We start from the raw sequence: 139,314 nt of genomic DNA on the forward strand, positions 1-139,314 counted from the left end.
TGTGGGTGGGTGGGAGTGGGAGCGAGGCGGGTGGGTGGGAGGGGGAGCGAGGCGGGTGGGTGGGGGAGCGAGGCGGGTGGGAGGGGAAGCGAGGCGGGTGGGAGCGGGAACGAGGTGGGTGGGAGGGGGAGCGAGGTGGGTGGGAACGGGAGCGAGGCGGGTGGGAGGGGGAGCAAGGCGGGTGGGAGGGGGAGCGAGGTGGGTGGGAGCGGGAGCGAGGCGGGTGGGAACGGGAGCGAGGCGGGTGGGAGGGGGAATGAGGCGGGTGGGAGGGGGAGCGAGGCAGGTAGGAACGGGAGCGAGGCGGGGTGGGAGGGGGAATGAGGCGGGTGGGAGGGGAAGCGAGGCGGGTGGGAGTGGGAGCGAGGTGGGTTGGAACGGGAGCGAGGCGGGTGGGAGGGCGGGCGAGGCGGGTGGGAGGGCGGGCGAGGCGGGTGGGAGGGGGAGCGAGGAGGGTGGGAGGGGGAGCGAGGCGGGTGGGAGGGGGAGCGAGGTGGGTGGGTGGGTGGGAGTGGGAGCGAGGCGGGTGGGTGGGAGGGGGAGCGAGGCGGGTGGGAGGGGGAGCGAGGCGGGTGGGAGCGGGTGGGAGGGGGAGCAAGGCGGGTGGGAGGGGGAGCGAGGTGGGTAGGAGCCAGGTGGGTGGGTGGGAGCGAGGTGGGTGGGTGGGAGGGGGAGCGAAGCGGGTGGGAGGGGGAGCGAGGAGAGTGGGAGGGGGGGCGAGGAGGGTGGGAGGGTGGGCGAGGCGGGTGGGAGGGGGAGCGAGGCGGGTGGGAGGGGGAGCGAGGCGGGTGGGAGGGGGAGCGAGGCGGGTGGGAGGGGGAGCGAGGTGGGTGGGAGGGGGAGCGACGCGGGTGGGAACGGGAGCGAGGCGGGTGGGAGGGGGAGCGAGGCGGGTGGGAGGGGGAATGAGGCGGGTGGGAGGGGGAGCGAGGCGGGTGGGAGGGGAACGAGGCGGGTGCGAGGAAGAGCGAGGCGGGGTGGGAGCGGGAGCGAGGCGGGTGGGAACGGGAGCGAGGCGGGTGGGAGGGGGAATGAGGCGGGTGGGAGGGGGAGCGAGGCGGGTGGGAGGGGGAGCGAGGTGGGTGGGAGCGGGAGCGAGGCGGGTGGGAACGGGAGCGAGGCGGGTGGGAGGGGGAATGAGGCAGGTGGGAGGGGGAGCGAGGCGGGTAGGAACGGGAGCGAGGCGGGTGGGAGGGGGAATGAGGCGGGTGGGAGGGGAAGCGAGGCGGGTGGGAGTGGGAGCGAGGTGGGTTGGAACGGGAGCGAGGCGGGTGGGAGGGCGGGCGAGGCGGGTGGGAGGGGGAGCGAGGAGGGTGGGAGGGGGAGCGAGGCGGGTGGGAGGGGGAGCGAGGCGGGTGGGAGGGGGAGCGAGGGGGTGGGAGGGGGAGCGAGGCGGGTGGGAGGGGGAGCGAGGCGGGTGGGAGGGGGAGCGAGGCGGGTGGGAGCGGGAGCGAGGCGGGTGGGAGGGGGAGCGAGGCGGGTGGGAGCGAGGCGGGTGGGAGCGGGAGCGAGGCGGGTGGGAGGGGGAGCGAGGCGGGTGGGAGCGAGGCGGGTGGGAGCGAGGCGGGTGAGAGCGGGAGCGAGGCGGGTGGGAGGGGGAGCGAGGTGGGTGGGAGCGAGGCGGGTGGGAGCGGGGAGCGAGGCGGGTGGGAGGGGGAGCGAGGCGGGTGGGTGGGAGGGGGAGCGAGGCGGGTGGGAGCGAGGCGGGTGGGAGGGGGAATGAGGCGGGTGGGAGCGGGAGCGAGGTGGGTGGGAGGGGGAGCGAGGCGGGTGGGAGCGAGGCGGGTGGGAGCGAGGCGGGTGGGAGCGGGAGCGAGGCGGGTGGGAGGGGGAGCGAGGCGGGTGGGAGGGGGAGCGAGGTGGGTGGGTGGGAGTGGGAGCGAGGCGGGTGGGTGGGAGGGGGAATGAGGTGGGTGGGAGGGGGAGCGAGGCGGGTGGGAGCGAGGCGGGTGGGAGTGGGAGCGAGGCGGGGTGGGAGCGAGGCGGTTGGGAGCGGGAGCGAGGCGGGTGGGAGGGGGAGCGAGGCGGGTGGGAGGGGGAGCGAGGCGGGTGGGTGGGAGGGGGAGCGAGGCGGGTAGGTGGGAGGGGGAGCGAGGCGGGTGGGAAGGGGAGCGGGGCGGGTGGGAGGGGGAGCGAGGCGGGTGGGAGGGGGAGCGAGGCGGGTGGGAGGGGGAGCGAGGCGGGGTGGGAGGGGGAGCGAGGCGGGTGGGAGGGGGAGCGAGGCGGGTGGGAGGGGGAGCGAGGCGGGTGGGAGGGGGAGCGAGGCGGGTGGGAGCGGGGGCGAGGGGGTGGGAGCGGGTGGGAGGGGGAGCGAGGCGGGTGGGAGGGGGAGCGAGGTGGGTAGGAGCCAGGTGCGTGGGTGGGAGCGAGGTGGGTGGGTGGGAGGGGGAGCGAGGAGGGTGGGAGGGGGAGCGAGGCGGGTGGGAGCGGGAGCGAGGCGGGTGGGAGGGGGAGCGAGGTGGGTGGGTGTGGGAGCGAGGTTGGTGGGTGGGGGAGCGAGGTGGGTGGGTGGGAGTGGGAGCGAGGTGGGTGGGTGGGAGTGGGAGCGAGGTGGGTGGGTGGGAGGGGGAGCGAGGTGGGTGGGTGGGAGGGGGAGCGAGGTGGGTGGGTGGGTGGGGGAGCGAGGTGGGTGGGTGGGAGGGGGAGCGAGGCGGGGGGGAGTGGGAATGAGGCGTCCCGTCGCCTCTCGTCACGTGACGCAAGCGCCGCTGCCGCGCCCTTTGATGACGTCACCCGAGTTACCCCGAGCGACCAGCGGCCCAAGACGCGCGGTGATGAGCAACGGCGTAAGGAGACACAATAACACTACAAATACTACTAATACTACAAATACTAATACTAGTAGTCAATACTACTAACACAGACACCACAAACAACAACACTAGTGACTACTAGTCACCACTACTACTAACACAGACAACACTAACACTAGTCGCTACTAGTCACTACTACTACTAACACAGACCTCACAAACAACAACACTCGTCACTACTAGTCACTATTATTACTAACACGACAAACACAAATACTCACTAACACTACTACTACTACACACTACAAATACTACTCACTACGACTACTACTACCACAGAGACACTACAAACAATAATACTCTTACTAGTCACTACTACTACTAACACTGCTACTGCTAGAGACACTACAAACAATATTACTCACACTACTACTACTAACACTACTACTCACTGCCACAGACACGATTACAGAAACTTACTGCAGTAGAGACGCATTCACTGTGACTACTCACACACCACACTACTCACAAATAACCCTACAGTCTATACGCAGCACTCGACAGCACGATAACAACACATCTCATAATTTACCTCCCAAAAACGCAACTCACCACGATCGACAACAATACACGTGTATTTTAAGGACGCGTTTACAGTATTTTTTGCTGCTATACATTTCCACACGATAATAAACTTCATTGAGATTTCAATTGTGACCAGGTCGCTTCTGAAAAACGTGATACATAGCTCAGTGGGCCTTACCTGGTAAAATAAAACATAGTTTAATACTAACACAACTGCAAAATAGCTGAATTCATCGTTCCGTCCCTTCGGTTCCGTTTCTTGGCTGCTGTTCCGTGATTACTCTTCACTGAGTGCCATCATTCCCGTGTAGCCGTGACGCCTCCTGTCCAAGCCCCCTCACTCTCCGTGGCAGTCAAAGATTATGCCCGCAGTATCCCGCGTGCGTTCTCTCTCACCCGTGTGCCCCCCTCTCAGTGGAATCCATGCATCTCTCCATGCTTGTTTGCACACTTTACATTTTCTGCATTAGCGACCACATTTCTGAGCCATGTCAGAGCAGTTCATGCTCATTCATTAAAATAGTTAATACTTCCACAGACAACCATTTGTTGGTAAGCATTACAAAATCCATGCGTATGTATGATTTTGCTATTTTCTTTTGCAGAATAATCCTCGGGCTTTGCCACCTCTCCCCGTGTAAGATGAATTGTTACTTCAATTTAGTTAAATATCTGCAGTGCTAAGCCACGTCACCTACAACTAGCAACATGCAACTTATAACTCAAACATGTAATTTTAACCATAAGAAGCCGATGCTGCTTTTGTGTTGTTACATCAAAAATCCGCTTGTAAAAACTGATCAGCAAAAACATGAACCTTGGAGCGAGGCAAGGCCTCATTGAAAATAACCGTGAGACAAGCCAACACACACACACAGTGGCCGTGTTGAAGCAAATGATCCTGGGACACACTGGGAATGCGTATATGTCAGTTGGTTAAATTAGACTTTAACCAGGTAAAACACAACGGCATTATCACTTACAGAATGCCACATTTTTGGGACATTTTACGATCCTTAAGAGAGCACCGTGTTATTAATGATCGTTTGCATTGTCCTTTACTGCTTGCCTTTTTGCGGCCTTTGATCTCGCAATGGTGAGATAGCTCCATAAATGAGGCTGTCTCGTGCAGGCCATTCAGTTTCACGAACAGTGCATACTTTATATTCTTGGTTCTTTCGGTAAAGTCACGTAGAAGGGAAACAATAACATAAGAAAAATATAAAACAATACAATTCTCACGACGTTTTGACTGCAACACAAGCAATCATCATCAGGTGTGAAAAACAGAAATTTAGAAAAAAGTGGCGTTTTTTTCTTAACGTCAGCACCACGGACAGCGATTTTAGCAGTTCAGATGGACGAGTCCATCTATGTTCGGAAAAGAGGAGGGGGGATAGGAAGAGAATGGAATGCGGTCTGAAAGTCACCGTAAATGTGAACACAATCAATTAAGTCCCAAAATGGTTGATCAAATCCTTCCAATGACTGCTAAGCCAGAATCCATCTTCTCGGTTGAAATTGTTTCTGTGTTTGTATATGTGGATAGCCTCATGAACGAATCTCTCATGGTAGCCAGATGGCTTGCAGAGAACCTCTGTCTTAGAGAAGTCAATGTCAAGTGAGCCCACCGAATTATAAATCGCTGTCCGTGGTTCTAACGTTAAGAAAAAAACGCCACTTTTTTCAAATTTTCTTGCCATGTTTTTCACACCTGATGACGATTGCTTTGTGTTGCAGTCGAAATGTCGTAAGAATTTTATTGTTAAATATTTTTATTATTTTATTATTTCCCTCCTACGTGACTTTACCGAAAGAACCAATAATATGAATCCCCGCAGTCACGAAAGCTTTAAATCTAAATTTAGTGCATACTTTATCAAAGCATATTAGCGTTTTTTTATATTACAGGTATGGGCTATGCCTTGTAATTGGTGTTTGGTGTTTGAACGTCTTAACACTTGTATTTATGCCAAAAAGATTAAAGGCGTTGCATCACTCAATGTATTTTGTGTGTTTGTATTTTTCTTTACAGAAAAGAGGGTGAAGGTAAGTGAATGTTCTCTAAAACTATTTGAGGTGGTTGTTTTGGCTTAATGTATTAATGCCTGTGGCAGGGTACTGGTCCGGTAATGGTAAGAATCTAACGTTATTTTAAAAAAGAGTCGGACATGTGTGCTGGAATCACACTCCAAACTTCAACATTTGGGGAAAATAACCCACCAATGACAACTTGGTAGAACCACATTGCAACATCGGCAGACTAGGTCCATCTGTGAAATAGCACCTTCAAAGATAGCAACAACCCCTGGTGCACTCGTTTGCATGTAAGGCCCATGAGCACTATTGGATAAGAGTAATTGCTTCATAATAAATTTTTAAAAGTTACAATTATATATAGAGTTATTCATATTTTAAAAATGAATGTGTTTATTGTTACAGGATAATTAAAATGCTGGATTGTATTTCGCTGCAGAGTACTGATTCATCTCGCATATCTCCCGGTGTCATATAGAACCATACACACGTGGTTTCTCTGGATGGGACCCCATCCTAGTGATGGTGTCGTGTTTTTCCTGGTTAGGTGATATTCCACTGACATCTGTAAGAAAGAAGAAAAAGAAAAATGTCAACACAAAGTCAGGTCTGTAAATGCTTCATGTCCACTACTTTTTATATAATTGGCTGTGTTATGTTCTCTGAACGGTGCCTTATCAAGAAACATTTTCACTGTTCACAGAAAGATTTACTGAAAAGACTGGATCCAACAGTGAAAAGGAATCGGAAATCCCAGCTTCAGTGGTCCAGAAGAAAAAGAAAAAGCAAGCACATGTCACAGGTAATGCTGCTGGGTCATGTGCAATAATGCACTGCACATTATTGTCGGTCTTTACACACCCATTCAAAGATAGTCCACAGTCATCACTTGCAAAACTTTCCATGTGTAATGGAATACACATTTTTTAAGGTCGGAAACAGCCATGAATCAAAATCAACGAACAAACAATTAAAAGTGTGCAAAGAAGCATGGAGAGAAGCATACTTGCAATTACTGTGAGAGACAGGAAAATAAACACGTGCATTAGAAAATGCATGCAGGTTAATGACATCATCCGAACTGTTAAGCAAAGTCTGCTTGGCTTGGAAGCTTCATGATCAGAAGGTACGATGGACCGTGGTTGAGAATAATAACTAAGGAATGGAACATGTCCGAGAGAAAGAACACCGAGGAGGAGAATAAGTGATTAAACCGTGTGCTCGGTGCTGGATTGATTGTTGCAATGCAACATTGTTGGATTGATCATGGCTGTTGATACCTTGGGACAGAGGCTTTTCCTCTTTCCAAGCTGAGGTCATTACAAGCCAGACATGAACAGAGACTTCCTTGTGGAATGCCACAGTTGCACAGTGGTGGTGTGAGAGGTATTTTTGTATAAGCAGCATTCAAAGGCACAAAAGTATCTTAATATGATAACACAAAGCTGCAAACACATGTTGTGCAAGAAAGTCAGTTATGAATTTCAGTGTGATATTTTTTCTATTTCTGATGTCTTCTCTAGGCAATGGTGAGACATTCTCTTATTCTATGGAACAAAATACCCCAGGTCTGCCCGAAGATGAGAAGGTTACTCGAAAACCCAAAAAGAGAACCAAGTAAGACAATTCCATCAGTCTTTTGCTTATGATCAGAATATGGATATGTAGTATGCACATGTACATCCAACAGGGGTGGTAACGTGGCCCAGTGGTACCACATTCACCGCTTATTGCAGAGGCTTGCGGTTTGAACCCAGCAAGCCACTCTGGTAAAGACTGCGGGTCGATAACCATAAAAGACACGCCGACATCACGGTCCAAATTAAAATGACTCGCAATTTCCTTAAGTAGAAAACACTTGGCAATTGTCACATTGTGATTTTTGATGACTTCTGTGGTATTTCTTTATTTTAAATATTTTTTTGTATATTTATTTAATACTAGCGGGAAGAACCCGGCATTGCCCGGGGGGAAAATATATCTTCTCTTAAAAACATAACATATACATATGTAGTGGGCACAAACGGACACTCAGACGCGCAGGCTGGAGGCGACACATTTATTAGTCGACCGCGCTAACACAAAGGGGTAACTGCCCCTTTACCAGATGCTACCCTAAGGTGGTGGTCCACCGGGCTAACTACACTAGCTACACGGGGAGTAGCTACTACGGACAGGACCCCAGCTTGGGTCCTCGTCCCGGGTGGGTCTTTGTCTTCAGGCGGAGGCAGCACATAGAGTCTTCAGGATGATAACAGCCCCGTCCCACTGGGGACCTGGCTTTTTATCCCGTGTGGCGGGGCTCGCTCAGCCCCTAGCCACGACCCCCTTCTCGAACTCTAGGGGAGGTTCCCCCAGCCCCCCTTTTTTTGGGGGCCCCCGGGTAGACATCTCTGGTCACGTGTCCTCCGGGGTCAACCAGAGTGCCGTGGAACCCCGTTCCCGAAGCCGGCACCCCCCTGTGCGCTCTATCCATTAGGGCTGGCAGTCCATGCTCCCTCAGCACCACGAGGCCCGGTACTGCATCCCCATTCATTTGTGTCGGTGATATCAATACATTGCATGGCGTGCCCCACACAGTAACAACCATCACCCCCCTTCCCCCTTCGCAACATTCAGCCGTCCCGGCTGACAACTCCCCCTTAGCAACTAACTATCAATCGACCTAACTATTTAACAAGAACAAAGTGCGCCTCAACAAACCAAGAACAATAACAATTAACAATTAAATACCCAAACCCACCTATACAATATTTACACTATCAACAAATGTACAACCCAATGGGGAAAAAAGGTAAGCCCCGACAACAACACAACAACTAAAAACGAAAATTTGACACGCGACGCCGGAATCCCCTCCATCACCCACATCTCCCACCCTCACCGTGCAACAACGCCCACGAGCACAACACAGGCTAGGTTCAGCCAATAGCTGGCATGACACAACGAGCGCGACAACCAACTGATAGTGTGGGAGCGTGTGAGCATGGGGATCACGAAGACCAAGTTTTCGAGCGAGTCCGTGTGGCAGGGCCCCCAGGGTAGTTGGGCGCGCCCTCCACCCGGCTCCTCACGGAGAACGGTTGGCCGGGCCGACATGCTCCCGTCTTCTGAAGCCAATGGAGCCGGTGCAGACGGAGAATGGGCCTCGTCAGTCGCGCGGCACCTGAGTAAGGAGTCACAATGCTGCGAGGGTCGATCACAGCGGGCACATCCCCCTGCTTGTCTGACACATCAGATACTCAGCCCCCGCGTTTTGGAGATGGGATGAATACACGAGGAGCGATGAAGGGTTTTAGAAGCGACGGATGAACAAACCATGTCCGCCGACTGAACCAAATCTGAACACACTGTGGTCGGACCACCCGAAGCACATCGACTGGTCCCCTCCAGGGTTTAAGCAGTTTGGACGACGTCCCCACCGGCACCTAAGGACAGTGCAGCCAAGCTCTCTCGCCAGCAGCCCAGGCATGGGCGGAAGTATGGAAACCCCTCAGCCGCTCGTTAGCCAATTAGCGTGATGCAGAGTTTCCCTGGAAGCCTCGCATGCTTCGGAAAGCTGAAGGGTAAGGCGAATGGCATCCGAGATCGTGGACTTATTTTTGTCAGGCGCAACACGTAATTGGACATCAATTGAGGGGTCATGGTCTCTGCCGTACATGAGAAAGAACGGCGAGTAGCCGGTGGACGTGTGTGGAGCCATCCTATAGGCGGCCAATATGCAAAGCATATTGTAGCGCAGCATGGTCCGAGCGCACTGTAAATCATCTGCCGTACAGGTAGGGGCGGTATTGTTGCACAATGAAAACGATCGCCAGTAATTCCCGGCGCGTGACACAGTAGTGCTGTTCGGCTAGCGACAACACCCTGCTGCCGTATGCAATGACGCACTCCACCCCGTTGACAACCTGGGACAGAACTGCGCCGATGCCGGTGTTGCTCGCGTCTGTGTCAAAGATGAACGGCGCAGCAAAGTCGGGGTAGCGGAGGGGAGGGGCGTTCACCAGGGCCTCGTGGAGCGCAACAAATGCGGCCTCATCCTCCCTCCAATGAAACTTCTGACCTTTAGCCGTCAAGGCGTGGAGGGGTTTCACGATGGTGGCGAACCCGGCGACAAAACGGCGATAATAGGACATGTGATCTGATCCCATCTGTAAAGGATGTCATCCCTGAAATTCAATACCCCGGCGTCTACAAACTAAGCTGTGTCTGCGGCAGTAATTACATTGGGGAAACTAAGCGACATGTCTCGGACCGTGTTCGTGAACACAAGGCAGATCTGAAACACGGTAGGACCAATACCTCGGCTGTGGCTGATCATTGTTTTAATGTGGTGGGCTCACACGATATTGATTTCTCTAAAACGAAGGTACTTTGCAAACCCACTGGCTATCAACAAAGATTCATTCATGAAGCCATCCATATATACAGACACAGACACAATTTCAATCCAGAAGATGGGCACAAACTTAACAATCATTGTAAGGATGTTATTAACCAGTTACAGTCATAACTGGCTGTGATGTTCCCATCCTGCTACCTTCCGATGTTAGTTGTTATTTTCAGCTCTCCGATTTTACATTAACAGGTTCAATTTCTCACACCAACACAGCCACCTTCGCGCGCCGTACCTTGACATGGCGGTGGCTCTGCAATCTTCCATTAACATGCCAATCTCTCACATTAACATAGCCACCTCAGCACGCTTGCCGTGGAGGCCGCTCACCGATCTTACATTAATATGCTAATTTTTACCTGGCAGCCCTTTAATTGGTGGAAACCCACTGCCAATCGCGGTCGCTGCCCATCACTCAGATCACACGAATTCTGTGGCAAGGTTATGTAAATAATTTCCGAAATAATGGTAGCAGATGTTCTTGTATCAATGAGCACCCACACCTCAACACCCGGACATGGTTTGTTCATCCGTCGCTCCTAATGACTGCCGATGATCCCGCCGCCGCATTGATGATACGATGCCCCAACGCCAACCACTGACCCGGACGCCGCGGCCATCCGCCACCCGCCACAACCCGATTTTCATGCTCAGTAACACGGCGAGGAGTAACGATACATGAATCCGACCCGGCACGCGAACAAGATGCATGAGGTGACTGTGACGGCCGGGTGTGTGATGCATCGTGACTCGCCCATGGACTCGGAGGTGCAGAGGTCGGTAGAGTGGAAGATGACGCCGTCGTGGATAATTTCCCCTGGTCGGTGCGGCATCCCCTGAGATATGAACCGGCAGGCCGCACTTAAAACAGACGATGAGAGCACTCCTTGGACGAAGAAGAGTCCCACCCCATTGGTCTCGCTCCCCTCAAAGATCTGCATCGCCTTTCCCGCGAAAATCAACGTTGACCGATGCACAGACTTGGGGGGACTCTGTGCCTTCAGGCGCCTCCGTATTATCTGAAAGTCCTGCGCAAGCAGCCACCCCAACTCGCCGCCGCAAGTTAAAGTGTGCTTGATTGCATCGCGCAACCTTGAGTGAAGATAAGTCGTCCTCTTCCATGGCGGGCAGGAAAATATCCAATTCTTGGGCCAGCATAAAAATGAGCTCCAGCACCAAAGAGTCCAATCCAATTTGGCTTGAGTCGTTCCTATGCCCAGCCAGCAAAATGGCGGCTGCCCGCACGGGCTGGAGCTCCCCCACTTCCCGCACTCAGCAGCCAACAGCAGCGGGGCTATCCAGACGCGGCTCTTGCACTCCAGCGTCTTCCTCCGGCTCCTCCATGTCCAACTACACCACCAACGCTGCTGCTGCGGACAACAAGTCCGCGAGGCGGGCGCTGCGCATCCAGCGTGCTTGTCCCGACGACGGTAGTGCGGAGACGTCAGTTTCGCCAGGAGAGCCACCTCAGGAAATTCTCCGGGGTCGCAGTCCCCGGGCTGTCTGGGGAATCACTTCCCCGCTGTCTTCCTCGTCCGAAGACACCATGGCAAGAAGTTTCTTTCTCGTGAGCATCGTACACCACTAGAAGTTTCCGCTAATTATTTTAAGCACTTCTGACACCAGATGTGGTGGGTTCACTGAGAGACACTAACTCGGGAGGCAACATGTTTATTTTATGGACCACAACGGGATGACTACATAAACCGGGTCAGGACAGTCGGCACACTGCCTGACCTACTGTGCTGAGCATGAAGAACGAAGACCCAGGGGAAGATGTAGCACGGAGGAGTCCATTCCAGCAGACAGCACCGACCCAGCCTCGGGACCTCCCTTTTATGCCCCCCAGCGTGGCCTGGCTCCGCCCTCGGCCATGCCCCCTTTTCGAACCTACCAGAAGGTTCTGGGCCATACCCCACGTGTCCCTTCTGTCACCTTTGCCAGCCAACCAGGCTGCTATGTCCTCAGATGCCCCCCCAGCCACCAGAACTACGCCCCCTAGGGACCCGTTGCATGACATTGCATGCCCTACTGGCGGAGAGGGCTACTACAATCCCAGCTCCCCTATCAGTAACTGGTGCTAAGCACCATAGTAACCAATTCTATGTCACTACATCAGTATCTATTGAATATTTAGTCGTATATATTAACTCTATAGTAGTATCTACTGGCTACAGTAGCAACTACGAACTCTATAGTAGTGTAGTGGATTCAACTGAGTTGCAGACGTACTCTTTGGACACATTTATTAACACCAACACAAAGGCGTAACTGCCCCTTTACCAGATAACAAACCTATGGTGGTGGAACACCAGGCTAACTACACTAATCACACTGGGAGTAGCTACAACGGACAGGACCCTGGCCTGGGTCCAGGTCCACCTTCTCGAATCCTCACCCGACATGTGACCACCCCTAGCCCCCCACTTGGGGCCCCTGTGTAGATCTTACCCATCACTTGCCTTCCAGGGTCAACCAGAGTGCCATGGCCTACATTAACCCCATTAATGGCCGGCACCCTCACACCCCTTCCTATAGGGGACAGCACTGCATTCCGAGCGTGGTGCCACTCAGCGCTCTATCAGCGCTCACTGAGCCCCTCTAGGGCTGTAAGTACAGAACAACAACACGAGAAAAAAATGCAGTAAGCCGCGCATGCTCAGAATCCCCTCCATCGCCAACATCTCCCACCCTCACCGTGTAACAACACCCGCAATAAAGGCTAGGTTCAGCCAATAGCCGATACGGCCTACCAAGTGTGACAACCAACTGACAGTGTGGGAGTGTGTGTGTGTCTGGGGATCACGAAAACCGAAGAGTTTTTGATCGAGTCTTTGTGGCCGCGCCTCCAAGGGAGGTGGGCTCGCTCTCCCTGGGGGTCCCGTGGGGAATATGCAAATGTCCCGTCGAAAACCGGCTCCTCACGAAGAGCAGTAGGCCGGGTCGATGGTTTCTTCTCTCCCGAATCCAGTGGAGACGGCGCAGGCGGCTCGGGGAACGTCAGACGCGCGGCACCTGAGGACGGGATCACACGACTCCGCTGAGGAGCAACCTCAGCGGGCACTCACCTTAGCTCGCCGAACACATCTGACACTCGGTCCCTGTGGTGTGGAGATGGAATGAACTCGCGGTGAAAGGTTTGAGGCTTGAGGGATGTACAAACCAACTCCGCCGCCCCAAGCGGATCTGGACACACTGTGGTCAAACGACCCGAATCACATCAACTGGCCCTCTCCAGGGTTTTAACAATTTGTGCGACGTTACCCACCGGTACCTGTGGACAGTGCAACCAGGCTCTGTCCCCAGGCGCCCACTCATGTGCAGAAGTACGGAAACCCCTCAGCCGCTCATGGGCCAATTGGTGCGAATCGGAATTTACCCTGGAAGCTTCCCGCACTTCGGAAAGCTTTTGAAGGGTCAAGCGCACGGAGTCAGAAACTTTAGATTTAGCCTTGTTGGGTTGGCTTGTAACTGAACATCAACCAGGGGGTCATGTTCTCTTCCATACATAAAAAAAATGGTGAGTAGCCAGTGGATGCGCGAGGGGCCATTCTATATGCAGATCGGACTCTGGGAATATGTAAATCCCAGTAGAGTTGGTGGTGGACCACCAGGCTAACTACACTAATAACACTGGAAGTAGCTACAATGGACAGGACCCCGGCTTGGGTCCAGGTACACGTGTTGATGACTCTTCTTGGACGTAGAACGTCGAACGTAGATCTTCAGGATAACAACAGCAACGCTCCCCCCCGGTCCCTCTGGGGACTCGGTTTATATCCTCACTGGTCGTGGCTGGCCCCGCCCTTGGCCATGACCACCTTCTCGAATCCTCTAGCAGGATCTCGCCCGACACCCCTAGCCCCCCACTTGGGGCCCCTGTGTAGATCTTACCCATCACGTGCCTTCCGGGTCAACCAGAGTGCCATGGCCTACATTAACTCCATTCATGGCCGGCACTCTCACACCCCCTCCTATAGGGGACAGCACTGCACGCCGAGCGTGGTGCCACTCGGCGCTCTCTATCAGCGCTCACCGAGCCCCTCTAGGGCTGGTACTACACCCACATGTACGAGGTGTCCCCGATGGCAATGCATCTCACGCCATGCCTCGCTCGAGCCGGCACCACTCAGTGACATCCGCGATGTCACTACAGTAGTTTCTGCAGACTCTATAGCAGTATATGCTGACTCCATAGCAGTATCTACTAACTCTATAGTCGTATCTACCGATTCTACAGCAGTATATACTAACTATAGTGGTCCCTACTGACTCTAGTATTATCTACTGACTCGGTAAAGTCACGTAGGTAGAAAAAATATTCTGAGAGCGAGTGAACCCTGAATTATCAGATATCTGAGATTGCAAAATGGGCCGGGTGTCTGATGTGTACCGACTCACCTGTTGGGATTGAGGTTGAGCCGTCGGAGGGGCAGCGGGCGCCAGAGCAGCAGTCGGTGTCGGAGGGCGATTCTGGCATCCCCTTGCGAAGTTTCCCGGCTGGCCGCAGCGGAAACAGGCAAAAGGCGGCCCCTGCGCCACCCAGTCCTCATGTTGACGTTGTCTCCAGCGCCATCGATGGCGCGCAGCGTCCCCCTGTCTCCGATTCCATGGCGGAACCACAGCAGCGAAGTCCCCCTCCGAAGACACATCGCCGTTCGGAACCCCAACCACTTTGTTCAGCAACCATCCTTTCGGTTCCCCGTGACGGCTGGGGTCCCCCGTCCACTCCACCATCTGAGACTAACACTGTAGATTTTCCTGGGCCTGAAGACACCTGGCGTCCCACCAGGGACGTTTGGATGTCTTTGTCACACACAGGTAAGACCACCCCCATGTCTCTAGACAGTCCCAACATCCGTTCCATGACGAGTGAGTCGAGGGGCTCCGGATTTACGCCAGAGTAAACAGCACCCGCTAACGCCAACAGCGCGCTGCGAGAGGCGTCTTGGCTTCCCCTCGCCTACGTTGAAGAAATTTGCGTCGCGTGTCGGAAGGTGGCTCGTACACGCCCACCATCTCGGCATAAGCACCTTGAAGTGTGGACTTTTTCTCGGCAGGAATAGCTCTGAAGACCGCAAGAGCGTTGTCATCCAAAACAGTCAGCAGAGCGATCAGCGCCTCCTCCTCCATCCAGTGTACTCAATGGAAAGCCGCCTCGAATCGCTAAGTGAAGGCACTTCATGAGGCTATCCACATATACAAACACAGAGACAATTTCAACCGAGAAGATGGATTCTTGCTCAGCAATCATTGGAAGGACGTGATAAACCATTTGGGGTCTGATTGTGTTCACATTTACGGTGACTTTCAGACCGCAGTCCATTCGCTGGCATTGACTATATATCTTGTGTATTCTCCTCACGGATCTTTGCTCCGCTGCAAGTCTCCTGCTACCACTCTCCCATTACATATTTCGTTGCTTCCTCTTAGTACCTTTCACGCGACGGTCAATGGTATGGTGTATAGCGGATTGTATAATAATTAATAGTATAACAGTGTAATGTTTAATATATGGTAGTCATTATATAGTGTAGTGTATACCCAGTTACTTAATGTTAATAGCTCAGCTTATTGGAGAGTATATTGAGCACATTGATTATAATGATATAGTTTATATATATTCTTTTCACATCGGTTTATTGTATGGTAGTTGGGTAGTTGCAGTTATTTAGCGTCAATATGCTAAATTCCTCTGTTGATATGTAAATTTAGCTTATTGGAGAGTATATTGAGTATTGATGATATTGATGTGGTTTATATTTTAGTTTTTTATCGGTTCACTATATGGTAGTCATTATATAGTGTAGTGTATACCCAGTTACTTAATGTTAATAGCTCAGCTTATTGGAGAGTATATTGAGTACAGATGTAGAGGAGTAGAAGAGGGTAGTGGCGTCATGTGCGCTATCCGGTGTGATGGCGTCACGGGACGTGGGGTCATGCGCTCTGGACGGCGCAATGATGACACAGCTCCTCGCGTATAAAGGGGGGATCCTGTGACGTAAGCGGGGTTGTAGCTGGAGTCAAGGGTCGAGAGAGGGTGAAACGGGCAGCCAGGGGCAAGAGGGTAGGGATAAGGGATATAGCACAGCGCCAGGGCTGGACGTGGCTGTGCTCCTCGGTCGGCCGTGTTGGCTGATCCCACGGCCGGTGCAGAGGAGACAGCACAGGGCAGCCGGCCTGTGTTGGGACCCAGTGGAACCGAGCTCGGGACCCCTAACCCCTGGGAAGTTGTTACACACTGGTGTATTCCCATAACTTTAATAAACCCTTGGCGGAAGCCCTTAAACTTACCTCCGTCTCCGAGTGCGTCCCGGGAACTTCTCAACACATTTATTATATTGATGTATTTTATATTTATATTTACAATGAAATCGTAGTCTTGGTGGACTTCGAGCCACCGAGAGAGCTGGCCGGATGGTTGATCAACACGCAGAGCGTATTGCAACGCCGAATGATTGGAGCGTTCAGTAAAAACGCTGACCGTACAGGTATGGCCTATATTGCTAAATGAAATAAACAATGGCCAGCAGCTTATGTTGGGTTACGCAATAGCGTTTTTCAGCAGGAGACAGAACCCTGCTCCCGTAGGCCACGATCTTCTCAATGCCATTGATATTCTGGGACAGCAGCCCACCGATCCCAGTGTTGCTGGCATCGGTGTCCATAATAAACGGTTTTGCAAAATCGGGGTAAGCCAAGGGCGGTGCCGCCACGAGAGCGTTCCACAGAGAGTCAAACGCGGCCTGTTCAGTGTCCCCCCAATGAAATTTGACCCCTTTTGACGTAAGGGCATGCAGTGGCTTGGCAATCGTCGCGAAGCCAGCAACAAAACGTCGGTAATACGACGCAAAACCAATTAAACTGCGAACATCCCCAGCAGAGGTGGGGGTAAGCCATTGGCTAACGCATTTGGTCTTTTTGGGGTCAGTGGAAATTCCCGAGCGGCTGACTATGTGGCCCAAATAGCGCACAGACTCACGCAGAAGATGACATTTCTGCGGCTTGAATGTCAAGTTAGCAGCACGCATCTTCAAGAAAACAGCGCGCAACCGTTCAATGTGTTTATTGAACGTGCGGCCAAAGACGATGGCGTCGTCAAGGTAAATGAGACATGAGTCCCACTGGAGCTCAGCGAGGACGAGCTCCATGAGCCTCTGAAAAGTCGCTGGGGCCGAGTGGAGACCCATGGGAAACCTATTAAACTCGAAAAGGCCCTGTGGTGTCCGAAAAGCAGTCTTCGGTTTAGACGCCTCGTCGAGGGGAAGTTGCCAAAACCCCGACAGCAGGTCTAGAGTGGAAAAATAACACTCCCCTGCCAGAGCATCCAATGACTCGTCTATACGTGGGAGAGGATAGGCGTCAGCCACCGAAATTTTATTTAGGCGCCGAAAATCAACACAAAAATGAAGACTGCTATCGTGCTTTTTTACCAGCACTATCAGAGCACCCCAGGGACTGGTTGAAGGAGAAATGATATCAGCCGCCAGCATGTCATCAACTGCCAATTTAACATGCTGTTTCTCCGCCGGGCTGAGCTGAAACGGGTTTTGACGGATAGGGGCAGCATCACCAGTATCAATGTGGTGACGCAGCAGCTTGGTGCAGCCAATATCGAATTTTGATTTACTAAACACATCCGAGAATTCTCGCAAAAGAGCCCGCAATTTCATCTGCTGTGACCTGGATAAATCGCCAGCATCCGCGCAAAGTGCATCTAACCATCCCTTGTCTGATTTGGGAGGAGGTTGAGGCTGCGGGTCATCAAATACATATCCCACGACCTCGGTCCCCAGGGGCGCCACTGTCGTGTGAGCGAGCACAGTCCCCTGTGGAACGACAGGTTCGGACAGGCCAACATTCAAAACTTGCAAAAATGGCTCCCTGTCGGCCGCTACAAGGGTCTGTGTCAGCCACCAATGCTAGGCCCTTAACCGCTGTGTTTGAGGGCCCTAAAAGAACGCCATGTACCGAGGCATTAGGAGCGAGCGGTTTCTTTAATCACAGGGGTACGAGCATTTGTGCTCCAGGCGGAATGCGTACTGTGCAAGCCGCGAATGCCTGCACAGAGGCATTGGCCGTGCGTGGATGCGTGGTCACGGGTAAAACCGCCATTCGATGGCCCGATGGAAGTTCAATACACCCCTGATCCACAAGGATTTGAATGGGCATTTTGGCGAGAAAGTCGGTTTCCAGGAGGCACGGGACCGCGAGGGAGGGAGGAAGAGACCAAAACAGGGCAAACCAATTTGATATCACAAATCGAAATTTGCGCCCGAATTTGTCCAATAATACCCAGAGAACTTCCATTAGCTGCAAAACACGGAACAGAGACCTTCTGCAAGGGTCGACATTGCACCGGCAATATGTTATAAATTAAGTCCGAGATGATAGTGGCCGATGCACCGGTGTCGACTAGAACACGAACCTCGACACCTTCGATTGAACCCACAACCACCGAGGAGCCTGTCGTCGCTGCGACCACTCTATGGGCTAGCTCCGACCACTGCCCAGGTCGGAGCGGCCATGAAGAATCACCAGACCACCACACATCATACGTCGAATCACGAGTGTTGTCAATGGTGCGTTGCAGTGTATAAGGTGTGAGTGAGGGCCGAGCGTGAGGGGTGCCGCGACTCGCCTGTTTATGCCGCGGTGCGTTGGGTGCCCTGCGGTCCTGGCCACGGGATCCGGAGGAGCGTTGACGAGGTGCACGGCAGTCGGTGGAAATGTGGCCTCGGCGACCACAGTGGAAGCACGTGCCAGCAGCTTCCATGCGCCAGCAGCTTTTGGAGGACGAGAGCGTCTATGGCCTCATCGTCCATGCGGGGGTAAGCCGCTCTTGCCATGGCGAGTAGTGTGGTACGGTACGCCAATGGCGATTTTTTTTTAGGTTTGCATTGTCTCTCATAGAACCGGTGGCGGGCGGCGGAAGGAGGTCCGTAGACATCGGACATTCTCCGACGTGCCGATTGTAGAGTTCTTTGTTGGTTGGGAATGGTGATGAGCGTGGCGAGAGCGTCGTCGTCCAAGGTGGCCGGCAGTGCCCATAGCGCCTGTGCGTCCGACCAGCCCACCATCTCTTGGTGGCTGAGGAAGCGACGCTGGAACACCGTCCAGTCGCCCCCTGTGGACGTGAACTCGCGGAAGATGGGCAGACGTTGTTGGAGAGCAGCCGTCTTTTCTTCCTCCGCTTGCTCGGACTCAATCCCGAACGCAGCGATCGCCTGGCCTACAACGTCCATTGCACAGCGTCGCTGCTGTGATGACGTGGCGTTGTCTGAGCAACTTGCGGAGGCAGTATCGCATGCCGATGACGCGCGTGCCATGATTGGCTCTCAACGTTCCCAGCGTGCACTTGATTTCCGCTTCCGGCGGAAGCACGTGATCCTCCTGCGGGAAATTTGAATCATTCCGGGTTCTCAATGGCAGAAACGTCCGCCGGCGGTTGGTCCGCCCCGCCCGCAGCCCCCAAGTTGATTTCTTTAAGGATGGAAGCTGCAGCATGCAGCAGTTGGGCGAGACGGCCGTGCGCAGCCCGGATCTCGTCGCCCGCGGCAATCGGCGGTCGGGCTGCCAGTTGGGCGGCCGGCATTTCTCGCATCTTCAGCGGCGCTCTCCGCTCCTGCAGGTGAGTCGGAGTTTTCTTCATCCGGGCCTTGCACATGGTCTTGTTTCCATGTTCGTTTTCAACCACTTCTGACTCCAGTTGTACTGTTGTAAATAACAGATGAATAAACTCCTTAAAGGCACACACTGGTTTATTGTCTTTCTTTCGATACAGTCCCTACACACATGGAGGGATATACGGTTCCCTCACCCATAGCTTAAGGAGGTACAGCCTCCGTACCCGGCGGGACCTATACACGGGTCTGGCTGCTATCCTAGGGAGGTACAGCCTCCGAACTGGCGGGAGCTATTTTCAGTCTACCCGCTAACCTAGCGTCCTCCGGCTAGGGACCTAGGGGAGGCTAGCTTGACCCACCACTGGCTCGGTGGGTCCCCTGATCACTGGTCATGCAGAGCCTTAGCTCTTAGAAGAGCTGGAAGGCTGGGGAGCCAGGGTCCTGCCTGCCAGGACCTATTCTCCCCTTGACCACTGGAACACTGAGCCTTAGCTCTTAGAAGAGCTGGAGGGCTTGGTCCAGGGTCCTAGCTTCTTCAGCCTGGGCTTCGGTCTTCGTGTGAGGAGAACTGGCGCGCGCTCCCCGCGCTCGCCCTTTTATACCCGTTTGTAACTGTCTTTATCCAATCCCACGCTCCCTCGTGGAACCCTCTGATTGGTTCATTACAGTCCGTGGTTTCGATCCTCTTTTACCTCATCTGACCCCTGGCCGTTGGTCTGGCGAGAATCTGTGTTTACGATCCGCTCTCACCTCTCCCTGGCCCCGGCCGTTGGTCCCAGAGCGGTAACGCTGCATTGCCCCTCTGATACATAGTGGCCCCGCAGGTTTCCGAATAGAGTGTCTAGCACCTCTACGCCTGCATAGGACCCTGACATCTATGTTGTGTCAGCAAGTTAACGAGGCGCAGTCCTACTGGGATTTGCACGTTCAGGGGGTTCTCATGGCCTATAGAATGGCTCCTCACGCTTCTACTGGGTTCTCACCTTTTTCCCTTATGTACGGGAGAGAACGGGACCCCCCCATAGAAGTACTATTGAATATGGAGCCGGATAAGAAGAAGGTTGCTATACCGGGCTTTATGCATCTTACCCTTAAGCAGTTGTCGGAATGATAATTGGTTTTTTACCCTTTTATCTGGCAACATTGACCACAATACTTGCAGTCGGAATGCAAACAAAAAACACAACTCTGATAATGTATGCACTGTCCTTGAAATTGATTGGTCCACACCCGAGACAGCTTTTCTTAGAGCCAAGTCTCACATGGTGTTGGACCAGATGATGCCAAAAGTGCACCTTTTGGCTGTCTCATGACAGTTGTCGGAAGCACGGGAGGCATCCCAAGGGAATTCGGCCATGCTGCAAGCAGCTAATGAAAAGTTGGTGGAGCTCCGGGAATCTAGAACCAAATGGAAACCGGGGGATAAGGCTTGACTGCACTGCCCTCAAGTGCCAGTGGGCACGTCCCCTAAATTGTATATACCATGGCAGGGCCCGGTTGAAGTGATTGAGGTTAGGAGACCCCAGAGTTTTCGGATCCAGTTTGGTCGTAGGCGTTGGCACGTACACAAATCGCGGCTGAAACCGTATTTCCCGCCTTACCTCAGCGTCGTTTTTTTTGCGTTTTTTTTTGTGTTTTTAACACGAATGATAATTTTCCCCCGTCTCCACCGAGCGTTCTTGTGCATGCGCAGATGCGTACTTTGGCGCCGCCCACAGCGTTTAAGATGAATGAATTGTTAATTTAAGTACTTTAAATTTGACAGATGGTAAAAACGAATAGCGCGTTTTCGTCCCAGGGCTTATTGCATGGTATCTGGGTACTTTTTTGATACGTAACCCCCACAGTTTGTCAGTTAAAAGCGTCACAAGGTACCCGCGCAGACAGACAGAAACACAGACAAAAATGTAGATTTATAGGTAAGATAAATAGCAATATTAATAAAAACACCATAGGCTGTAAATGAGCTAAATTTGCTCTGAATGTAGACAAATAGATTTTATTCAGAAAACGGGAAGACACCTCACCCCTGAATTAGCACCGGTATTTCAAGGAGAGACTATATAATGGCAAAATATTAAGCCAATTAATTGTTTTGGTTGCAGATTGAGTTTTGGATTTTGTGCATCACACATAACTGGGAAACTACTATTCAGAAAAAGAAATGGTAAGCCATTGACAAGAGCACTGAAAAAATTACGTGCATAGATCTTGAATCATTACAGTTAATCACATTGAGAAACGGACATAGTGTCACGCGTGGCTACTGAAGCAGGGCGGAGTGTTGAGTGAGGCAGCGACTCATCAGCTCGGATGTGCAGCAGCAGCAAGCAGCAGCAGCAAGCTAAAATTTACTTTTTATTTTACCAGGTAAGGCCTATTGAGCTATATAGCTTTTTTCAGAAACCACCTGGCCACAAATGATAGCTCAAAGAAGTAGCTTATCACGTGGAAATCTATTACAGCCAAATACTCTAAATGCATGTTGATTCTAAATGTGGATGAAAAAACCGGAGGACCTGGAGAAAAATCCACACAACCATGGGGAGAGCGACATGCAAACTCCAAATATACAGCAGGCATCAGGGTTGGGATCGAACCCACAACCTCCTGTATACCAGGCGAGGTAGTTAACATCTTGCCACTGAGGTGCCCCAAGCAGCAGCAGCCGCCTGGTCCAGGCGCATGAACTTGTGGTGGCAATGGGGCGCCAGGTTGCCGTGTGCAGCAGACCTCGGGCGACAAGTCAAACTCTAAATGAGTGTTTTACTCTTCTCGGGTAATTTGATTGCAGGAAAAATCAGCAGAGAGATCAGGTGCATTACGAAAGTGATCTGCCAGTGGAAGAGGAGGATGTGGTGACTCGTGATGCCGTGGTGTTGGGACCAAGCGAGGCTCCCCTCTTCGTGTTGCCCACGAGCACCAGCCAGCCATTCAGCAAGGTCTTTGTTGAGAGGAAAAGTGAGTGTGACCTTTCACGTCGACGCGGATACAAACTAACTGCTACATCAACCTCTACGAGAGTCGTGAACATTTTGTATTTAGGAACGATCGAAAATAAAGCAGAAAAATAAAAATGTGATGAAAACGTATTTTTGTTCCATTCCAAATACCAAATTAGCCAATCAGTAAAGAAATCTTTTCATAGCATTTTAAAGTTTAAACTAACTGATGCGAAGAGCAGTTCCACATAGTAATCCAGCGCTTGGTGAAATGCATAAATATCATCAGATGCAGGAAACTCCAAATTGTTGGACTGAGCTTGACCAGGAGATGGAAGTAATGCAAATAGATTATATCAAATGTATTTGTTTTGTAATATCTCTTCGCGTGCCTGGGTTATTTATTGGTGCCTTATACAATATAATTTGGGTTTATTGAAATATATCACCTAGAACATCCCTTGAGATGGAACAACTTAATTCGCAAGTGTGTCCAAGGTTGTCAATTGTTGCCCACTTAACAAACACAATGACACTGTAAGCGTGTACGTCTCACTGTATGTGTGTGTCATGTGTAAGCATTTATGTCTGTTGAGTGTACTGTATAATGCGTTTTAATGAATCCACATCTCAAAAAGCACCTCTTATGTGAGAGATCCTGTCTCTTATACACACACAGCTGCATGCATGTGTGGAATTGTGATTGTTACAAAGACAAAGATCCCCCATATATCCTTTTAACAGGTTGTTAGCGAAAACCTATGAAGGCCGGCACAGCATGTGTGGGGGTGGTGGTCAACACTTTTATCTCCCGAGTGCTGATGTTTACACACCATATGCGGCACTCATTTAAGGCTCAGTCGGCCTAGGGGAGGCCCAGGACTAATTCAGATTCTAGATTTGAAGTTTTCGTGACTGCAAGGATTCATAATCTTTGGTTTTTTCGGTCAAGTCACGTAGGTAATTTTTTTTTATACATTAAATTTATTTTCATTTTTTACCTACGTGACTTTACTGAAAAAAACAAAGAGTACTAATTCAAATTATCGATACTGGTGTAGGGACTTGTAAAATCACTTAGACTGACACGTTGTAACAGGTCACCTGCTTACACTTTACTCTTTGGTTCTTTTGGTAAAGTCACGTAGGTATAAAATAAAATAAATCACGACGTTTCGATTGCAACACAAGCAATCATCATCAGGTGGGAAAACCACAGCAATATATTTTTTTTGCTGAAGTGGGAGAGAAATGCCGTGGTAAGATGCTATATAGGTAAGAAAAGGGGCAAGATGAGGGGAGAGAGAGGGGGGGGCAGGTTGTGGGGTAGGGGGAGGGGAGCGCTGCATAGACGCTAGGAGAGGGACGTGAAGCTGGACGGGGGGAAGTGGGCGGGGCTGGAAGTGGGAGGCTGAGAGAGCTGGGGATGCGGGGGGGGAAGTTAATTCGGAAAAATAGACTAGTACCCGGCAGATATGATAGACAACAACTATAAAGCAGTAAGGGTTTATAACTTCAACCGAGAAGATGGATACAAATTGAGCAATCATTGGAAGGATGTTATTAATCAGGTAAAACCCTAACTGCTTTATGGTAGTTGTCTATCATATCTGCCGGGTACTAGTCTATTTTTCCAATTTAACTTCCCCCCGCATCCCCAGCTCTCTCGGCCTCTCACTTCCAGCCCCGCTCACTTCCCCCCGTCCAGTTTCACGTCCCTCTCCTAGCGTCCACGCAGCGCTCCCATCCCCTTACCCCACACCCCCCCCCCCCCCAATCTCTCTCCCTTCTTGCCCCTTTTCTTACCAATATAACCTCTTACCACGGTATCTCTCTCCCACTTCAGCAAAAATATTTCTTGTTGTGGTTTTCCCACCTGATGATGATTGCTTGTGTTGCAATCGAAATGTCGTGATTTATTTTATACCTACGTGACTTTACCGAAAGAACCAAAGAGTATGGATTCCTGCAGTCACGAAAGCTTCAAATCTAGATTGCTTACACTTTATTAACCTATTCTTGCACCAGTTGTAGGCACTCCTATCACTGTCTCTACAGTCACTTCTGTTAACCAATTCTCACTTATCTACGTTCCACCTCGCTAACCTGCTCACAGCAGCTCTCGTTTTCAGCAGCTCTGCACTCAAGGCTTCACACACAGCAGCTCTCGCTCTCAGCAGCTCTGCACTCAAGGCTCCGCACACTGCAGCTCTCACCCAGAGGCTTGCGCACAGCAGCGCTCACACAACTTCTCACACAGAGGCTTGCATTCAGCAGCTCTCACACAGCTTCTCACACAGAGGCTTGCACTCAGCAGCTCTCACACAGCTTCTACCACTCCACCTCTGCCCTCGCCTACGCTCCCTCAGACCCACTCACTCATCCGCCCCGGGCGGGGGAATTAACCATCACCCGCCCGGCGACTCGTGAGGGTTGAGGTGCGTTCCCGGCTTGAGCGGCAGCGGTAAGACATCTTCTCTCTAGTCCCCAGCAACATGAACTCCCACTCCGCACTCACGCGCGTCCTTATATTTCCCTACCAATTGTCCAGCTCCTCCCTTGTGTCTCTTTAAGGCCAGACAGGCTGGCCTGTCAGGCCATCAATCACCCCTTATCGCAAGTCTCTCTGGCAACAGCTTCTCTCCCAAATTAGGTGGCGGTTTGCCCGTGCAACCTCATGTTGCACAATCACACGTGTTTGTCCTCGGTTGCCCTTGGCCAACAGTGTGCGCCATGTATTTCAGTCCCTTCAGAAAAACGCGGAGTTTTTTGGTGATTGTTGCGGGCAAAAATCGTTGATTATGCGGCACGTTTTCTTAAAAAATGCGATGGAATATGCGGGATATTTATGCAATTTTATGCGATTAAATTGCGGGAACTTGCAAAAATTGCGGGAACTTGCAAAAATTGCGGGAACTTGCAAAAACTGCGGTTTGATGAAAAAGAGAAAAAAAAGTGATTCCCCCAACACCCTATTCACTAGGCTACTACTTTAATGTAAAGAGTCATTTCTTATTACTTCCTATGATAAGCAAGCATACTACATCACAGAAAGTGCTGGGAATATTTAAGTTCTCATCTTGTTTTATTTCAGACCTTAACAAACAGATGGCTCAAACTTACAAAACATTGAGTCGAACAAGTTCTGTAGCTTTACAAAATGAATATGCTACAACTTCTGTAAAAATGAATAAATAAAATATTAAAAAATAAAATGTGTGCTTCCTGTTTTACAGAGGTAGCTATACAAAACAGACATCTTCTGTTAAAATAAGTGTTTTCAGTGCACAGTAACGTAAGCAATACAGTAACAGTACAGTCTTACAGTAATGTAAATTTACATACTACTAACAAAAAAGTGCAATCTTTCAACTGTAAAGTTGCATAAACTCCTGAATAAAACTAACTACGTAGCCTCTAACACTTCATAACGTTCCCATGGCAACAGGGGAAATGGCTGCGCTTGTGTGAAGTAAAGGCAATATTTTTCAACTTTCTGCTAAGATATATGTGACTTTTTGCAACGAAAATGCGGGGATTATGAAATCATGCAAGCCCGCATATTTTGCGCGCGGAAATCTGCAATTTATGCGGCGAAAGTGCGGCGTATTTGAAAAAACGCGCCCCCCGCATAAATATGCGGACTTTGGCTGATTTTGCGTGGAATCTTGCGATCGCATAATCGCGTTTTTCTGGAGGGACTGGTATTTCACCACACTACACTGGTAATGGCTCTGAGTGGGAATCGGATTTAGGTCCCCCATTTTATATCGCAGCACGCTAACTGCTGTGCTACTGCTTCCCATGTGTGTGTAACAGACAAAGATCCCCCGTATAGCCTTAACAGACTAGGAGCAAGTGCCGTTAGCGAGCACCTATGAAGGCCGGAACGGTACATGAAGGGGGTGGGGTGGCGAGCACCACGCCCGACCGCCTTTGTGTCCCCAGTGGCAATGTTTACACATCGCACCAGGTCCTCATTTGAGGCTGAGTCGACCTAGGGGAGGCCCAGGACCAGTTCAGATAATCGTCACTGGTGTTGGCCGTGAGCGGGAATCAAACCCGGGTCGTCGGGTTCATAGCACAGCGTGCTAACCGCTACACTATCGCTCCCCTGTAACAGACAGGACCTCACACACATACATGTGTAGAGAAGTTCCGACGGACATACTCGGAGACAGAGGTAAGTTAGGGGCTTCCACCAGGGTTTATTAACACTTATCAATACTACACAGGGTACACAACTTTCAGGGGCTAGGGGTCCTACTCTGAGTCCGGGTCCCTGCCGGCTAGCTCCGGTCTCTCTCTCTCGTGTCGGATCGTGGAGTCTGCCGACTCCACCGACCGGAGAGAGAAGCACCTCTACGGCTACCACCGGCTTCTCCCCAGACTCCCTATTCGATCCCTCTCACTACCCCTGGTTCCCTCTTCACCCTGTTTACTATCCCCGTTCCTATAGTGACCCCGCTTACGTCACGGGGTATCCCTTAAATACCCTAGGAGGCATGACGTCACGTGCACTGCCCAGCGCGTGCGACCCCACGTCCCGTGATGTCATCGCACCGGACAGCGCACACGACGCCACCACTCTCCTCTACTCCTCTACATCACCCCCCCCCTCCCCCCCCGTGAAAAAAAAACAGCCGACCTGGCTGCAATCACCCCGCAAGCGGGGCCCCACACTGGACCGAAGACCGAACAATCACGAGTTCGTGTGCCTGAAGGTAAAACCGGCTGCTAGAAAACTCAACCTTAGGGCAGCACGGCCCCTCAAGCAGAACAGCAACAACAACCACAACAAGAAAAAAATAAAACAAATAGAGCCCGAAGGCCTCATCCGCCGGATAGCGCCAAATGGGCGCCAGGGGCTGGGCCCGCTGAACGGCCATCAGGGCCGTCACCGGAGCCGCATCCCCCTCGAGCAGGTATGCGCTGCTGGCCTGCTCCCCCGTGCGGTGTCCGCCATCCGTGCAGGTGGCCCATCAGCGGGCAACAGGCCCACCGCCGTGGCCTCCGGTGACCGGGGGGTCTCTGTCGGCCTCACTCGGGAGGAGCCTGGGGGCAGACACACAGGTCGGACGTCACCTCTGTCAACGAGACCCGGCCGGTCAGGCACGCCGGATACATCATCAGCCGGCCGCTCCGGAATTGGGGGTGGATCCCCCAGGGTAGATGGAACATAACGTTTGAGCCGGGAGGGGTGCACTATCCACTGCCGGCGACCGAACCGAATCCGGACGCATTGCGGCCGGCGGACCTCCACAACCTCCACAGGGCCCTGCCAAGGGCGATGAAATTTGGCCGATGTGCCAACGGGGACCTGGGGACAATGCAGCCACGCTTTTTGACCCGCTACCCACGGGAGGCCAGCTGCCTGGTGTTTGGGCAGCCGCTCATTAGCCGCCTGCCGGCTTGCGGAATTCTCGGCAGCGGCCTGTCGTGCCTTGCGCAGCCGGTCAAGCGCGACCTTCAAAGGGGCCGGCACCGAGGGCTGACTAATCTTCAGCGAATATTGCAGGGCCGCGTGGTCGGTTCGGACCGTAAACAGCCTACCGTACAAATATGGTCTATACAACTGAACAAAATAAACTATGGCCAAAAGCTCCCTCTGGGTCACACAATATCGCTGTTCCGTCGGGGACAGAACGCGACTGCCATAGGCTACCACCCTCTCAACCCTGTCGACCACCTGGGCCAGGACAGCCCCAATTCCCATGTCGCTGGCATCGGTATCGAGCAGAAAGGGTTTCGTAAAATCCGGGTACCCCAAGGGCGGCGCATCCGCCAAGGCCGTGCGAAGCGCCGCAAAAGCCGCCTCCTCCTCCACGCCCCAGTGAAACCTTTGGCCTTTGGCGGAAAGGGCGTGCAGTGGCTTCGCAATTGTCGCAAAATCGCGGACAAACCGGCGATAGTACGATGCGAAGCCAACGAAGCTACGCACCTCCGCGACAGATGTGGGAGTCGGCCACGTCCGGACACAAGCCGTTTTTTCCGGGTCCGTGGCGACACCTGACGTGCTAACAATGTGTCCCAAATACTTCACCGATGGTTGTAGCAAGTGGCATTTCTGAGGTTTGAATTTCAAGCCAGCAGCACGCACTTTGACGAACACCGCCTCAAGGCGTTGCAAGTGCTCGCCAAACGTACGGCCAAAAACAATAACGTCATCCAAGTAGATTAGACAAGACTCCCACTGCAGCCCCGCCAAGACCATCTCCATGAGACGCTGGAAGGTGGCCGGGGCCGAATGGAGACCCATAGGAAGCCGATTGAACTCGAACAACCCCTGGGGCGTGCGGAACGCTGTCTTGGGTCTAGAGGCATCATCCAGTGGCAATTGCCAGAAGCCGGAGAGCAAATCTAAAGTCGAAAAGAACCACGCGCCCGATAGGGCGTCCAGGGAATCATCCATGCGAGGCAATGGATATGCATCAGCCACCGAGATCTTGTTCAATCTACGGAAATCGACGCAGAACCGGAGACTCCCGTCCCGTTTCTTGACTAGCACAATGGCGGCACCCCAAGGGCTAGTAGATGGGGAGATGATGTCCGCCGCCAACATTTCGTCGACAGCCAAGCGGACATGATCTTTTTCCGCTGGGCTAAAGCGGTGGGAATTAAATCGAATAGGGGCCGCGTCGCTCATGTCTATATGGTGGTCCAAAAGAGTAGTGCGACCCAGATCAAACTTACTTTGGCTGAACACATCGGTGAACCACTCGATGAGGTCGCGGAGTTGCCGACGTTCCCCGGAGGACAACGAGGCATTCTCATCGCACAACGTGGCGATCCATAATGCGTCGGGGTCCCCCGTGCGCATCATGCCCGCCACGACCCCTCCATCCGGGGCAGCGCTCTCGGGTGGAGGAGCCGGGGTCGCGTGTGCCAGGACGGCGCCGGCTGGGACTACGACCGGCAAGGGTCCCGAATTGAGGACCTGCAAAAAAAGGTCCTGGCCCCCCGACACGGCTGTCAAGGCGCCCACCAAGCCCTTCGTCCTTAAAAAGTAGCGTGACGGGGACAGGAGGATACCCGTCTCCGTGGAGCCCATTTCGAGCAGTTTGCGCAACCTAAGGGGTATCAGGATTTTTGACGCCGGTGGTATGGTCCCTGGCGCTTTATTCAAGGCCCGTACACCGGCGACCAAGGGAGACAGGACGGTAGGCGATTGTAGGAATTGCAGCCGCCTCCCTGACGGCATTTCCACACAGCACTGGTCAACGAGAATTCGGATGGGCATCCTAGACAAAAAGTTGGTCCCCAAGAGGCATGGCACTGCCAAGGTCCTGGAGACCAAAATAGGCCCGGCCAACTCAATCTCCATGGGGACCGTCACCGGGGTCCCGGGCTCCGGGGTCGCTGCTGGAGCCTCCTCTCCACCTTCGGCACCCTCCAAGCGATGTGCCGGTGGGTTCTTACGCCGTGCGCCCGCTTTAGACATTGTGGCGACGGTGTAAACTACTGACACCAGTTGTTGAGTAGTTCCGACGGACGTACTCGGAGACGGAGGTAAGTTAGGGGCTTCCGCCAGGGTTTATTGACACTTATCAATACTACACAGGGTACACAACTCCCAGGGGCTAGGGGTCCTACTCTGAGTCCGGGTCCCTGCCGGCTAGCTCCGGTCTCTCTCGTGTCGGATCGTGGAGTCTACCGACTCCACCGACCGGAGAGAGAAGCACCTCTACGGCTACCACCGGCTTCTCCCCAGACTCCCTATTCAATCCCTCTCACTATCCCTGGTTCCCTCTTCACCCTGTTTACTATCCCCGTTCCTATAGTGACCCCGCTTACGTCACGGGGTATCCCTTAAATACCCTAGGAGGCGTGACGTCACGTGCACTGCCCAGCGTGTGCGACCCCACGTCCCGTGATGTCATCGCACCGGACAGCGCACACGACGCAATCACTCTCCTATACTCCTCTACACATGTGTAATAAAGGACTCCTTCACACGTCGCTCTCTGTTGGTCCTTTATTGGGTTCTTTTCATTTCACCCGCTCTTCCTCCACCGACCCTCGCCGTGCGCCCCGCGCACGCTCCGTGTGGCTCTCTCTCTCCGTCGCCGTACGCCCCGCGCACGCTCCGTGTAGCTCTCGCCACGCCGTCACCTCCGGCCCCTCCGTGTGCTCTTCCTCACCCGCTTGGGCCACACCGCCCTTCGGGTCCCCCACACCCGCTCTGGCTCTCTGTCTCCCGTGCGCATCCGCTCGCTCCGCTGCCCGTGCACACTTCACCCCAGTCCGTCTATCGGGCCCAACCACGTGGCAATGGCGCCACTTCTCCCCACACCACCAGCGTAGCTCCCCTCTGTCGTTCACTCTCTTCTCCTCCCAGCTCCTCCTCCGTCTCTCCCTTATATCCCCTCTCTCACGTGACCCAAACTCCACATTCTCATCCTGCCCCTGTCTCCGCCCCCACTCACCCCAATGACCAGGCTCCGCCTCTCCAATACACCGGCCCATGTGAGTGGTGCGGAGGCAGCGCCCACCCTGTCCTTGCTCGCATTACACATGTGTAGTGCAGTGACTTCGGAGACGATAATTGTGGAGGCACCTTATTAATCTCACACGATCTCGACTACACACACTCGTCACTCGCTAGCATCGACAGCACTAACTCTAAGATAGCTGACAGGCTATCTAGCAGTGCGACGTCCAGCGATGACAGAGACGGCATGAACTTTTATCCACAGAGCATGGTCTCGCTCCGCCCTGGCCACGCCCCCCTTCTTGAACCCACTAGCAATTTCCAGGGGCTTCCCGATGGATGCCTCCATGACCCTTGCCCCAGTTCCTCCATTCTGCCGACACACCCGTGTATACTGTTGCTCACTGGCGTGTGTACTGTTTATACACAGCAGTTGCTATTTTTGGTCACCAGCTGGCGCTACTACACTACATCACTCCCCCCCTCTTCTAAAAAAAACCAGCCGTCCCGGCTGATTTACAGCAATCTAACAAAGTGCCTAGGGTAGAGCAACCACAGCAGAATGGACGATGTGGTAACCAACACTCCGCGAGGGTGAGGGAATCCAAAATAAACTGCAAAAAATAAAATCCCACCGACTGACGAGCACAGTCGCGACGCCCCTATGAACAGACGGGCAGCAGCAAGTCCCACCGAGCACAACTCGGCGCACGGCGCGGCAAACCTGTCTCGGCGCATATTATCCCCACAATAAATTTTGACTTAAAATGCACAGCACCGGGGAAAGCCCGGTCACCGGAACGTAGCACACTTGAACCGGGTCCTCAACGCCGGTCCCCTGCCTTTGACAGAGTCTTGTATTTCTTGGGGCTCCGGAGACTTGCACAAATGGCCTAAAGGGCACGGCCCCTTCCTTGACTCAACGGAAGAGTTCGACCCGGCTCCAGCCTTCGGTCCTGCACACGAGGCGGCTTCGGGAGACTGTCTGGGCTTTAGAGGCTCGGATCCTGTGGGCGGCACGACGCAATTTTTCTGAAGCACAGCTTCCGGGACTGGCTGCCCCGGCTCATCAGACACATCAGACAACGGCCGTACGGGACTTGGAGATCAGCTGTCTATCTGAGGATGAACATAGGGTTTCAGATGCGACGGGTGTACAAATCAACGGCAACATCCCGCCTGTATCCGCACACACTGTGGCCTTTGAATTTCCACCACTTCAACGGGACCTCGCCATGGCTGATGTAATTTGGGAGATGTACCCAGTGGTACCTGTGGGCAGTGCAACCAACCTCTGTCCCCGATTTTCCATGGAAGCACGTACTCACGCTGCCCCACGCTCTTCTCTTTCGCAGCCTGCTTTTTATCAGAATTTATCCTTGCTGCTTCACACACTTTGGACAATCGTGAAAGCGTTACCTGCATGGGCGCCGGCATGGCGGCCTTATTTTTCCCCGAAGCCATGCCCAATTGTGCTTCCATCGGGGGTTCGTTCTCTCGCCCGTACATGAAATAGAACGGGCAAAATCCCGTCGAGGCGTGTGGGGTCATCCTGTATGCATCTAGGACCCCTGGGACGTGCAAATCCCAGTCCGTTTGCATCTCATTAACCACCTGACAGAGCATCGATGTTAAGGTCCTGTGCAGGCGTTCTACCAAGCCATCCGTTTGGGGATGGTATGGCGACGTTCTGATCTTTTTGGTGCCCAAATCATTGCATACCACCCCTAGCAGTTTTGACAAGAGATTCTGCCCCTGATCCATGAGAAGCTGCTCAGGCGCTCTCCTTTCCATCACGTAGCCATGCAAAAATGCATCCGCAATGGATGTGGCCGATTGGTCTGTTAGTGGCCAAGCCATTGGCCACCGGGAAAAATGTTCCACACCGACTAAGAGGAATTTATTTCTCTTTTGGTTAGCCGAAAACGGCCCCATAATGTAAAGTACAACCAGCTCATTAATTTGGGACACTGTGATGGACTGCAAAAGAGGCTGAGACCTTGTCAACGGTGGTTTGCGGCCCGAGCAATCAGTGCAGCCCTTAACCAGGTGGTACACATCGTCCGACATACCCGGCCAATAAAAAAATCTCTCTGCAGCGTCAAGAGCGTTTTCCGGGCTCTGAGGTGCATTCACTTATTTTCGTGCACCACCCACGTCACCCAACCCCGCGGGGCAGTGGGAAAAACCATACAATACCGCTGCAGTTCCTCATCCAACCTCATCAAAAGTCCTTCACGAAGGACTATGTGGGACACCCCCACCGTGTATTTCCGCTTTTCACCTCAGCACGGCGCCACAATTTTAACAGTGACATGTCCTCTACCTGCAGCCATCCCCACTCGGCGTGTGTGAGACCCAATGTGCTGTACCTAGGTGTGACCACCTCGGCTGGCACTGTTTCCCTGGACGTCGCCACAACTTGAGGCGACCCAGCCGCAGGTGGTTTTCACCTGGCAGCGCCCGTTGAACATGCACATCGCACATTCAGCGGCAGGCGGGACACCGCATCTGCATTGCAGTGCCTCAGTCCCTTTCGGTAGATTACCCTAAACAAGTATTCCTGCAGTATTTCCAGCCAGACAACTGGTCAACTCGCAAGGAGTATTGAATAGCCGCATGGTACGTACACACAACGAAGTCCCTGCCATAGAGATATGGCCGATACTGCATGAAAAATACCATGGCCAAAAGTTTCCTGTGTGTCAAACAGTAACGTTTTTCCGTGACAGGCACTCTCTCCACACCATTTTTAACCTGAGACAAAACAGCTCCTATGCCCATATTGCTGGCATCCGTATCTAATACGAATGGCAGGGAGAAATCTGGATAGCCGAGGGGAGGCGCATTAGCAAGATGATCGCACAGCGCTATAAATGCGGCCACCTCCTCCCCCCACTGAAACTTCTGGTGTTTAGCGGTCAAAGCGTGGAGCGGCTTGGCAATCATCGTGAAATGCGGAACGAATCATCGGCAATAAGACGCGAACCCAAAGAAGCTGCGTACTTCACCCACCGACGTGGGGGTTGGCCAATCATGCACGCACGCCGTCTTATCCGGGTCCGTGGTTATTCTGGAAGCGCGGACAATATGGCTCAGATACCACACAGAGGTGTGTAATAGATGGCATTTCTCTGGTTTCAATTTGAGATTGGCCGCCCGCACCCTGACGGACACTGAATGCAATTGCTGAAAATGCTCCTCGAACGTGTGGCCAAACACAATGATGCCGTCGAGGTAAATAAGACATGAGTCCCATTGCAGGCCCGCCAAGACCAATTCCATCAGCCGCTGGAATTTGGCCGGTGCCGATTGCACTCCCATAGGCAGACAGTTCAATTGGAACAATCCCTGGGGAGTTCAGAACGCGGTCTTGGGTTTGGAGTCCTCGTCAAGGGGCAGCTGCCAAAACCCCGAGAGTAAATTAAGAGTGGAGAAGAACCGAGCACCCGACAACTTGTCCAGAAAATCATCCAGCCGAGGGAGCGGGTATGCGTCTCCCACTAACACCTTATTCAACTTTTGAAAATCAAAGCAAAATCGCAGGCTCCCATCCTGTTTTTTAACTAGCACAATGGGGGCGCCCCACGGGGTGGTAGAGGGGCAAATCATGTCCGCGGCGAATATTTCCTCAACCACCTGCTGTACATGTTCCTTCTCTCTCGGGTAAGCCTCGGCAAGGTAAAAGGTAAAAATAACGAGCGTACCTTTACCCTACCTTTTACCTTAGAACAATACAAAAATGGACTGGATGAAGAGCGTCGACGATAGCGACTGGCGAATGCATGTGAACTCCCGCCCAGCTCCGCTATTTGCGTGTTCGCAGGGAGTTGACTTCGCCGGCGGTCCCAAGTAGTCGCAGGCCATCTTGTAGTGGACAGGGAGCAGCTCTTTGCGGAGAGACCACCACTGCATTACGTCAATGAAGGCGCTGGCGGTCGTGATGCCCATGCTCAGAAAACGATCAACTTCATCACCGTCGTCAATGGAGCTGCCGACGTTGCTGAACAGCGGTCCCTCCTCCATATGGGCAGCGACTGCGAGCACGTCCGAGTAGCGATGCTGCAGGACAGAGCAGATCATGGCCTTCAGTGTAGCCAGCTCATCTTGGTCTGACGTTTTCGGCAGCTGTGGATTCAAGTAGGATGCCACAGTTGCGGGTTCCTGAACCAGGAAGTCACGGTACCGCACCAGCTCAGCCTTCATCCCCATTGCGGTCAAGGACTCATCGATCGCTCTCAGAGCGGCTTCACCACGATCGCAATGACGGATCAGGTGCTCCATCGTCACCGGCACGAGGTCCAATGTCGACTTGTGGTCCGCCGTCAACGAGGTCATGACTTGGCGCGGACTTCGCAGGAATGCTGTCACGCCCTCGATGTTTGTCCATTGCAGTTCAGAGAAAGCACCGACACTGATCACATCCTGGAAGCGCGCCATGATAATGTCCAATGGGACACGCTTTTTGATGGCGTTGTCGCCCATGTCAAACGTCGAATTCCACCTGGTCGGCAAGTCCTGGTGCGTCGGCTCCTTGCTGGCGAGCTTGGCGATCTCAGCCTCACGGCGGTACGACTGCCGGACGACCTTGCTGCACCTGATATTGATAAGCGCCTTGCGCAGTTCGCCGTTAGTCAACTTGATCAGTTTGAGAACTTGGACGAAGCCGATCTGGACCGAATGATCTGCGCAGCGAATATGGTGGCAAGCCTGCAACATATCCGGCGTCCGCATTGACCAGGGCGAACAACGTCTTGACAGCACTGATCACATCGTAGCCATTGTCGCTGGTGACAGCGAGCAGCTTGGTAGAGACATTGTGCCCGAGGGTTTGGAGGTGCTCAATCGGAGTGGTGCCAATGCGCTTGCCGACACCCCTTCCGGACTGCACATCGAGGATCGTCAGCAGCATGGATTTCGACTCACCAGATTTGGTGTCGATCCAGTGCACCGTTACCATCCAAAATCCCTTCAGGTTGCGGTTCGACCAACCATCGATGGTGAGCGAGATGGTGACATCCAGGTTGGAGAAGAATGCCCCGACGATGGGCAGCATGATGGCGTGATGCTCGACAATCCTGCGAATGATGGTGTGGGTCGACGGGCCCTCGTATCCCTGCGTCAATGAGTGGACCAAGGTCTTGAACTTGTCGCTGCCGGCAGCTCGCAAAGAGATTGCACGTTGGATAACAAAATCAATCACTGCGTTTTCAAACTTTACTAGGAGGCGATCCGGGATTTCTGGCCGGTTCAGCATTTGCTGCATGAGGTGGCTCGCCGACGCCGACGTCCCAATCTCACTGCCTGGGGCAAGCACGTTGTGCTTCTTGAGGTGGGCTTTCCACCCCGACGCGTTCATGTGGGAGGAAAACCACTTGCAGCAGTGCACACACTTCCGCTTTCCTTGCTGCACATGGAGATCACCCTCCATCCAATCGTGCGTGTGCTCCCACGGGAACGCATGCCGCTGCCTCTTTCAATTGCTGTTCGCAGCGACCCCGAAAATGCCGTTGCTGGCATCCTCAACCTCATCCTCTACCTCAAGAATGTGATCCATCTCCATCTGGTCTGACATCAATGATCGCAATTAAAAATGGAGGCCACGGACTGCGCCACGGATATTCTAGCGGTAAACAGGGTATTTACCGGGTAATACTTCGAGCTACCTTTACCCAACCCTTTACCTTACCCCTTGGCATGGTCGACACCTTTACCCTTTTACCCAGTAAAAAGGGTAAATTACTTTACCTTGCCGAGGCCTATCTCGGGCTCAGCCTGTATGAGTTTTGTCTAATGGGGGCTGCATCACCCGTATTAATGCGGTGTTGCAGCAATGAGGTGTGGCCAATATAAAATTTACCCTGGCTGAAAACATCAGCAAATTCCCGCAACCGAGCACGCAACTTGTCCCGATGTTCTCGAGACAAGTCCGGATTCTCGGCGCACAGCTCATCAACCCTTGTCCTGTCTGACTCGCCTCGCTGTTCCACTCTGCCTATGACCTCTGCTGCAGCCATGTCGACATCCTTGCAACACGCAGCCTTCGCATGAGCCAAGACCTTACCAGCCTGGAAAATGGCCGTTGCCAACCCGATATTCAACACCTGCAAAAATGGCTCCTGGTCCGTCCTAACGATCATCTGAGCGCCGACCAGCATGAGGCCCTGAGTCACCGTATTGGATGGGGTTAAGAGGAGCCCCGCTTCAGAATTTTCTAACTGCAGCCATTTTAAGTAGCGCAGCGGAACTAACATTTGTGCGCCTGGCGGAATCGCAACCGAATCCATTGCCAAGGAACGGATCGTGGCGTTAGCAGCAGTCAGCCTAATCGGGGAGTGCAAAAAGGGGCAATCGTTGTCCCGATGGCATTCCAACACAACCCTGATCAATTCAAATTTTCCAAAGTATCCTGCCCTAAACGTCGGTGCCCAGGAGGCAAGGTACAGCCAATGTCTTGGAAACCAACACAGGACCTGACATCTCGATTTTTCCGATCCTAACACATGCCTCAATTTTCCAAATGATCCCCATGCTCCTGCCATTGGCAGTGATACAAGCCCTCGCAACCGGGGTAAGACAACGGGTCCATGACGGCAAAAAATGGTAAACAAATCAGAAATGATGGTAGCAGAAGCCCCTGTATCGACCAGGACCCGTATCTCTACTCCCTGAACAAAACCTGCCACTACAGATGGGCCCACCGCAGCCGCTATCACCCGGTGCGCAAATTTCCTCCACTGCGTACTGGAATTCAGCCACCCATCCTCCGCCCGAGTCCATCGTTCGCGCGCCACAACAAGATGACGAGTGTTGATAGAACCAGACGCACGCGACGACGTAGATGCATGAAGTGGCGGTTGGGGCCGGGTATCAGATGTGTCACGACTTTCGATTTAAAGCTTTCGTGACTGCAGGGATTCATCTTCTTGGTTCTTTCGGTAAAGTCACGTAGAAGAGAAATAATAAAATGATAAAAATAAAACATAATAAAATACAATTCTCACGACGTTTCGGCTACAACGCAAGCAGCCGTCCTCAGGTGAAGAACATGTCTGTCGGAAAGACAGCGTCTGAATGAACACCACCAAGCTTGGCAGCGTATATTTAAGTTGGGTTAGAGGAGGAAGGGCGCCTTTACAAAGGAATTTGCATAACAGATTAATTTAGCATATTTATGGAAAAGTAGGGTGGGTAGAATAATACATTAATAATACATAGTGTAATATTACAATGTATAGTCTAAGGTAGAGGGTGGTGTATAGTAATGCAGTATGTAATTTAATCTTGGGTTTGTCTATGGCAGTATTTAGTACGGGGTAGATCCGTGTGATGTAAGGAAAACATTTTGCTAGAGGCATATTATATTTTTTGCGATATAGAATTGTAATGTATGACTTACTGTTAGTAGCTCAGCTTATTGGAGAGTATATTTAGTATATTGTTGATATTGATGTAGTTTATATTTTTGTTTTTTACGTGGTGGTTTGGCTGCTGCAGCTCTTTACTATTAAAATTCCTTCCCTTTATTACTGCTAACCCTACTTCCTCCCTTTGTTGCTGCTAATCCTACATAATGCACGGGCATAATATGACTTTGAAACCCCCCACCCCCCTCCACCTCCTACGCATTCCACAAGTAGTGACTAATCCCATATCTGCATTTTCCATAAATATGCTAAATTCATCTGTTGATATGCAAATGCCTTTGTCAAGGCACCCTTCCTCCTCTAACCCAGCTTAAATATATGCTGTCAAGCTTGGTGGTGTTCATTCAGACGCTGTCTTTCTGACAGACCTGTTCTTCACCTGAGGACGGCTGCTTGCGTTATAGCCGAAACGTTGTGAGAATTGTATTTTATTATGTTTTATTTTTATTATTTTATTATTTCCCTTCTACGTGATTTTACCGAAAGAACCAAGAAGGTGTCACGATTTGCCTGTGGGGCTTGAGGAGCGGTCGTCGGCGGGATGGAGGGCGTCGGAGGTGTCGCCGACATCCTGATGGCACTCTGGCATTCTCGTGCGATGTGGCCAGCCCGGCCGCATCTGAAGCAAGTCCCGGTCGGTCTCCACGACGGAGGGGACTCCTCCACTCCCTGACTCCAACCCAGAGGCTGCCCCCTCGCGTCCTTCCCATGCGGGCCCCCGTCACACATCGCCAAGGCCAGTTCCATCTCCCGCACCGTGGGCCCCTCCGCCCCGTCGGTGTCCCCCGACAAAGCCGCTACCCTGGGCCACTGCAGCAATTTCTTGTGCGCTTGAATGCACCGAGCCACCCTCAACGACGTCAGTGCCTCTTTCTCCACGATGGTCAGCACGACACCCAACTCCTGCACCAACGCCATCAGTCTCTCCACCGCCAAGGAGTCTCAGTGCCACCTGGTCCATATGAGTATTCGCCGTTTGCCCCAACGCCAGCAGTGCGCTGCGGAAAGTGAGAGGCGTCTCGGCCTCCCCTCGCCTCCACTGCAAGAACTTCTTGCCGGCGATGGACGGTGGGTCCAAGACAGCAGCCATCTGGGCATATGCCCAGATGGCCCAGAATGCCGCCAATGCATCGTCGTCGAGGGCCATTGGTTGGGCCCGCAGAGCCTCCTCTTTTGTTCAACCGACGGACAAATAGGCTGCCTCGAAGCGGCATCGAAACGTGGTCTATTCACCCCCCGCTGCTACAAATTCACGGACGGGAGGCAGTCGCCGGGGTCAGCACGCGGCTCCTTCGTACACTGTCGGAGGCGGCACACCTTTTTCGTTGTCCCGCAGCGCACACAAAATGGTGGCCGTCGGCCGCGCCACAGCCTCAACAGATGAAATGGCGGCCGACGACCGCCCGATCCCTGTGATAGGAACCGCTGCCACAGGCGGCTGCTCCAGTGGACCCCGCGGCTCCCCCGCCGGCTCTCCTTCGGCAGGCATGGCCACGGAGAGCTGTGCGACCAGCTGAACGATGGTCAGGAGGAGCAGGTCGAGGCGGCTGGCCACCTTCTGCTACGCATCCTCGGCATGTGGCCCCTCTCCCAAATCTCCGCCGTCATTGCTCCCGCACCTGTGGGACTTTGAACCGGGGTCCCGGGGCTGTTGGGGGAACGATCTCCTCGTCATCTTCCGACGACACTACGGGTGGGTTCCTTTTTTTTGTCGACTCCGACATGACGTTTTAACACTTCTAACACCAGTTGTAGTGCAGTGACTTCGGAGATGATAATTGTGGAGGCACCTTTTATTAACACACATGATCTCGACTATACACACTCGTCACTCACTAGCCTTTACACAACACTAGCCGTCTAGCATTGACGGCTGGCGCTACTACACTACACACGTCGGTGTGGGGGTGTGTAACCGCGAGCAGTAGTACAGTGGTTAGCGCACTTCACTACAAACCCGGCGACCCGAGTTGAATTCCCACTCATGGCCACCACCAGTGACAATTATCTGAACTGGTCCTGGGTCTCCTCTAGGTCGACTCAGCCTCAAATGAGTACCTGGTGGGGTGTATAAACATTGGCACTTGGGAGACAAAGGTGGCCGGGCGACGTGCTTAGCCACCGACCCACTCGTGTACCATGCTGGCCTTCATAGGTGCTCTCTAACAACATTTGTCCCTAAGGCTATACAGGGTATATTTTTATTTGTTACACACACCTATGCGGGCGCATCAACAGTGGTTGTCCTATGGATAGACTCACCTACACCTTAAAGCTGGAGATGAGCCCCACATTTATGCTAATTTGAGCAGGAAATCACTTTGATTTCAATAATTTCACATGTATTATAGTTTTAATTACTTCTTTGATGAGCGGAGTAAAGGGATGCATGACGTTTATTGTGGCTCTGAGTACAGGCGGGTTTCAGGCTGCGGAACGACAGCAGCTGGGAGTCCGGCAGGCTGCATTGAGTCCCACGAATGAATTCCTCACTTCGAGGCCTCTACCTTCCCCCCGGGACGTCGCTCTGCGGGTGCAGAAGGGATTCAGGTGTGTGACGGAGCTGCAACGTCCATCGCACAGCCAGTCGCGAACAAGCGAGCCAACAACTCACTTCAATTAGAACTTTCAGACCTAGGCCTATGGGAGTTTGTGTACACTTTTAGAGGGGTTCCAAATCATTCCAGATTTGAGAGTGAGGCTCAGGTGTTTGCAGCATCTTGGGTTGGATGTGTTTTGAATGTCTGTTGAACACTGCAGAATGTCACTCAAGCGTTTTGGCTTAAATACAACGTTGGAGCTGTGTTCTGGCTCGGCCTCTGAGGTGGCTCAGCTCAGACTTGAGCCGTTCAGTCGCTTCCAAAGATGTATGAGCAGCTCAGTCATGGTTCGGTTCAGGCTCGGCTCATGGGAATTCCTGAGCATGGCTGAGACCATGTGCAGGATTTGGGCTCACTTGATCCAGAGCGAAACCACAACAAAGAAAACCGGCCTGAGTCTGTACGCAACATGTCAGCAACATTTCAGTCGCAGTTCAAACTGCTATCTAGGCTTTTTCAATTACACCACGGTGGCGAGATGTTAACTATCTCGTCTGATATATAGGAGGTCGTGGGTTCAATCCCGACCCTGACACCTGTATATATTTGGAGTTTGCATTTTCTCCCCGTGGTCGTGTGGATTTTTATCTGGGTACTCCGGTTTTTCCCTCCACATTTAGAAACATTCGCTTAGAGTAACTGGCTTCTATAAATGTTCACGTAATAAGCTGCTTCGTTGAGCTTCTGAAAATGAGTTATATCGCTCAGTGGGCCTTGCCTGGTCAAATACAATTTAAAAAAATATGGCTTGCATCATTGTGGACAGCCTAAAGATTACCATGCCTTTTTATGAAATGCCTCTAATAAATTAAGCCATCGTGTTTAGTTATTGTTCGTAGAAATTCGAAACAAAATAATGGAATACTGTTTTTAATGTTTCAATGTCTGTTTGACTGTTTTTGTCAAGGGTGGTGTCATTGTTTGCCCACGGAGTGCTGGCGGGGTTTGCTCTGTGGAACACGGTGCTGGTCTATGTCCTGTGGCAGAAAAACTCACTGCCAGGGCAGTATGAGCCACTGGCCATTCCTGCCCAGGAGCTCGCGTATCTCCTACTCGTTCTAAGCACCATCTCTGCATTTGATAGGTCTGTATTGAGTCACGCTGTGGACGAACAAGCAGGCAAAATAATTTTCTTGCTCACGTATTTTAATGTCGAAACACTTGGGATTCCCTCTCATCTCTTATCCCAAACTCTTACTATAATCTTGCTCAATTCAGGGACTTTGTGAAATTTCTGGGTTCCTCCTGATCAGACATGACTCTCCTTCCTCAGACTCTACACTTGCAATTGTGCCCACACTGCCCCTAACCCCTTTTGTTCTTAACCAAGACAAGTTTCTTAACCATGCCAAGTTTGATGAAGCCACTAAAGCTACTGGCCCTCATATTCTCTAGCACTCACTCACCCTCTTTCATTCCATTATCTACCTTATGTTCCAGCATATCCAGCACTGTTGATGATACGCGAATGCAGGTTGTGCTGTAACACGCTTATTGTTTTATCTTTGACAGAGTTGACCTCGCAAGACCCCAAGTTTTTCTTCGAGGCTTGATAACGCTGGACTCAGCGGCATGGGCTTCTGTTGGTACGTCTTTTAGTGTTTTTTTGCGGCGATGATGATGATGATTATAATGTGCAATCAAGTTTGTTACACAGGAAGGTTGGGACAGCACTTTTGGCATGACCCTCATAGAGACTGTGAATCGGCACATTGCCAAGTTTGATGAAGCCACTAAAGCTACTGTCTTCAAAACAAACTTCTAATATGTATAAATGGCAATGCTCTCTATTTAATCTCCTACAATTTAGGCTACCATATTTCATGCCAGTGAAAATTGTATGGGTGTTTTGTTATGTGCATCACAGTAAACGATATACGTGTTCACAGTGTATTTCAGTGCGCTGGTGTTGTCTTTGAGCATGACTAAGTCCAGTCACAAGCTTGCGTCTCAATCCGATTGGTAAAAACAAACCCACTGCCCACACCAGCATCCACATGTAGCTTCACTTGCTGAGGGTCCTTTATCCATGTTGATGTCACTGCCCATAATTCTGAACAGCTGACATTGTTATTTAAATATCTGTGGATATTGGAGTTTGTGCATGTTTAACGTGATATTTGTGTTACGGGACGAGGTAAATGTAATTAACACGGGTAATTAATAATCCTCTGCTTGCCTGCGGCCTTCATCGTTATCCCATTGTCTCACAGTTCCACAATCCATCACTCCTGCACATGAGCTAATTTCACAACTTCATGGTGGACCAGTTTCGACATCCATTGTTTCATCAGGAGAGTCAGGCTTACTTGAACCAATGCTGGTGAACTGCCAGATGTTTAGAGGCAAGGAAAGTCATGACCGCTCCAGAGTTTTCTTGGATTGTACCAATGTTGCTTATAACATGCACTCCCAGAAGGCAGTGTGGCTGATGGGTCGTGTAAAAATAAATCTTATTTTGTAAGCGACAGGTATGGGAAGGAGGCCTTAGTGTACTAAGAGTGCTTTTTGATTGTCGAGGAAAGGCTCACTGGGTGTCATGACACTTTGTTTTAAGAGGGTCCTGCATTTAGATGTTTGGCAAGTTCCAGTAATGAGTGGGTTTTTTAGGAAACGAGAGAACATGGAGGAAACAAAGTGTGTGATTGTTGTGATTGTTGATGATTTTTTCCACAGGAGCTTTCAGGATGAGTCTCCGTGGATCATTTTGAACATGATCGTTAGCGTAATGGTTGTCTTTGGATGGCTAATCCTATCCCTCTCTCCAACAAGCGATCACAGCACAGGTATACAATTAGCGTGACACTTTCCATTTTTAATAAGCTTATACATTTTTACTTCAACCATGTAACATACTTATTCCTCACCACACAATTGCATATACGGGCTTCCCACCCCTCAACCACACTTTTAACTTACAGATATTCGCATTCTTTAGTGCTACATACTGAATGTTGAACTTTATATATACATACTTTATCTATGTCATGCACCTGCATACGATCTGTGCGTGCTCACAGAGAACATGTTTGGAATGGAACTGGGCTTGGAAGACTCTACCCATCGGCATCCCACAGGGGAGGCGTGAGCAGACCTGGAGGAGCGCGGCAGATTTTAAGGAATTTGCGTAATTGAAAAATCACATTAAGTGAAACGTTTAAGATATAACATTGGTTGATAAATGTTTTCTAGTAAGGCAGTAAATCTTCTCCTGCCTTGTGCCAATACAATACATTTATAACGATTTTAAAATATCCTTGTTTTTTTCATTGTGTGATGAAAGCAATCGCAACCGTCCATGTGATCCAGTAAACTTTGTTGTTGCTTTTATATTCTCCAAAAATATGTGGTGCCTCATTCCTTATGGTCAGAGTTGAGATTTGTAAAAGCCTATTGAAAAATACAGCATTCAGCATGCAATGATACATCACTTCATCTTTTACCGTATTTCATGAAGTTTTGTACACTTCCCCCTTGTATTTTAAAGCAAAAGGAGGTTGTGCATACTGCAGTGTGACCAGCTTGTGGGCACCAGTTGTGGAGTACCTCTGACATAGTTTCTTAAAATCTGAATAATGTAAAAACTAAATTCTCCCAACCCTGTCCCAATTTTTCCCAAACTGTATTCCGATGATAGTGCACGATGTGCATCATTTGTAAACACACAAGAAACACACATGAAGCTCACACACGCACACATTCCGCACGAAAACATGCAAATAGTTTAAAGTGGTTATCTGCTCAAGTGGGCATTGAGGCAATGCTCATCTCTTGTTCACAGCTGCCACAGGACAGCCACTATTCTTGGGTCTTACCGAAAAACCCAAATATAGGACAGCCACTGTTGACTTCCCCACCAAGCGGTACTCAGATGGGCCAAACCAACTGCCACCAGAATGTGAACTGGCAACCTGCCGATTGCAAACTGCTCGCTTTCTACTGCTGAGCCACCTCACCTGAAACATGCTACATGTGTAATGTTCTTGTAGGGAGACGGAGTCGTCGTAGAGGCAACACGGTTTATTATACTATAAACAGATTACACTTAAGCCTTAACACAAAGGGGTAATGGCCCCTTCCACCCACAACCTGGGGAGGTACAGCCTCCGGGCTATCGTAGCTAGCACTCTGACTCCTCTAGCCCTCCGGCTGGCTAGACCTAGGGGAGGCTGACCCACCGCTAGCCCGGTGGGTCCCTGACCACTGGCTCGTCCGGACCTGGCCCTTCGAAGGACATCAGGCCGAGGGAACTTCAGGGTCCTAACCTCTCGACCACTGGCACCGCACTGAGCCCCGGCCCTTAGAAGGACGTCGGTGGCTTGGGATCCAGGGTCTTCTTCTCCAGGCGTCTTCTGGCTTCGGCTTGAGGCGAACTGCCTCGCGCTCTCAGGGACCCGCTTTATATACTTTCTCCCTGAGGGGCAGGGTTCTGGGGGATCGTAGTTTCCCCCAGCCCCCTCCCCTCAGAGACCAGTCCGTACCGGTTTCTACCGCTCCCCACCGAGGGGCGGGGGATTCTGTGGGATCGTAGACACTGGCCACAGCCTCCTCCCCCCGGCGGGTCCTGGCCAGGAGTACACAACCATCATATACCGGTGTAATGCGAGCGTAAATGGGGTTGCTGCTGGACTCTGGCCCAATCACACGACCCGGGATATTGGGGGCGAAGCCCCGTATGGGAGGCGTGTGAGAGGGGCCGCCGTTCAGGTGAATGGAGGTGGAGCCAGCAGGGCAGTATGGGAAGGCCGGATCTGACGATCTGGAAGGGAGGAGTCAGGGTCACGTGGGAGAGATGATATAGAGGAGAGCCCAGAAGAGATCGAGGCCAGTTGATGGAGTGAAGAAGCGGGACCACGTTGGGTGGCTGCCGCGCCATCAGCCACGTGGCTGATGGGGCTTCGGCACACCATCGGCCAGCGGTGTGCGGAGCGGGAGAAGGAGCTGACAAGAGGAGCGTGCGGGGCACGCGAGAGGAGCGTGCGTGGCACGCGAGAGGAGCGTGCGGGACACGCGAGAGGAGCGTGCGGGGCACGCGAGAGGACCGTGCGTGGCACGCGAGAGGAGCGTGCGTGGCACGCGAGAGGAGACGCTGGTCCCTTGTCAGGACCAGCGGGGTGTGAGGACGAGTGGAGGAGCTGAGGAGGAAGCGCGTGCGCGGGGCACGCGCGAGACGACGCTGGTCCGTGGAGGAGACCAGTGGGGTGTGGAGAAGAACCTGAATAAAAGACAAGCGGAGACCAGCAGTGCCTGACGGAGTCTTTTATTACACTGGAGTCAGAAGTAGAACGAGATGTCGAAACATCTCAAGAAAAAGAATATACCTGCACCATCTTCAGAAGATGAAGAGGACCTTCCTCCGGCGGTGGGGGTCTCCCGACCATGGAAGGCGTGGGTGAAGTGGCGGCGAGCGACACGACAGGAGTACAAGATGTCGTCGGGGCGGCCGGGCCCTCTGCGTCGACAGGCGCCGAGGACGGCTGGCTACACGTGGCAGTCCAGCTTCATATGCTGCGGGCCTTCGAGCAAGGAGAGCGCGCCGACGCTTCGAGCGGGGAGCAAGGAGAGCGCGCCGACGCTGCTGCTGCCGGGGCGGGAGTACCTCCGTCCTGGCTCGTGTGCGAGACACCGGAGCAGTCGCTAGAGGACGCCGCGCTCACTCTCCGAGTTCTTTGAGGCATCTCAAGTCACCACCCTGCCGTCCTCTGCTCGCCGCAGCCCCGGGCGAGTCGTAACGATATGCACCCGGCCCTAACACATACCTCACCCATCTTGCTTGTGCCGAGGTGCGATTGTTTGTATGTCTCGAGCATGCGGAGCGCGGGTCGGGGTGAGTGTGTGTGTGAGGATGGACGGGCTGTCTGCTTGTGTTGCTCTGTGTCAAATAGTGCTTATGCGTTGTGGCATGGGGATGTTATCTTGATGGCGAGGTTGATTATTAATTCGGTTGCATCGAGTGTCCCGCGCTGTTACCATCCCGTGGGTTGCTGTGTGCGACGTGGTTATTTAATGATTTTTTTTTGCTGCACGGTGCGACAGGGTTAACGGTGTGTTGTCTGCCTGCAGCTCTGCTTGCGATTGTGCATAATGTACGACCTGTGTGGAACTTTACTGCTTGTAATCGCGATATGCTGACTGCACGTACTGTATAGACTGTCTTTCTGTACGGATGCGGTGCATTGTTTGGACCATTGGGTTCGGGATTGTTATTAGTTGTGCGTACCTGTTCGGAAATTTGTTAATTCGTGGGGGACCCTAAATTTTGGTTGTATGGGTGTTCGTGCACACGAGTTTGCATGTGTGTTCATAGGAAATTGCGAGTGTTGAGGGTTGAGGGCGTTGTTGGTGGCTCTGCTGTCAAGGGTGATGGGGCCATAAATTGCCGCCAAGCGGCGTCGCTCTTTCCGTTGATTGCATGCGGCCAGGGGTTGCATTGCGAGTTGGTGTGTATGAGCAATGTGTCTTGGTCAACTATGGGTTAAAAATTCCCCCGATACGACTGCTGTGCGCAGCGAGCTGCGGCTATGCGTCGTATCATTGGGGGTTGTTAAAACGTGACAGGGGATGTATGTTGTGACCCCCAGCGAGGGGCAGCTAGGGTGCACGCACGGGAAAAACTGCCGAAGTGGTCGCACGTTGGGCCGCGATTTTGGCTAGCGCGGGAAATCACGGGGATGCACTCGGCGCATGGGGCCGCCATTTTGAGCGTGCGCAGGAAATCGCGGGGATGCGCTTGGCGCAGGGGGCCGCCATTTTGAGCGCGCGGGGGAAAACCTCGGTGGGGTGCTTCGTGTGTGCCGCCGCCATTTTAAGTATGCACGTCGAGCCGCGGGGATGCGGTTATGGATCATCCCTTGACTCTCGTGTTGTGCTCTAACTTGTGTGCGTGCATTGCGTGTTGTGCGCAATACTGGCGTGTTGGCGCCCATCGGGGTAACAGGAGCATAGTGGCCCGTGTTTGACTAAGGGGGGGCGTGTGATTGCACCAGCATTTTGGGACAGAGATGCTGGCTGGGTTCTATTCTGGGGCAAATATTTCACCAGTATACGCCTGCCATTGTTGAGTGGGTGATGCACGAGTTGTGGTCACATCGGCCTACGGCCGATGGCTGACCTGACAGCCCGGATGTGAGACACTCCGTGGTATGTCTCAAACTAATGGGCCGTGTGCTCATATGGCTCGGGCAGTCGGGGTTCCGTCGTGCGGTGGCAGACTGTGAACCTGGTGGGCCGGGGGGCTCACGGAATTCAGGAGTAGAGGTTCCGTTACGTTGCAGCGAACGGGGAGACCTGGCTAGCATGGGGCGGGGATTTCCCTTGCGGGTCCTCCAGCGGGAAGGGCCGCGGACTTGTTCCACTCTGGGTTATGACGTTATTGAATGTGTAGGGGAACTAGTCCTGCAGATCCTATTCGGGGATATGGATATTGTGGGGGTTCAAGCGATTGGAATATGGCCAGTGGACGTTGCTGTGGTTGGCCGACCACGGTGAGGGCGAAGGCAAGTTAAATGTTGCCGCTGGGGAGCGTGGCTCTTTCCACGCGAGGGTGTGCAGCTGGGGGCTGTGTTGAGAGTGACAGTGGGTAGATACTGTGTACGTGAAATGTCTGTGGTGGTCCTCAAGGGAGGACTGCTGATGGGCAAGAGCAGGAAAATTTTTGTTGTCACATGTAAATAATAATTTTTTAGTGAAAATATAAATACTGATGCATCCGTCTTGTCGATTTTTGGGTATTTATTGCGGTTCTCCTTACGCGGGGAGGATTTAGATCATCTCCACTACCCTGGGGCCGGGTGGCTGTCGTGTACGACATGCGGATGTGCGTTCCGTTGTGCTGTGCCTCAGGGGGTTGGGTTCTCCTTTTCGTCACAGATCTTCGTCGCCTGCCACACTAGGTGTCACCGGTTGTGCTAACCGGATGTGGACTTGAAGGGGAAGTGGAGCGCCTGTTCGTCACTCCTGCTCTACCAGTTGCTCTCTGAAGTTGGACTTGAGGCGGATGGACCAGCAACACGAACACGCTCTAAGACACTGCATTCCTGGTTTATGCACGTCGGCCGTTCTTGCGTGTCGGTTACCGTTGTTGTGCATTGCTTTCCATTCCTTAATTCTTCTGGCTTGTTGCACGGAGGACGGGCCGGTGTTCTGTACCGGATCCTGATCCCTTCCCTTAGTTAATTGTGTTTGTTGTTGTACTCTCCGTTGTGTCTGGGGTGATTCCTGATTGTGATGCCGTCAGCTCGCATTATTTTATCCTATTGCAGCCGGGACAGCTGGATTTTTCATCAGGGGGGGGGGGTCATGTAATGCGAGCGTAAATGGGGTTGCTGCTGGACTCTGGCCCAATCACACGACCCGGGGTATTGAGGGCGGAGCCCGGTATGGGGGGCGTGTGAGCGGGGCCGCCGTTCACCTCGGCTCCAATGGAAAGCGAGGTGAATGGAGGTGGAGCCAGCAGGGCAGTATGGGAAGGCCGGATTTGACGATCCGGAAGGGAGGAGTCAGGGTCACGTGGGAGAGATGATATAGAGGGGAGCCCGGAAGAGATCGAGGCCAGTTGATGGAGTGAAAAAGCGGGACCACGTTGGGTGGCCGCCGCGCCATCAGCCACGTGGCTGATGGGACTTCGGCACACCGTCGGCCAGCGGTGTGCGGAGCGGGAGAAGGAGCTGACAGAGGAGCATGCGGGGCACGCGAGAGGAGCGTGCGGGGCACGCGAGAGGAGCGTGCGGGGCACGCGAGAAGAGCGTGCGGGGCACGCGAGAGGAGCGTGCGGGGCACGCGAGAGGAGCGTGCGTGGCACGCGAGAGGAGCGTGCGGGGCACGCGAGAGGAGCGTGCGCGGCACGCGAGAGGAGCGTGCGTGGCATGCGAGAGGAGCGTGCGCGGCACGCGAGAGGAGCGTGCGCGGCACGCGAGAGGAGCGTGCGGGGCACGCGAGAGGAACGTGCGGGGCACGCGAGAGGAGGGTGCGTGGCACGCGAGAGGAGACGCTGGTCCCTTGTCAGGACCAGTGGGGTGTGAGGACGAGTGGAGAAGCTGAGGAGGAAGCGCGTGCGCGAGACGACGCTGGTCAGTGGAGGAGACCAGTGGGGTGCGGAGAAGAACCTGAATAAAAGACAAGCGGAGACCAGCAGTGCCTGACGGAGTCTTTTATTACACCAGTAAGCCCCCTGGTTGTGGCGCGCATGTGTCAACATGACCACTACACATGTAACATGCGTGTATTTACACATACCCCAAGATGCCCCACCAACCACACCACACCGCACATTGCACCCACCACACAATGACCCCCGTTCGCCATTATGCGGCGATGATGTCGCCAACACTGCTTGTGCCAGGTTAGGTGCACCTTGCGGCCACGTGAAATTAGAAAGCCTCGCTTGCAGTCATGGGACAGACCCAGGTGTTATAAGTTGACTGACTGGGATGACGAGCAGATTCACCACCATTCGTGCTGCCTACTTTAACAACTTACTTCGTTTTAGCTGCCCGTGCTCTCTGCTCATTGCAAGCATCCCCACTCCATCCTTCGTAGTCGTTGGAGGGTGCCTTCCTCCCACTGCCCGGTCGCTTCCCTCAAGAGCCTCCTCCACAGATGCCGATATTGACATCGTTGGCACCAGTCATCTGCAAATCCAATCAGCTCCACAGCGTTCTGTTCCGCATCGGTCATGCATGCGGGCAACAACCCAGCCAGCGAAGCCTCGCCTGACAGAGGAGCTCACTGATGGGACAGTATCCAGATCTTTAAAGGATCGGTGAGCTCATAAACCAGTCTGGTTAAATGCAGGATGGGTCATAGGCAGGCCAGTCAGAATGTTTCAAATTGGCACAGACGTTCGTTTAAAGGGCTCGACATTTCACAAGCAAAGAAATGGACACAACTCTAGCTAAGAAGACCTGGGAGCTTCACGTGGAGCAATAGGCCAGGTAGTTTTCACACGGCGTTGCGCAGCTGATGAAAAGATAATACCACTTGACTGATAAGGCGTGAGATCTCCACTGCCAAACCCCAGAGCTGGTCGTAAGCACACTGCCCATATATGGAAAGTTCTCCACTCTCTCCGCAAATGCTCCATCACTCATGGGGAGTTGAGGGGATGGAGTGTTTTATGGAATAAAATTCCCCAGGCAAATGCTTTGGTTTTGTACGGCTGATAGTAAGCCCCCATATCTGAATAGCACCATTCCAGGTTCAGCAGTAGTCTCCATCTTCTGAACAGCAATTACCAGATCATCAGCATACATAATATTACCTACTATAATCACCTAGAAATGTCTGTCCGTCCCGCGCGTGACATCTTCCAAATAAGGCCCACCCCCCGCGTGACGTCACTCCACATGAGGCCCACCCCCCTCATTAATATTCATGAGTGGGTGGATTTTTACACGAACGCAGAGGAAGGTCGAGATGAATTAAATCATTTATCATGCAAAGTCGCTTCAAATATGACGTTTCTTTACAGAAAGTGATGGTAAAAAAATAAATCTGCGCAGCACAGTGCTACATCCATGCGTACAAAAAAGCCCCCCCCCCCCCTTCATTAATCTGCTCGCGTGGAAATTTACACTAACACACAAGAAGGTCGCTCACTCCACATGCCGCACCCCTCCCCAATAACCATTAGCGGGTGACGTCACTCCACATGGGGCAAACACACCCCCCCCCCCCCCGATTAATAATCATGAGCTGGACAATTTTTCTATTGAATATTTCAGATTTACTGCAATATACACCCGTCCTTGGATGGGCAAATAAGCTAGTGGTTGAATAGGGAGCCATCTCTTGACCACACCAAGACATTGATCAGCCTCACATTGTATTGGTACCAGATGGAGATTTCTCCAGTACCGTCATGGAAAGCGTCTTGAATTACGTAGGAGCCAGAGGACATCCATGTCGCATCCCAAAGTGAACGGGAAATGGGTCTGACTAACGGCCACGCAGCTTTACCCAAGCCTGCCCATCATGTAGGTCCTGAATGATTGTGTAGTGACATCGCTGGATGTCACTATATTTCGATTTAAAGCTTTCGTGACTGCAGGGATTCATCTTCTTGGTTCTTTCGGTAAAGTCACGTAGAAGAGAAATAATAAAATGATAAAAATAAAACATAATAAAATACAATTCTCACGACGTTTCGGCTACAACGCAAGCAGCCGTCCTCAGTTGAAGAACAGGTCTGTCAGGAAGACAGCGTCTGAATGAAACACCCCAGGCTTGGAGCGTATATTTAAGCTGGGTTGGAGAGGGAAGAGCGCCTTGACAAAATAATTTGCATATCAAGAGGAATTTAGCATATTTATGGGAAATGCAGATATGGGATTAGTACTACTTGTGAAATGCGTAGGAGGTGGGCGGGGGGTTTCAAAGTCATATTATGCCCGTGCATTATGCAGGATTAGCAGCATCAAAGAGAGGGGATAGGGGTAGCATTAATAAAGGGAAGGAATGTTAATAGTATGTAGCTGCCGTAACTAAACCACCACGTAAAAAACTAAAGTATAAACTACATAGTATCATCAGTATACTAAATATACTCTCCAATAAGCTGAGCTACTAACAGTACAGACGCTGAGGCGGACTGGACTGCTCTCAAGACCGTGCTGCATTCTACAGCCCTTGAATCACTTGGTGTTCCATCACGTAGACATCAAGATTGGTTTGATGACAACGATGCAGAAATCCGAGCACTACTTGACGAAAAACACCGCCTGCATTAAGCATATCTGAATGACAGCAACTCAAGTTCAAAGAAAACTGCCTTCCTCAACATTCACAGGATTGTCCAGCAGAGACTCAGAGTCATGCAAGACGCCTGGCTGTGCGCAAAAGCTGAGGAGATTCAATCCTACGCTGACAGTAACAACACCAAGTGCCTCTATTATGCACTCAAGCAGGTCTATGGTCCGCAACACTGAGGAACTTCACCTCTCCTGAATTCAGATGGAACAACACTCCTCACGGAGAAGGACAAAATACTTGCAAGGTGGGTCGAACACTACAGCGTGGTCCTCAACCGGCCATCATGCATAAATGAGGAGGCAATTGCGAGACTGCCTCAAGTTGAAATAAACCAGTCCCTGGCGGTTCTACCATCCATTGAGGAAACCAGCAAAGCCATAACACTCCTCTCATCAGGCAAAGCTCCAGGGTCCGATGCCATTCCAGCAGAAATCTACAAGGCTGGAGGGCCTCACTTAGTCGAGAAACTGACCGACCTCTTCCAGTCTCTGTGGAAATTAGAAGCCGTTCCCAAGGAGTTCAAGGATACTACTATAATTAATCTATATAAAAGGAAAGGCAATCGGCAGGACTGTGACAACCATAGAGGCATCTCCATACTATCAGTCGCTGGCAAAATCTTGCCAAGAATCCTTCTGAACCGCCTAATTGTCCACCTAGTCCAGGGTCTGCTACCTGAGAGTCAGTGTGGTTTCAGAAAAGATCGCGGAACCACTGACATGGTATTTACTGCCCGGCAGTTACAGGAGAAATGCCAAGAACAAAATGTTGATCTATATATGGCTTTCGTTGATCTAACAAAAGCATTCGACACAGTCAGCCGGGAGGGCCTATGGAAAATCATGGCCAAGTATGGGTGTCCAGACAAGTTCATTGGCATCGTGCGCAATCTCCATGATGGCATGATGGCCAGCGTCAGAGACCAGCAAGAACTCTCTGATCCATTCCCAATCACAAACGGGGTGAAGCAAGGCTGCGTTTTAGCGCCAACGCTCTTCAGCATGGTGTTTTCTGCCATGCTGCAAGACTCATTCCAGAATCACAACACTGGGATTAACTTAATCTACCGTTTTGACGGTGGGCTATTCAATCTGCGGAGGATGCAAGCCAAAACTAGAGTGGAGGAAGTCACTGTTCGAGGACTTTTGTTTGCTGATGACTGTGCTCTGGCTGCTGGCTCAAAGATCTACAGGACAGTATGGACCACCTCTCCTCAGCTTGCAACAACTTCCGCCTAACAATCAGCACAAAGAAGACTGAAGTCCTATACCAACCTGCTCATGGGAAACCCTACACTGAGCCAACCATCTTTGTGAATGGGCAAAAGCTTTCAGCCGTTGACAAGTTTATTTATCCTTGGTAGTACACTGTCTCGCGCTGTGCACATGAAGTTAACATCAGGATTGTCAAGGCCAGTGCAGCCTTTGGACGTCTACGTGACTCGGTATGGGAAAGGACTGGCATCAAGCAGGAGACAAAACTGAAGGTCTACCGGGCTGTTGTCTTACCAACTCTTCTGTATGGGTGCGAAGCCTGGACAGTTTACCAGCGCCATGCCAAGAAATTGAATCATCTCCACTTGAGCTGTCTGAGGAAACTGCTGAGGATCAAGTGGCAAGACAGAATCCCTGACACAGATGTCCTCAGCAAGGAAAATATCCCCAGCATCTACACCTTGCTTGCGAAGGAACAGCTTAGATGGACTGGCCACGTGACCAGAATGCCCTACGCGAGACTTCCAAAACAAGTCTTCTTTGGCGAGCTGAAGAATGGCAAGCGAGCACAAGGTGGCCCAAAAAAGCGCTACAAGGACACCCTTAAAGCTTCCTTGAAGAGCTTTGGATTCGACCTGAAAAGCTGGGAATCCCTAGCACAGGACCGACCTGCCTGGAGAAGAAAAGTACAGGACGGTGCAGTCCTCTGTGAGAGTAGGAGAAGCTCCTGTGCTATCTTGAAGAGGCAGCAGCGCAAATCTACCAAGGAAGGACGTGTGGCTGCACCTCAGAGCTCTACATCCTCCCTGACCTGTCCAGTGTGCCACAGAGAATTCCGGGCTCGGATTGGTCTCTTCAGCCATCTGCGCACTCATCAAAACCCAACAAAATGACAAACGTGCAATGGTCATCATCAACTTTGATGGACGAACAAGAATACATTACAATTCTATGTCGCAAAAAATATAATATGATTCCAGCTAAACTTTTTTCTCTTACATCACACGGGTCTACCCCGTACCATATACTGCCATAGACAAACCCAACATTAAATTATATACTGTATTACTATACACCACATACCTTCGACTATGCATTGTAATATTACACTATGTATTATTCTACCCACCCTACTGTATATCACACTGCTGTATATTCACTATACAATTACGATACTATATATTACCTTATACATTATATTAAACATTACAATTTTATACTATTTATTATTATACAATCTGCTATACACTATACCATTGACCGTCGCGTGAAAGATACTAAGAGGAGACAACGAAATATGTCAATGGGAGAGTGGTGGTAGGAGACTTGCAGCGGAGAAAAGAATCCGTTCCCTGCGGAGAATACAAGATATATAGTCAATGCCAGTGAGTTGACTGCGGTCTGAAAGTCACCGTAAACGTTAACACAATCAGTTAAGATCCGAAATGGTTTATTACGTCCTTCCAATGATTGCTGAGCCAGAATCCATCTTCTCGGTTGAAATTGTCTCTGTGTTTGTATATGTGGATCGCCTCATGAACGAATCTCTCATGGTAGCCAGATGGCTTGCAGAGAACCTCTGTCTTGGAGAAGTCAATGTCATGTGAGCCCACTGAATTGTAACAGTGATCTGCCACGGCTGAAGTGTTTGTCCTACCGTGTTTCAGGTCTGCTTTATGTTCACGGATGCGGTCCGAGACATGTCGTTTGGTTTCTCCAATGTAACTGCTACCACAGAGGCAACTTAGTTTGTAGTCGCCAGGGTACTGTATGTCTGGAACCACATCTTATACAGACGGGACAAGATCACGGATTTTATGTACTGTGTTGAATCGGACCTGGATCTTGTGTTTAATCAGGATTTTGGATATTTTTTTTGTGACCCCAGCAAGGTGATGGTTTTGAAAGGCTCCTCAACAGGATCCTTCTTGATGGTTGGAGTGATGGCTTTGCGGATTGTGTAGTTGGAGTAACCATTAGCCTTAAGAGCTTGGCGTACGTGTTTGAGTTCACTGGCAATGTGTTCCTGGTCGAAGATGCATTGGGCTCTATGGTATAGAGTCTTGATGAGGGAATTCTTCTGGGATGGATGGTGGTGGGAATCCGGTTTTAGGTAAGCATCAGTATGGGTGGCTTTCCTGTAGACATAGTGGCTCATTGAACCATCAGGTCTCCTTTTAATTAGGACATTCAAAAAGGGTAGCTTGCCATCTTTTTCGACTTCCATGGTGAATCTGATGGCTGGGTGTATGGAATTGATGTGGTCGAGGAATTGGTCTAGAGCAGGCCGGCCATGTGGCCAGACGACAAAACTGTCATCTACATACCTCTTCCATAAGGTCGGGCGTAGAGTGGCAGTCTGGATGGCGTCAGTCTCAAATTTCTCCATGAAAACGGTGGATACAACCGGAGATAGAGGGGAGCCCATTGGGGTGCCCTCAGTTTGTTTGTAGAAAGTTCCATTCCAGGTGAAGTATGTATTGGTTAGGCAGTGTCTAACCAGGGGGGGTACCCCAGTATTCAGTCCTTGATGAACAAAGTCTTCAATGATTGCGATGGTGTCAGGTACAGGAACTTTGGTGAATAAGGAAACCACATCAAAACTGACAAGCAGGTCGTCTGGGGACAGGGAAATTCCCTTGATTGTCGATACCAGGTCAGTAGAGTTTAATACCGCAGAGGTGGTTTTTCCAGTGAAAGGCCGCAGGATTTCAGACAAGAAACGAGCCAGTTTGTAGGTGGGGGAGTTGATAGTAGAGACAATGGGACGAAGAGGTGTATCTTCTTTATGTATCTTTGGCAAGCCATATAATCTTGGTGGCCTGGCTGCAGAAGGTTTCAACGAGAACTGTTTGATCAATTAATGCGGTTGAATCAGAAATGATTTTGTTGGTTTTAATGACGAGGCTGTTGGTAGGGTCTTTTTTTATTTTTGTATAGCTGCCATCGTTGAGTAGTTCTTGAATTTTGTTGTTGTATTCTATTTTGTTCATGATGACAGTGGCATTGCCTTTATCGGCTGAGAGGATGACAATGTCATCCCTCTTTTTTAATTGAGCTAATTCAAAACGCTCATTTTTGCTGATGTTGCTAGCTGACATCTTAGCGTGTTTGAGGGTTGCAGCGATTTCAGATCTTGCTACGTCTGCAGCGATGTGACCCAGGCCCTTAAGAGCCACATCTACTCGGGCAATGATATCATTAACTGGTATGTGTCTAGGTGTGACTGCAAAGTTTAGTCCTTTAGCTAAAACGGATTTCAGACCATCAGAAATAGTACTGTTACTGCGATTAATTACGACTTTGTTATCGTCTAGCTTTTCAGTGTGTGGGTCCGGTCTCTTGTTTGAGAGGCAGTTGAATTAGGAAATTAAGTTGTCCTTACATTTGGTCGATATAGCGGCAGCTGAAGAGGCAGTCATATTGTCTACATGTTCCCAATCCGATGTGGACATTGTTGCAGTCAAAGATAAGTGTGATTTGTAGAGTGTCTTGTCTAACTGATCTAGTTCAGTGCGCGTAAATCTGATTTTCTCTGATATAAGGGCTAAGCTAGTTCTAGACAGAATTCGTTTAGCATTAGAAGAAGTTACAGCAGCAGAGGTTAGTGTAAATGCGATTGGTATTACCTTAGAACCGCGGCATCTCTTCAGAAAGGTGAGAGACTCGATTAGCTGAGCCTTCTTATCCCGGATTTTGTTGAAGGATCTTAAAGTTTTGTGGAATCCCACCCCATAGTGGCGGTTAAATTTCGATTTAAAGCTTTCGTGACTGCAGGAATTCATCTTCTTGGTTCTTTGTCAAGGCGCTCTTCCCCCTCCAACCCAGCTTAAATATACGCTCCAAGCCTGGGGTGTTTCATTCTGATGCTGTCTTCCTGACAGACCTGTTCTTCACCTGAGGACGGCTGCTTGCGTTGTGGCCGAAACGTCGTGAGAATTATTTTATTATGTTTTTTTATTTTATTATTTCCCTTCTACGTGACTTTACCGAAAGAACCAAGAAGATGTATGTCACTATGTTGTGGGTGCAGTACCGGCCCTAGAGGGGCACGGTGTGCATGGAGTGACATCGCTGGATGGCACCATGCTGTAAGTGCAGTGCCGGCCCTAGAGGGCATGGCGTGTTTGTGCCGACCTAAGGGGAAGGTCCGGTAAGGCCATGACATTGGTTGACCCGGGAGGACACGTGACCAGTTTTAATGACAGGGGGGGGAGGCCCAAGAGGGGACTAGGAGGGTCACGTGATTCGAACCCAGGTTCTTCCTGACGGTTCTGGAAGGGGGGCGTGGCCAAGGATGGAGCCGGCCATGCCAGAGAGAATATAAGCCGAGTCCCGAGAGGGATCTTCATTGTCCGTCCCGGGAAGAAACCGTTCATCAACGATCTCCATTCTGCGAGTCTTCCAGCACGTGGACCCGGGCAGTCTGTTGTTGGTCCCGGGTCCGGAGTTAATAGTTACTCAGTAACCAGTGTAGTTAGCCAGGGTGGTCACCACCCTAGGTCGTTGTCTTGTTTAAGGGTGAAGTGACCCCGTTGTGTTGGAACTAAATAAATGCGCTGCCTCCAAGTCTAAGAGTGCGACTCAGTTGAACCCACTACAATTGTGAGCAGAAGGTCCGGGACCCGGAAGCACAAAGGATAACCCAGAGCCCTCTATTGATGGCATCATAGGCCTTGACCAGGTCAATAAAACAGAGATTTAGGTCCTGTTGAAAATCCCTACACCTCTGCTGTAGCAGACAGATAGAGAGTAAGGCGTCTGTACAGGCCTGTCCCAGTCTGAAACCAAATTTGGATTCCACAAGCCACTTTTCAACGTCCCTGGCAAGGAGATGTTGCTTAATGCTTGCCAGGACCTTTTCTGGCACATTAAGGAATAAATATGCCCCGGTAGTTATTACAATCAGTGTGGACCCCCTTTTTATATATTCATATGCATGTTTTTTTTGTTTTTCAAGAGCCAAGGATGCAGTAGGAATATCAGAGGGAGAGCGAGGTCGCACATAACAAAACGTGCAATTGATATAGCGAGGCGCTACCCCCTCGTGATTAGGGAACAGACGAGAGCACCTGGGATCTACATCCTGGGCACTACATCCTTATGATTGAGGGAATGGACGAGAACACCTGGGCTTGCCTCCCTTCCATGGCAGGGGCAACGATCGGGGACAAATAATTTCAAAGGAACAACGATCGTGGAGCAACGGTCATGATGTTAAGGTGAAGGTGGTGGATCCCCTTCTTAAACATTGGGAATACCGGGGCACCCTTCCAATACTGCAGAATCTGTCCTGTGGACCAGTCTGTTGCAATTGTGTCATATAGGGCATCCTGCAAACAATTGTCACTATTCTACAGAACTTTTCTTGAGAGATCATCTCTGTCCAGCACTCTACCTGATATCAAGCTTTGGATCACCTTTCACATTAACTCAACAGATATCACACTTCGATTTAAAGTTTTCGTGACTGCAGGGATTCATCTTCTTGGTTCTTTCGGTAAAGTCACGTAGAAGGGAAGTAATACAATAATAAAAATTAAACATAATAAAACAATTCTCACGACGTTTCAGCCACAACGCAAGCAGCCGTCCTCAGGTGAAAACCAGGTCTGTCGAGGCGACAGCGTCTGAATGAAACAGCACACGTGCTTGGAGCATATATAAGCTGGGTTGGAAGGGGGGAAAAGAGCGCCTTGACAAAAGAATATGCATATCAAGAGGCATTTAGCATATTTATGGGAAATGCAGGTATGTGATTAGTACTACTTATGCCCCTTAGGTCGGCACAAACACGCCATGCCCTCTAGGGCCGGCACTGCACTTACAGCATGGTGCCATCCAGCGATGTCACTCCGTGCACACCGTGCCCCTCTAGGGCTGGTACTGCACCCACAACATAGTGACATACATCTTCTTGGTTCTTTCGGTAAAGTCACGTAGAAGGGAAATAATAAAATAAAATAAATAAAACATAATAAAATAATTCTCACGACGTTTCAGCCACAACGCAAGCAGCCGTCCTCAGGTGAAAACCAGGTCTGTCGAGGCGACAGCGTCTGAATGAAACAGCACACGTGCTTGGAGCATATATATAAGCTGGGTTGGAAGGGGGGAAAAGAGCGCCTTGACAAAAGAATATGCATATCAAGAGGCATTTAGCATATTTATGGGAAATGCAGGTATGTGATTAGTACTACTTATGCCCCTTAGGTCGGCACAAACACGCCATGCCCTCTAGGGCCGGCACTGCACTTACAGCATGGTGCCATCCAGCGATGTCACTCCGTGCACACCGTGCCCCTCTAGGGTTGGTACTGCACCCACAACATAGTGACATACATCTTCTTGGTTCTTTCGGTAAAGTCACGTAGAAGGGAAATAATAAAATAAAATAAATAAAACATAATAAAATAATTCTCACGACGTTTCGGCCACAACGCAAGTAGCCGTCCTCAGGTGAAGAACAGGTATGTCGGGAAGACAGCGTCTGAATGAAACACCCCAGGCTTAAAGCGTATATTTAAGCTGGGTTGGAGGGGGAAGAGCGCCTTGACAAAGAGCCAAGAAGATGAATCCCTGCAGTCACGAAAGCTTTAAATCGAAATTTAACCGCCACTACGGGGTGGGATTCCATACAACTTTAAGATCCTTCAACAAACTCCGGGATAAGAAGGCTCGAAGCATATTATATATTTTTTACGATGTAGAATTGTAATGTATTACTTACTGTTAGTAACTCAGCTTATTGTAGAGTATATTTAGTATACTGATGATACTATGTAGTTTATACTTTAGTTGTTTACGTGGTGGTTTTAGTTACTGCAGCTACATACTATTAACACTCCTTCCCTTTATTAATGCTACCCCTATCCCCTCCCTTTGATGCTGCTAATCCTGCATAATGCACGGGCATAAGTAGTACTATTCACATACCTGCATTTCCCATATCCCCTCTCTTTGATGTTGCTAATCCTGCATAATGCACGGCCATAAGTAGTACTAATCACATACCTGCATTTCCCATAAATATGCTAAATGCCTCTTGATACGCTCTTTTCCCCCCTTCCAACCCAGCTTATATATATGCTCCAAGCACGTGTGCTGTTTCATTCAGACGCTGTCGCCTCGACAGACCTGGTTTTCACCTGAGGACGGCTGCTTGCGTTGTGGCCGAAACGTCGTGAGAATTGTTTTATTATGTTTTATTTTTATTATTTTATTACTTCCCTTCTACGTGACTTTACTGAAAGAACCAAGAAGAAGATATCACATTGGCCAGCCACTACTTTATCCAAAATTTGAGGCACCACAGCCCCAACAGGGTCAACCAGATATTGCCCCATGATCTTATCAGAGCTCAGGGGGTTTTCCCTCCCCAAGATCAAACAGAAATGCTTAGCAAACCTGTTCCTGGTGGTTAGAGATCGGATCACCATTCTTTCCCTTAAGGATGGTAATAGGTGTGGCAATAAAAGTAACGTTTTGATGGAATTATAAAATGACTTGTGATCAGATGTCATTGAGGCAGTTTCCGTCTCCTCAGCAACCCACAACCACCACTCATCCTTGCAGCACTACACGGCTCTCTGAACCTTCGAGCGAAGGCTGCGATAAACCTCTACATTCTCGGACATGGCATGTTGTAGACTGTGGGAATGAACCTGTCACGTTCTTTCGACTAGCCAGAATACCTCCTCCATTAGCCAGGGTCTCCAGAGAGGTCTGGACCCAAAGCAACCATTGCAGCCGCATGAGCCACATTGCTGAACCTCACCCATTTTCCTTTGGAATCAGTAGGAGTGGGGGGAGGACGATGCCAACCCCAGCTGTAAGCAATGATACAATTCTTGATTGCAACTTTCATCAGCTAGCAGAGACCAGACCACTGTGGGTTTGAATGGAGTTCTAGATGGACACCCACCATGACAAAGGAAGGATGACAGACGCATCTCGCAGATGACAAATCGATAGTCAGTGAGGAGATCAACTCCACGGTACGCTCTGCTGTCAAAGACATGGGCCTACATTTGCTGTTTCATCACTTTATCAGGCATATGTTCTCGCATACATCGATGATATTGTGTGGATGTGCCGATGCTGGAAGAACGTGTTGGCATGCGGGCTACATGACCCAGTCAACGCAGCCTTGCCTGCCGGAGGAGCTCACCGATGGGACTTTGTTCAGATCTTTCAAGAATTTGTGAGCTCCTCACACAATCCAGCTTGGTTAAACCCAGGATGGATCGTAGGCAGGCCAGCCTAAATGTTTCTAACTGGCGCGGATGTTCCATTAGGGGGGTCTACGTTTCACAAGTGTAGAGAAGAGAGGGAATGACTGTGGCCGAGAAAACCTGCAGCTCCGTGCAGAGCAACAGACCAGGTAGCTTCCACACAGTGTTACGCAACCGATGAAAAGATCATTCTGTTCGACTGATTCGGAGTGAGACATCTGCTGTAAAACCGGAGCCGGTCATAAGCACACTGCCCAGATATGGGAAACTCTCCACTCTCTCCACAACAGCCTCATCCCCAATTGGGAGCTGTGGGAGTGGAGTGTCCGATGGTACAAAATACCCAGGTAGGTGCTTAGTTTTGGTGGGGCTGATGGTAAGGCCCCACCTCTTAGTGGCAAGCTCCAGGTTCAGCAGCAGCACCTCCAACTCCTCCTCTGAGTGAGCAGCAATTACCAGATCATCGGCATACGTAACATGGTTGAGCAATAAGGAGATATCCCTTGACTGCACCCAGACATCGATCAGCCTCCCGTTGTATCTGTACCAGGTGGAAATTCCTCCGGTACAGCTATTATAGGCTTCACGAACTACGTGGTCGAAATAGATGTTAAATAATGTGGGTGCCAGAGGACATCCCTGTCGCATCCCAAGATGTACAGGGATTGGCTCCGACTCCTGGCCACGTAGTTTGACCCAGGCCCGCTCACCATCATGAAGGTCCTTAATGATCGTGAGCAGAGGGTCAGGGACTCCGAAAGCATGAAGTACAACCCAGAGCCCAGGCCTACTGATGGTATTATAGGCCTTGACCAGGTCAATAATCCAGAGATGTAGATCTTGTTGGAAATCCCTACACCTCTGCTGTAGCAGACGGACAGAAAATATGGCATCTGTGCAGGACTGCCCTTTCCTGAAACCACATTGGGGCTCTGAAAGCCTCTCCTCAGCGTGCCTAGCAAGGCAATGTTGATATAATCCTTAAAGAGGGGGACCACCAGGGCATCCTTCCAATCCTGCGAAACCCGTCCAGTGGTCCAGACTGTTGTTATGATGTCATGTAGGGAAGTCTGTACACAAACGCCACCCTCCCTCAGCATTTCGCTTGGGAGATAATCTCTGCCCGGTGCCTTTCCTGGTCTCAAACTCCGGATCGTCTTCAGTACTTCCTCAACAGATGGCACCTCAGCCAGCCACTCACAGGGGGTGACTTCTTCTTCCAATATTTGAGGCACTGCAGCCTCAGCAGGGTCATCCCCACTTTGTCCCACTGTTTACCAGGCTGAGAGATTTCCCCTCCCCCAGGACCTCACAGAAATGCTCAGCAAATCTGCAAACCAGTTCTTGTTGGGTCGGAGATTGGATCACCGTTCTTTCCCCTAATGATGGTAATAGGTATGGCGCTGCAGGTTACTTTTTTGACGGAGTTACAGAGTGATTTGTGATCGCAGGCCATTGAGGCAGACTCCATCTCCTCAACAACCCGCGACCACCACCCATCCTTGCAGCGCCTCATGGCTCTCCGAACGTCCGAGCGAAGGCTGCGGTAAGCCTCCTCATTCTCCGATGTGGGATGCTGTAGCCGATGAGAGTGGGCCTGTCGCTTTTTCTCAGCCAGCCTGCACACCTACTCTGTCAGCCAGGGTCTCTGAGGAGGTCTGTACCATGTACCCTCAGCAGCCATTGCAGCTGCATGAGCCACAGTTCTAAATCTCGCCCATTTCCCCTCGACATCAGGAGGAGTGGGGACGATGCCAACCCCAGTCGCAAGCCATGATAAAATTCTCGCTTGCAACTTTCATCAGCTAGCTGAGACCATACCACTATGGGTTTGAATGGGGTCCTGGGTGTACACCCACCACCGGAGTGGAAGAATGGCAGGCGCATCTTACAGATGACAAGTCGATGGTCAGTGGGCAGATCAGGTTCACGGTAGATCCTGGTTTCAAAGACATGGGCCCGCATCCGCTGTTCTGTCACTATGTAGTCCAGCAGATGTTGCTTAGACCCGGCATATATCCATGATGTTGTGTGGATGCGCCGATGCCGGAACAGCGTGTTGGTAATTACAAGCCCATGGGCTGCACAACAATATAGCAGCCTCCTGCCGTTGTTATTGAGCTGATCCGGCCCATGCCTCTCAATCCTTCCAGACCAGGTGCCAGCATCATGACCAACTTTGGGCATTGAAGTCACCCAACAAGATAACTCTATCCTGAGGGGCCACTTTAGCTAGCACCTGTGACAGGAGGTCATAGAAGGCATCTGACTCATCGGCCTTGCCTGCATCCCTCCACGGATGTTTGTCTTCAGTGGGGGCATAAGTAACCACGACCACCACTCCTTGCCTCTTGTTGATGGGAAGGCGAGCCCAAAGTAGCCTGGGGCTTACAGAAGAAGAGCTACTCCCTGTTGTTTGGCAATTTCCTGCCCCGAGTAGAGGACTGTCCACCCCTCATGGTGGCAGGAGCCCGAGCTGGTCCACCAGACCTCCTGAATACTACAGAGATCCAGGTGGTACCGGTCCAGCTCCCGACAGAGGAGTGGCAGCCTCTCCTCCGCAGTGAGCGTTCGAACATTCCACGTGGCCACCCATAGTGGTATTTTGTTGTTTCTGGAGGAACCCCGAGGGTAAGGATTCAGTCTCCTGGCTCCGCCAAATGGGGTTTGGTCAGGAAACGTCATAGACGCCTGTCCCCCCAGGGTCTCCGGCACAAGCTTATTAATTAAAATTTTCAGTCGTGGTTTTGTGGTCATTAATTGAAGGTGGAGGGGTTACCAGCCCCTCACACCCATCCAGAACCCCAATTTGGCCGCTGTGGTGGTTGCAAACGCCATGAGAGGAATGGCCAGTCTAAAAAGGCCCTCCTCCCACGGCACTGCTCACCACAGCGCTGCCGTCTGCCACACACACCTCACTCCACGTACACCACACACCACACGTACACCAAACACGCCCCTATGAATCTTCATAAGAGACCAAATAGCTGCCCCCCTCATCCCTCACCCCCTCGTAGAGAATTCTGCTGAACACGACTCACGTTATTTCGGACAGACATCGGTGGGATCTCTGCGGGCTCTCTGCGGGAGCTTTGTGGGATCTCTGCGGGATATGTGCGGGATCTGTGTGGGATCTCTGTGGGATCTGGGTGGCATCTGTCCGGGCTTCCTGCGGGATCTGTGTGGGTACCCTGCGGGATCTATGTGGTTATCTGTGTGGGATCTGTACGGGATCTCTGCGGGATCTATGTGGGATCTGTGTAAGATCTCTGCGGGCTCTCTGTGGGAGCTCTGTGGGATCTCTACGGGATCTGTGCGGGATCTCTGCGGGATCTATGTGGGATCTGTGTGGCATCTGTCCGGGGGCTCTACGGGATCTGTGTGAGATCTATGTGGGATCTCCGTGGGATCTGTGCAGGCTCTCTGTTGGATTTCTGTGGGATCTGTGTGGGATCCCTGCGTGAACTCTGTGGGATCTCTGTGGGATATGTGCGGGTTCTCTGTCAGATCTCTGTGGGATCTGTTCAGGCTCTTGGTGGGATCTGTGTGGGATCTCTGCGGGAACTCTGTGGGATCTGTGTGGGATCTATCTGGAGTCTCTGCGGGATCTGTGTAGGATCTACGTGGGATCTCTGTGGGATCTGTGTGCCATCTGTCCGGGGGCTCTACGAGATCTGTGTCGGGTATGTGGGATCTGTGTGGAATCTCTGCGGGATCTCTGTGGGATCTGTGCGAGTGTGGGATCCCTGCGGGAACTTTGTGGGGTCTGTATGGGATCTGTGTGGGTTCTCTGCGGGAACTCTGTGGGGTCTCTGTGGGATCTGTCCGGGGTCTCTGCGGGTTCTGTGTGAGATCTCTGTGGGATCTGTATGGGATCATGTGGGATCTCTGTGGGATCTATGTGGGATCTATGTGGGATCTGTGCAGGCTCTCTGGAATTTGTGCGGGGTCTCTGCTCGGCACCTCCACTGCTGATGCGACTCTCCTCGCTTCCTCTGCCGGGGACCCGAGTCGGTGTCGCGGACACGACGCGTGACAACCACGGGGGCCAAGCCATTGCTAGGGTGCGGGGATAACTCGCGGTCGTCGCGCCAGCAGCGGATCGAGCGTGTCCCTTAAATTAGCCCGGTCTTAATTAGCCCGCGCCGTTAATTGGGGCATAGGGTGCCCAATGTGCGACCGCGTCCACAGCGCAGCGCGGCCTCGTTGTCCCCGGCTCCCGAGACTCAGTCCTCCTCCCCCTTCTGACATCATCCGCCCCCCAGCCCCCCGCCTCATACTCCTCCTCCCCCGCTCCTCCTCTCGCCTCGACTCTTCTGCCGCGCGAGGAAGAGGCACAGTGCCCCCCCCTCCCACACCGTACGGTCGTGTCTCTTGCGCTAACTCCCCTCTCGCTATCGCCCCGCGCTCTCTAACACAGACAACACCGCGCGTCTTCCTCTCTCCACGCCTCGTCTCGGCTGCACGGCGATGCAAGGCTGAGCCGCCCTCCCGGCTCTCTCCAAAGGTACTCACGCGGACAGCGATTTAAGGCGATCACCCCCCACCACTACCCCCCCCCCCGTGCCATTGTTATTTACGCGTCTCTTGTCCACCCGCTTCACCTGATGTCGCCGCGAATGATGGCGTCCTCTGTTTGCGGTGACGATGAGGTGGGAGAGGAGGAGGAGGTGGGAGAGGTGATCACGGGGACATCTCGCTGTGAATGAGAGGGATGGTTGCGGTGCGAGGAGGAGGATCTTGGCCATTGTCGGATTCATCTTCACCACCGCCACTGTCGCCGCCTCGATTGCGACTCGAGATAGTGCGCTGCATGAACGCGGATCGAGCGTGAATCACCAGCGCTTGCATCACCAGCGCTAGAATCACGAGCACTAGAATCAATCACCAACGCTAGAATCAATCACCAGCGCTAGAATCAATCACCAGCGCTAGAATCAATCATACCAGCGCTAGAATCAATCACCAGCGCTAGAATCAATCACCAGCGCTAGAATCAATCACCAGCGCTAGAATCAATCACCAGCGCACGCATCACCAGCGCTAGCATCACCAGCGCTAGCATCAATCACCAGCGCTATAAACACAAGCTCTACCGCGCCGCACTACCCAGTGAGGCCTCCGATCCGCGCAATGATGGAGGATGTGGGGTGTGATTGTTTATTTGTTTGTTTATCCGGAGCTGGGAAATCCGCTCCACAATGACGCCCCGTGACAGACTGGGGTGAGGAGCAGGTGGAGGTGGGGGCTCAGAGCCGACCTCTTACCGATTCAGTACTCATCACGATGCAGTACTCATCATGATGATGGGGGGGTGGGCTCTGAGATGGTTTCGAATGCAGTCCCGCGCGGTATCCCCCGTGTGTGCTTTTGCAAAGACATTTTTCATTCAATGGAAATTGGGCGCAGTTCACTTTTGGCGCTCACCAATCACGGCGTAAAACAACAACAGCAGCAACATCCAGAGAACCGTCGTTGAAGGCCACTGCGGGGAGCACACGGCTGGGCTGGAATCGCGCGGAGGTTGTTCTCACGGATAATTCGCCCCGAGGTCACCAGAGGAGTCGGAACTCGGAGATGGCTCGCGGCTCTTCGCTGCCGACAACAGCAGCAGTAGCAGCAGCGCACCTTCTCAAACATTACACAGCAACCATCTCTTGTTGTGGGGATGATGCTGCTGCTGCGTCGGCAGTGGTGCACAAGCACACACACACAACAACAAAGACGAAGATTCCCCGTGTAGCCTGTTGGGGAAAGTGCTGTTAGCGAGCAGCACTTATGAAGGCACGGTAGACAGGGGGGGGGGTGACCAGAACCACGCCCGGCCGCCTTTGTCTTTCCAGTGACGATGTTTACACCGCACCAGGTACTCATTTGAGGCTGAGTCGACCTAGGGGAGGCACGCAACAACACAGTGGTGATACACAAGCCCACAACAACACGTACATCGGCTTAGACTGCTGAGGTGAAGGCATCAATACACATGGCGATCTGTATATATTAAGTATATAGAATATACACGTGGTATATTGCAAAACAAATGCAAATATTATCAGAGCATGTTTGTTGATATGTTTTGCCACAAGGACATGTGGTTAATGCAGTCTTTGGTGCCTTGTAAAATGAATCTATTTGGTGTTTGAACATCTTAAAAGCTGTTTAATTGTCAGAAAGACTAACGCCTATTATTTTTTACATGGCGATCTGTATACACAATGTATGCCTATCTGTATATACAATGTAGATGCAGTGTGCATGACGATCTGTATACACAATGTAGATGCAGTGTGCATGACGATCTGTATACACAATGTATATGCAGTGTGCATGACGATCTGTATACACAATGTATATGCAGTGTGCATGACGATCTGTATATACAATGTAGATGCAGTGTGCATGACGATCTGTATACACAATGTAGATGCAGTGTGCATGACGATCTGTATACACAATGTATATGCAATGTGTATGACGATCTGTATATACAATGTATATGCAGTGTGCATGACGATCTGTATATACAATGTATATGCAGTGTGCATGACGATCTGTATATACAATGTATATGCAGTGTGCATGACGATCTGTATATACAATGTAGATGCAGTGTGCATGACGATCTGTATACACAATGTATATGCTGTGTGCATGACGATCTGTATATACATTGTATATGCTGTGTGCATGACGATCTGTATATGCAATGTATATGCTGTGTGCATGACGATCTGTATATACAATGTAGATGCAGTGTGCATGACGATCTGTATACACAATGTATATGCTGTGTGCATGACGATCTGTATATACAATGTATATGCTGTGTGCATGACGATCTGTATATACAATGTAGATGCAGTGTGCATGACGATCTGTATACACAATGTATATGCAGTGTGCATGACGATCTGTATATACAATGTATATGCAGTGTGCATGACGATCTGTATATACAATGTAGATGCAGTGTGCATGACGATCTGTATATACAATGTATATTCAGTGTGCATGACGATCTGTATACACAATGTAGATGCAGTGTGCATGACGATCTGTATACACAATGTATATTGAGTGTGCATGACGATCTGTATATACAATGTAGATGCAGTGTGCATGACGATCTGTATATACAATGTAGATGCAGTGTGCATGACGATCTGTATATACAATGTATATGCAGTGTGCATGACGATCTGTATACACAATTTATATGCAGTGTGCATGACGATCTGTATACACAATGTAGATGCAGTGTGCATGACGATCTGTATACACAATGTAGATGCAGTGTGCATGACGATCTGTATACACAATGTATATGCAGTGTGCATGACGATCTGTATACACAATGTATATGCAGTGTGCCTGACGATCTGTATACACAATGTAGATGCAGTGTGCATGACGATCTGTATATACAATGTAGATGCAGTGTGCATGACGATCTGTATATACAATGTAGATGCAGTGTGCATGACGATCTGTATATACAATGTAGATGCAGTGTGCATCACGATCTGTATATACAATGTATATGCTGTGTGCATGACGATCTGTATATACAATGTATATGCTGTGTGCATGACGATCTGTATATACAATATATATGCAGTGTGCATGACGATCTGTATACACAATGTAGATGCAGTGTGCATGACGATCTGTATATACAATGTAGATGGAGTGTGCATGACGATCTGTATATACAATGTAGATGCAGTGTGCATGACGATCTGTGTATATACAATGTAGATGCAGTGTGCATGACGATCTGTATATACAATGTAGATGCAGTGTGCATGACGATCTGTATACACAATGTATATGCTGTGTGCATGACGATCTGTATATACAATGTATATGCTGTGTGCATGACGATCTGTATATACAATGTATATGCTGTGTGCATGACGATCTGTATATACAATGTAGATGCAGTGTGCATGACGATCTGTATACACAATGTATATGCAGTGTGCATGACGATCTGTATATACAATGTATATGCAGTGTGCATGACGATCTGTATATACAATGTAGATGCAGTGTGCATGACGATCTGTATATACAATGTAGATGCAGTGTGCATGACGATCTGTATACACAATGTATATGCAGTGTGCATGACGATCTGTATACACAATGTATATGCAGTGTGCATGACGATCTGTATACACAATGTATATGCAGTGTGCATGACGATCTGTATACACAATGTATATGCAGTGTGCATGACGATCTGTATATACAATGTAGATGCAGTGTGCATGACGATCTGTATATACAATGTAGATGCAGTGTGCATGACGATCTGTATATACAATGTAGATGCAGTGTGCATGACGATCTGTATACACAATGTATATGCAGTGTGCATGACGATCTGTATACACAATGTATATGCAGTGTGCATGACGATCTGTATACACAATGTATATGCAGTGTGCATGACGATCTGTATACACAATGTATATGCAGTGTGCATGACGATCTGTATATACAATGTAGATGCAGTGTGCATGACGATCTGTATATACAATGTAGATGCAGTGTGCATGACGATCTGTATATACAATGTATATGCAGTGTGCATGACGATCTGTATACACAATGTATATGCAGTGTGCATGACGATCTGTATACACAATGTAGATGCAGTGTGCATGACGATCTGTATATACAATGTAGATGCAGTGTGCATGACGATCTGTATATACAATGTATATGCTGTGTGCATGACGATCTGTATATACAATGTAGATGCAATGTGCATGACGATCTGTATATACAATGTAGATGCAATGTGCATGACGATCTGTATATACAATGTAGATGCAATGTGCATGACGATCTGTATACACAATGTATATGCTGTGTGCATGACGATCTGTATATACAATGTATATGCTGTGTGCATGACGATCTGTATATACAATATATATGCTGTGTGCATGACGATCTGTATACACAATGTAGATGATGTGTGCATGATGATCTGTATACACAATGTATATGCAGTGTGCATGACGATCTGTATATACAATGTAGATGCAGTGTGCATGACGATCTGTATACACAATGTATATGCAGTGTGCATGACGATCTGTATACACAATGTATTTGCAGTGTGCATGACGATCTGTATATACAGTGTAGATGCAGTGTGCATGACGATCTGTATATACAATGTAGATGCAGTGTGCATGACGATCTGTATATACAATGTATATGCAGTGTGCATGACGATCTGTATACACAATGTATATGCAGTGTGCATGACGATCTGTATATACAATGTAGATGCAGTGTGCATGACGATCTGTATACACAATGTATATGCAGTGTGCATGACGATCTGTATACACAATGTATATGCAGTGTGCATGACGATCTGTATATACAATGTAGATGCAGTGTGCATGACGATCTGTATATACAATGTAGATGCAGTGTGCATGACGATCTGTATATACAATGTAGATGCAGTGTGCATGACGATCTGTATATACAATGTATATGCAGTGTGCATGACGATCTGTATATACAATGGTTCGATTGAGGCATACACTCAACTTGGAGGCAACACTATTTATTAACACTTAACCAACTCAACACGATACATAAGGTGGTGACCACCATCCCTAGTTAACTAACACTCGGGGGAAATACTACATAACGTGACCAGGGCAGGTTAGCAGGTTGCCTGGTCACGGACGAAGCCCGGAGACTCGAGGACCGCTGATGGCGTCTTCATCCCAGGGTTGAACAGCCCAGCTCTCACTTCACGCCCCGCTTATAACTGCTGTGGCATGGCCGGCCCCGCCCTCGGCCATGCCCCCCTTCCCGATCCTTTGGGAAGGTACGGGCCCCTTACCACGTGACCACCAAGCTCCCCCCTGGGGCCCCTAGCCCCCCTTTGTCTGGTCACGTGTCCTGTTGGATTCACGCAGAGTCTCACGGCCTGACGCGACCTCCGTGACACCCCGCATACAGTACCCGTACCGAGCCAACGTCATATGTCACTATGCTCGTTAGTGTCCTGACACATTTGGGACGTCATATGTCACTACATCTACAATGTATATGCAGTGTGCATGACGATCTGTATACACAATGTATATGCAGTGTGCATGACGATCTGTATACACAATGTATATGCAGTGTGCATGACGATCTGTATATACAAACGTAGTGTAATATGCTGCCTGGTGGACAGCAGCGGCAACTGTGGTGGACAGACAGTACACACGCCGGTGGGGGTGTGCACGGTGTGTTGGCAGAGAGGAGGAACTAGGGCAAGGGTCGCGGAGGACCCCATCTGGAGACCCCTGGAACCTGCTAGCAGGTTTGAGAAGGGAGGCGAAGTCAGGGCGGAGCCAGGCCACGTTGGTAGCATAAAAGGAGCCGAGAGCGGGAACTTGAGGCTGCCGGTTCTTGGAGTGGACTCGTCTCGTTGTCGCTGTTGTCTTGTCGCCATCATCGCTAACGTCTCCGCTAGATATTGCGCTACGAAGGATAGTAGTTGGCTATCTCAGTCAGCGCTGTCAGTGTTAGACGGCTAGTGTTGTGTACAGACTAGGCTAACCTACTGTGGAGAGTGTGTGGACGAGACCATGGAAGTTGTTAATAAAGAAGGTTCCTGCTATAAACTTTGTCCCTAAATCGTTGACACTACAACTCGTGTCAGAAGTGCTTGGAAAATTTGACGGGCATTAGGGTATAAGTCGCAATGTCGAAGTTATCCAGGAAGAGGAACCCACCCATAGTCTCATCAGAGGACAAGGACGGCGAGACGGTTATCCCTCGGACAGCCCTGGGACCTGGGACCCTGGTTACAAACCCCTTGGGCGCGGGAGTGGCGGCTGCGGATCAACGGGAGAGGGGCGCCGATCCTCCGGAGATGCGAGCCGAGAATGGGTGGCGCGAGGAGGTTGGCTGCCTCAACCTGCTCATCGTGACCATCGGCCAGCTGGTCGCGCAGCTCTCCACATTCGCGCCTGATGTCCAAGGGTCGGCGAGTGGGCCGCGGCACTCGCCGGAGCGGCTGTATTCAGCGGCAGTTCCCGCAGCGGAGACCACACGGTTGCCGGCTGCCATTTCGCCCGCGGAGGGCACAGTATGGTAGGCGGGTGCCATTTGGCATGGGCCGCAGGGCTCGCTGGAGCTGCCACCGACAGCAGCGGTTCCCGCGGTGGCAACAACGCGGTTGCCGACCGCCATTTCGCCCGCAGAGGGCATTGCGTTGTCTGCGGGTGCCACTGGGAGTGGGCCGCGGGGCACGTAGGAGCTGCCGCCTGCAGCGGCGATTCCCACGGCGGAGACCACGCGGTTGCCGGGCGCCATTTTGCCCGCAGAGGGCATGGTATGGTCGGCAGGCACCATTTGGAGCGGGACGTGGGACAAAGCTAAGGCGGCGATGCAAGGAGCCGCGTTCTGACCACAACGGCTGTCTCCCATTCGGGAGTTCATGGCGGCGGAAGGTGATTGGACGGCGTTTCATCATAGCTTCAAAGCAGCTTTGTTGTCCGTCGGGTGGACGGAACAGGAGGCCCTGCGAGCCCTACCGACGGCCCTCAACAACTATGCGTTGGCGGCATTCCAGGCAATCCCGGAAGGTGATCGGTCAACTTTACAGTGGGCATACGTCCAAATTGCGGCAGTCTTCGACCCGCCGTACACCGCTTGCAGTAGATTTTTGCAGCAGAAGCGGGGGGAGGCCGAGACGCCTCTCGCTTTTTATAACGCTCTGCTGGCGTTGGGGCAGGAGGCGTATCCTCACATGGACCGGACGGCAGTGGAGAGGCTGCTTTCGTTGGCGCAGGAGTTGGGGGTCGTCCTAACGATCACGGGGGACGACGAATTGATGTCCTTGAAGATGGCCTGGTGGATTCAGGCCCACGAAAGCATGCAGCAATAGCCCAAGGTGGCGGCTTGAACAGGGGACGCCGAGGCACAGGGGCCAACATGCCGGGAGGTGGAGATGGTGGCTGCGGTGTACAGTTATGGGCCGCATGGGAGGGGCTACCTCAGAAGGCCGACGGGATGGAGTTGGCGAGAGGGGAAGCCCCTTCCGCCCTGGAGAACCACAGCCACCTGCTTCAGGTGTGGTCGGCCGGGCCACATCAGTTCTCGTCTGTGTCCTGTCGCCTCTACACAATCCATCTGGTTGCACAGCCCTTCTGGTTACACAGCCCATCTGGTTACACAATCCATCTGGTTACACAATCCATCTAATTACACAATCCATCTGGTTACACAGCCCATTTGGTTACACAATCCATCTGGCTACACAGCCCATCTGGTTACACAATCCGTCCACGACTACCTACACCAGTGACGATTATCTGAACTTGTCCTTGGCCGCCCCTAGGCTGACTCAGCCTCAAATGATTACCTGGTGCGATATGTAAATATTGCCATGAGGGAGACAAAGGCGGCCGGGCATGGGTGCTGGCTGCCCTCATGTGCTGTGCTGGCTTTCACTAGTGCTCACTCGCTAACAGCACTTGCCCCAAAAGTCTGTTCAGGCTATGTGGGGATCTTTGTCTCTGCATGGACCTACATATCTGCTTTATTGACCTCGTCAAGGCCTTGTTTTCTTTGGGTGTAAGTGTGTGTGTGTTTAAGAGAGTGTGGACGTGTTTATGGCGGAGTAAGGGTTGTGAAAACGTCCAAACCACTCTCTCCATGTTCTCCAGGCGCCAGTAAACTCTCGTATCCACAGCGGCCATTCTACTGCTCCCCTACATGGAGTTAATGATGGTCTCCCCACAGACCATGGATCCATTTTAAATCCTTATTCTCCTGGACCTGGCACCCCAGACCGCTACCCCCCCCCCACCCATCTCCGTGTCCCCACCCTGGCCTCTGCTCCACTCAGACACTCCCGGGCTGCGGTGTCCTGCAAGGCTCCACCCTCGCCCGCTTACTCTTCTCGATGTCTCCTGCTTCCCTAGAGAAGCTCATCACTCCGTCTATTGCAACATCTCCCAAATTCTACTATCTCCCTACCCTAGCTGTCACTCAGACCCTTATCCCTGGTTTCATCCCGACTTGACTCCTGCGACTCTCTTCATTAGGGCCTCTCCACATCCCTCCCCTCATCCCTCACCTCCCCTCATCCCTCACCTCCCCACATCCTTCACCTCCCCACATCTCTCACCTCCCCTCATCCCTCACCTCCCCTCATCCCTCACCTCCCCTCATCCCTCACCTCCCCACATCTCTCACCTCCCCTCATCCCTCACCTCCCCTCATCCATCACCTCCCCACATTCCTCACCTCCCCACATCCCTCACCTCCCCTCATTCCTCACCTCCCCTCATCCATCACCTCCCCACATTCCTCACCTCCCCACATCCCTCACCTCCCCTCATTCCTCACCTCCCCTCATTCCTCACCTCCCCTCATCCCTCACCTCCCCTCATCCCTCACCTCCCCTCATCCCTCACCTCCCCACATCCCTCACCTCCCCACATCCCTCACCTCTCCACACTTCAGATTATTCAAAATGTCATTGCCATAATTGTCACCCGTACCCCCAAACATGGCCATATAACCACAATGCTCCAATTCCAAGATTAGTTCCCAAACCAATCTCAAATCGACGTTTAGATCACACTCACCGTCTTCAAGATCCTCCATGAATGAGTCTCTCCCTACCTCTTGTGTTCTCTCATCACACGCTATTCCCCTCCACGCACTCTCCTTCCTCTCCTCTCCTTTCTCATCGCACCCTACTCCTCTCCGACACTTTCCGCTCCACTAACCAAGGCTTTCTACGTTTCTCCGGTGGGTGGTCGCTCATTCTCCACGGCCCCTCTGGCCCAGCTTGAGAGCATTTATTTCCTGCTGCACTTTCTCCCCTTCGCAGATGAAGCAGGAGGCAGGAACGTTTTGGAATGGTGTCACATGAGAAAGGAACAAACACATCGCATGCTTTCAGATGCACTTCTGGATGTGCTTCTGCGGCCGTCTGTAACGTTCTTCCTTCCGATATTAGGAAGCCACTGGAGCTTATGTACTCTTAAATCTAAATTTAAAACTAATTTATTTACATCTGCTTGTTGTGTTTTGTTTGTTATCCTTCCCCCACACATACGATTAGCACAGTTGGCTCCGTATGGTGCGAAAGATGTTCAACATACATACACATGCACACATAACACAAACATACGTTCCTCCCTTGTTCCAGGAACTCCACCGCCTGGCGCATCGCCGCCCACACCATGCGAGACGACTCGCGAGCGTTCATGGAGGGCGACGTAGAACACAGCGGCGTCTCGGTGCGGCCTGCGACCAAGGTGCCCAAGCAGTGCCGCGGGGGCCCCAAGGTGCACACGGACCGGACGCGGCTGCTCGCCGACGCCGGCAAGAAGCGGCGCCAGCGGTATGTCTCCAAGGACGGCAAGTGCAACGTGCACCACGGCAACATGCGCGAGACATACCGCTACTTCACCGACCTCTTCACCACGCTCGTCGACCTCAAGTGGCGCTTCAACCTCCTGGTCTTCACCCTGGCATACACGATCACATGGCTTTTCTTCGGATTCATTTGGTGGCTGATTGCGTACATCCGCGGGGACCTGGATCACATCGGCGACAATTCGTGGACGCCCTGCGTGGACAATCTGAATGGCTTCGTGTCTGCCTTTTTATTCTCCATCGAGACGGAGACAACCATCGGCTATGGCCACCGGGTGATCACCGACCGCTGTCCCGAGGGGATCATCCTGCTGCTGGTGCAGGCCATCCTGGGCTCCATTGTCAATGCCTTCATGGTGGGCTGCATGTTCGTCAAAATATCGCAGCCCAAGAAGCGCGCCGAGACACTGATGTTCTCCAACAATGCGGTCATCTCCCTGAGGGACGGGAAGCTCTGCCTCATGTTCCGCGTGGGCGACTTGAGGAATTCGCACATCGTGGAGGCGTCCATTCGAGCCAAGCTGATGAAGTCCAAGCAGACCAAGGAGGGGGAGTTCATCCCCCTCAACCAGACGGACATCAACGTGGGCTTCGACACGGGGGATGACCGCCTCTTCCTCGTCTCGCCGCTCATCATCTGCCATGAAATTAACGAGCAGAGCCCCTTCTGGGAGATGTCGCGTGACCAGCTGAAGAAGGAAGAGTTTGAGATTGTCGTGATCCTGGAGGGCATGGTGGAGGCCACCGGTGAGTGTCCCCACCGCTGGCACACCGTGTGCTGCGGCAGATTCCTTCTTTTGTGTTTCCTGTCTGTCTCTTGCGATGTCTCTCTCGTGCTGTCTCTGTCGTGCTGTCTTTCTTGTGATGTCTCTTGCGATGTCTGTCTTGTGCCGTCTTTTTTTGTTGTCTCTCTCTCGTGCTGTCTCTCTTGTACTCTCTCTCTCTCGTGCTGTCTCTCTCGTGCTGTCTCTCTCATGCTGTCTCTCTCGTGCTGTCTTTCTTGTACTCTCTCTCTCTCGTGCTGTCTCTCTCGTGCTGTCTCTCTCGTGCTGTCTCTCTTGTGCTGTCTCTCTCGTGCTGTCTCTCTCGTGCTGTCTCTCTCGTGCTGTCTCTCTCGTGCTGTTTCTCTTGTACTCTCTCTATCTCGTGCTGTCTCTCTTGTGCTGTCTCTCTCGTGCTGTCTCTCTCGTGCTGTCTCTCTCGTGCTGTCTCTCTCGTGCTGTCTCTCTCGTGCTGTCTCTCTTGTACTCTCTCTCGTGCTGTCTCTCGTGCTGTCTCTCTCGTGCTGTCTCTCTCGTACTCTCTCTCGTGCTGTCTCTCTCGTACTGTCTCTCGCGTGCTGTCTCTCTCGTGCTGTCTCTCTCGTGCTGTCTCTCTCGTGCTGTCTCTCTCGTGCTGTCTCTCTCGTGCTGTCTCTCTCGTGCTGTCTCTCTCGTGCTGTCTCTCTTGTGCTGTCTCTCTCGTGCTGTCTCTCTCGTGTGTTTCAGCTGTTCTACACGCAGTGCACATCAGTATTGTGTTTATACTGCCAGGTAAACATTCACACTGTCATGTTGCGTTAATGCCTCACTTGTACCGTCTGTCCTAAGTGTACAGCTGAGACTGTCTGTCCTGTTTTCTTCTCCACATCCATGTCCTATATTTCCCATTCATGATAAGAGTCGAGTCCAACGCGTGGGCTGGCTGCAAGCCCAGATATAGAGACCCTCACCCCCTCTGGTGCCGCCCTCCCCTCACTACCATGAGCAATTAACCAATCTCCACCTCATCTCTGCCCCCTATGAGTGCGTTCGCCTCACCCATCACGTAGCTGACGAGCATTGTAACCTCGTTGGGGGTACTTTCCTCTCAACCCTGATCGGCTTCTTCATCGTCTGGCTTGCTGCTGTGGGAGCAACTCCCTGAGCGGTCTCTTCACTTGCACTTTGAGGGCCCAAGTGTGATTATTTGTGTGAAATGGTGCCGTCTAAAAATCGCCTAAAACTGTTACCGAAACTGTTTCCCGAGACACTAAGAATGCCACTCCTCCATGACTACGATCACCCTCTATGACAGAGGTCGCCACTATTCAGGAGTACGCAGTGGCGCAGTAACTACATTATCAGCTCAGGCGGGTGCGGCAATCGGTAGAGGTGGGGCCCCCATGTTTGATTTGTCTCGTACAGTCGCCAAACTTTACCGCTCTAATTGAATTAAAATAAAACTTGGAACGTAAATGAATTTTTTTCATGAAATAATTAATTAAACCGCGTCTTAAATACGTGTTGTTGTTCTTTTCCACTGTTGTTAAAAACAAATCTCATGGTGGTTGTCAAGGGGGGCCCAACTCATAGCTTTGGCCACACGGGGGGGAGGGGGGGGGGCAAGGCACTCCATGCCTGCCCCACGCTCGTTACGCTACTTGGAGTCCCGGGTCCCAGCCTGTCCTTGCCACCAATGCCCCGCAACGTCCCAGCAGTCAGCTGCTGCTCGAGTGAGCACTGAGGCAGTGGCGCTTGTCTCTCGTTTACATCCTCGCAGAGCCAGTGGTGGAAATTCTGCATCTTACGTCGGGGGAGAGTCTGCCCATAGGCCAGCGTTCTTCACTCATTTTCAAAGGGGGGGGGGGGCACACTTTCGTCCATAAAAAAATCATCAGTGCGAGGGCCGCCACACATTTGAACCAATTGAGAGCAGCACGATGATAATGTCACCATCTGTGTATTGTCGGGGGCTGCACGTCCGGGGCCGCACTAAAGGCCACCAGAGGCCCGCTGACGTTGCAATGAAGAACACTGCCGTAGCACGACCAATGTTGACTTCTCTACAAAGCGTTTTTAATTTTATCAACCCTGCGGTGGGGGGGTGTGGCTGAGTCGACCCTTACCACAACCGAGATTTGAAACCGCCCTGCTCCCCGCTCCAGGCATGACGTGTCAGGCTCGCAGCTCCTACCTGGAGGCCGAGGTTCTGTGGGGCCACCGCTTCCTGCCCGTGCTCACGCTGGAGGAGGGCTTCTATCAGGTGGACTACGATACCTTCCACGACACCTACGAGTGCAGCACCCCAGCGTGTAGCGCACGCGACTTCGCCGAGACGGCGAGCCGCAGCGAGGCGGAGCGGCGGGCGCCGTCCATCTCCAGCCGCCAGCTCGCGCAGGGCCCCGACGGCGAGGCTCATGAGAGTGGCGCGCCTGGGGGGAGCGAGCAGAGCGAGCAGAATGGGGACGTGGCCAAGATGGGCAGCGAGCCGAGCATGTGAGGTGCCGGGTGTCGTGGTGGCAGCGGTGGCGTTGAGGGGGTTTGCGCATTTGTTGAAGGCGGCGGCCGTAAGGGGGGGGCGTCGGGTGGGGAGAGAGGGACATGAGCGTTTGAGTGACGAGCCCGAGCCGTTTTGCCACGCCACATTCCGATCTGGGGACAGTGTTTCGCAGATGTTTGAGCTACGATCGATGTTACCGGTGTACCCCGTACGGAGAAAATTTACATGACTTGTCTCGACCACCCTTGCCTTAACTGAAGATTCTCTCTCTCGTAGTGTCCGCCTTCGGGGAAATCGACTTCTACGCACTCCGTCTAAACACATTTAAAGGGTGTTTGCTCATTATATTTATAAAGAAACACGACACGTTCCTCTCGGTATTTAAATTAACTTAGAACTCGGCCCGTTTACTGCATCGCCATGGTAACTGCATTGCCACGGTAACTGCATCGTACTGCAGCGAACCCCGCTCGGTGGGCGGCTGCCGTCTTACGCGACGAGCCACGGGGCCCTGGCGTGGCTCCACGGAATGGCTCAGCGCAAGTGCAGCGCGGCCACGTGGCGAGACAACCACGCGGCCTCACGAAGGTTCGACCACCACACCCAGCCGTGCTGGGTCAGCAGTGGAGGCTCTACGGTGACGCGATGACTCGGTCTCTACGTGGCAGAGACACGGTTTGACAAAATAGTTTTGAGTGACAGAGCACTTGTAGTACGAGAGGGCATTTCCATTAAGCAGGGCAGCCGCCGCTCTCTAAAACGACCGGCCGACACTGGCCCAGGGCCCATGCTAGTAGCCGTGATTCGGTATTCTACATGAAGCCCTTTTGCCGTTTACTTCAGCCATGGTGGTAGGAGGGTAGCAGGGAGCGTTATCCAGCCGAGACGCCGCTTCCTTTCTCAAGAGTTCGTGGCATTTTCAACAAATGTCCGGCTCCAAGTCCCAACACAAGCACTGCGATGGCCTGGAGATTTTCCGGCCAGCCAACTGACTTTATTACTACTCTGCTTATTACTACTACCCAGTAAAGCCTCCATGAGTCTCAAGGTTCTCTCTCAGGAGGATCCTGCTAAATTTTCTCAGGACAGAGCAACCTTGCCATGTGTTTCCCAAGTAAGTTTATTTGTGAGTATTTTCTCTTTTGAAATCTATCCGCAGTATTAACCAGGGAGGCCTGCTGGAGTCAAACCACAGGGCTCCTCAACAAGCGGCGCCATGAACGCACGACCGATGGGCCGCCGCCACAAATTGCACAACGCACTCGAGGGCTGAGGCTCGAGGTGACTCAAGAGCCTGGGTGTCTCTGTTCAATGTACGAATGCATACAATGGCGTCACGGTGGCGAGATGTTAACTAACCCCCCCCCCCCCCCCGCCTAGTATACAGAAGGTCGTGGGTTCAATCTCAACCCTGATGCCTGTATATTGGGAGTTTGCATGTTCTCCCCATGGTCATGTAGATTTTATTTGGGTCTTTCGGTTTTTCCCTCCACATTTAGAAACATGCAAGAAGAATATGTAGTTGCAAAAAATATCCACATGATAAGCCACTTACCATGAGCTATCATTTGTGGCCAGGTCTCTTCTGAAAAAGCTATATCGTTCAGTGGGCCTTACCTGGTAAAATAAAAATTGTTTAGTTTAGTATGTTGAACTTCTTTCGCACCGTACGTAGCCAGCCGTGCTAATCGGAGATGCGCGAGAAGGACAACAAACTAAACATAAAAAGTAGTTATAAAGAAACGAGTTTTAAATCTTGATTATTTAAAAGTGCATAGCTCCAGTTGCTTCCGCAGAAGTGCATCTCAAAGCCAGCGATGCAGTAACCATCTTTGTTCGATGGCATACCAAAAAACAACTGCTGTGAGGATGAACTGAGTTCGCCCAGGCTCCCACCCTCTGGCTCATAGCGATCAATCCAAGTTTCACTGGCACTGTCGATGAACGATTAAATGCATTAATTGCCTTCCTAAAGGAATTCCATGAATGAGGAACCACAAACACAAATCATTTTGGGACCCAATGGGAACGCTTCATAAAGTCAAATGGTCATGGGTTAACGAAAAAGCCGTTACTTTATCTGTCCCTATAACCACTGATGCTCTTTATTTCTGCTCATCTGCCATTCAAATTGACCATCAATACGAGCGATGTTGATGTGCCAGCTGACTTACAATGTCTGGCGTCATCACAAACTCGCTCACATCCAGCAGTTTATCAATGGTTCCAGAATTCATGCATTTGTTACCACATTGCATATCCATTCTGTGACAAATTGAACACTGTTTTTATGCCTTCAGAGGACACAAAAACAACAAGAGATCACCCTCTCCCAATGTGCAGGTGTTCAAGGGCACTGTCGTTAGTGCTGACCAATGAACCAGATCGGAATCAATTCTGGATTTTAAAAAATCTGGGTTTATAAGGAGAATGTCGGATCGTTTTCAGATGTTACGATCATTTATGTAACACTGTTCATGTAAATGCGGGCTAACAACAGTGGCATGAGATCACGAGGTGCTAATAAGCAATGCCATATTAGCACCTCCTATTAGCACCTCTGATGAGCACAGTTGGCTACGTACGGTGTGAAAGAAGTTCAATAGGTCGGTAATGTCACGTCACCATTCTTTTCCGAAATCCAAAGTAAATGTGTTTTTGGGATGGTATGGAATGTCGCAACTCGTCGTGACTTCCGGACTCTTAGGATTGATAAGAAATCGGGAGCATGTCCCTCTCCCTGATCGGGAGCGCATCTTTGCTTCTCAAATGCGCTTCCAATCACCCCTCTACCACCATTCATGCCATCCCCGCTGAGTTCATCATTCAGAATGAATAGTTTTAGGACATTTGTTTCCCTAGAATTTGTTTGACACATGTTCTGGTAACTTCACAATCGCCCAAATTTAGACATAAATTCATGTTGTTCAGAAACGATATTCATTACCAAACGCAAATATCTTTGTGAAAACTTCAACCCGAACGCGATTGCACATTATGCACAATATCTCGAGAGTAATAGTTCAGTTTTCTCCCAAAAAAATTGTACAGCCAATAAAAAATGTAAGACGGCCGCACGGCACCTGTGGAGGGCGGGAAGTGTTGGTCGCGATGACATGCGCCAGTGGCATCCCCATGGCCCGTGAACGCGTCGCGAACACCTGGAAATCGTTCAACACAATCATAATAATTCCATTAATAGAGCGGCTTTTCATCAAGGATCACAAAGCGCCGTCCAGGACACAGCAGCAGCAGACATGCAGCATCAAAACAATTATATTATAATCCATTTACTAAATCAACTAAAAGTTTAATAAGCGTATAAATAGGTTTTAAGATGCATTTTTAAAATGTCCACAGACTGAGAGATCCTGATATCTTGTGGAAGAGCGTTCCATAGCCTGAGGGCTACACGGGAAAATGTCGGTCACCCTTAGACCAAAGCCTCGACCCTGGGAATGCAGAGAAGATCTACATCCCCAGTTCTTAGGGACGTTGAGGGGACATGGGTGCAGCATGTCAGTGATGTAGGCTGGAGCAAGATGATGGTTCACTGCTTTGTAAGTGAACAATAGGATTTTAAACTGTATTTTATGTCAAACTGGAAGCCAGTGCAGGGAGATCAACACAGGCGTAATATGATGTGAAGGTATTCTGGTTAACATGCTAGCAGCCGCATTATGAACATGCAGCAATAGTCCCCTCCTTGTCTACGAACTTGAGATAGTACGGGGGGTGGGGGCGGGGGGGTCAGCGTTCTGTCACGGCCTGAATAGAAGGGGACAATCGCCACTGCATGGCCACCTACGAGCAGTTGGCTCTGGGAGATGGCGGTGCCCTTTTTTTAAACGTTGCCCGCGTGGGGCGTCCGTCACAGGACCCCAGCCACCGAACTTTTTTTGGGTGTCAGAAATCGCGGCCCTGCAATGGATGGGGCCGTGCGATCCTCCTACTGTACATCGTTAGGTCAATATTTGAACCTTATGGTGGGACCCTGGGGTCCCGAATAAACAGAAGTAAAAATCGTAAAAAAAAATTGGCGACTCCGTCCCACCGCGCACATAAACGCCACGACCCACCAGAAATCAATCCTCTCGTTCTTCACCAAGCACCCGTCGTTTCCAAACTTGCCGTAGTCATTAACAAAACTTTTAAACTTTGATTAACGCATCGTGTAGAGCTCGTCGAGAGGAATAGATTGCCGTGTTGCTCGCCTTCAACAGACATAAAATGACGTCGCAACACTGTTTATGCGAGAGCCGGGGGCTTATGGGATCCCGGGGTCCCGCCATAAGATGAATTTGTATCCGTTGAATAAAATGGACGCCGGTTCAAAGAATCGGAGACATTGCTGTCGTGGTATCCCCGCGTGAATTCATATTGAAGCTTTCACACAACTCTTGGTAATCTCCAGTGAATGATTCATAGCTGTGGAACATCTGATACAACGATTGTTGCTTTTAACATTAACCAGAAATTGATCTTTGTGGAAACTGAAGAAACAATATGCCAATATTTTAAATGCAGTTTGCCCACATGGACACACGAAGAACTCACGACCGGATAAGCTGCGTATAACTTATGAAGTCACCACAACTCTACAATTGCATTCCATGCTTGGAAAAAACACTTTATATTGGAGTAAAATACTTGTAATTTGCATGGATTATAACTGTAATATAAATTTGATACATGTGTCACAATTACCCTGTGTTAGGGAACTTTGTTGAGGTTTTATACTCGCGAGTGAACACTGTAGGGATCTATATGAACACTGTAGGGATCTATATGCGTGCAATAATACATCAGGTCCCCAACCACACACCCATGTCACCAGGTCACGACACGGGAAATGTAGAGTCGCACTTTAACCATCGGTAATGTTGTTAAACTTCGTTGGTTTATACCACGTTTGAATTTGCAATCGGTGTTTATCGTGTTTTCCGCCACTCGTCCTGAACGTTTTATCACACACTTGGAGGCTAGAATCTGCCCTGCAGGCGGGCCGAATGGCCCCCGGTGCAACAGAGCCGCTGGGCATGAGTGCGTGAAGCCATATACAGTGGTTGCTGTGTTCCTGTGTTCTACCAGAACCAGACTTTCCTGAGTGTGTAAACATATTCTGCTCTCCTGTTTAACTTTCGCCCAACACACTACATGGCATCCATCAAGCACGTGTGTCGACACATGCAAAATGTTATTTTTTACAACAAAGATGAAAAAAAATACATAACTTGTCTTTGAAAATTCTTGGTAAAAAAATTACGCTAACATTTTGAAACGGGAAGTAGACAACAAATGTGAATTGACACCAGACCTGGATCCAAAAAGTACGATGTTGGATTCCCAAGCCACGTTTGAAGAACGGCAGCCTCACTTGGTCAGGAGGGATTTTAAATATCTCAAGCGACTGCATGTTTATGGGAACGGGATGTGCACGGGATTTACCCTTGTTAGAAATCACCAGCACTCAAATGCTTCGAGAGATTTACCCGCCAAAGTTCGTAGAGGGACAAGTTTCACCCATGGCAGCTCGCTCACCAGGGTCTCTGGTGCTGGCGCTGCGCCCTGAACAGGCGAGGCCAAAGGCCCCGATGGTGGCGCCAGCGACTGAAAGAGGTCACCTAGGAACGAGGCCACGGATGAGCGCGTCGTCCGATACAACACACTCAGCTGGCATTGCTAATGATCCACAATAAAGGGTGAAACTGTTGTTGTTCAGTGGTGAGGATTGTTTTATTGGCACGTGATGACAAGGTCATTGTGGCTGTAAGATTTTTTTATTACGAAGCCAATGTTGACATGTGGAGATGGGTTTTGAAATCATTTTGCATCGTTTATTTGAAGCATACTATTATCATAACGTTGTTTGATGAACACCCTTCTTTACCCCCACACCTCCACCTGCAAGTGTTGGTATGTACATTACTTACATTAAAGATTATGTTAAACTGCAAAGAGTATTGATGCATGTGAATAAATGTTATACAATATGTCCGATGGTCACAAGTATTGGTTCTCGCACCTCCACGCATCTTCCCATACTGCCCAACATCGCCTTCGTTAATTTTTTAAAATTAATTTGAACCTATCTAAGTGACTTTACCGAAAGACCCAAAGAAAATCGCCTTCGCATTTTAGTATAAATTAAACTATATATTTTTTTATTTTACCCAGGTAAGGCCCACTGAGCTATGTAGCTCTTTTTCAGAAACGACATGGCCACACATGATAGCTCAACGAAGTAGCTTATGTAGAAATGTACAGCAGCCAAATACTCTAAAGTCATGTTGCCTAAATGTGGAGGGAAAAACCGCAGGACCTGGAGAAAAATCAACGCGACCACGGGGGGGAGAGACAGACATGCACACTGCAAATATACAACAGGCATCCAGGGTCGGGATCAAACCCACGGCCTGTATACCTGGCGAGGCAGTGAACATCTTGCCACCGTGGCGAGAAGGGAGGGTATAACGTTGGCCAGCACAGAGAAATGTGGATCATGGGACACTGCTACCTGGCCCAGCCAAAGCATCCTTTCCTGCCATAGACACTCATGATGGGACGGTATCCACATCTGTGTGCAGAACTTTCAAGGATATGTGCATTCCCCATACAATCAGTCTGAATTTTCCTGGAAAGGGGTTAACGTTTAAAAAGCATAGGAATAAGTGGTATGGTGGAAGCCGAGAAGACCCGGAGCTTCGTGTGGAGTTACAGGCTAGGCAGCTTCCATGCAACTTTACGCAGCCGATGAAAATATGCTGCTCGAGCGATTCAGAGTGAAATCTCTGCTGCCAAATGGGAGATGGCCACGAGCACATTGCCAATCCACTCCACAACCACCCAGGCAAGTGCTTGCATCAAGTGGGGCTTGTGGTAAGGTCCCACCCACCTCATTGGGTGGCAGAGTGGTGGTGCAGTGGTTACCATTTGTTCTGCCCCACAGCAAGAAGGACATGGGTTCGATTCCCAACTCGAGCGCCTTTCTGTGTGTAATTTGTATGTTCTCCCCCTTGTTTGCATGGGTTTCCTCTGGGTTCTCCAGTTTTTCTCCAATAGCTAAACAAAGCATACAATGTATGACCTGAAAATTACTCAATTAGGATCACACACAGCAGCAATACCCCCCCCCCCCACCTACTGCTAAAACCTGGAAGAACCCTCGAGAATCCTGAAGACTCGCTTGAGGTCTCCCAGCGTAAATAATTAAACACATTCCTGCGGAGGGAGCTGGTTGGAACGTTGGGTTGCTCGATCAATGGCCAGGGTGAACGGCGGCGTGGTGTATTCCGCAAATATGCCCGACTGTGAGGGCGGGCACAAGCTGGCGTGAGTAGGTTAAACGTTGAGTTTTAAAAGGGCACCACGGGGTGACCAGCCCCTCCCCACCCAGTCCCACCCCTCCCACCCCCACCCAGCCCCTCCCCACCCTCCCCACCCAGCCCCACCCTCCCCACCCAACCCCTCCCCACCCTCCCATCCCCATCCAGCCCCTCGCTGCACGACGGACACAATAATCCCCTGTGGGCTGGTGTAACCAGGAGGTTCCTACCAGTATAAAAAAAAAACTATCGGAACATCCGCCACAAACAGCCGACACCACAGCAGCAGGAGGCACCGCGACAGCGCGACGTTCCCATAGCCACGTCGTTCCCCGGTCTCTCTGGGGGTCGAAGTGGCTATGCAGTAACTCGCCGGGGGTGGAAAAATCAATTTGCACCACGGGCCCCGCGTGAGAGAGCCGCGGGGACTTCTTTCACAGCACGGGCACCGCGCGCTCACTGCCGTCGCCAGTTGCAGCCTTCACTGGGAGGTAATAATATTAGGAGGGTTCAAGAATGGGCACGTTTAAACCCTGCTAATATTATTCAGCGACAACGCCTATATATAGCGCAGCGCTGGACCAAACAACGCGAGCCGTGTGTGTGGATCCCATGGGGGTGGAGGAGATGCAGGATCCGCCGACACGTCCTTCCCACGCACGGCCCCACTCAACAAGAGCCTCCTCAACGCTAAATCTCAGTATTCACAAAAGCGAACGTTCAAGTAACGTAGCCACTGCACGCATCTTCAAAAATCTGCTTACATTTAATTACAGTATTCTCTTACCCGTATTCTTGTACAGGGAAATTGAGGTTTCAGGTCCATATAGGCCGCTGTACGTGAGCTGTATCGTTCAGTTTCGTTCTGACAAATGGGGCACTACTTTTTCTTTTGCTCAATATGTTCAACGTTAATAAAAGGTATCCAAGCAAAAAGTTCTCCACGCATTATCCTGCAGTTAATGAGAAAAGTGTAATTTATTGGCGCACTATATTGACTGCGTATTGAGACATATAAAACTGTTGAGCTAGATTTTCAACCAATCAGCATCGAAAATGTAAGTAGGTCAGAGCCAAAATCAAGCCAATATCACTACGCACATGTAAACATGGAGGAGGACAGAAGCAGCGCAGCTTCATCTGATAGCGGCGATCAAGCTCGATTAACACCCGTAAAGTGTATTCTTCATATCGGAAAAGATGGTGGGAAAGGTCCGCAGCCCTTTACTGAAGTCCGATGGAAAAAAATCAAGCAATGCGAAGGTGAGTTCCACACAGCCATGTCCTTTATGGCAGTGATAGGCAAACATTTCAAAGAAGCAGGACTGCAGGATATGCTGATTGATTCAAATGTGGTAGCTGTAGGTTCAATAAATGGAGTCATTAGTGGACATCACTACAACCGTAGCGTTCGTGCACACAAACTCCTATTTAAGGCAATGCATATCTTGCGGTTGAGGTCATTTCTTCAGTCCCTTCTTGAGCAACAGCACACTCGTTACATATCAGCCATGGAAGATCTAGTACGCGAGTACAAGTCTGAGGCAGGATTTTCATCTAACTCAGTGTCTGACATATTATCAGATATGCTGTCTTGCTATGATAGATATGTACATGAGATGAACTCTGTTAATCCCACCTTTGGACTTTGGAGCTCATACATTGAAATGGTTCAACTGTTACTGAGTTTCATTAGAGCAACCGGAGACTCTGACTGGAGCCTTCACTTAGCAACAGTGAGACGTATGCTGGCATGGTATTTTGCATATGACCGCCAAAATTATGCAAGGTACCTATCAGCATATTGGGTCGAGATGATCAATCTTCCAAAGACTCATCCACACTGCTATGAAGAAGTTACTGCAAAAGGAAACTGGACAGTACAGCGTAAAGATGCTAACAGGTTCTCATCCATAGCTTGTGACCAAGCAATAGAACAAACCTGCAACCGTGATTCAAAGACCAAAGGCGGCATAACTGGGATAACATTGAACAGAGATGCCGTCCAGCGATGGATACTGTCTCATCCTGAACGTTCTGCAATCACAAGGCAGTGTGAAATGATGGCTGGACTGCAACATGAAGAGAGGGGTCATAAAGAGTTGGATGCAACAAGAATTGCAAAAGACAATGCTGCTGTTATATCTTTGGTTTCAGCGGTTGAGTCTATGATCAATACCTTCCTGCCTCGTGAAGATCTTGTATGTATTAGCTCTGGTGTTGTTGCTACAAAGACTGTCAGATATGACATACAAAGTGCTTGTGATAAAGGTGAAACAGCTCTGAAAATATTCATCCAAGATCGAGTCCAGTCATCAAAAACAGACTTCTTCTCTCCAATAAAGTCCTTGAAGCTCACTACGTTTGGGGATCAAATGAAGAAATCATCCAAGACAAAAGATGGAAATCAAGTCATTCTAAAAAATGACAGGAGACTCTTTGCACGACTGTTAGTGATAAGTCAATCCCGGTCTGTAAACTTGAAAGAGATTCTGACATATTCACTTGCGTACCAGGAAGACTCATCGGACTCACGAGCGTGACCGGGAGGAACACCACGACGACTCGGGCCAGCAGGCATCGGGGGGAGAAGAGGAGGAGATGCCGGCGCCACAGGACCCCTCATGGGCGCCCAACGAGCCGCTGGGGGCTGATGCCGGACTCCGCGACGCGCACTCCCGCCTGGCAGAGCTGCTACTCGCCGCGGCGTTCATCCTAGCGGAGATCACCACGGCTGGAGGAGCGAGAACGCCGACGGACATTGAAAGGGGTCGCGTTGCAGATTCCCGCCAAAATAACTTTGAAATTCCCGCCATTTCTGCCGATCGACCATCTGTTGGCGGGAACACATGGTGGGGGTCCTCCAATCTCTGCCGCTCACGTCATCAGCGGGCGCTACGGGCCACCATCAGCCACCCGCCACAGGGGCCGCCATTTTGCATGTCGACGGTGCGGCGCGGGAGAGTCACGAGGCGGAGGACGACATTATTTTCCAGCAGCGTCTTCCCGCGTTGACAGCCTTCAAAGCGGAAGGGGGTGACTGGGGCGCATTCCAGCGAGGATTTCTCGCCCATCAAGAGATGTCGGCCTGGTCCGACGCTACGGCGCTGCGGGCACTGCCTGCCATGTTGGACGACGACGCGCTCGCGGCCTTCAGGTCCGCACCGAGATCGGCCCGCTCCACGCTCAAGGCTGCGCTGGGCCTCATGGCCAAGGTGTACGGCCCACCTTCGGCCTGCCGCCACCAATTTTACGAACGACGGAAGGCGGACACGGAGACCGCGCTCGCCTACCGCACGGCGTTGTTGGCCCTCGCGGACGCCGCGTTCCCTCGTATGGACGAGGAGGGGCAGGACGCTATGGTTTTGGAACAACTGCTGAAGTTGGCGCACGACCTGGGGGTCCCCATCAACACAGCCAACGAAGTCGACATATGTTCGTTGTGTGTTGCAACGAGTATCCAGGCGCACGAGGTCCTGAAGCGGAAACAGGTGGTCGTCTGCACTGCTGCCACGGTCTCAGCTCCGGCCACGGTGGTCACCGAGCCCCAAGTCGTTCACCCACGGGAGGAGGCGTTCGCTGCAGCACGACCGGGGGATTGGAGGTCGGGGGGTCGTTCGCCTCTGCGATCGACCCGCAAGCTGGAGCAACCGAGACCTCCGACGTCCCTCATCACGTGCTACAACTGCGGCCTTCGGGGCCACGTGGCGTCCGGGTGCCGCGCTCCACGTCAGCGTGCCACGGGACCTCGGCTGGACGACGACCAAGGCCCCAAGTCGTCCCAACTACCCCCGGCAAGTCGCGGCACTTCACATGCTTGGCCTACATACACGACACACATGGGCCGTCGCTTTGCGGCGGAGGATGTGCGATTGGGGGTCGGGGATTCGGTTCGGAGAGGGGGGTTCGTACGGGGCCGGGGGGACGTTAAATGGTCCGAGTTGGGCCACAGAATAGTGGCTGCGTCGGCTGGTTCTTCGGTCGTTACGGGATTCATAGACGGGGTCGAGGTCAGGGTGTTGGTGGACACGGGAGCGTCGGCGACTATAATTTCCGACCTCATTTATAACATTCTCCCCGTCCAATGTCGACCTCTGCTTCCGGTGGACGTGCCATTTTACGCTGCAAATGGGGGCTCGTTGGGTATTATCGGTCAGATTCGGGCAACCATTTGCATAGGGGATATTAAATTGGCGGGACCTGTTTTCGTCTCCTCTTCCCTAGCGGTTCCTTGTCTGTTGGGTACAGATCTTTTGGCTAAGATGCCCATTAAAATTCTCGTGGATCAACGTTGTATTGAGCTGCCATCGGGTCGCCGTATTTCATTTTTATCTAACCCTACTGAAATACGGACGGCGTGCGCGACGATCCAAGCGCTAGCGACACAGACGGTGCACGTGCCCCCGGGTTCGCAGATGTTGATACCCCTCCGGTTGCGGAAGCCATTGGGTGGAGAGACTGCGGGACAAGGCGTGCTTTTGGGTCCATCGAATAGAGCTGTCGGCGGTCTGGATTTGGCGGTGGCTCAAACGTTGGTTCGGGCTGACGAGGACCCGTTCGTTATGGTTTTAAACGCTGGTTCGCGGCCGGCCGTTATTCAGCAGGGCACCGTGCTTGCTCATGCGGCACGGGTCCCTGCGGAAGAGGCCTTATTGCACATGTTGATCCCGTCCCGGTGCAGAAAATTCTATCGGGTGATGACCTTGGATGGGTCGATTCGCTGTGTGCGGACTCCACTGATTTGTCAAGGGTGCGCTGCGCGCTCTGCTGATCGAATTCTCCGATGTGTTCAGCAAGCACAAATATGATATTGGGTGCACGGACCTGTTACGCCACCACATTGAAACAGGTGACGCGGCACCAGTCCGGCAGAATCCCTTCCGGCTGAGTCCTGCCGAGAAGGAACACGTTCAATCGGCCGTCAATGACATGCTGGCGGCCGACATCATTTCGCCCTCATCCAGTCCGTGGGGAGCACCTATCGTGCTGGTTAAGAAGCAAGACGGGTCCTTGCGTTTTTGTGTAGATTTCCGTCGCCTTAATAAAATCTCTGTGGCTGACGCATATCCACTCCCTAGGATGGATGAGTCCCTGGACGCATTATCCAGGGCGCGGTATTTTTCTACGCTTGACTTACTATTGGGATTCTGGCAGTTGCCACTCGACGATGAGTCTAAACCTAAGACCGCATTCCGGACCCCAGGGGGCCTGTTCCAGTTCAACCGCTTGCCCATGGGGCTCCATTCCGCTCCCGCGACGTTTCAGCGCCTCATGGAATTGGTTTTGTCGGGTCTGCAATGGGATACTTGCTTAATTTACCTCGACGATGTAATTGTTTTCAGTAAAACTTTTGAGGAACACCTCCAGCGATTAAGAGGGGTGTTCTTGCGGATGCGATCGGCTAAGTTGAAGTTTAAACCGGCGAAATGCCACCTTCTTCGGAAATCCGTGAGGTACTTGGGCCACATTGTCGATTCTTCAGGGATCTCCACTGATCCCACGAAGACGAACTGTGTCAGTTCATGGCCAACGCCCACGTCGGTTTCTGAGGTCCGCAGCTTCATTGGTTTTGCTTCCTACTACCGCCGATTCGTTGAGCATTTCGCCACCATTGCCAAACCCTTGCACGCTCTAACAGCCAAAGGAGTCAGGTTTCGATGGGGGCCAGGGGAGGAGGCCGCGTTCTGCTCCCTCCGGGACGCCTTGGAGGGTGCCCCGCCCTTACGTTACCCTGACTTTACGAGTCCCTTCTTGCTGGATACTGATGCTAGTAACACGGGCATTGGGGGGGGTGCTCTCACAGGTTGTTGGGGGAGTTGAACGGGTGATCGCCTATGGTAGCAGGGTTTTGTCGCCTGCGGAAACAGCGCTACTGCGTCACCCGTCGCGAGTTGCTGGCTATTGTTTTTTTTGTACAGCAATTTAGACCTTATCTCTATGGCCGTCATTTTACGGTCCGGACGGACCACGCGTCGCTTCAGTATTCATTGAGGGTCGCCCAACCGTCAGGCCAATTGTCACGGTGGTTGGAAGTCCTCCAGGACTATCAATTTACGACCACTTACCGTAAGGGGTTGCGCCACACCAACGCGGATGCCCTGTCGCGGTTGTCGCCTCATCCCGAATGTGCGTGCTTGATGGGGTCGGCGCGCTGTAAACTGCCAGGTGCTGTACCTGAGAGTGAGTTGGTCGTGGCCGCGAATGCGCCGATGGTTGACGTTCCCGCTACCCCTGCGGGCGGGGACTCGCTACTCTCACTGTCTCTCGTTGAGTGGGGCCGACTCCAGATGGCTGACAGCTGCCTGCTCGCGTTGCGTCGCAGGGCGGGGGGTCCCGAGGAGGGTCGAAAGCGAGCTGGCTCCTGGTTGCTCAAGCAGGGCCTGCTAATGAGATGGGACAATATGTCCCTGCGGCACGCACTCGTCGTGCCTTCCGCTATGCGGGGCAAAGTTGTTCTGGCCGCACACGAGCGCCTCTTGCATTTGGGTGTAAACAAAACGCTCGCTCTGCTCCAGCGTGACTATTATTGGCCGGGGATGGGGAGCGATGTGGTCAATATACTGAAGGGGTGTGTGGATTGCGCCAAACAGAAACCACCGCCCGTTGCGCCGAATCCACCGCTGCAATCCATTCAGGTCTCGCGCACTAACGAGCTCGTTGCGCTGGATATTTTGGGGCCTTTTCCTGTCACGCCTAGGGGTAACAAGTACCTGTTGGTTGGTGTGGAATACTTTACCCGATGGCCTATGGCGTGGCCACTCGCCAACCAGTCGGCGGCGGCCATAGCGGACGCCTTTGTCCAAGGCTACGTCTTGGACAAGGGGGCTCCCGAATGCTTGCTGACCGACCAGGGAAAGAATTTTTCGAGCAAATTGCTGCAGGAGGTGTGCGACCTGTTGGGTACAAAAAAGGTGCGTACCTCCCCGTACCACCCACAGACGGACGGGATGGTGGAGCGGCTCCACAGAACTTTAACTTCCATGTTGTGCCAGCAGGTGTGCGAGGCACAGGTTTACTGGGACTTGCAGGTCCCGGGGGTCCTCGCCGCGTACAGAATGGCCCCCCATGCAGCAACGGGATTTTCCCCATTTTATCTGATGTACGGTCGGGAGGCCGATCCGCCCATGGAGACTCAGCTGGGACTTTCCGTGCCACGGCCTAATTCCAAGTTGGCCGACCATATTAAATTTAACATTGCAAAACTGGCCGAGGCACGGGAGGCCGCACGGCTTAATTCGAGGTCTCGCCAAATCGCCAATGAGCGCTTGCGTGCACGGAGGGTGTCCGTGCACGATTGGAAACCGGGCGATAGGGCCTGGCTGCATTGCCCTCATGCACCTTTGGCTACGTCGCCTAAATTATTGAGGCCATGGCGGGGACCCGTGGAGGTCGTGCGGGTTGCACGCCCCCAGTGTGTGCAGATAAAATGGGGAAAGCGACGTTGGTACGTTCACCCCTCCCGGCTGAAACCGTTCTCGCCACCATATGGCCTTCCTTTGTGTCGGGAGGACCGAGCATGTGATGTGACCGACGACCTGGGGAGGGAAATGTCTCCGCCTGATCCTCACATGTTTTCGCCTGATCCGCTCCCAGGTGTCTCGGAACTGACGGCTGCCGACGACCGGCGACCAGATCCCCGCGGCACGGACGGTTGTTCCAGGCCCGATCCGTGCCTTCCTGGGCTGCCGGAGCCACCGGACGGTTGACAGCGTCCTGTCCCGTACGACGGACCGGCCAGGCGGACTCGCGCTAGATCGCGCAACTTTTCCTGACCCAATAAATGAGGTGGAGGTGCGGGACGAGTCGGCCGGACCGTCTCGTCACGGCGTTCCCCGTCCGTTCGACCGCTCTATTGTTCCGTTCAAGGAGCAAGCGGGAGGGGGATCGGGAGTCGAGGAGGCACTGGACACGTCGGTCTTTTCGAAATAACTTTAATTCGGTTACTCGTCGGTTTGTACGTAGTTCGTTCTTGTTACTAGTTAACGTTCAGGTGTTGTGTTGTTGTGTTGTGTTGTGTTGCTGTGTTGCATTGTGGTTAATGTTATCGGGCACACTTGGAGAGTGGGGTTTTTTTTTTGTTTTTTGGCAGCCGGGCCGGCTGCGAGCTATGTGGGAGGGGGTGATGTAGTGGTGATACGCGCTGGCAGTAGGGATCGTGTGGCAGCGCGTGGTGATTGGCTGTGTGTCGGTGACGCGCGCTGACGGTGAGGGATCATAGGGCAGCGCGGGGTCATGGGTTATGTGGTGGTGATTGGCTGTGTGTTGGTGACGCGCGCTGACAGGGAGTGATCGTGTGGCAGCGCGGGGTGATTGGTTGTGTGGTGGTAACACGCGCTGGGAAAACGGATCGTATGGCAGCGCGTCGTGATTGGTCGACTAGGGTGGGTGCTCACATCGCGGTCCACATAGGCTCCGTCTCCTCGGGAGCGGAGGGCTATATAAGGCGGTGCGCGCGAGCGCTCGGGGAGTTGGTGACCAGTGAAGACAGAAGACGGAGGAGGAAGAGGTAGGGCCCTGATACCCCTAGTCCCGCTGTCCTTGTAAGGGCCGGGACCCTGTGTGGCTCAGAGGCGGGACCTTGGGACCCGGGGCCGGACGTCCGTGTGAGGGCCGGGCCACGGGACCCAGGGGTCGTGACCCATACCCAAGCTGGGGTGGGTCTGTAGGTTCCCCTGGAAGCTACGGAGCTGGAGAGCCCGTGTGTGTGTAGCCGGGTGGAACGTGTAGCGTGAGCTGTAGTGTCCACACGTGTTATTGTGGCTAAGGAAGAGCTGTAGTTGTCCACACGTGTTATTGTGGCTAAGGAAGAGCTGTAGTTGTCCACACGTGTCATTGTGCCCAAGGAAAGAGTTAATAAAGTGTGCTACCTGTCAAGTGGTCTCCTGCCGTAATTTACAATACTACACATAGATAGCAACTTCAGGTATATCACACATTTCAAACTGGTTTATTTTGTACTTCAAGTGGTAATTCTGCATTTTTGGGTTTATATGATAAACAGGTTTGAAAGTGCAAAATTCCCTATGGTTTCCCTTTTTACAAAATGGGCACCTTTAGCATCATTTTTCTCAAAAACTGCAAGGTTGTGTGCGGAGAACTTTTTCCTCAGGAATCTCTATATATTTCTGATGTTAAATATAAAAAAAGTAGGTAGTGCCCCACTTGGTGGAACGAAACCATATTTCTAGACCTCTTTTAGGCTACCGACAGCGGCCTAATACGACGTACAGCCGTTTCAGTAGGGCAAAATAAATTGTCTGTTTGTGTATATCCGTTGTGATGGGATATTGTAGGAGGAACGTTGAGATTTATAAGGGCAAGGGGTGACCAATAAGGTCTGAATTGGTGTGTAATAAGGTAGGCACTGATTAGGGGTTGACAGCTATGTAAGAGTGAGCCTAATCAGCGTTTCACAATCTATACTCTTAGGTTTTTTCGGTAAATTCACGTAGGTAAAAAATCTCTTTCACAATCTCTTTAAACTCACGCTGCACTCTCAGTCAACTCTCGTGTTCATGGACCTTGCGTCAAGAGTATAGTTTTCTAAATTCAAGCTACAGTACTGAGCTCTAAGAGTGCTATAACACGTGAATTTAAAAGAGTTATTTGTTGTAATTGCTTTTTAACGACTACTCTAATTAATTGTTCAATGGCAAGTAAACAAAGAATACGGTGTCCTGTGAAAACCACGGCAGTATCTTTAACGTCCCAGAGTTGGGATGATCCACCGCTTTCGACGGAGAACTGGTCAACGAAACGTGCCACCAAAACGTCGACCTCTTTGACCTCCTCATACGGAGGGAAAGGGCGAGAGTGGAGCCTTAAGGGACACTGCAGCCCTGGAGTGTCGGAGCGGAGAACAGAGGCCCGTCCCGGAGTGGTGACACGGAGATGGAGCCGAGTGAGAGGGGGAGAGCGAAACGAGGAGAGGAACACGGAGACGCACGCTCAGGGTTGGGGGGTGAGCGGCGTTGGGGCATCCGACGGTGTCTGTGCGGGTGGGCATGCATGTTCAGCTTCTTTCGCACCGTACTTAGCCAACCGTGCTAATCGTAGGTGCACGGGCATCTAAGCCCGTGCTATGCGAGACACCCTGATCACCACACCGTGCATGCACACACACAGTTAATATCGATTCGCGTTCACACACCCAACACAAATGGAATAATGACCGTTCACCACGAAGTGGCAGTGACGTCACCAGGGTGCTTGTGCCAGGATAGGTGCACTTTGAGGTTATGTGAAGTGTCGAAGCCCCGCTGGCAAGTCACAGAACAGACCCAGCAGGTGCCATGGGTTGACTGACTGAGATGACTGCCAGATGCACCAACTGTGCTACCCATTGTGCCAACTCTCTTTGCTTTATCCGCCCAGCGCTCCGCTTGTTGTGAGCGTCGCTCCTCCGCCCTCCGTTGTTGCTGGAGGGCGACTGCCTCCAATTGCCCAGTAGCGTCCTTCACGAGCCTCCTCCACAGAGGCCGATCTTGACACCGCTGGTACCAGTCTTCAGCAAGTCCACTAAACTCCACATCCTCCCGTACAGCATCAGTCCATCTCTTTTCCGGCCCGTATCGTGCCCATTTATCCCCCTCTATCTGGCCAAACAGAAGTTGCTTGGACATGCGGTGGCTGGGTATGCAGGCGACATGACACAGCCAACGCAGCCTTGTCTGCTGGAGCTGTGCCCAGCTCTTTCAAGGATCTGAAAACTCCTCACACATTATGAGACCTCCTTTGCCGGTAGCAAAATATAGTAATAGCTTTTTACCCTTTTATCTGGCAACAAAATTGACACCTTTATACAAGGGGTCATGTTTGCAATAACCGCAACACTTGCAGTCAAAATGCAAACAAAAAGAGACAACTCTGATAATGATATGGACTGTCCTTGAAATTGATTGGTCCACACCCGAGACGGCTTTTCTTAGAGCCTAGTCTCACATGGTGTTGGACAAGAAGACGCCAAAAGGCACACAACTCAAAAACAGCGCACTATCAGAGTATTGAGAGCTCGGGGTAAGCATTTACATTGAGACCTCCTTTGCCAGTAGCAAGATATAGTAATAGGTTTTAACTATTTTAATCTGGCAACAAAACTGACATCTTTTTCAAGGGGTCATGTTTGCAATAACCACAACACTTGCAGTCAAAATGCAAACAGCGTTCGAAGAAGACGCGCATATCACCGGCATGTGTGTGGTATGTGTGCTCCAGCCAGAGCCGTGCCTTGAGCAGGCCCCTGAACACTGGAAGCAAAGAGCAGCCGTCGGTGTCACCTTCCAGCATCTTTTTCCTCGTTCTGTACACCGCCATCTTCGCCTGAGCACAGGCGAAGTTGGCGAGGTCATGGCGCTTGTTAGCCAGGTAAGGCACCCCATATATGAAGCTGCTGTTGTAGAAGGGCACCCCCAGTTTCCTGAAGATGTTGTTGGGGCTGCTGGTCTCCGAGGTCCCTCCTTGCTTCGTGCCGATGGCTGTGGCTCCGCCGTTTGTCGACCCCTCGCTACTCTGCGACCAGCTGCTGCCGTCGCTCGGCTCATCGCCCGACGGCTCCCCTCCCTGGTCCGCCCCTCCGCGAGCTCGTGTGAGAGGCATAGCTCGCCGCCCGCTCTTGTTCACCTGTAAACGCTGCGTTGTCTCTCCACCAATCACGCGCTCTAAACGGGGGTCAGGGGTCGGATGGCGAATGATGCCGCCCTCACACCGCGCGAGTCCCTGCGGCGATAGACGGAGCGGGTACCTGTGGATGCACCGACCCCTCCCCCCACGCTACGAGCGCACACACCTGCACACACGCGACACCCATTCTTGCGCCGCTCTGTGCAGCGCTCCCACGTGGCGAGCCACTGTATACACAGCACCACACGCGTTCACACTTCTCAGCGAGATCACACGAGGCCACGATCAGCTATTAATGATTTATTGTCTGCTACCTGGGACTTGTTGTTGAGTCAGTCTGAATCGACGAGGCTGCCTACGCTGATACCTTTATGCCTATTCCCGATTTATCTGCTTATGATCCTAATTCACCTTCTTACTCACAGTTAGGTGCCCACGGCAGTCCGTTGATCCCGTACTCGCAGCGTACCTCGATGCGTCGCACGGACGTCCGGGTCGCTGGGCTGGAGAGCGTCTCGTGGCCTGATGCTGGAGCAAGAGAGAGAGAGATCTCCCGTTTTCGCCCCCTTTTTATCGTCCCTACATCAAAGGGATCCTGCTCCGCCTGTGGTGGTGGCCCCCTCCCAGTTTTTCTTTAACAATGGGCGCGCGCCCGTTAGGGCGCGTGCGGCGGTTCCGGGCGCCTTTGCTATGCTAATCAGATGCGCTGCGTGTTGCGGCGTTTATTCTAATTATGCTCCTCCATAACAACGCTTATGCGCGGCGCTTATTCTAATTATGCTTCTCCATCACAATGCTTATGCCCCTCTGCCTGCCCCGTCGATACTTGCGTGTGTGGGGTGTGTGGGGTGCGTTTCACCCGCGGTGGCCGAGTGGCCCCTCGCTGCGACCTTGCAATCTTAATGCCGGTCGCAGCACCGCGAAGTAGCATCGGGGGAGGTCGTCCAATTCCCTGGTCACCGAAAACCGTGAAAGTTATCCCGATAAGGGTTTCTCGGATTAAAACCGGTCGGCCAGGTGACTTCCCCTCGGAGCTCTATGGGGGGGGGGGGGGGGGGAAATGCGTGCGGGTGTGTTCATGTGAGGTGAGGTGAGGGGGACGCGGGGTTGGCTCCGTCGCTTGGTGGTGGCGAGGTCGTAGCTAGGGCGCCTGTTGAACGGCTTCGTGGCGGCAGCATCACAATGTCCCCCAAAAGGCAAAACATTGGTTTGAGGTGCTGACAGCGTAAGTACTGGTGGGGCAGATCCTCCCTGGCACTGCAGTAAATGCACAAGTCTGTTACCCCCGGCGAGATTCGGCTGAGCCACACAGCCGATGGCAACGTGCAGTGTGCCAATCTCCACTGGAGGTCCCCGCAGCGTTTGGCTATGGGAGACTTGTACATTTGTTTCCACTGGGGGGCGACCGCAATGAGGGGAGAGAAATGGTCTCTCCATTTTGTGTCCGGTAGGTCGGCAAGGTCCCGGGAATGCAACGCTTTGACACAGCACGTGTAGAGCGCTTTGTTCGGGGCGCTCTTCAGGGGCACGTTCCTGCAGCCTCGGAGCTTCAGTAGCTTGGCGGAGTCGCTGTGGCCAGGGGGCTGCACTTAGGAGACGCACAACTCCGGGAAGGAGGAGGGGGGGGCGCCACCATCCCCCGTCGCCTTCAGCTTCAGGCGCAGCTCCTTCATGGCACGGAGCACGTCCCGCAGCAGCTTCTCCCCGGCGAGTCCCGCGTTGCTGGCGATCTCAGCTGCGGTCTTCCACTTGTGCTGGTGCCCCTGCACGAGGTCTAAGACTATCCGCAGCCCTGTTGATGTGAGGCGTAGAGCCAGGGTCCTCTCTCCTCTGATCCCCTGGAAGAGGCCATTGCAGAACAAGGGCTCGATCAGGAACTGCGCGAGGTCGTAGGGCGCGCGCGTTCTGCTCCACTCGAAGCTCCGCCACGCGTTCAAGAGGCTCTGGTGATAACCTGGCAGCCCCGTGTAGTCGACCAGGCTCAGGTCCATCAGGAAGAGCTCCTTTCCGTACCCCAGGCACCCCCTTGCATTCCTCAGCAGGGCAATGGCCGGCGACTTCCAGGGTAGCTCCTTCCGGTCGTACACCAGCCGCCTGACGGCCATGAGCCTAAAACTCATGACCCTGGCGGCGACGTCCACCAGACCCTGGCCGCCCTCGCCCACCGGCAGACAGAGAACGCCCAGCCTGAGCCAGAGCTTTCCATGCCAGACGAAGTGCGCAAGTGAGCGGTTGACTCTGGTGTCAAGCAGGAGGCTGGAGGAACTTGGTCTTGTGCCACAGCACAAACGCTGCCAGGGTGTTAGCGACGAGCACTCGGCCCCTGAAGGACATCTGCGGAACGAGGCATGTCCATGTTCGTAATTTAGCCTCGATTGTGTCGGGCCAGCTCGGTCCAGTTGTTCAGAGCGACGTGTGGTTTCCCCAGGTAAACCCTCAGGTACTTGACTCCGTCGTCCTGCCAACTGACTCCTCCTATAGAGGGCTCCACGTTTCGCAAGCATATAGAAGGGAGGGCACAACTGCGACCGAGAAGGCCCGGAGCATTGTAGGGAGCAACAGGCCAGTGAGCTTCCACACAGCCTTACGCAGCTGATGAAAAGATAATACTGCTCGACGAATTCGGAGGTCTGGGCTGCAAAACAGGAAAAAGTCAAAAACACACTGCCCAAGTTCGGAAACTTCTCCACTCTCTCCACAACTGCCTCATCACTCGTGGGGAGGGGAGCATTTGACGGCATAAAAATTTAACCCGTAAAAACAAAGTTTTTCACTATAAATCCTTTATATGCGTGGCGGCTAGAGTCCTCTCGTCCTCTGGCTTGAGATGGCTGCCACCTATGGGTCAAATGATTACCTGCCACCATTAAGCAATTGGTAATTAAATATAAAAAAAATTTCCTAAAAAGTGTACAATTTTGGAAACAAATTTTCACGAAAATACATTGTCACGCACAACGAGTCTGTGTGCAATATGTCAGCTCGATTGGATCACGGGAAGTGGGTTAAAAAACGACCGAAAGATTTGCACAGTCGTAAGCGCGCAAGCAAGTGAACTTGATATAAAGGATTTAAAAATACCCAGGCAGGTGCTGTTTTTGTGAGGCGGATGGGGAGGCCCCGTCGCTTGGTAGCACACTCCAGGAGCCGTGTTCACGCACATTGAACCCTCACGCACAGAGGCCAAGAATGAACACTGGCTTATACTGGTAGGAACGAAGTGAACCAGCCTACAATAGATTATATCGTCCGTCCGTCCGATGTCCGATTAGGTGTAGCAACATCGCCCCCTACTGCAAACACTTGGCATGACCCTACAAAAACCTTTAGACTCAGTGAGGCTTTCCTGGCTAAACAAGTGTAACATTCCCCTATAATTCCCTGAGATAGCTTTTAAACAGGTCCCTGCGGGGTGGGCTGGTAGGAACGAATAACCAAAGAATATAAATTCTAGATTTGAAGCTTTCGTGACTTCAATGATTTATATTCTTAGGTTTTTTTCGGTAAAGTCACGTAGGTAAAAACATTAAGAAGTAAAATAAAATAAAAATCACGACGTTTCGGAGGCAACACAAGCTTCCGTCTTCAGGTGGTACCGTCACAGCCACGACAGCTGTATCAAGTAAATGAGAAATTGCAGAAGCTACCACTCCGTTTATATAATGGCTGGAGAAGGTGGTGGGGCAAGGGCCACATACTTTTATTAATATGGTAAGGTGAGGCTTAAGACTAAGAATAGACTGCATAACAAAGGCTCAACCATTATATAAACGGAGTGGTAGCTTCTGCAATCTCTCATTTACTTGATACAGCTGTCGTGGCTGTGACGGTACCACCTGAAGACGGAAGCTTGTGTTGCCTCCGAAACGACGTGATTTTTATTTTATTTTACTTTTTAATGTTTTTACCTACGTGACTTTACCGAAAAAACCTAAGAATAAAAAAGAATATAAACATAATGTATTATTACACTTGTTTAGCCAGGAAAGCCTCACAGAGTCTAAAGGTTTTGTAGGGTCCTGACAAGTGTTTGCAGTACGGGGCAATGTTGCTACACCTAATCGGACGATACGAAGGGAGAGTTTGAGGCCTAGTTCTAGGCTTTAGGCCTAGCTGTAGGCTTTAGGCCGCTGTGAGTTAATTTGTAATTGAAATGTTTTTATTATTTATGTGAAAGCTTTAAATTTCAATGTTTCTATTTAAAAACATCAGGGAATGTAACATTGTTAAACATTAACTCTCTTTGACACATGCGGGGGTACGATACTTAAGGGAGAGTTTGAGGCCTAGTTCTAGGCTTTAGGCCTAGCTGTAGGCTTTAGGCCGCTGTGAGTTAATTTTTAATTTAAATGTTTTAATTAAAAGCTATCTCAGGGAATTATAAGGGAATGTTACACTTGTTTAGCCAGGAAAGCCTCATTAATTTAAATGTTTTAATTAAAAGCTATCTCAGGGAATTATAAGGGAATGTTACACTTTAGCCAGGAAAGCCTCACCGAGTCTAAAGGTTTTTGTAGGGTCATGCTGAGTGTTTGCAGTAGGGGGCGATGTTGCTACACCTAATCGGACATCGGACGGACGATATAATCTATTGTAGGCTGGTTCACTTCGTTCCTACCAGTATTAAAACATTTAAATTAAAAATTAACTCACAGCGGCCTAAAGCCTACAGCTAGGCCTAAAGCCTTGAACTAGGCCTCAAACTCTCCCTTCGTATCGTACCCCCTCGTGTGTGAAAGGGAGTTAATGTTTAACAATGGTACATTCCCTGATGTTTTTAAATAGAAACATTTAAATTTAAAGCTTTTACATTAATAATTAAAACATTTTAATTAAAAATTAACTCACAGCAGCCTAAAGCCTACAGCTAGGCCTAAAGCCTAGAACTAGGCCTCAAACTCTCCCTTCGTATCGTCCGATTAGGTGTAGCAACATCACCCCCTACTGCAAACACTTGGTAGGACCCTACAAAAACCTTTAGACTCAGTGAGGCTTTCCTGGCTAAACAAGTGTAATAATACATTGTTTATTTTCTTTGGTTATTCGTTCCTACCAGCCCACCCCGCAGGGACCTGTTAGCGTAGAAGTCTGATGTCAGAGCAGTCGTTTAGGGTTCATACCCTCGGTGTGGTGGGCTGGGGGTGCTTGGTGGAAGGGGTGACGTCCCGAGGTGACCTGTCCCTACTGGACATGTGAAGGTTGTATAGCTCATCGTATAAATCCAAAGCAATTAAATATTCGGAGTCTGGCTGCACGGCCATGGCAGGCTCTGCCTGGGGAACGCTTCGCAGGCCCAATTCCCAAGAATCGGGAGGTGCATTGCTCAGAGGTCCGAGGAGCTGAGCCTCTCCTGTGTCGATTTTCCCCACAAGACGTAGATGAGTGGGAGAGTCATATCCAATCAACAATTGAACAAGACCAATGCAAAAACGACCCCGGTCTCCATAACGGCAGACCCGTGCGTGGCTAAGGGCCATCCCACAGGGCATTAGAGAAAAGAGGTTATAAAACAATACCAATGTAGACCTTATGAAGCAATTTCAATTTTCAAAACGGCAGCGTTATCAACAGAATTAACGTGAAGTATGCATGGCAACTTTAAGATCAAAGGTGGCTGCTGGTTCACTCACTGTACATTCGGAATATTCGCTCAGACCAGATCGGGACTTGTAGATAGGTTATTTCATGTAACTGTCCACTCCTATCGCCACACATTTTTAAGTAAGAATGCATTGCAAAAGTGAAGACGTTCCGACTGTGCAATGGGATAATCAATGTATCTCCTGGCTTATGGCAGTGGCATAAAATCCACGACTGCATTACAAATGTAATAGCTGCAAATTTGCTTTCAGGGAAATGTGTTCACAAAATATATGTAACACGTTTGATAAAGCACCTCCTGTATCGTACAACTGAATGCAGTAAAATACCTCAGCCCGATGCTGAAACAAAGCAGAGAAATATCCATCGATGGATTACAGCCTGTCAAACAGCCAACCATTCTTCTGCAGTTCCAGATGGCTCAAGACGGACGCCACCACCTTGTGGTCGGTGTTGGATCACCAAACCCTGACTCCAATGCTGTGGGGGTGATTCTTAAGACTACTCCTGGGACTGTGCTTTAGTTTCCCTCCTCCCCCCGACATGTAAATGTCACAAGTGATAGCAGTGTATTAAACATGGAAAAAAAATATTTAACTCTGCATTTGGAGAAATGAATTTAATACTTATAGACATTAATGCATTTTATAATACAGCAGTCTCCAGCACAGAAACCGTTATTCCATAATTTGCCATTTACAGTCATTTAGATAAAAGCACTTAAAGCAACAAATAGTCAGATAGCTTTTTTCACATGCGTGAAGTTATATTTACAGTGCACCACTCCAGTGTTTAGCACTGCTGCTACATCTTACACAATTAACCCTTCCAACATCCACGGCTCTATAACTTCATCAGTTGTAACTGCTCGTAAGCAGCCAACTGTATCACCCAAAGGCCAGAACAATTCTGAAATTGGAGCATCTGAATGTACTTCGAATGAAAAATGGGCAACATTTATTTTGGTTTTTTGTCCCAAAGGTATTTACCAAAGCTAATGAGGCGTTTGACCAAGTACAGAGTGCTGCTGCCAATGTGTCATCCTCCGCTACTTAAATCACCGAGTGATCGCTAAAAATCTAAATCCTAAACAATGTGAGCACAAACAAGACCGCTACATGTCTGGTGGAAGGGTTGTAGGGTGGACTGGATTATTTTGTTCCCTAAACATATGGTGTTTTTAGAATTGCATACTAAAGTAAAACGTAGTTGGTTGTTAAACAATTAAAATTGTATAACTGCACTGTATAAAACTGTCACTACTTCCAACTCCGCTATATAAAATTGAAGGGAACAAACTGGTAGTGTGCATGATTTGTAAAGTTCTAGCTTTTGTTACTGTGGGGAAAAAACGAACAAGGAATTTTGGACCAAATCATACAGAAAGCCAATAAAGCAAACATCGCAAACCTCCTCTGAACCTTCTTTTCTATTAAAAAGGTTTAAAACAAAGCCATTACTCAAAACTATGCAATTTTATGCTTAAATTGCCAGTTTGGGGATGGGGTGTATTTCAAGCGCCAGATGAAAAAAAGCACCATACAAAAATTCAACAGAAACGCAACCACCAGTAACGGATTAACAAAATCTATACAGAGAAATGAAGCATCAGGCCTGCAGGGTACTTGACTGTAAAAGCAGAAAAAGTAATCAACTAAGCAAGTGTGCATATGAGAAATACATTTTTTTTACAATGTGGTTCTAATAGTTCTCTACCTGCCCCCCACCCACCCTCCCACCTAAAACATGACAGCAAAATTCCCTTCACTGGTTGAAGAACGATGCGTGTCGAAATGAAGGAATACTTAGGAGAAACATGGTGCTGGCTATTGATGTTGTCTTGTTACCAATGAAACAATCTGTTTGAACGTCGAAGCTCCACAGTTCTCTCCATTAAGTTTTTTTTTTACTTTTTAAAATAGCTTTAAAAATACCGCTGTCAACAAAATTAATAAGTTATTAAACACATTCGATTTAGAAAAACTAAGCTGAACGGGATACCAAAAGTCATTTCAAAATACATAAATTGAGGATGAAGGAAAACATGATTGTAGGAAATATGAATCTGTGGATTGGCAGGCTTGCATGCTTCAACTGTATATTCTAGTGTAGTAAAAGGGGAAAATGATTCCCCATCTCCTCGGTATCAGTTGTAAAATGACATTACAAGAGAATGAAGAAACGTACTGTATATACTGTTCATGGCATTGGTTAGTTCACTATAAAACGGTCCATGATGTCCATCACAGCACAAAAAGGATGTTCTGCTTTGGGTACCACAATTTTGTCAAGGTATACTTTTTTTCTGTAAAGTAGCAAACTCAAGTGACGAGCAATGCTTTACAATAGGAAAGCTGATACAATCAAACAGGTGTGCGCATGTTCACACAAGTGTCGACTGCCAACAATGAAGGATTTCTACCACATGCAGGAGCAGAACTGAAGGGTCTTTGCACATTTGATTTGTTTAGCCACTCAGACCACCGTATGCTGCATAAGTGTGCCCTCGATCAACATGCCCCTTCAGTGTTCCCTCTGGCCTCCGGCTGGGAGTATGGGGAAGAGAAGCCGTGTTTTCAGGAAGGTGCTAAAACCCGGTCCATACCAACAAACCAGTTCATTATTATGTCCCTGAGACCAAAACTCAAGGTGCTTTTTATTTCATAAGCATTAATTCCCACACGCTGACTTTGGGAATTGCAGCAGAGCCTCTCTTCGTATTCCCATACACCATTCCAAAGCATTCTTCATAATGGTCATCAGGAGCTTGCCACAGGACTTTGCTGAACACACACGCCCATCATGGGGGAGTCTTCCCTGTCAGGGGCTGAGCGCGAGCCCAACGGCCCATCTGCTCCATAGTGAGTTGGCCGTGAGCTGAGCGGTCCATCTGCCCCGTAGTGAGCCGGCCTGGAGCCCAGAGGTCCATCGGACGTGTAGTGAGCAGAGCGGCCCTCTCCTGTGTAGAGTCCTGGTCCTGCAGCAGGGTAGGGGTATCCCAAGGCAGTGGCTGCACTGCTGCTGCTAGTCCCTGTGAGGAAGCCCCCAGCCACTCCTGTGAGTACTGTTCGTGTTCGGAGGCCTGAGGTAAGAGGCAGGCCGAGCGAACCAGCCTGGGTGCAGTCTAACGGGTCCGGTCCCAGCAGAACATTCGGAGAAGGATCAGACACCTGCTGCCTGAAGGCCCGGTGCCTGGCATTGCTCTGCGATGCTTGGTGAGCGATTGGCTGTCCTGTAGGTTGGAAATTTGAATGTCCTGGCTGAGTGTTGGACTGTATTACTAACTGGCTGTGCGAGTAGGATGGCTGTGGATTGGAGTGAGGATTGTTCAGATGAGCCGGTGGATTGTTCGTATGCAATGCGGAGTTGTTTGCATGAGTAAAATGCCCTGTTTGGCGAGACGTATGGCCGTGGGAGTGGTGGTGCTGGGAACGGTGGTGGCCATGAGAATGAGCGGCCTGCTGAGACACGAGGTGATTGTAGTTTGTTGTGCCGCTTTCTGGAGACAACATTGTCTGTGTGGATGAATCCCCTGTGGTCCACGCCATGTGGGATTGGTGATACGCCTGCAAATAGAAACATACGGAACATTCAGTTAAACGATTCTGCATAACCGTTACATCATAACTTACATTGTAATAAACGAAATAAAAAAACCTCTCAACCATGAAAGGTTTTTTTGGGTTAGATCATGTAAATATGCGTCGTTAACGCCCACCACCACCCGACACCGCCAACTATTAAGGGTTGTCACGTAAACAGAACATGCCAATTCGTCACTAGTACAGCACACCGGTGTGTTGGAGAATCAAGCCAAAACATTTCCAACCGGAGTACGACGTTCCGCCAGTAATTACAACTAGCTTCATCAGGCGACAGCCAGATTGTAAATGTTGTAGCTTGGCTCCCCAACACACCGGTGTGCTGTACTAGTGACGAATTGGCATGTTCTGTTTACCTGACAACCCTTACTAATTGGCTGTGTCGGGTGGTGGCGGGATTTAACGACACATTTATATATTTAAGCGATTTAACCCAAATAAACCTCTATTATGGATATTGGTCGCGAAAGCCTACATGTTAAAAACCTCTCAATTCAATTTTTTCAGGACCAAAGTCATTATGAAGACAGTTTATAGGAAGTCATTTGTCAAGTATATTATACAATGCATGGTTCAAAGTCAAATCAGCCATGATCTATTCATTGCTGGATGAAGACCTCCCCCACACCATCCCCATTTCACGATCTTGCAATGCAACAATATAGTTCCTGTACATAAGCAACTTTCATCACTCCAACTCGGACAGACATCCTCTTGGGTGTATTCCCTCCTTTGGATGCATCTTTGGTAGTCTCATCCAAGCCCACGAATTTTTCCGAAGTCAATGTTGTCTCTAACTTGTGATCCATATGTACCACTTTCTGCCTCTCGGTGCAATTCGAAGCGTGCACCTCTCCATGCTTCTTTGTGCATTTTTTATATTTTGCTCCATTTTCGGTGCCAATGTTCATGCGCCTAATCCATGTCACAGCAGAAAAGATTAAATGATTAAAAACGTTCTTCTTTAGCTACCACCAACCATCGGTTGTATTGTTTTATGGCAAATGGAGCATTGATGCAAGTGTAGTGACGTAGCGCTGACTGTTGAACAGCAGCAGCAACTGCAGGTGGGCACTGAGTGCACACGCCGCTGAGCATATACGCAGGTGTGCCAGCAGGGCGGAGGAACTGGAGCAAGGGTCATGAGAGACCTCGTGTGGAAGCCCCTGGAACCCTCGACGGTTCGAGAAGGGAGGCGCGGCTCGGGTGGAGCCAAGCTGCACCGAGGGGAATATAAGCAGCAGAGATCGAGAGCTGGGCTGCCGGTTCTGGGATTGGACCCATCTCATCGTCGCAACGTGGAAAGGGTCGTGTCTGGGACGGGGCGCGCGGCAGCGGGGTCGTGTGTGAGAGAGAGAGAGAGAGAGGGGGGGCCCGAGTAGTGGCGTGAGGGCGGCAACAACAATGAATAAAAAGGGCAGAGCAGTGCCTCCTACGACCACCTCGTCTCCGGCTGATTGTGTGCGCCGCACACCACCCGCACGCACAGACGACACTACACAAGTACCTGGGAGTTGTGGGCGTCATATTCCGTCGTGGGGGCCACGTTGTTGTAATGCCTGCTTCCGTTGTGTCGGTGCTGCGCTGGGTCTGATCGAGCCCGGTCACTGTGAGAGGAGCCACTTGACCCACCTGGATAAGAAGTAACAGTTTTATTCATTAAAGCCAGAGAATCTCTGCATGACTTTTAACTGCACAACAATACATTAATTTACATCATGGGACCTCTTTTGCCAGTACTAAAATATGAGAATAGGTTTTCCACATTTTTCTGGCAACAAAACAGGTGTTAAGATGTTAAAACACCAAACTGAAACCTTTTTACGTGTGCCCATCGGATTCCTCCAGTATAAATATACTGATATCGATTCCTTGCACGCTCAGTGTCAACACACCCTCTCCCCAGTGCCTCTCACATTCTCCCACACCGCTTACATCTGTCTTTCTTGTACATCTCTTTTCCCTCATGTCACGAAGTCCGACACATTTGTTGTTATTGCTGTACAGTTGTTCTGTCCAGCAATATCTCGACTCGAAATGTGTTGGTCACTCTGAGCCCAAGAATAAACCGTTTGGAGCCCCGAACCACAAGATGCTCCGATTGCTGACACAGCACCAAATGGCTGCAGTGTTTTGTATTACAGCAAAAATAATTAGGGCTAGGACTGATTTCACGTTGGAAAAGTTAAGCTTATATATAAGCTCCTAGCTTGGCATTGTCTCATTCTTCACCTGAGGACGGCTGCTTGCGTTGTGGCCGAAACGTCGTGAGAATTATTTTATTATGTTTTATTTTTATTATTTTATTACTTCCCTTCTACGTGACTTTACCGAAAGAACCAAGAAGATGTTTAGAATGGCATTCATGATTTGTAAGCATAAAAGCTGTGCAGTCTCACATGTGCTCTCCAAAAGTGGAGTGCAACTTTTTCACAATGTACGATATGTTGTCTTGTGCTGCGGCTGATGCACCACCTTGCCTTCTTGAAATTAATACAAGACTCCTACTAAGAGGAAATTTTTCACATCAACAGTGAGTAAGCTGAGGAGTATGACCACAAATAACATTTGATCTGGGAAAGGTATTATTTTAAGACGTAGGCTTTCGTGACCAATTTTATTCATAATAAAAGTATTTTTCGGGTTAGATCGCGTAAATATAAATGTGTCGTTAAACCCGTCGCCACCCGACACAGCCAATTAGGAAGGTTTGTCAAGCAAACAAAGCAATTCTTGCTATCTCCTAATGAAGTTGGTTGTAAATCACTTGCAAAACTTCGTACTCAAATTATAAATGTGGTTTACTCTCCAACACCGGTGTGCTGAAGTAGTAACTAATTGGCATGTTTTGTTTACGTGACAAACCTTTCTAATTGGCTGTGTCAGGTGGTGACGAGTTCAACATCACAATTATATTTACGCGATCTAACAAAAAAAAACTTTATTATGAATATTTATTTACTTGTGTTACACGAAGACTTACCAGAACTCGATGAAGAGTTTGAAGTTCCAGTCCCAGTGCCCTGGCTCTGATCAATGGCAGGGCTTGTGGACACACTGTTACTTGTGTTTGTTCCTTCATCAGTGGTTTTTTTAAAGAAGTTGTGTTGCAGGGCATAAAAAGGAGTTATTCGTGTTTTGGGATCGTAGTCCAACATGCGCAGGATCAGATCTTTAAACTTCAGGTAATCAGCAACTGTGTGCCCAGCCTCTCCCATCCTCCGGCCTCCAGGACCACCGCTCTCCACGCCAATGATGTCGTGTAATTTGCGAGACCCAGCTGTCTTGTACTCCTGTGGACACACAAAGAGCAGGATACCCACAAACGAGTCACACTATAACCCGAGATTACAGCGCACGCAGTTTAGACAAGCGTACGATCCCTGTGTATAGTGAAATTTTAACTGGCAAAAATAAACACAATCCCATATCTCTCACAGTGCGCACTTCCCAATGCCTTTCATAAAGGCTTGCCAGATGTGTGAGACGAAGTTGGAATACCTTTTTATACATAGATTTTCCCCCTTACGATACTTAGCAACGTACAATTATATATTACCTTAGGGCTTCATCCTAGGATCACTATTGTTTCATGTGAATGTCTTCCCACTCAGCATCCTCAACTTCCAGCATGATTTAGGCTTCCACATGCACGTTAATGATACCCAGATATTTCTTTATAGTCCCACTTTAACAACAACTTGTGTTTAATTGACCTGAAAATATTATCGGCTCCATGCGCTTATTAAAAAGTTTAATAAAGATGAAATAAACCTGTATGGATAAATTTTATTGCAGCTTGGAAGTAATAAACGTGGTGCAGTTTGACCCAAAACTCTCAATGAGTATTGTGGTGTCCTGTTGTAACTATGTAACATTTCCAGACTGATGTCCTGTTATATTTTAAAAGGTCAGCACTTAATCTATGCTTTCTTTCATTTGTGACTATTACAATGCAATCAATGCTTCCTGATCTGCCAAGCCATTGAGACTTCCAGAGGCTGAGCATTAAGACTAATCTAAGCAATGTGAGAAAATGCATTTGTATTCCATGGAAACTTTGGATATTGGGATCTAAAACAAGTCCATTGAATAAAAATTAATTTAATCTTCATGTGTACCAAACAGCAATATACCACAATAACTCAAGGCAGGCTTCAGGTTCATATCCTTATATCAGGAACGTTACAGCATTTTGTGCGTATTGTTTATGTACTCCCAACTGATCATTATTAGGGTGCATATTTGTCACTTACTAGCGATGCGACAACACTTATGGAAAGGAATGATTAAAATCCCCTTTGAGTACCAATATTTGAAAATCTACGATTTGTTTCATAATTGGCTTCGCATAGGTATAACGTCAATTACTGTGATAACCCTTCACCACCTGCCACCCAGTGCACGAGTCTATTTGGTTTTGCGAGCAAATCGTTTACATTGAAAGGCAAGTAAAATGTTGAAAACGATGGAAAACTTTGGCTGCGAGATTCCGACCAGCACCATGAGGTGTCGGCAAGAGCTTAAGTGTCGCATGAGGACCACGCCCAGCTACTCAAGGAGACGTCATGAGAACAGCCATGCGGGTGAACCGAATCTAATTATTGGAGGTAAATGCCGATTTTATTCGTTGCAATTTGCAGGGTTTAAATAATGTAACAAGGTGAATCTTTTCAATCCTGGGTGAAAATAGGCAATCCTTCCTTAATTATAAAGTTCATGGTGTTGGTTCTAAATTGATATTTGGTATTGTAAAGTTAATCTCTTCTTACCTATGAAATAAATGTTTTGTCTGTCTGTGTGTCTGTCTGTGCGGGTACCTTGTGATGCTTTTAACTGACAAACTGTGGGGTTTACATATCAAAAAGAGTGCAAATACCACGCAATATGCCCCGGGACGAAAAATTTCTATTCGTTTTTCCCATCAGTCAAGTTTAAAGTAGTTAAACGAACAATGTATTCTTGTTATACACCGAGGGTGGCGCCAAAGCACGCATCTGCGCACCGCGAGAACGCCGACTCGTGGTGGTTGCCCCGAGCAATGCATACTCGATCGGTGGGGGCGGGGGAGTTCAAAATGCCAAAACAACGCCGAGGTAAATTCTTCAGTGTCATGTCCTCTACTCCCCCCCACCCCAATGTCTGCACTCCACGGGACTAGATCTCACCACGGCACTCTGTGAAGTTAGTAAATACTGCTATAGAGTCGATAGATACCTTTATAGAGTCGGTAGATACTACTACAGTCAGTAGATACTACTGTAGAGTAGGTAGATACTAATTCTAGATTTGAAGCTTTCGTGACTGCAAGGATTTATATTCTTAGGTTTTTTTCGGTAAAGTCACGTAGGTAAAACATCAAAATTAATGAAAATAAAATTTTATTACTGTAGTTAATCATTACTACTATTGAGTTGATATACTACTATAGAGTTAGTATATACTACTAGTCAGTATATACTGCTGTGGAGTTAGTAGAAACTGCTATCGAGTCGGTACATACTACTATGGAGTTAGTAGATACTACTATAGTCAGTATATACTACTGTAGAGTTAGTAGATAGTGCTATTATAGAGTCGGTAGATACGACTACAGTCCGTAGATACGACTGTAGAGTCACTAGATACTACTATAGAGTCAGTAGTTTGACTATAGGGTCTGTACATATGACTGTAGAGTCGATAGATACGACTATAGAGTCAGTAGATACTGCTGTAGGGTTGTAGATACAAATGCAGAGTCGGTAAATGCTACTGTAGAGTCAGTAGATACTGCTATTGCCAGCAGCTACTGCTATACAGTCAGCAGATACTACTATAGTTAGTAATTACTACTATAGTCAGTAGATACTACTGCGGTCAGTAGATACTACTACTACAGTCAGCTGATACTATCGTCAGTAGACACTACTATAGTCAGTAGATACAACTGTAGAGCCAGATAATATTATAGTCATTAGATACTATTCACTCTATTGCATGTAGGGTGCGTAGTTATATAAATTACTTGAGGGTACGGCATAAGATACGATTTAGTCTCATTGTATAAAGGTATAAAAAAGTTAGTTTCTTACAATATTTGAGTAAGGTCATTTGAAAATAGTGTTAGTTTTACATTATTGTAACTAAATCATGGATTAACGAGATTTAAAGCAAGTATTTTATGTTAAGGTTCTAGTTAAGCAATAATTTATAAGATTACTTAAATTAGCACAGTGGTGATTAGCACTTGAGGATTTAGTGAAGGTTGATTGAAGATATTGTTGTTAGATCCTTGTTATTAAATGATGCATTGATTGAACCAGATCAAATGTAGAGTACTCAGTCTATCTATAGGCACGAAGTTGATTTAGTTTTTGATCATTTTTTGTTCCCTTATTATAAACTAGCAGGAAGTACCTGGCGTTGCCCGGGGGAAAAATATATTTCAAAACTTGTCTTCTCTTAAAAATATAACATATACAAATACAAAGTTATTGTGAAAGCCCGGGATTCCATTTGTCTGTCCATTTGTCCATCAACAAGATTATAACAGGCTTGCAGAAGTCTTGAATCAAAAAGTAATAGAAAGTGGGGGGTAAATAGTTTATCTAAACGGTTTACGAAAATTGTCAACCCCCCCCACCCCACCGAAATAAATATTTTAACCCCCCCATAGGCATATATACCTACACACCCTACATACAATAGATAGAGTAGTATCTAGTGACTCTGTAGTAGTATATGGCTCTACAGTAGTATCTACTGACTGTATAGTAGTATCTATTGACTGTAGTAGCATCTACTGACCCTAGTAGTATTTACTGACTCTATAGTGGTATCCGACTATGGTAGTATCTGCTGACTCTCGCAGTATCTACTGACTCTATAGTAGTAACTACTGACTCTACAGTAGTATTTAATGACTATAGTAGTATCTCAATTGATAGTAGTATCTATTTACTCTACAGTAGTATCCACTGATTATAGAAGTAACTACTAACTCGATAGTAGTATCTGGTGACTCTATAGTAGGATCTGCAGACTCTATAGCAGTATCTGGTGACTATAGCAGTATCTACCGACTGCAGCAGTATCTACTGACTGTAGTATTATCTACTGACTCTATAGTAGTATCTACCGACTTTATAGTAGTGTAATGCGGGCGTAAATGGGCGGGGCGGATATGACGATCCGAGAGGGAGGAGTCAGGGTGACGTGGGGGAGAAGTTATAGCGGGGAGACAGGAAGCTATCTGGGGTCAGTCGGGGGAGTGAAGGGTGGTGAACACGTTGGGTGGTCGCCGTGCCTCAGCCTGGTGGCTGAGGGGCTCATGACGGCGCCAGCCAGCGGGGTGGAAGAGAGAGTGGAGGATTGAGGTAGGAAGTGGCGAGATAGCCACAGAGGCCACGAAGGGCTGAGGTAGGAAACGGCGAGATAGCCACAGAGGCCACGAAGGGCTGAGGTAGGAAATGGCGAGATAGCCAGAGGCCACGAAGGGCTGACATTGGGAGGTGGCGAGATCGCCACGCACGGAGGAACAGGGAGCGGAGATGGAGCTGCTGGGGGAGCAGCCAGAGGGCTGTACCAAGAGCCTGCAGCGGAGCTGCAGGAGCGTGGAAGGCTACGGGAGCGAAGGCAGATGTGGGGCTGCCAGGGAGAGAGTCTCAGGAGGAGTGCCGTGTGGGAAGGAGAACGCGAACCCCAAATAAAGGACACGGAGTCAGCAAGAAGTGTCTGAGTCCTTTTATTACACTGGAGTCAGAAGTGAAACGGCATCTCAAAACAACTGAGAGAAAGAAGAAAAAAAGAATATTCCTGCGCCATCATCTGCTACATCATCGGACGACGACGACCTTCCTCAGACGGTGGTCCTGCCTGCGATGGAAGAGGAGATCCGTGCTGGAACGAGTACGGGTCCGGGTGAGCAAGGTGTCGCCGCGTTGGTGGACCTGTCTGTGCCGGAGGATGCCAACTTACGATGGAGACAGATGGCGGCGCAGATGGAGACCTTGAAAATCGTGCTGGCGCAACTGTGTGAGTTCACCACGCCGAGGACGGCGTCGGGGAGGCCCGGTGGTGATCCGCAGGCCTCTGCCTTTCCTGCGCTGCCAGCGCCATTGCCACGTGGCACGAAGACGCCATCTTGGGCGTGGCAGGGGAGAAACGGCGGGAAGCAGCCATCTTGTCTTCACAGCGGCGGGAGGACGCCGCCATCTTCAACATCGCGGCGGAGAGGCAGCCTTGCGCTGCCATCTGGAGGTGCCGCGGGGTGAGCAGCCTGCTGTGAGCTGCTGTTTTTCGAGGGGGTGCTGCGAGGAGAAGACGCCGATGCTGCAGCTGCTGGGGCGGGAGCTTCCCGTCCTGGTTCGGGTGCGTGACAACGGAGCCGTCAAGTCGCCGAACGAGTTCTGCGAGGCGTCTCAAGTTGCCACCCTGCCGTCCTCTTCTTGCTGCAGCCCCGGGCGAGTCATAACGATACGCACCCGGCCTTAACACACACCTCACTCATCTTTCGAGGGCCGGGGGGGGGCTATTTTGGTTTTCTCTTATGACTCGATTGTGCGGAGCGCGGTTCGGACTGTGTGTATATGTGTGTAATAACGATGAACGCGCTATCTGCTTGTTAATGGTGTCAATGTAAGTGTGTGCGTGTGTTGAGAATGGACGGAGAGTCTGCTGTATTTGCTGAGTGTCAAATTGTGTGTGTGCGCTGCTGCGTGGAGTTGTTATCTTAATGGTGAAGTTAATTATTAACTTGGGAGCGTCGGGTATCTTGCGCTGTATTATTTGTGGGTTACCTTGTGCGATGGGCTTAATTGGAAAAAAATAATATATATTTTTTTGGTGTATTGTGCTGCGAGGTGCTGTGTGCGATGCGATTGTTGCAAGAGAGAGAATAATTGTGTTGTTGCTGCAAAGTTACGACAGGATTAATGGTGTGTTGGTTGCCTGCAAATCTGCTTGCTATTGTGCTTAAATGTACGCGTGTGATCGCGATATGCTGATTGCATGTGCTGTTATACCGTTCTGTATGGTTATGGGGTGCGATGCAGTGGTTGACTATTGGAATTGAGATTGTTATTATATTGTGCGTACCTGTTGGAAATTGCTAACAAATTCGAGGGGGACCCAAATATTTGGTTGTATGGTTGTTGTGCACACGAGATTGCGTGTATATTATAGAGGGGGACCATAAAATTTGGTTGTATGGGTGTTGTGCACACGAGATTGCGTGTATATTATAGGGGTAATTGAGCTTTTTGAAAATGAGGGTGCGCGATGACGCCGTTGTGGGTGTCTCAAAGGTTAATGCTAATGGGACCGTAAATTGGCGCCAAGTGGCGTCGCGTATTCGGTTGATCGCATGCAGCCACGAGTTGCTTGGCGAGTTGGGTTGTGTAACCAATGTGGTTGGTAAAATATTGGTTAAAATTCCACGATATGACAACTGTGCGCAGCAAGCTGGGGCTGTGCGTCTATCGTTGGTGGGGTTGTTATAACGTGACGGGGGATGCGTCTTGTGACCCCCAGTTAAGGGAAGCTGGGGTGCACGAATGGAGAAAACTGGCCACGTGTTCGCACGTTGGGCCGCCATTTTGCGCGCACGCGGGGTATGTTGACGATGCGCTTTGCGGAAAGGGCCGCCATTTTGAGTGCGCACGAGATATTGCGCGAACGCGCTGGGCGAAGGGGGACGCCATTTTGAGCGCGCGGGATAAACCGAGGTGGGGCAAATATTCCATCTGTTATGCCTGCCATTGTTGATTGGGTGATGCACGAGTTGTGGTCACATCGGCCTATGGCTGATGGCTGACCTGACAGCCCGGAGGCGAAACCTCCGTGGTATGTCTTAAACTAATGGGCCATGTGCTCATATGGCTCGGGGAGTCATGGTTCAGTTGTGCGGTGGCAGACTGAACCTGGTGTGCCGGGGGCTCACGGGATCTGGGTTAGGGTGTTATTGTCTCTATAAGAGAACATTGCCCCGTGGGGGGAGTACAGGGGGTCTGGCATTGCTGGGGGATGAACCTTCCCTGGGCTATAAAGCATCGGACTATACGAGGCTGGTGTGTGTCCATCTCTGATGGGATAGTAAGGGAGGAGCGTGGCCGAGTTGCTGCTCATCCCCGAAATTGCACTAGCTGAGAGTATGGTCAGTGGATGTTGCTGTGGGTTGACGACCACGGTGGGGGTTAGGGCGAGTTAAACGTTACCGCTGGGGAGCGTGGCTCTCTCCACGCGAGGGTGTGCGATTAGGTGTTTTGTTGGGTTGCTGAGAGTGACCGTGGGTACATGCTGTGTACGTGCGATGTCTGCTGGTCCTCAAGGGAGGACTGCTGGTGGGTAAGAGCAGGAAATTTTGTTGTTGTTGTTGTCACGTTTAAATAATATTGTTGTTAAAATGTAAATACTGGGGCATCCATTGCGTTATTTTGGGTATTTATGGGGAGTTTTTTTAAGCGGGCCGGATTTACATCATCTCCACTACCCTGAGGCCGGGTGGCTGTCGTGTACGACATGCGGATGTGCGTTGTTGTGCTGTGCCTCAGGGGATTGGATTCTCCTTCTCGTCACAGATTCTTCAGCTCCCGTCGCACTGGGTATTACCTGGTATGCTAGCTGGATGAGGACTTGAAGGAGCAATTGAGCGCCGTTCGTCATTCTGCTCTACCACTTGCTCTTTGACGTTGGACTTGAGCCGAGCGGATGGAACTGCAACATGGACACGCACTAAAACATCACTTTCTGGGTTGTGCGCGTTGGCCGTTCTTGCGTGTCAGTTGCCGTTTTGTTCATTGTGCCATTCTTATTCTTGTTGATGTTGCGCGGAGGACAGGCCGGTGTTCTGTTCCAGTTCCTGATACCTCCCCTTTCGTTGCTTGTGTTGTTGTTATAATCTCCGTTGTGTCTGGGGGACTCCTGATTGTGATGCCTTCGCCCGCATTATTTTGTTCTGTTTCAGCCGAGGACGGCTGGGATTTTCTCTACGGGGGAGGGTAGTGTAATGCGGGCGTAAATGGGCGGGGCGGATATGACGATCCGAGAGGGAGGAGTCAGGGTGACGTGGGGGAGAAGTTATAGCGGGGAGACAGGAAGCTATCTGGGGTCAGTCGGGGGAGTGAAGGGTGGTGAACACGTTGGGTGGTCGCCGTGCCTCAGCCTGGTGGCTGAGGGGCTCATGACGGCGCCAGCCAGCGGGGTGGAAGAGAGAGTGGAGGATTGAGGTAGCAAGTGGCGAGATAGCCACAGAGGCCACGAAGGGCTGAGGTAGGAAACGGCGAGATAGCCACAGAGGCCACGAAGGGCTGAGGTAGGAAATGGCGAGATAGCCATAGAGGCCACGAAGGGCTGACATTGGGAGGTGGCGAGATCGCCACGCACGGAGGAACAGGGAGCGGAGATGGAGCTGCTGGGGGAGCAGCCAGAGGGCTGTACCAAGAGCCTGCAGCGGAGCTGCAGGAGCGTGGAAGGCTACGGGAGCGAAGGCAGATGTGGGGCTGCCAGGGAGAGAGTCTCAGGAGGAGTGCCGTGTGGGAAGGAGAACGCGAACCCCAAATAAAGGACACGGAGTCAGCAAGAAGTGTCTGAGTCCTTTTATTACAGTAGTACTCTATGGTTCTTTCGGTAAAGTCACATAGGTAGAAAAATAATAGATCACGACGTTTCGATTGCAACACAAGCAATCGTCATCAGGTGGCACAACCACAGCAAGAAAAAACTGAAGTAGGCTCGTCTACTTGACTTTACCGAAAGAACCAAAGAGTATAAATTCCTGCAGTCACGAAAGCTTCAAATCAAGATTTATAGTAGTAACTACTAACTCTACAGTAGTATCTACCGACTGCAGTAATATTTACTGACCGTAGTAGTATCTACTGACAGTAATAGTGTCTACTAACTATACAGTAGTATTTACTGACCGCAGTAGTATCTACTGACTGTAATAGTGTAGTGGGTACAAACTGGAGGCAACACGTTTATTACGCAACAACCCAGCCAAGGACCTCGGATCTGGCTCCGGCTCCTAGGTTTTCAGGGTGGCCTTCAATCTTCAAGTGGATGACAACTGCCAGTCCCGTTCAGGGGTCCGGCTTCTATGCCCAGTCCAGGCTCACTCTGCCCCAAGCCACTCCTCCCATCTGGAACCTTCCAGAGTGACCTGGAGTGTGATGTCATCCCCCAGCCCCCTCTTGGGGGTCTGGGGTCTGCACCTCCGGTCACGATGCTCCCTGGGGGTTACCTCGACCCAACGGCCCGACTTCATCTAAACTATCGGGCTCAGCCTCTCTTCCGCCCCCTGTTGACACGGGGCCATTACTACAGGCTACAAGTAGTGGCAATCGCACACAGCACTCAACAATGCCGATAGAATAGTGTCTCCTGACCTGACTCTGAAGCAGTATATCCTGACTATAGTGGTATCTATTGACTGAAGTATTATATTCCAACTCTGCAGTAGCATCTGCCGACTCTGCAGTAGCATCTGCCGACTTGATCAGTATATACTGACTATAGTAGTATCTACTGACTGTATAATAGTATATATCGCCTCTATAGCAGTATCTACTAACTATAGTAGTGTAGTGTAATAACATGGGCTGATGACAGGAAGGGATGATGACAGCAGGGGGCAGTACACATGTCAGCAGGAGGAGACCAAAAGGGAAGCCCAGGACAGGGGTCCATCTGGAAGCCGAGAACCCACTAGTAGGTTCTAGAAGGGGGGCGTGGCTAGGGAGAGGCGAGGCTACGCCAGGAGGATAAGAGGGGGCCCGGGATGGGGGTTCGGGGCTGTTGTTGGGAGTGGACCCCCCCCCCCTCGCAGTGTAGCTGTTGGTCACCTTCGTCGCTGCTCATAGTATATATGGACTCGATAGCAGTATCTACTAACTTCACAGAGTGCCGTAGTGAGGCCTAGTCCTGCAGAGTGTCGCCGACCTCAGCTAGATTGCCCAGGCGGCCGAGGTGGCACCTTGGCCGGCTGGGCTGCTAGCCCCCCGACCATCCCCCCACCCGCTCTACAGTAGTATCTATGGACTATAGTAGTATCTACCGACTCTATAGCAGTAACTGCACACATTGGGGTGGGGGGGGGGGGGAGAAGACGACATTACACTGAAAAATTTACCTCAGCCCTATTTTTTGCATTTTTAACACGATTTGAAAATGTTCCCCGTCCCCACCGAGTTAGTGTTCTCACGCATGCGCAGATGTGTGCTTTGGCGCCGCCCTCAGCGTATAAAAAGAATACATTGTTAATTTAACTACTTTAAACTTGACGGATGGTAAAAATGAATATCGCTTTTTCATCCCGGGGCTTATTGCGTGGTATCTGGGTACTTTTTTGAGGTACCCGTGCAGACAGACACAGACAGACAAAAAAAATTACTTGTATAGATAAGATATATATTTTAACACACTCCACTGCATATAATTAAGGATAACCTGTTTTCACAAATTTTATAAATGTACCTTGTTACACGATTTTAAACTTGACAACCAATCCATCAGTAAGTAATTGTAATGCAACAATCCGGTTCACCAGCATGCCTGTCCCAATGACTTCAGGACACCTGCTTTAGGATAAGGAGCATTTATACAAGATCCGAGCTCTTACCCGACACTCTAAGATGCATGTCGAAATTTCCAGTAAAAACATTTTTCAGAATTGAAAAAAAAAATCTTTCTTTTCAATGTAAGCAGTTTTTGGGGAAAAAAATCAATTGGTACATTTTGCCACGTAACTTCAATTTGTTTGACTCGTCTGGCAGTGGAGGGTTATAGCACAAATTTACCTCTATGATCTGAACCCAAAGAATCCAACTATACATCATAATACTCCATATGAAATTACACAATGGTATAGAAATATGTATTTCACCCATTGTACAAAAGAGAATAATCAGCAACAGAATGGCAATAATTATCTGACCCTTTTGCTGTCTTTAGTTTTCTTGACAGTCCAGGACCCATCCGAGAGCCTTTCAAAATACTTCCGGGCTTTGGGTGCCTGTTCCAACATGTGTGTAGGTGGCAGGCCCAGAACCTCCACAATCTTATTCATCTGGTCAACCTATAAAAGCAACAACATAATATTCAGGGCACATGCTTTCATGCTGAAGTCACTTAATATTATCCAAAACAATGAACTTGGTCTTGAAGTCATCCAACCTTCACAACTACATAACACACAATAAAATAAAATAACTATTCTGAGTGGAGATAACACTAAGGGATAATTTGCCATCCTGAATAACCAAAGATATCTGATTTTAAAAACTCTTAATTGAGTGTAGTTATTTTCTTGTTTTTTTGCTATACACAGCATGATGCTGGAGCATAGCTGTGATAATCCAAGGCCGATATAATCGTCATTGAGGATGTGATCATTACACTTAAAATATGATTCCGGCAATGTTAAAAGCATCCTCTAAATAGCTTTCACTACCCGCAGTGAAAAATATTTAGAAAAACCTTCACGGAACCTGTGGTGGTAGTGAAATGTAATTCTGCACATGGATTTTAGCTGCATAAGATATCAAATACTGTGTAAATAAGCACAAAAAGCCACCATTTACTAAAAATATAAACAATGCAAAAAATAAAAATTTCACACTGAATTATACACTAAATATCGAAGACTGCTGATGCTGTTGTGCAAACAATATTGCTTACATTTATATCACATAATTAATCAACAATGCTAACGTGTCATTTTGTACTTGTTTTGTAGATTCCAAACATCATATAGCACAGCAATTAAGCGATGTGGATGTTGCTGACATTACCTCATTGGAGCCACTGAAGAGCGGCTCCCCCGTGTGCATCTCCACCAGAATGCAGCCCAGTGACCACATGTCAATGGCGAGATCATAGGGGATTCCCAGCAGGACTTCAGGAGAGCGGTAAAACCGACTTTGAATATACTGGTAAATCTGAAAACACACGACGAACCCCCTTTTAAATGCTGAACGCGCTTAAAAACACAATAATTTTGTTGTCCGATTTCTCACATGAATAATGGAGAAAAAAAAACCCACAGCAAAACTCCTTTCATCTGTGGTTTCTTTACAACTCCAAATATCCATGGGATTAAGTGCTCGGGGTCAGCAAGCTCTCAAAGAAGATTTTTTTTGTTTTTGACCAAAATAGTTTGCGAGCCACTTGTACACAAACACAGCAGCAGGTATGCAGCAGACGATAAAACACATTCTCACTTAAATAAACTAAATAGGTAACGGAATAAACTGCGTCTATTTCGTTTATTTCCCCCTTATTCTTTAAACACAGTAGGACTGTACATTGTTGTCACCAAGACATTCCATGATTACCTATTTCATCACTAATTTTTACATTAAATTATGTTTAAGATTTATGTAAAAAAAAACGCTGCCCGAATAGGGGCAGCCAAAGAGCCACAAGGGGGAAGCCAAAGAGCCGCTTGTGGCTCCGGAGCCGCAGGTTGCCGACTCAGGGAGGTTAGGTCAAATCGACAATCATACACAGATGGGAACTTTTATTTCTTTCCATTCCGTAGATGAGGGAGGATACAGCCGTTAAATTCATCATATAATCTGCGAGTACGCAGATAAAATGCACGATGGTGACTAAGATGATGAACACATGAAGATAACCATAGCTTCACCGTCGTTTCCGCTACCACTGCATGAAGAAGATAACAGTGGCCAATGTTTATTTTATAGTTCTGAAAGGATACTTTAGTTTAATGGCATGACCAATCGCAGAGAAAAATAAATGCGAAAATATAACTCTTCCTCAAGTGTAGCAACTTATCACTTTCATCGCATGTGGTTGTGCGAATCTGAACCATGAGCTCAGCTATGCTGGCGAAGGTTGGACAAGAATTCGATTTAGAAATAATGCATATTTTAGTTATGTTAACACAACGAGAAATGATATGTATTGTGTTACACGAATGCCGCTACAAGTGGATTGTATATTAATAAAGTGTAAGGTAGTGTAGCAGGAAATATAATTTTGATCAAATTATTTTAATAGGCTTAGTTTATTGAAATAGTTAAAATCAAACTAAATAAAGCAGCATAATAATACAAAGTTACTTGGTTATCTTTATATATAACTTAATGGTTTAAAGAAATTATTTATATAACTGCATATTTTCATCATCACCATCCATGGCCATAGGTGTCCACTGCACATTTCGTCATGTTTCCTCTGTCTTCCGCCAATAAACTGCACATTTTATATTTTTTATATCCAAGTAGAGCTACGTACCCTTTGTCCAAGCTGACACGAAGAGCCAAAGTCGACAATCTTGATGGCACTGCGTTTGGGGTTGCACAGGAGGATGTTCTCTGGCTTCAGGTCACAGTGAATGATGCTCAGTTCAGGTGTGGCCAGGAAGAGTAGCGCTGTGCACATCTGCTGTGCGAACTTGCGCGTCAGGTTGAGTGACACTCCACGGAAGTTGGTGTTTCGCAGCAGGTCATAAAGATTATATGACAAGAGCTCAAACACCAGACACAGGTGGTTCCGGAACATGAAGTGGCGTTTCAGGTGCACTGGTCAAAGAATGAAAATGTTATACAATGTTATGAAAATTTTATCAGGTTTACTTAAAAACCGCAATGTAAATAATCGTACAGGTATACTCATAAAAGGATCCTGAAATGGGCAAAATTGTGAAAAATATTGATGCTTATAGCAGGACGTGTGCTGTGTACAGGGATAAATACATACATGACCACACAATGTCAAGAACTGGGACAGGAAATTAATCCTTTTACAGCCACGTTTTTGAATGTTATGTCATCCTGCAGATGCTTAATTTATAAAAATGAAAAATTAAATATGTAAACTAGGCCAATTCAATTGTTGGTAACATTCCAGAATTAATACACTCGGACAATGGACATGATCTAACAGAGGTTAACGGTTCATTTCCAGTGGCCGTCATTGATTTTTACTGCGGCTATGATAACCATGAAAACACATGGTGGCTGCTTCCCAATGGACACATGAAGAGTAGGCCAATGTGTGCTGGCATCATGGTCCAAATTTTAGAAATTCGGCAATTTATAAAGTATCTAATTGAGATTATACATAGCAACTATTCCCTAGACAGGCAGACTAATGCCCCAGCTGATTCTTGCAAATGAGACTAGCCCAGTCTCTTGAATTATCACCTGGTTAAACAAAATAAACGTGTAAACTAAACTTGACCATGGTGCTTACGTGCTATTTCCCCCCCTAAACTTGCCACTAGCAGGCAGCATGCATATGCTGGCCTCAAAACAAAACCTCCATTTGGTCACGTGAAATATCGAGAACGGCCAGCAAGAGGGCATCGCCGCCAGTTCCCAAGAATAGACATGAGCGGCTCATAAAGGTCAAAAAGGCATTGGCTGGTAAACCCAGGAACAACCAAGGAAATGTTCTTGGAATGGAAATACATGCGGTCCCCACTGTTACGATGTTACAACACGTTCCTGGAAACCCCGTCGTAAATCGGATCGTTGGAAATCGGGACCCTATTTTCCAATAGACAGTAGAAACAGTAGAAACATCACTTGTCGATGTGCTTTTCCTTTAAATCGACCATATTTAAGAGGGTTAAGTAGCTCAAAATCCTGAAAAACGCTTGAGAATAACACTAGCTCCACGTCAAGTCACATTGGAAACCAGACCGACGGACTTTTCAAATGTGTTCGGAGTCATGTTGGAAGATGCGTCATAACTCAAGTTTCTGCGTCGAAAATCGATCCAAGGTGGCATTATATGTCGTAAATGTGGATCGTCGCAAATCTAACGGTCGTAAATCGAAGACTGCCTGTACACTGAAATGTGGTGACACTAACATATCCTCGACTTGAAGATGCAGTGGTGGTTGTGACGAGTCAAACTGGACGGCAACCGTGATGGTACATTTTTTTTGTTTGGCATCACAAAGAGTACTATCTATTGTGTTGGAAATAATGTCAAGTGACAATCATATAGATAGTGTCAGGCATACATGTCTAGTGTTAACATGACTTTAATAAATAATGTTAATAGGTCCCTAAATCAAGCAATAATTTTCAATATTACACCGAGTGAAGACTTATACCATACATAAAATACAATTAACATGTTTTTTAATTATGCTGCAGTCAGGATGAGTTTGGTATTTAAAAGTTAAAAATAAATTCATATTTCCAAAGATAAGATCTTTTTCAGCTATTTAGATATTTTACATTGTTGTATAAAATCCATACAAAGTGAAATCACTCGACGTCACACTTTGGAATGATGGAAAGAAAACATTTGGATTGTCCAAAATTTCATACCTTGGCCCAATTTTTCGAATTAATCCGAAATTGGGAGCACATCCTTATGCTGTATAATGATCAATACCAAACTACTACAAGATATCTCAATTGAGATGCACGCTCACCTATGTAGTACTTCATGTCCGTGTCGTGCTTGTTCATCAGTTCCAGCAGTCGCACCTCGATCTGCGCTTGGTTCAAAAAGGCCTTCTTGTTTTTAATGATCTTGATTGCTACCCATTCCTGTTCCTGGTGATCATACGCTTTTACAACCTACAAAAAAACAAAAAGCATCAGTTAATATATTAAATGTATAATATCGTACACTGTTATAAATATATTCAAGGCACACAAAAAATCCTATCCTGCTAAAGAAAGGAATGAATATTCATTCTGAGGTAAAGGCATAGCTTTAATAATGATTTGATGTTTCTTCTTGGTTCTTGCGGTAAAGTCACGTAGAAGGGAAGTAATAAAATAATAAAAATAAAACATAATAAAATAAACTTATATTATTTTATTATGTTTTATTTTTATTATTTTATTACTTCCCTTCTACGTGACTTTACCGAAAGAACCAAGAAGATGAATCCCTGCAGTCACGAAAGCTTTAAATATAAATTAATTTGATGTTTCTTTGCAATCAATGGTGACCAGCTGAAAGCTGGACTGAAACTCTTTGAGCACTCTGATCTCAGTCAACCAGCCATCTCGTATATTTAGATTTTTTTTTAAATGTGAATTAAATATTCCAAAACACCAAATGTGGATAAAAAAAGCATTACCATTTATTGTACTGACAGCCCATCTATTGTATATGTATAGTCATATAATTGTGTATAGTTATATAATTACATGTGTATGAATAAATAAAACCGTGATACATTTTTCCTGCATAATACAATAATAATCAAATGTATCATTTTACCAGAAAAATGTATGGCTGTTAATGTATTAACATGTGGAAATGGTAACACAATTAATTGAATTCTTATCCATGTAGAAAACAAGATCTATAAATTAACTACAAAAGATGGATAGAGGGTTCTTCCTTCATCATTCTGTATAAAGTTTTGCTGGCTGGATGGCACATGGGCATATGCTCAGGCGTCACATCCCCTCACCATGGAGCCGGGTTCGTGCGTGATGACATCATGTCTCCCCTCCCACCCAAACCGTGCTAATTTATAAATAAAATGTGATTGAAATGTAATATTACTCTCCATATAAAATAGCATGTTTAGAAAACACAGCAATTCACAGTCCTTTGTCCATGCAATGCTGGATTATGTCTTCCCCTTGCCATGTTGGTCATGGGAGTTATTTAACCATACTTCACTATGCTGCTCAGTGTGGGCTGATGAACGGAGAGCGCAGGAATGGTTCAGATATCACACCGCCACTAATATTAGCTGTTGTACAAAATCACACCCAGGTAATTGGTTTCAGAGAATAGTCCACTAACCACTACGCCACCATTCCCAAGGGCTATAAATGACGTTTTAAAAGAGTAACTAACTCTACACACTACACTTATAAATGTATCGATTTTTACAAGCGGTTAATTTTAAACATGTTAAAACAAAGTAAAGTACAGCCAGTAAAAGAGCTCTGCAAATGTAACATTATTGTACGGCATCAACATTCCAAACCACATCATATGCACTACCTGTCCAAATGAGCCTTTGCCAATGAGAGAATCTATCTCATAGCGGTCCATCCACTTCTCCCCATTCTTCACGATGTAATCGTAGTTGTCATCATCGTAGCCATCGTTGTACACCTTGCGCTCTTTCTTATGGCTCGAGTCTTCCCCTTGCTGCTGCTGGGCTCGCCGTTTTTTCTTTGCATAGTATACCTGCCGAATAAGTGTGGGGAAGAATGTATAAAGTTAACTGTTGAAAGCTGCATATATGTGGTAACTTCTTTTGCACCGTACGTAGCCAACCGTGCTAAATCAGGTGTGAAATACTTACCAAAGCTAATACTTGCCAAAGCCCACACAAACTATTCAGGATGAAGAGCAACACATTTGTCTTACAAACTATTGTTATTGTGTTTACAATGAAGATGCTCGTAAGCCCCAACAATACATCATGGGACCTCCTTTGCCAGTACCAAAATATGATAATAGTTTTGCCTTTTCTTCTGGCAACAAAACAGGTGTTAAGATGTTAAAACACCAAACCGAAACCTTTTACAAGGAATCATGTCTGCATTAACCACAATGCTTGTGGTCATAATGCAAACGAAAAAAACTGATAATATATGCATTGCCATTGAAACTGATTGGTCCACACCAGAGACAGCTTTCTTTTGAGCCTCATCTCAAACGGTGTTAGACCAGAGGATGCCAAAAGGCGTACAGCCCAAAGACAATCACTATCAGAGTAATGAGAGCTCAAGGACAATGCATATATTATCAAAGTACGTTTTTGTTTGCATTCTGACCACAAGCATTGTGGTTAATGCAGACATGATTCCTTGTAAAAGGTTTCAGTTTGGTGTTTAACATCTTAACACCTGTTTTGTTGCCAGAAAAAAGAGTGAAAACCTATTATCAGCCCCAACAATGTCTATATAGAACATAATATATTATGCAGTCATTTTAAAACTCCCGAGATTATAATAGCAATTATGGATAATACACATTTTGGGATTTTCTTTTAAAATGAATTTAGAACAGCCCAAGATTAATTCGATTTTTTTAAATAATGCACACCTCTACTTTCCCTCCCCCCAAGCTGAAATTAACCCCAAGATGCCACAAGCCACTTGGCTCCAGCACAAGAACTTCTCACTCCGTCTCTATGGTGGGCTTTCTCTCAGGTGCTGCTCCTTTGTCTTGGCCATGATCCCCTCTTAGTGATGCGTCCTGCACAAGTCCACTTACATTGGTTTTTAAAAGTCAATGTCTAAAAAAATTATCTTAACTTTTGGGACTGCTCAAGTGAGGAAGGAGGCTGAAGAAGGAAGACATCTATTTCTATCCTACTACAGCCCCGTACAAGACTTATAATAGCATAAACAAACAATCCTTACCTCATTAATGTGTTTGTATGTCTTTATAAGGTCGACGGACAGTTTTCTCAGAGGTGCTGTGGTTGGGTCACGGAACTTAAGAGGGATTCTTCGCTGCAGGATTGTCATGTCTGGAAGCAGCTGCAGGAAAAAAGTAGGAAACGGGTATCAGTATGTACACTCTTGCCATGTCAAAACTTAAATTCTATTAAGTTTTGATTTAAAACTTTCGTGACTGCAGGAATTCATATTCGTTGGTTCTGTTGGTAAAGTCACGTAGATAAAAAAAAAAATAAAAGCAAAAAACCTACGACGTTTCGATTGCAACAGAAGCGGTCTTCATCAGGTGGAGAGAAAAGAGGGGGCAAGCCTCCAAATGCAACTGCTTATAAGGGCTTCCAAAGTTGTGAGTGGGCAGAGGACTAGAGTTGCGAGGCAGAAGCAAGGAAAGCTGTGTGGCGTAAACAGCATGGGCGGGGCAGCCAATGCTAATGTAGACAATGGGGGGAGGGAGGGGGTAGAGATAGGGTGAGAGAGAGGGGGGTGGGTAAGAGATAGGGGGAGTAAAGCGCGAGCTTTATAAGCAGTTGCATTTGGAGGCTTGCCCCCTCTTTTCTCTCCGCCTGATGAAGACCACTTGTGTTGCAATCAAAACGTCGTGGGTTTTTTGCTTTTATTTCTAATTATTTTTCTTTTTTTCTATTTACGTGACTTTACCGAAAGAATCAAAGAATATTAATTCTAATAATTCACGAGGAAATGTTTTTTTTTTATAATTTACTCTCTGATGATTAAGTAGCATGAATAATATAACAAATAACACCTAGGCATTGAAATGTGAGGAAAGGGAAACGTCACACTTTGAATGTGTGCTAAGAATTGAGTCATGCATGTACTCAAAAAGGTACTAAAACGAACACTTAATTGATATGCACAGCTTCCAATGAAAATACTAGCCTACATGCACAGGTTCACAGTTCAACACGTAGGTTGTTCCAGCAGGGGGAAACACACGCATGCTCTTTTTTTAACCAAGTCAGATGAAGTGTCTCCTCTATGCTCAAACTAGTGTGGAGTCGTACTCTATTTGTTGAGCTTGGTACATAATAGTGATGGGAGGCTAACACAGTGGAAAATGTATTTTCAACAAACAAATAGCAGTTCAACATTCAGGCCGTTGTGAGAAGAGTCTCTCAAGCAGTGGATGCTCAATTTTAAATGAGCAAATCCACCGTTTCAGTTGGCACCAGTCCCATCCTCACACGTTTCATTCTCACAAAATGTCCAATTGCTCAAAAGATACCTGCTACATACTAAATGATGATGTAAATGCAACTACCATTCACAGATAATATTATGCTTGCTTACCCAAGGAGGGTCCTTCCAAGTTTTTCAAAGAGGTGTCTATGTTGCTAATTTGAGTATTTTTAAGGTAACTTTTCAGCATTGGGATGTTTGGCCAATACAGGTTACATCGTAGGTGTGTTTTATCTATAACAGGAAGCTGGACAACCCATAGAAAACCCATGAAGAACGAGCGAGAACATACAAACTCCATACAGAAAGGCGCCCAAGTCAGGAATCGAACCCAGGAATTTCTTGCTGTGCTACCCTGCCACCATCTGTCTTAACTGGAAAAAGTAATATAGCAAGCATGCTGACAAGAGCGAGTACCTGCGCTTGAGCCATGGGCTGATCGCTGAACTGCTGTTGAGGAGAAAACGACATGCTGTCAGCAGCGAGCGGGAAGGTGGTGGACAGATGCAAGGACGAGTGTTTGCATGCTGCTTCCTCTATACCTGAAACACACAAAAACACATGGCCTTCAACAAAAAGTACACATTAAAGTCAAAGACAACCCAGGTCAAAGAGTGAGGAAAAAAATGCAATTTGCTTGAGCGTTTCTTTGTTCAAGCTTTCGCCATGCACAGTTGTGCACATCTTCAGGAGTCAATTACAATATGCAAGTCTCTGCTTAACGTGCGATCGCTCAATGCGTTTTATCTTCAATGCGATTCTTCCATTAGCGAATACTTTACGCACTGTGGAACGAACACCATTACAACGCGATTTCTGAGTGGTCGATGACAAACTACTTTCTTGAGCTGCAGGGCTGAGCGGTGCGATACAGTATGGAGAATGAAACAGGAACGCGACAGTATACACCCAGTTATTTGTCCCGCCATCTTTCTGTAAGCATACATCGTATCTTGCAAAACTTTATCGTTACATTATTTATGGGGAAATTGTTTTCGCTGAAATGCAACACTTTTCAGGAACGCAATTACCACGTTAAACGCAGCTGCACATGGTGAAAACTTGGGAGGATAAATATTCAGCTGGAAAATCACAATTCAGTTAGTGAGAATCTGTTTTCCCCTTTTTTCTGGCAACAGTTTGGTGTTAAAACACCAACTTTTTACAAGGAATCATGTTTGCATTAACCACAATACTTGTGGTCAGAATGCAAACAAAAAACTTACTCTGATAATATATGCATTGTCTTTGAAACTGATTGGTCCACACCACACCAGAGAGCTTTCTTTTGAACCTAGTCTCAAAACAGTGTTAGACCAGAGGACGCCAAAAGGCGTACAGTACAAAGACAAGCATTATCAGAGTAATGAGGGCTCGGGGTGAGCATCTAGATCAGGGGTCCTCAAACTATGGCCCGCGGGCCACATGCGGCCCGCCGAGGACATTTATCCGGCCCATGGTCACTAATTTGGCTGTGCTTGTGAGCACTAATTGGGCTGCGCTGGTGAGCACTAATTGGGCTGCGCTGGTGAGCACTCATTGGGCTGCGGTGGTGGACACTGATTGGGCTGCAGTGGCGAGCACTGATTTGGCTGCGCTGGTGAGCACTGATTGAGCTGCGGCGGTGGGCACTCATTGGGCTGCGCTGGTGAATGGTTCAATGGGCCAATTGACTGGACTTGCCCCCCAGGCCTAAGGCTGCCGAGCCCTCCCCTGGCTGCGCTTGACTGGCTCTCTCTCCCTCAGCTCCCTCATTTGCCCCTCGGCTCCACTCCCAGTGATATTCCCGTGTGCTAGGGATGTACTGCGATCTGTGAACAAAACTGCAGGTGTAATTAATCAGACTGCATTGATGGGCAGTGCAGTCTGTATGTCTCTGTGTGGGCAAAGTTATTGCTGGTATATTGTTTTTGTAGCGCTGTATATATATTGGTATTTTACTAATAGCAATTTTGACTCCCTGGGAAACAATGATGTCAAGAGAAAAATTGACTTGGAGTGTAGGAAATTCAAAGAACAGTGGACTTATGATTACTTTTTTCATGCAGTACAAGGAAAGAGCTGTGTGTCTGATATGCCAGAATATAGTGTCTGTGTTCAAAGAATACAATTTACGTCGACACTATGAAACTCAACATAAAGATAAATATGATTGTTTGGTCGGAGAAGTGAGAAAAGATAAAATATTAAAACTGAAAAATACATTAACTCAGCAAAATACTTTTGTGAAGCAGAAGCAGCTAAATATTTCATCACTGCAAGCAAGTTTTCAAGTTGCCAAGCTAATAGCGTGCACTGGCAGACCATTAGTGGAGGGAGAATTTGTTAAAGAATGCCTTCTTTCTGTTGCCAAAGAGATGTGTCCAGAGAAGGCCGATTTATTTAGTACAGTGAGTCTTTCAGGACCTACAATTACACGGAGGATTGAAGAAATGGGAGACAATTTGAATCAGCATTTGCAAAACTCCACAAAAAACACTTTCCTATTTTTCCTTGGCACTCGACGAAAGCAATGAGTTTCTTGATTCTGCACAACTTCTAATTTTTATTCGTGGGACGAATGACTATTTCGAAGTCACAGAAGAGCTTGCTGCACTGCAAAGCATCAAAGGAACAACTACAGGAGAGGATTACTATGAAAAAGTTTGCCAAACTATGAATGGTTTGGAGCTGAACTGGGCTAAACTAGCCAGTGTGACAACTGATGGTGCTCCTAGCATGGTGGGGTCTAAGAAAGGAGTAATTGCTCGCATTAACCAAGAGATGGACAAACATAACCATTCTCATCCAATAGCCATACACTGCCTCATCCACCAACAAGCGCTGTGTAGTAAATCACTGAAGTGGGACTCTATTATGAAAATTGTGGTATCTTGTGTGTTAACTTAATTAGAGCTCATGCACTAAACCACAGACAATTTCAGGAATTTCTGTCTGAACTAAATGTTGACTATTAAGATGTTCTGTACCACACAGAAGTCCGTTGGCTGAGTCGAGGGAGAGTTTTGAAACGTTTCTATGACTTACTTCCACAGATTACAGCTTTTCTGCTTTCAAAAAACAAATAAGTACCAGAGCTCAATGATGCAAAATGGAAATGGCACCTTGCCTTTCTGACAGATGTAACAGAGCTACTCAACAGTTTCAATGTGCAACTTCAAGGAAAGGGGAAGCTCATCTGTGATATGCAATCACATGTCAAAGCATTTGAAGTAAAATTAGGCCTCCTCATCAAACAAGTTAAGGAGGAAAACTTCTGCCATCTCCCCACAACTCAAAATCTGTTAGTGGAAAAACCATTGGTTGCAATTCCCTAAACAAAACATGTGGAAAAATTGCAAAAGGAGTTCCAATTTAGATTTAAAGAGCTTCATCTCCATGAACAGGACATACAGCTTTTCCGTAACCCATTTTCTATTGACATTGAAAATGTGGATACAATTTACCAAATGGAACTGGCTGAACTGCAGAATTGTGACTCTGAAAGACGCATTCAAGTCAAGCAGCCTTCATAATTTCTATGCATCTCTCCCCTCTGAGACATATCCTCATCTCAGGAACCATGCACTAATAATGGCAACCATCTTTGGCAGCACTTATGTCTGTGAACAGACTTTTTCCAGAATGAAACATTTGAAATCTCCAACCAGATCTAGACTAACGGATGCACACTTGCATCACTTGTTACGACTAGCAGTGACAAATATGGAACCGGACATTGACCATCTCATTTGCCAAAAGCAGGCCCATAGTTCCCATTGAAATACTGGGAAGTTTGTTGATTTAACTTTACTTGTTCTTCATTTTAAATATTGTATTTGTTCCAGTTTTGTTTCTTCATTTCAAAATAAGATATATGCAATGTGCATAGGAATTTGTTCATAGTTTTTTTTTTTAACTATAGTCCGGCCCTCCAACGGTCTGAGGGACAATGAACTGGCCCCCTGTTTAAAAAGTTTGAGGACCCCTGATCTAGATCATGGGACCTCCTTTGCCAGTACCAAAATATGAGACTAGGTTTTCCCGTTATTAGTTGTTCATATTTAAACATGTTTAGTTTTACCAAATACGTTTTTGCCAATGTCATTAGTTAATCAAACCGTTCACTATGAATCGCAGAAAATTGTATAAAAACACGTTATTAATCAAATGTCACAAAAAGCATAGTATACTTCAAAAATGTATAATTAACTTATTTTTAGAAGATCAAATACATTAACTCAATATCTGCTATTTTTTCAACAACAAACACATACAGTGAGGGAAAAAAGTATTTGATCCCCTGTTGATTTTGTACGTTTGCCCACTGACAAAGAAATGATCAGTCTATAATTTTAATGATAGGTTTATTTGAACAGTGAGAGACAGAATAACAACAAAATCTAGAAAAACGCATGTCAAAAATGTTATACATTGATTTGCATTTTAATGAGGGAAATAAGTATTTGACCCTCTGCAAAACATGACTTAGTACTTGGTGGCAAAACCCTTGTTGGCAATCACAGAGGTCAGACGTTTCTTGTATTGGCCACCAGGTTTGCACACATCTCAGGAGGGATTTTGTCCCACTCCTCTTTGCAGATCTTCAAGTCATTAAGGTTTCGAGGCTAACGTTTGGCAACTCGAACTTTCAGCTCCCTCCACAGATTTACTATGGGATTAAGGTCTGGAGACTGGCTAGGCCACTCCAGGACCTTAATATGCTTCTTCTTGAGCCACTCCTTTGTTGCCTTGGCCGTGTGTTTTGGGTCATTGTCATGCTGGAATACCCATCCACGACCCATTTTCAATGCCCTGGGCTGAGGGAAGGAGGTTCTCACCCAAGATTTGACGGTAAATGGCCCCGTCCATCATCCCTTTGATGCAGTGAAGTTGTCCTGTCCCCTTAGCAGAAAAACACCCCAAAAGTATGTTTCCGCCTCCATGTTTGACGGTAGGGATGGTGTTCTTGGGGTCATAGGCAGCATTCCTCCTCCTCCAAACACGGTGAGTTGAGTTGATGCCAAAGAGCTCCATTTTGGTCTCATCTGACCACAACACTTTCACCCAGTTGTCCTCTGAATCATTCAGATGTTCATTGGCAAACTTCAGATGGGCATGTATATGTGCTTTCTTGAGCAGGGGGACCTTGCGGGCACTGCAGGATTTCAGTCCTTCATGGCGTAGTATGTTACCAACTATTTTCTTGGTGACTATGGTCCCAGCTGCCTTGAGATCATTGACAAGATCCTCCCGTGTAGTTCTGGGCTGATTCCTCACCGTTCTCATGATCATTGCAACTCCACGAGGTGAGATCTTGCATGGAGCCCCAGGCCGAGGGAGATTGACAGTTCTTGTGTTTCTTCCATTTGCGAATAATCGCAAAAACTGTTGTCACCTTATCGCCAAGCTGCTTGGCGATGGTCTTGTAGCCCATTCCAGCCTTGTGTAGGTCTACAATCTTGTCCCTGACATCCTTGGATAGCTCTTTGGTCTTGGCCATGGTGGAAAGTTTGGAATCTGTTTGATTGATTGCTTCTGTGAACAGGTGTCTTTTATACAGGTAACAAGCTGAGATTTGGAGCACTCCCTTTAAGAGTGTGCTCCTAATCTCAGCTCGTTACCTGTATAAAAGACACCTGGGAGCCAAAAATCTTTCTGATTGAGAGGGGGTCAAATACTTATTTCCCTCATTAAAATGCAAATCAATTTATAACATTTTTGACATGCGTTTTTCTGGATTTTGTTGTTGTTATTCTGTCTCTCACTGTTCAAATAAACCTACCATTCAAATTATAGACTGATCATTTCTTTGTCAGTGGGCAAACGTACAAAATCAGCACGGGATCAAATACTTTTTTCCCTAACTGTACATGCTTACACACTCTTTATTAATTTAAATTTCAACAAGACAATGCACACACACAACCATGTGAACAGTGCCTGGCTGCACCAGTCCAAGCCAAGCCAACTACCAAAAAAGTCAAGTCACACACAAACCCATTCTACAAAATTGAATCAAAACTTAAAATATGCACAAAATAAACATTATCTTCATTCAACTGTGTAGCCTTCATGTCCACTCAGCAAAAGCTGACAGTGACAGCACATCTATACAGATATGATCGACTCAGTAAAAATGCTATTAGACTTGGTACCTAAGACAGACAAGGAAGGTGTCATACAGGCCTATCAAATCTACAGCCACGGGACAAATACCATCCAACGCACTCAATCTGGCCCACACTGTCACTCAAACTTACCATCACAATGGCTCACTGCAGCTTTGAAATTTAATTTCATCATCATCAGTCAGCCATGATCAATCCACTCCTGGAAGAAGCTCTCCCCACATCGTCACCATCCCTCATGATCTTGCAGTGCCATAATCCAACTCGCTCCTTCCTGCACATGAGCTGATCTCATTACTTCAGCTCCTCATGGGCATGTTCCCCTCTTTTGGCTGTAATTCCATAACCAGTCTCATCGATCAGCAATCATCCCTTCAAGCAGTATGTCCTGCCCAAGCAGGATAGACAAACACGCTGTGAATTTATCTATATATATTACTTCATATGTTTGGCAGTCTGGCAGGCTGTCACAATGAGTGAGGCCTCATTCAGACCGTAACAACCCAAGGAGATCTTACGGATTGAAATTGACACATGTAGCACCTACGACCATTGATCTAGGTACAAAAAAGTGACCATTCGCTAATCACAGTAGACGGCATGACAAAGTCTGGATACAATATGAACACGAACAGAGAATGTTTAAATTTCAGTTCAATACTGATCAAATATCACAATGAATAGTTCATCATGGCCAGCATCTCTGATGCCACACTATCACCCTGCTGGACTCAGATGCATTCCTCCATCTGGCTTTAGGTCTTCCCATAGTGCACAACCCAAAGGTCCCAATCCAGTGGCTGTTAACAATCTTGCCCTTCTCCATCATGTGCAGGTCTTCAAACCATTGCACCATCATCAGTCATTTTTATTTTATATTCAGTTGATCCAAATTCGAGGACAAAAAACTATTTATTAAATGTGACTTCACCTTCATAAGATGTTCAACTTTTGTGAAATTCATTAAAAGTCCTAGAATTTATAACAAGTAAACACATTGCTGTCAGGAAGCATCCTTTCTGGTCATTGCACAGGCATAAAAACGAACCTTTGCCCAGGGTGCCTTGTTTATAAATTTTGTTGTTTTTGCTCTTACAGGTTTTTTGGACTACCAATTCCAAAATAAACATTATGGCTGAAGCCTGACAAAACTGGTAATTTCCCTAGAAATTAGGCCAGAGAGGTAGCGGTAAACGAACCTAAAATATGAACTGCCAAGAAGATTTGATTTGCAACACCCTTTAGACAAGTGTGATTTTAATTACTGTCAAAGTTAAGAAAACAAATATGTAGCCCACTCAGTAAGTAATTATACACTTAAAAAGACTGGAAAATCCATAAAAAGGAGCATGATTTTTCAAATATTTTCCCACATCCACTTTAATTCTATTTATACATTATGCAGCACTAAGTCTGATCATAAAAACGTTTTACTCGGTATACTCAAGACAACTTGTTGCTACTATGCAACATAAGTCCTCCTATGTATGCTTCTCTTTTGCATGACTCCTATTATCCAACAGCCCAAATCAACAGGAGCTATTATCTGCTGGGAGATTCTTATGATCAACGTTGAGTAATTTGCATTACCCAGAAGTGCTCACAGCTAAGAGATATCACGTGAAAAACTCTGCCTGTTATATACAGGCAACAGAGTCATTACCGCTGTATAACATTGATAAACACATTCCTGCGGAGGGAGCTGGTAGGAACGTTGGGTTGCTCGGTCAATGGCCAGGGTTCAACGGCGGCGTGGTGTATTCCGCAAATATGGCCGACTGAGGGCGGGCACAAGCCGGCGTGAGTAGGTTCAACGTTGAGTTTTATAAGGGCACCTCGGGGTGACCAGCCCCTCCCCACCCAGCCCCACCCCTCTCCCAGCCCCACCCTCCCCACCCAGCCCCACCCTCCCCTCCCAACCCCTCCCTCCCCTCCCATTTTTGGATGCACGACGGACAGACACAATAATCCCCTGTGGGCTGGTGGAACCAGGAGGTTCCTACCAATATAATTAATATCATTAACTGATCATAATAATAATTCAATTTATAACGCACGCAAATTTGCGGACGTGACGGCCGCAACTCAGAGGCACGGAGCCAAGCTCAGATTCGCTCGAAAGCATGGTTATAGAGATGAGTTTTGAAGTCTCTCTTGAAGGAGGCGATTAAGGTGATGCTGCGAATGTGTAGAGGGATTGCGTTCCAGACTGTTGGGGCTGCCACCGAGAAGCTGCGCCTAGACATGCCCATCCTGGATCTTGGTATCAAGAGGAGGTCGTGAGTCGTGCTGCGCAGGTATCCGCCGTGTGCCGAGCTGCAAGTTTTCAATAATTATTATTATGTGTTCCCCATAGAGCAGTGTTTGACAAATGTGCCGAATATTTTAGTTTAATGCGGATGGTGATGATGGTGGTAGTACAAACAATGACAGTAGTGGTAATGATGGTGAAGTTGAAGGGGATGGTAATAAATATATTTGTGTGACTCTTTGGTTCTTTCGGTAGTCACGTAGATATAAAATAAATTAAATCACGACGTTTCGGGTGCAACACAAGTGCCCGTCATCAGGTGGAAACAACCCCAGCACTAAACAAATTGCTGAAATGCGAATTATGATTCGTCAATGCTGCAAACACTGGACACTATATTATACAATTAGTCAAATACAGACCTTAATGCAAAAAATGTAGACACCCCTAGAGCATCCATACAGGCAGCATAGCAGCGTGCAATTATCGGAGCTTGACACTACGGGCTACTTACTGCCATAGGCACCGGATAGGGGCATAAACACAACGTCGTATCCGGATGTGATATCAAACAATGATAATAGAATCTGC

At 49.3% G+C, this 139,314-nt stretch overlaps 3 protein-coding genes across 3 annotated transcripts; 2 read left to right on the top strand and 1 right to left on the bottom strand.

Moving 5' to 3' along the window:
• The first annotated feature begins 2,681 nt into the window (after window positions 1-2,681).
• Window positions 2,682-44,131, top strand: LOC133341973 (transmembrane protein 237-like). Its single transcript, XM_061550808.1, has 13 exons — window positions 2,682-2,786; window positions 3,943-3,974; window positions 5,373-5,386; window positions 5,922-5,981; window positions 6,078-6,176; window positions 6,898-6,991; window positions 22,194-22,360; window positions 40,617-40,749; window positions 41,707-41,883; window positions 42,312-42,385; window positions 42,689-42,761; window positions 43,476-43,585; window positions 43,820-44,131. Exons 1-13 carry the CDS (start codon window positions 2,724-2,726, stop codon window positions 43,885-43,887), a joined length of 1,164 nt encoding a protein of 387 aa, XP_061406792.1. The 5' UTR covers window positions 2,682-2,723; the 3' UTR covers window positions 43,888-44,131.
• A 21,887-nt stretch (window positions 44,132-66,018) lies between these two features.
• On the top strand, window positions 66,019-85,660 carry LOC133341974 (G protein-activated inward rectifier potassium channel 4-like). The gene is made up of 4 exons (XM_061550809.1): window positions 66,019-66,059; window positions 66,416-66,502; window positions 76,196-77,172; window positions 79,331-85,660. The coding sequence occupies exons 3-4, from the start codon at window positions 76,230-76,232 to the stop codon at window positions 79,663-79,665; spliced, it is 1,278 nt and encodes a 425-aa protein (XP_061406793.1). The 5' UTR covers window positions 66,019-66,059; window positions 66,416-66,502; window positions 76,196-76,229; the 3' UTR covers window positions 79,666-85,660.
• A 20,412-nt stretch (window positions 85,661-106,072) lies between these two features.
• On the bottom strand, window positions 106,073-136,845 carry DYRK1A (dual specificity tyrosine phosphorylation regulated kinase 1A). The gene is made up of 11 exons (XM_061550810.1): window positions 136,605-136,845; window positions 130,780-130,904; window positions 129,127-129,246; window positions 127,754-127,942; window positions 126,210-126,357; window positions 124,052-124,338; window positions 122,584-122,730; window positions 121,728-121,868; window positions 110,796-111,105; window positions 109,320-109,444; window positions 106,073-107,776 (listed from the first exon to the last, which is right to left on the bottom strand). Exons 1-11 carry the CDS (start codon window positions 136,648-136,650, stop codon window positions 106,970-106,972), a joined length of 2,445 nt encoding a protein of 814 aa, XP_061406794.1. The 5' UTR covers window positions 136,651-136,845; the 3' UTR covers window positions 106,073-106,969.
• Between the last annotated feature and the right edge of the window lie 2,469 nt (window positions 136,846-139,314).

The sequence above is a fragment of the Lethenteron reissneri genome, chromosome 13 (genome assembly GCF_015708825.2).
Source record: "Lethenteron reissneri isolate LAM-NWPU_2019-01 chromosome 13, ASM1570882v1, whole genome shotgun sequence".
Lineage (NCBI taxonomy): Eukaryota > Metazoa > Chordata > Hyperoartia > Petromyzontiformes > Petromyzontidae > Lethenteron > Lethenteron reissneri.

Coding starts and splice junctions, on each gene's coding strand:
- DYRK1A (XM_061550810.1), bottom strand. CDS start 136,650: ATGATGATGAAATTAAATTTCAAAGCTGCAGTGAGCCATTGTGATG. Junction 130,905..136,604: donor TGCAGTGAGCCATTGTGATG/GTAAGTTTGAGT, acceptor TGTGTGTTTCAG/GTATAGAGGAAGCAGCATGC. Junction 126,358..127,753: donor GCAAAGGCTCATTTGGACAG/GTAGTGCATATG, acceptor GTTTTTTTGTAG/GTTGTAAAAGCGTATGATCA.
- LOC133341973 (XM_061550808.1), top strand. CDS start 2,724: ATGACGTCACCCGAGTTACCCCGAGCGACCAGCGGCCCAAGACGCGCG. Junction 2,787..3,942: donor GCGCGGTGATGAGCAACGGC/GTAAGGAGACAC, acceptor TTTCTTTTGCAG/AATAATCCTCGGGCTTTGCC. Junction 42,762..43,475: donor CTTGCGTCTCAATCCGATTG/GTAAAAACAAAC, acceptor TTTTTTCCACAG/GAGCTTTCAGGATGAGTCTC.
- LOC133341974 (XM_061550809.1), top strand. CDS start 76,230: ATGCGAGACGACTCGCGAGCGTTCATGGAGGGCGACGTAGAACACAGC. Junction 77,173..79,330: donor GGGCATGGTGGAGGCCACCG/GTGAGTGTCCCC, acceptor TCCCCGCTCCAG/GCATGACGTGTCAGGCTCGC.